We start from the raw sequence: 144179 nt of genomic DNA, 5'->3' as shown, positions 1-144179 counted from the left end.
CAGTGATTGTAAAGGGCCAACCCATCCATGCAGATTCTCTGAAAAGATAAAAAAATCATTGATTATTCTTGGTTACTACAATGATTTCTCATCTGATTATCAATCTCCAATCAGGATGTATCATCATTATTTCTTTAAAATTTGTAAATGGCAATATTGCTATAGAATAATCATGTTCTAATGCTTCAAACATGAATATGAAATGTGAATTACTTATGTGTTTACTTTGCACACTACGATTCTTCAATGCCTTCCTATTGTCTCTATAGTAAAAATGTAACATCTTTGGCAGGACATTTAAGTTCATCTTTAACTGATTATTTCAAGACTCATGTCTCTATCCTTTACTCCATTTTTCCCTATCCAGCCCTCATATTGAACTGCATACCGTAAATCCCCTCCAAATACTCTACATGGTTACATCTTTTTAACTTTGCATATTTTCCTCCTGATCAGGAATATCTTTCCTCTGACCCTTTCCTTCTTCATCTAGGTGAGTTTTTCAAGATTATACTTGACCTTTGCTTCCTCTAGAAATTCTTATATAGCCTCCTCCTCCAGGTTGGTTTAGCTCCAACCCAATCTGCACTGTTATAGGAATCTACAATATCTCTATCACATCAATTACAAATGTCTGTTCACTTGTTAGTTTTTCATCTTCACCTGTGAACTCCACTGGAATGGAGTTTTGTAAATCTCTATAAATATCAAATACAGCAATAGAAAAATGTGGCAGAAAGAAGGAAGCAAGGAAAGATAATAGTCACAGTAATCTGTTGCAATATTGAAGATATAAACATATATGGGGACACTTTGAAAATGTTAGATTGCTACATTTATTATTTAGGTTTTTGCAACCTATTCTAAGTATTTAGCTGGAGAATTGCAGGGGGTAATTGGGGAAAATAATAGAGGAGATATATTGAGTAGTTTTGACAGCAGGTAGGAACCCTTTGCCTAACTATGCAGAACTGTGCACCAGCTTCAGATGATGAAGTGAAGAGGCATGTACATAAGATGATGAAGAAACACTGCTAAGCTGGAAACTGAATTAGAGTGCAGTGCATACCCTTCATTTAGAGATTTACTGATTCTTCTACTGTGACAACAACGTGTTTCAGATTTAAAGATACTTTAGAGATCATTGAATAGTATATTTCACAATTCTGGCTGAAAAACAAAACACTTTAGAGTCATTTAAAAAATACCAATGATGAGGGTGCTTGGGGGGCTCAGTAGGTTAAGCAGCCAATTCAGGTAATGATCTCAGGGTCATGATGATCTCACATAGAGCTCCACACTCAGCGTGGAGTCGGTTTGTCCTTCTTCCCTCTCTGTGCCCCTCTAACTCATGCGCATGTGCATTCTCTCTCTCTCTCTCAAATAAACAAATAAAATCTTTTTTAAAACTACCAATAATGAAGCTCCATTTTAGAACAATTAAACTAGAATCTCCCAGAGTGGAACCTGAGCACTGATATTTGTAAAAAAGTAGCCAAGTGATTAAAATATGCAGCCTGGGTTGAGAACCACTGGTCTGGTATAGCAACATCATTTTACAGTTGAGAAAACTGAGAATCTTTATAATATAAACTTTAAAAGCCTTGGTCATCTGATTCCCTGACCCAGAGTCACTGAGAGGAATCAGAGCAGAAGGCTGTTAGATACAGGTGGAATGATGGCAGATCATGACAGCTGACAGCTTGACAGGCACAGCTTTACCACAGGATCTGGTAATGGATGTTCAAGATGGAGGTAGTGACTCATCAAGATAAAAGTAAATGCCCTTTAGTGAACTATTTTTAAGAAGACAGGGAAGTGTTATAGTCTTTGAGAAGATTTCTATCAAAAAAATGTTTAAAATAAATGTTTCTTTAGGACCTAAAAGGTAATTTCCACTTTTTGAAAATTCAGTAGGTGTTTTCCCCAGTGGTGCCAGACAAAAATAGCATCATCAGATTATGCCGCAGTAATTGGGTGCAGGTCATCTTTTGTGTAGTGAGAAGTGACCTGGACTCCTATTCAAAACCCCGCATTCAGATTCTCACTGTGGCCTATATTTGCAACACAATCTTGAAGACATGGCATAGGCTTTCTTTTGAATTCTCTTAAGTTTTCTCACTTAAGAACAGGAAAAGTAACAAATACCTAATAGGTTATAATGAAGACAAAGTGGGGCTAAATGTGCCTTGTGTAAATATTTATATCTGTTCCATCCTAAAAAGAACATAAAGAAGCTAAAGAAAAGAATGTGTATCTTATATTTATATTTTTGCATTTTATAGATAGTCTGGATTTTTTACTGCATTTTGTTTTTGTGGTTGTTTTATTGTTTGTACCTCAAAAATTGGGTCTTGTATGATGTTAATCTTATAAGCATTCATTTTAGATTTTATTTTTACAAAGGTCAGAAAGACAAGGTGACAATGTTTTATACTTTAGTGGCAATGATGTCAATTATCATATATAAATATTTTAATTTGAAACTACAATCAGATTTTCAAAATACCTTACCATAAGACTAATTCATAAGTATAGAACTAGGGAGCAGTTGCTTTTATTCTTAACCTCTCATTGAATTTCCATGTGAAGTGAATACAAATATTGTGCTAGAATTAGAAATGCACATGTAATGTTCAATTAGACTAGAGAGGCATATAACTAATAGGAAGAGTAACCTGTCAGTGGAATAAAATTACCCTAATCCTTTCAGGCAAAATTTTCAGTATAATTAAGGTAACAAATTGATAATGTTCTTTTTGCTCAAATCCATATATTGAAATAACTATTTAAGTGTGTATTTAGTGTAAGATATACTTTTATCTCTTCTTATACCCTCTAAAGATTAAATATTCTTTTATATTATGAAATAAGCTGTCTTTCAGATTGAAATGAAGAATATGAGTAGGAAATTACTGTCATATTGAAATTTGACCAAAACATGTGTTAAAGTTCACATAAAGTCCACATTTGTCTGGATCACCTAATTATTTTGCTAGCCAAAATTGTGCATATGCATGTATGTGTGTACTATTTTGTTTACTTAGAGGGACTTTATTTTTTTTAAAGATTTTATTTATTTATTTGAGAGAGAGAGAGTGCACACGAGTAAGGGGAGGGGTGGAGGGAGAGGGAGAAGCAGGCTCCCCACTGAGCAGGGACCAAGATGGATGTAGGACTCCATCCCAGGACTCTCAGATCCTGACCTGAGCCAAAGGCGGCCGCTTAACCAACTGAGCAATCCAGGCTCCTTAAAGGGAGTTTCTGACAAGGAGGAAATGATACATGCGGGGGTGCTTTCTGATAATGATAACAAATCAAACAACTTTATAAAGCTTACTTTGTGTCGTCCCTAGTCTAAGTATTTTACATAGGTTATCTCAAAAGAACTCTATGGAATATCTCCATTTTGTAGATGAATAAACTGAGGAACAAAGTTTAGGTAACCTGACCAAAATCATACTGTAAGAAGTAACCCAACTCTGATTTATGTCCAGGCAGTCTGTTTCTATAGACCATCCCCTTAACCACTGTATATACAACCTTGAAAATGTAAATGTCCTCTTTTTAAAATTAGATATGCTATTTTCATTTTAGCACCAAAGCCTGAAATTCTGCTAACTATCCTATGATAAAGTATACATTTTGCCATATATTTAGACATATATTTGATCTATATGTCTTTCATAGAAAAATATGGCTAATTATTTTAAAATATCTGTCAAGTGTCTAAGATAACTTTATAATGGTTGGAGCAAAATACAAATAGAAATAGTCCTAGGCACAATCTGCCAAATCTATTTAAGTTCAACATTTTATTTGTCACTAAATTAAGCCACAGGCTTTCATGTCAGAAAAACTGAATTAGAATACTGCAAGTTGCTGATGCTATTGATTCTTGAAAACAAATATCAGACTAGAAAAGTCCTGCTAAAACAACTCAGATTTTGCAAATTCCCAGCAATGCTCGCTTACTACAAGGGTTTTATTTCTCTAGATCATATGCTAACTACAACACTCACGTCAAAACTAGCTAGCACCTATTTGTGTGTGTCCTGATAACTAAGAAGTATTTTTTTATATGGTTTTAAATGGTTGGAAAGTAATAAAAAGAAGAATATTTTGTATAATGTGAAAACTCAGATTTTAGGGTCTATAAATAAAGTTTTACTGGAACATAGCCCCATTCATTTATTTATGTATTGTCTATGATTGCATGCTCACTGCATAGATTTGAGTAGTAACAACAAACACTAAATGGCCTGCAAAGCTTAAAATATTTATTATCTAAATCTTTATGGAAAACATCTACCACTTTAGACATTGAAATCTTCTTTCTCTGGGTTAAGCTGTGATCTGATTTGCTGCTTATTCAGAAAATGTGCATGTGAATTCTAGTGATTTGTAGATTTTTCAATCTAGGTCTTTGTATCTCCGACCATTTGTCCTACTAGATCAAAATTAAAACTCAAGGTTTACACATTGGCCTAGATTTTCCCTTGATTATTGTGTTGATTCTGCCAAGTCTAGCATGCATCTGCTACATGACAGGTGCATTCCAGTATCCCCTTCTCCTGTGGCTTCATAGTGACTCTGCTCTTAGCTCTTACTCCTGATTTTACGCTCAGTTCATACACTCCTTTTCCTCTTAAAATTTTACTTTATATTTTGCAACACAGTTTCCACCATGTGCATTTTATAGACTATACTTCAGTGACTTGATTCCTTTTGTACTGTGGAAGTATATTTGATAAAATATAAGAAATCGACATCAAGCAGGAGCATAGAGCAATTTCAATACAGTCCATGATCAAAATGTTTCCTAAATGCATGCATCATATATCCCTTTACCACTAGGTACCTAATCATTCATTATAGGCTTCTGTTGATTCTGTTGACAATGGGGGTCTGGCTAAAGTTTTGTTGGGCTTTAACTCTGTAAAAGTGAGTTTGCATGGAGATAACATATTTTTAAGAGTTTTTTTTTTTTAACTCACATGATCTGGCTAATGTTTATTAGATGGATAAATGCTCACCAAATGTCAGTTTGGGTGAAAAACTGCTGTTTCTTTGCTTAGGGACATCTGATTCAGAAAGACTGGTCGGGTGCTAAATTCCTGACAGCTCAGAGAAAATACTTGAAACTTTTTGCTCAGAGGTATTCTTAGAGCATACTGCTTCATGTTTCTAATTCCCGAAACACTTGTGGAGAAACAAAGGGGTTCCTTGTTATGATTCTTGTTGTTTTTCATAAAATAATAATTTTGTTTGTGAATCATGTCAGAGAAGATGAGTCTGTGGAAAATGAAGGTTAACGAAGTACTGATTCTCAGTAAACTTAAATCCTACACTTCTGCAGTTTTGCTTTAGAAAAAGAGTAAGGAATATAATACCAGAAGATGTTAAGGAAAAAGTGGAAAAATAGAATGCTTTTGTAAGTATGACATGACACATCAGTAATATTTAAGGCTGAATGGATTACCAGCTTGCTTTCAAAAAGGATTTAACAAAGGTTCCTTCTTAGTTCTGAGGTTTTTCGAGAATAAATACTATTATGTCATATTTAAGTGTGTTATTTTAATTTAAATGACAATGCTGATCTCAGAGCTGTAAAAAAGAATTAGACTAATGGTGTCAGAGTACAGGCCTTCAGAAGAATAGCTAAAAATTGGAGGTGTGATCTAACACTCTGCTTTAGAGAACTTCTCTGATGTGTGCAGTATCTTTGTGGCATTGTCAGCAAAGACAGAAGCACAAGTGTGAGGAAGAAAGTCTGTTTTTTTTTTTTCCTTCTTTTTTTTCTTAATGCTTGAATTCAAAATTGCCTGCAGCTTGTTTGAGGAGCTGCAGTTTTGATTTTCACTCTTCCAGTTTCATTGGTCAAGTAAAAAAAGCAGGCAACTTTGTACAACATGTCTTTAAAAAAATGTACTTGTTTCCTTGAATTGGAAGACTGCAGAAGACTAAAGGAAATAACCAAAGGCATACAGAATTATTGCTTTGTTATTTTATTTGCTTTTTGGAACTACTTCTAATAGTTTGTCTTTAAATAAGGATGCAAGCACAAATAAATTCAACCTTAGGCAGTATAATTAATCATCTTTAGTTTTGCCAGGAGAAAATGATTCCTCTTTTTTTGTAAGATTTTATTCATTTATTCGAGAGAGAGAGAGCAAGAGCGAGCACGAGCAGGGGGAGGGGCAGAAGGAGAGAGAGAAGCAGACTTCCTGCTCAGCGTGGAGCTCTATGAGGGGCTCTACCCCAGGGTCCCAAGATCGGGAATAAGTCAGCCGTTCAACCAACTGAGCCACCCAGGTGCCTTGAAAACGATCCCTTTCTTGAACATCACTTTTTTTTTTGACATTCTTATCCTCTCCCCACCATGGTCCTGAACAGAAAAATCACGCTTCTGTAAAATTTCCAACATAATCACTTCTCTATAACAGGTTTCAGGTTGTCTCACCATTTCCCCAGAGTTAGAGAAAACTGTAAAGCAGCTGAGAGCTGCTTTCTTTTTTTAAATCCATTAAAGTTCTGTCATCTCACATGAGGCTGGCCTCCCGCTAACTGCTGTATTCCCCAGGCACTGCTGTTTGTACTGGGGGCTGATCCCATTGTCCAGTGTAGCCACTTGACTCTTAATTAAAATAAACCGATTCCATATGCCATCCTCTTCAAGGGAATTTATCTAATTAAAAAAAAAGTTAAAGTGCAACATGGAGTGGACAGAACAAGGGAGCTAGACTGTAGATACTTCTCTGTGAGACTGTGGGCAACTTATATTGTCTCAATGATCATTAAGCATAAAATAAGGGATACCTATATACAAAAAGGATATAACAAACCTGATAAAATGTTAGAACACAACTAATTAAATGGCCAACAATATGTGAATAGTGTCTGATTTTATCCAAAAAATTTATTATGAATGTTATTATTCAGTTAATTAAAATGTCCAAGTAGAAACTTGGATTTTTTTTTATGGGATCCTTCATATAGTTAAAGCTTTTTAATATTTTGAATGATAATTTAATGATCTATATCTTAATAACGTGTCCAGTTATTAGGTGGCTTTTTTGTTGTTGTTATTGTTCTTTTAATCTTTTCTTCTTTTAGGCAGTAATTAATGTCTGGAAATCAAATTGCTCTATGGAGCCAGAGAAAAACATCATTGTAGCACTCTTAACTACAAAATTCTAAATAAGTCTGAAATTCCCAGAGAACTTAAGGGGACATGCCTGAGGAGTGACCGTCCCATGGCACAGAAACTAAAACCATAAACTGCTGATATCTATTAGCATGGCAACAGAATTGTCTTCTTTGCAATTTCATTCTACTCTGCTCAAAATCTGGTAGAAATGAAATAATAAAGTCTGTTTCCCGAGGAAATTGCACAAATTTTTTTTGCACAATTGGAATTTTAGGTTATATTATTTCTTTTGCGCTTTCAAATTTAAATGAAACAAGACAGATGAAACGTGGAAAAGACGAAGGAAGAAAGCAAATGGGAGAAGAAAAAAAAGAAAGGGGGAGAGAGAGAGAGAGAGAGAGAGAGAGAGAGAAGGGAGAAAAGTAGAAAAGAGGCAGGGAGGTGGAAATAAAGAGAAAAAAGCATTATCCAGAGCGGCTACTCCTCCATAGTTATGTAGAAGGAGGTTCTTTGAAGAACAAAGAATATTGACTGTGTGGTACCAGATGATAAACAGTATTCAGAATTCCAGCAGTTTTGTTGCTGTTTGTTTCTTTCCCTGCATAAATACATTTCCAAATGCTTGAATGCCAAGTCCCAAAAGGTAATAAAATAGAACCAACTAATGACAGATGTGAAAAACAAAGCCAAATTAAAAGAAATACAGAAACTCAAATAATCAAACCCTCCATATAATTTGAACTTCATTTTTGGCAGAAGCACAGAAATTCTTTGCCCAAAAGCATAGAAGCTCTGAAACAGTAAATTCGGTTGTTTACTTTTTAAATTTGCCACATGGTTTCACTCAAAAAGCTAAGAACCTTGTTTTCTGTTTCACAAGTCAGTAGCAAAGGGGCAGGGGTGGTAGGGGGGTTGGGGAGTTTGTATCCTTTTCTTAAAGCCTGATTTTACCCACCTGTGGCCATCCCATTTCTGTTCTTGATTTTCTATTGATTGTCATTATAGACAAGAACAGTGTATTAAAAGCCATAGTTAAAGGTCTAGATGGAAAAATCAATAGGACACATTTTCCAAGTAAAAATCAATAATACTTAAAACAACTTTTCTTACCTTAGAGGCAAATCCTATTGTGGTAAATAACTAAAATTCTACATGTGCTGTGACTGTGTCATGTCTGACTCATCATGTCCTTTTATATTTATATGAATGATCATCAGACCAATTAATCCTGACAACACTAGTTACTGAATAAGAATACACTAATGTGAAAGACACTTGGATAAATGAATTAGCATGGAAGTTATTTTAACTACAATTATCAGATATGTATTTTATTGTACAATGACTGCAACATAATCTGAAGGAAAAGTCACTGAAATTTTTAAAAAGAGTAGCAGCACTGATTTTTTGACACCAGTTAATTGAGTTAATTGGCTTGCTCATGGCCTTTCAAAACCTTGCTAGTAATCAAGTCAGTTTATGATTGAAGGTTAGTGCTAATTCCAGAACAGTGCAAACTCAGTAGCTGTAAGTATAACAACAAAAATGAGAGGTACTATTCACTCTGTAAGATACAGTGTGCCAGATGTTTTGTGTGCATCATTTTTAATCTTGAAAATAGCCCTACAAGTTGCACACATTAAAAGCCTGAGGAATCTGAGATATTAGGGGAAAAACTCACAGAGTAAGGAACAGACTTAAGATTCAAACCTACAAATATATGTTTCAATATACATTACAAATGCTTCTATAATTTATTAAATCATGGCAGAAGGATAAACCAAAGATTGAGATTAGGCACAAGTCATTGCTTAAACTTCTCTGCCTATAATTTTCATAGAGCAATTACTCTTCAAGTCATTCTGAGATAAATATATACAAATAGGAATTTTCCACCATCAGCTAAATCAGGACTATTTGCCAAGTTTTTAAATTTTTTTTGTTCATTATGTTTTTTATTTCCCACGATATAATTTTATAATTGTATTTGGTATATACCAATGATTTATGGTATGCATAAGTAAATCTGTTTCTCTGATTTTCTGAGACTGCTCTGGTGTCTGAGAACATTGAACTCATTAATGTATGGGTCTTAGTAAGTCTCTAGGGGTCTTCACTTTTCTCTGACTTGAACTGAAAGCTAGAGTAAAAAAAAGATCATATACTGGCAGGCCATTCTTCAGGGCAGTTAGTCAGGTCAGTCCAAGGTCATGGACTGTTCAACAGAAATCAGATACATAGAAGATATTAATAAGAATCTAAATCCCTGCCCTGCTTATGTTTGATTTCTTCACTTCTCCCCTGTCACCTCTCATTCCAATATACTTCATATATACTTCATAAACTCACTTAGGACTGTCCACTTGTATTTTTTTAACTTTAAAGAAATATAGTTTTATACTTTATAGTTATTTGGTTATTAATTTCATGGGTTCATATTAATATTTTGTCTGAAGGTTTTAAGATTATTCATTTCTTTCACATGTTTAAATATACATCTTTTTATTATAATCATCCTTATTTTAAATCTTGTTGCTTTAACTTTTAACTTAGATTTTATATTGTATTTTCTAGTTATGTTTACCTGTTTAAAATTATTTATCTCAATATTTTTCTTGTTTTTACTCTAAAGTTTTAATTTTATCTGATCTTTTATCCATATTATAATTTTTGTTTGGCTTTTCTCCTTTTCCTCTTGTTTTTCTTTACTGCATGTCCATCTAGATATTTAATATTTCTCCTTTTCCTCTTGTTTTTCTTTACTACATGTCCATCTAGATATTTAATATGTATCTTTAATTCAATGTGTCTAGGACTTTACTTACTAATTTTCTTCCCCGCTAATCTTCCTAAGGATCATTTCTTCTTGAATTTCATGTTTCAGGGAATCAGTCATCCACAGTAGAATCCGAGGGTTCTTGACTCCTCCTCTTTCTTCCATCCCACATCCAATCTGTTATCAAATTCTGTCAAATCTACCTTGCTAATGGCTCTACATCTCACAAAGGTAGTTCACCTCCCTTTCTGTGTTCTTGGAATAATCACAAACGTGTCTTTCCTGGCATGTCAGTTATCAATTTATTGCCTCTCAATTCCAAAGTCATCATGCATTGCCTTCTCTGCAAAAATGTATCTGGGAGCTTTAAATTATTTTCTTTTGCCAATTGGCACGATTGTAAGCTTTTCCAGCAGAAGATGTTGGACAGACATTGTGAGAGGACATTGTGTGCTTGCTTATTTTGGTGTGCTAGCATATATGGCTTCTTTATCACCCAATCCTGTAGTTTCATAGTGACCAGCATTTTCTGTGGCACGCTTCCTTAAGTGGTTTTGCAGTAGAGTGCTTCAGTAGGACACTGCCAAGTCAACAGCTTTCTCAGCACTATAGAGGACATATTTCCATCAAGTTCCACAGGAACAACACCATAGTAATTTCTTTGACATGTAATGTTTCAGAACCATGCCCTCCAGTAAAGTCTGTGTCTCAGCTCTGGATGGAAAATGGAGGGGTGGAGGAAGGAATGGGGTCTCCTCCTTGGACCTTTTATCCCAGCCCTAATGCTATATATATTTCCCCCCCTTTGGAATTTGTGTCTGCTCCCTCCATTTGCTAGTCCATATTTTGTAAGTTCTCTTTATCTCTTACTAGCCTATTCCCTATTACTCCACTCCTCTGTTGTAGTCAAAACTTCTATATATTGAACATCCCCTGTTCAAATTGCTATGTTGTTTCTCTTGCTTGATTTCTCCAGACTTCATAGATAACTGTAATACCCGTCCTTCAATATCCTACCCTTCCCACTTTGATTCATTTTCTCTTTTCATTTGGAAAAAAAGTGAAATTGACACAGTTCAGGAGCTTATATCTCTCCTCTAGCATTTTGGAGAGATTTCCACCTTAGGTTGAAATGCCCTTCTTCCCCCCATGCACCTTCGATCTGGCTAATAAATACCACAGTCACTAAACTTGGCATGTGGGATTCCGCAATGAAAATACTAAAGTCTCTGCTCTCATCGAGCTTATATTTTTATGTATGGAAACAGACAATAAACAAAGATAGATATCTATATTAAAGGGTAAAAAAAGTGCTATAAGAAAAAAAGTGATGCAGGTTGGAGGAAGTATACTCACTGCTTATATGCGGTACTGTATCCCTGGGAATAGGCCGGTTATACTGTGAGAACAAGCAGACCCCACCTCTCAGAGGTTTACTACAATAAACATTTAATTATGGCTAAAACTCCCTGTCAGTCACAGGGCATGTCGTTTTACCTTGAAGGCTCGGGTTAAGAGCAGTTTCTATGCAGACCATCGCAGGCATCTGGTCTGTGGGAAATGAGATGTGAGCAACAATGTAAAGATTCTCAACGCTCCTGCTTGGAAGAACATGTGCCACTTATCTTCACATGTTATTGGACAAAACAAGTCGTATGGCCAAACCGAAAGTCAAATCTCCTTCTGGGAGAGTGAATAAACTGTGAACAAAAATACAATCCCACATAGGTGATAAAGTCTTTTATGAGAAAGTGCTATCTGATCAGCGAGACCTGAAATAAGTAAATGAGGGAAATGTGAGGATATCCAGGGCGAGATCACTCCATAATAGGCACAAAAAGACTACTTGTATTCTTTTTGTTTTAAGTGAAAACACTTTAAGTGCAGAGAAAATGATTCTTTTAATAGTAATTCTCTTGACAGTAATTGCTGTGATACGTCATGTCATGTATAGTTAGCATGTGGAGAAAATGAATCAGGCACACTTCCTAATAATAATTATTCTAGTGAATGATGATTCAAATAGACAAGAGGATAGGAGCTTCCTTAAGTGCTTATCTGTCTTGAAACTTAATGAGAGTTTTGTGTTTTAAACATAATATCCTAAAAGTCTGTTTTTGTGAAACACGTTCTCAGTATACCTGATTTTGCCACTCCACTGAGAGATTCTTATTAAAACCCTTGTTATTCAGTTGATCCTTTTCTAAAATGAATTTTTCTACGTAGAGACAGAATTTATAAATCAATACAAACCGAATTTCATTTAATATCTTATACAATATTTAACTTTGTATAAATAATTTAATGAAAACTATTCATCTGTATTTATATCTGCATATATAATATAACCATGGTATCTCATATTTGCCATATTTATATTCTGCTTTGGTTATATGAGTAAATGTGATCTTTTGTTAATCTATATGCTAACTTCTGAGATTTTATGGCAAAACTTATTTTTAATGTTATATTGCTGATTTTTAAAGTAATGAATAATTTATACACGATGGCAGCTATAACAGTCTACAAACTGGGTAACCACTGTTTAGAGCTTATTGTGTGCTCTTATGTTCATGAACAAAGTCTTGAGCATGGTGCTCTTTTAGTGAAAATATTTTACTGCATTTTAATTTTCTTTGATGGCTTAAATATTAGAATTCTATTAAAATTAATGCTTTTCAGCAGCAACATTTTTCTATAAAAGTATCCATTGTTCATAACATTTTCATATTTTTTAATTGCTCCCATTCTAGTTGTACTTGCTTTCATTCTGAACTCTGTAACTTTGTTTCCTCTCTTGATTAGACTTGTCATCACCTTATTAATATATTTTAAATAACTAAATCTTAGTTTTGTCAATCTTATAGTTACCCAGTTTTCTTAGCACTTAATTTCTGCTTTTAACTTTCATTTTCTATTTCTTCCATTTATTTATTTTCTGTATTCTCAAGTTCAGGGCTTGGAAGTGCTACTGGAAGCTCCCAAGGCCTTTTCATTACTTCTTCAATTCCTTCACTATTTTCTCTTTTTATATAGAAACCATTGAAGACACCATTTTTTTTCCTGTGGTCATGGAGGCATTCCTTTTAATCATCATGGATTTCAGCAGAGGATTGTAATACAAGAATAGTTTGAGGAAGAGTCCCATGTACTGTATTGCTTTAATTCAAACTTTTATCTCTCTGTTTCACACAGATCCCTTCTAACTTTTCCATTTTATTGACTGTTATGCCCAGATTCCATCTTAATTTAATCTTGGTCCCCCACTTTTGTTCATGAGCTCTCAAAGTGAGAATATAGTAGAAGATAAAGAAAGTGTTCTAGCTTTTTGCTTCTCACTTTCTGTTACTCAAAATTGGTAAATGGGATTTTACTTTGAAGTCAGCTTACATTTTATATTATATATATTATATATATATTATTACATATATATTTTATATTATATATTCATATTATATATTATATATTATATAATATATATTTATATTATATTATATATTATATAAAATGTATATATAATATTTTAAATTAAATTTAGAAATATATATTTATATTATTATACAATTTTATAATAATATTATTATATTATTATACAATTAAAATAGACACAATGTCAGGATACTAAGATTAATAGGGATTTCCAGTGTTACATTATTCCAAATTGGTTAAAATACAAATGCTTGAAAATATGTTCAGATACTGAAATTGAAGAGAAAAAAATACATAATTTTAAATGTGATCCTAAGTCAATACTAAGGCTCTATTTATGTGGAAGTCAATTAATTAGGGAGGTGTTAATTAAACTCTCAGGTATTGAATTTGAAAAGCAAAGGAACCCTAAATAATAGCATATTTACCTGAGTGTCAGAAGATGTGCCTGCTTCATTACTCCACAAAAAACACAACGTTTCCAACTATTCTCAACTTGTGAAGCATTTTTCACACTCAAGTGTACTCCTAAAATGTTTTTCTTGAACTGTTACTTCAATTTTGGATATTGGAATAAAAAATGGTAAAATATTTGAGAAATTTTCTTACACATGTCTGAAATATTCCAGTTTAGGAACACGATCCTCATGTAGCTTGTGTTAATACTCTTTCTGAGTCAGCCAATATTGATTCAGAAATATAGCATGAGGAGTTTAGGAAGAAACACAGTCACAGATTTGTTAGCATCTCATGTCTCCTTTGTTGACAGCTGATTTTCCTTTTTTTTTTTAACATTGATCCTACCCCACAGATATGCAAATTGGACATTAGTTTGTTGCTTTTGTAATGAGATGTGCTCATTTTCTTCATGTTGGAATACTCTTCTGACTTATTTTCAAAAGTACATACAGCAATAAACTCATCAGTAATATAATGATTTGTCTAATAAGTTTATCTAGAATCCATATTAATGGGACTGTACTATCTTCCTTTATCTCTTTCCCAGATGGTTTCGGTAAGTAATGAAAGTCACCCTTTTTAGTTTACTTTTTTTTTCTTTTTTTTTTTTTTAAGAGTGCTCCAGAGAACACACAGAATGAGCTGAATAAGAATAAAAGGCAGGGGCACCTGGGTGGCTCAGTCAGTTAAGTGTCTGCCTTCGGCTCAGGTCATGGTCCCACGGTCCTGGGATTGAGCCCTACATCGGATTCCCTGCTCAGTGGGGAGTCTGTTTGTCCCTCTCCCTCAGCCCCTTCCCTCCCCCACCCCCGCCCCCAGCTTGTGCCCTCTCTCCCTCTCTCTCTCGCAAATAAATAAATGAAGTCTTAAAAAAAGAAAAAAGAATAAAAGGAAATGTCTGATGTTGCTCACTGTCTAATGCTTAGCTCTGTGCCTGGGCCATAATAGGCAAACAAAAGACATTTGTTAAATGACTGTTGACTATAAACCTCCTTGCATTTTTTTGTACTAAATGTTACTTAAAACTTTTTTACATCTTCTTCCCTTATTTTCATTCTCAGTACATATTGAAACATAATAGATAAAATTTATTTAGTGATTTTGTATTGTGTGTGTGTGATCACCAATCCTCATAAGTTTGCTAGGTTTGTATTTCCCCAAAATGTTATTAAAAAAACTATCAGTGTTAGCAAATAGTTTTTCTCAAGTCATCCAACTAATGAGAATCAGAGTCAGAATTAAAACTGAGTTCTACTTGAGTTCACTGTCCTCTGCTTCTAAAACTTTTCAACTCAAGTACCAGTAGTAAGAGAGGACATTTATGTTACTTCGCTGTGTAATAATAAAGGGCAGAGATAGGATTTGAAACCACACAGTACAGCTTTAGAATTTGTTCTCTTAACCATTCTTCTAAAATTCGGGGGGAGAATATGAGCATGCATCACCCAGTGAAAGTAGGTTGATATTTTACCTATAGTACGATGAACTAAGATACACATTCTTTCACTTGTCTATAAGAGCATGCTTGAGGTATATTAGACAAAATAAGTTTGGCTGAATAAAGTCTCATGTCATAGAATGTGGCATTTGTGTTGTGGGCATGAATCTAAATTGTGGTCTATAATAGCTGTGTGAAGGAGGACTGAGAAGAAAGCCTGGGTACGGAGTCCCAGGGAGATATATGGAAGTGGGAAAGATTTAGAAGGCAAAGAGATATCAATGGATTTATAGCATGTGATGTCTTTGGTCTACACATGAAATGTACGGTATTCACCAGAGCTTTTTGAATGGGGCTAGAGGGGGATGAGGGAGAGAAATGATTAAGAACTGAGTAATGTTACAAGATGTGTTCAGGTCAAGAGCAAACTCCACCAAAATAGGCACAGCCACATATTTATTAACTTCCCTAATACTTAATGCAAAATCTTACCTTCCATAATATGTATGCTTTCATATATCAATAATGTTTCTGGCTCCCACAAAAGCTTCAAATAAATGGTGATACTAAAAGATGTTCCTCATTTATCGTGAAGGTTTTCTGATCTTCACTGCAAAACTTATCCACACTATAATGCAGCTTCTTCAGTAAACATCCCAGAGAGAAAGTCAGAGAACACATTAATATATCATTTTGAGGGTAAAAAAAAAAAATAGATACAGGGAAACAAGGCCTTGCCCCAAATCATGTAATTATATTGATATTTCTGGTTGAGGATCCAAGATTCTAAACCCATGTTGTTACAGCTAAAAGAAAGATTCCACAAACAGGTCAGACTAGAAGCATACATAACTACACTGATTTGAAAAGCTAATTTGCTTGATATTGAGCCAAAAATCCAAATGGAAAATTTTGTTTTTTGAAACCTCTGGAGTTTCAAAAAAAACCTTCTCTTGGACTAAAATAAGATATATGATTGCTGGTACATAGATCAGGCTTGTTTTCCTATTTCAGTCCTTTTTATCTCACTTTGTTTCTCTACCACTTTGAAAAGAAAGCTGATTTATATTGCTTTAAAAAACCTTACACTTATTTTTCATTAGTTTCTAACTTCTACATTAGGGTTTTTCTATCTTTCTCACATCAACCACAATTTGTAGACTTTACTCTCCTTGTCTGATGCAATCAGTGTAAATGAAATGGAGAATCGAAAAGTCAATGCCTTTCTAATCCAGGAAACACCATCTCATTTTTACTTTCTCCAATTTTTCCTAAGCCATAAGTCTTTGTTCATCAGTGATTAAAAATTTGGAACCATAGTGTTTTTAGAAGTATAGACATTTTTCTGTTTAATGCTCTGTAACATTAAAGTTTTTCTTGGAACATTATGACAAAATAGTAACTCACTCTAGTTTGTAAGATACTAGTTTGGTTTTATTTTTTGTTTAAAAACTTGCATTCCTTATTTAAAAAGAAAATTACAACAGTGTTATAATTTAAAAAAAATACTATGTAATGAATAGATTGGCCTTTAAAATTAATGAAATTCATTTCATATTTTACTGTATTAAAATACGTTTCTAAATAAGTTTTATGCTTGTTAATACATATATCCTGAATAGAATCTTTAAATGGATGAAAAATATTCAACTGTCCATTGATAAAAATCTCTGGTATTATTGTTCTTGCCAACCTATGATTTCTAAGTATTTTTGCTATACAGGAAAGATATATACAAAAAAATTATAATACATTATTTCTTGGCAGAGATTTTAATTTCTCACCAATTGTTATCTCTTTCTCCCTGTTAGTAATAGAACCCTCCACACCCAGCTTCTAGGAAGTCCCATGGCTAAAGCTAAACGAACTCCTATAGAGTTAGGTATGACCATGTGGAGAAACCCTTACTAGAGGAATGTAAGCAGATGTGTTGTGTGCAACTTTCCTGTTATTTCCATAAAAGGAAACTGCTTGGCACTCATTTCATCCTTCATTCCTTTCCACTGGCTGTGGGCTTGAGACTCCTATAACTGCTACCTTAGACCCGGAGTGGGAAACCACTTTTTGCTGAGAGTAGAAGTTCCTAGCAACTTGAGTCCCTGGATAAAGATATGAATAGAGCTGCCCTTGATAACTTGCCTACCTGGAAAATTGTGTGAAAGAGAAATAATCTTCTGTATTACTTAAGCTGCATGCACTGAAAACTCAGCATTACAGATGAATATGATTATATTGCAAAAGACAAAGTTAAGCATTATAATATTCTTTGTCTCTAAAATAATTCTACTATACCTGTACACCTGTATACCTGTATGCTCCACAAGCAAAATATCAATGAGCTATTCATTTAAAATGTCAAAGTTCATATACCTTTATCTCTCTAGAATAGAGTAATTAGTTGGGAGTGCTCAAAAATGAAATAAACTTAGGTATGATTATCTTAATACAGGATTATAATCATGGAGAGTTTTATTATAAAATAATAGATACCCATTCAAATGAATTTAAGTAAAATAGGAATGTATTGAAATACGAAAATATGAAGGGATTAATTGCAAAAAATACAATGTGGCCATGATATAAGTGTAAGTTTACAGTTTCTCCATTTCTTTGTGTGGCTGTGAATCTTTTCATATCTTCTCTCTATATACATTTGTTCAGTTTTCCTCTCTGAAGGCCTGGCTTCTGAGGCAGGGTGTTTCATTTTTGTTTTCCATAATTTTTGCTTGACCATTCATTGCTTTAGCCATCATTGGCACAAACAATAGTGCCAATAATATGAACACTCTTGGTACTAACCTGACATCTAACTAATTCACTCTTCTATCAACATTCCATATTCCAAGAAGAAAAACTAATGAATTGCCCATTGTGGATCAGGTGTTCATTCTCAGGTTCCCCAAGCCTCTCCCTTATCTGAAGCGAGGTTGGGTGTGGGTATGTTATCTGGGGAGACAACGACTGGGATCTCTAGCAACAAACTTAAAAAAGAATTCATATAGGCAAGAGGGCATTATATTTTAGGTAAGGCTTCTGTGTTCTAAAGCATAAAGTGTGTCCATGAGGAAAGGAGTACACATGTAGATTTAATTATTTCTATCAAGAATAATTATTTAAAATAAGAATTAAGTTTGTGTTTCTCCTATATGGATTGACATTATATTAATTATGATCAACTAAAGTTTGAAAAAGAGTGTCTAGAGGGAGTTGTCACTATAAAGGTGAGCACTGCAAATAATTTCCAAGAAAAGTATTTACTTAGCAGTTTCAATTATTTAAAAATATTTCCATAGCAGTCATGTGTGTCTTGAAACAGGCCACCTTGACCTCTTTGATAAATTCATCTTTAGCCATTTTCACCTAGTCATTAAGTCACAGACTCAGATAATTTATTTTAGTTTTACTTGATTTGCTATATCTATTTTTGACAAAAACAAATAGCCTTGACATATTTTCTGTAATTCATATAGTTCTTCTATGAATCTAGATCATTCAGCTCTTATGATAACCTGTTCTATAATTAAACATTCATTCACTTATTGACTGTAATGTTAATCTAGGATTTCATTTATTTATAAATTATTTACCATCTGAAAAAAGTAGGATCATTAAAAAATGAAGTTGCTGGTTGCTGGGCTGGAGAGATATATTTGTGGTACTGATTTTTATACTATTATGCATTCTGTGTGGAGGGAAAGAAATCATTAAGGAATATCAAGATTTTTTTCTTTTCATAGTTATTGTATCTGCTTATAAGTAATAACCAACCCCATTCTTGAGATGAATTTTAGATTGTCAATTTAAAAAACATATTCTAAATTGTAATCGAGTAAGGTATTATATGGATTTTTGAAATGAAACAATTCCACAAGGACATTACTGACAAAACTATTATACTATACATGAAACTTAAATGGTTGGATCTTTTCACTTGACTTGCCAAATATATAGCTACCTGCTCTTTGTTAAAAGTGGGTCTACTGATGATCTTTTTTTTTTAAGATAAATAGGTCTACAGTTACATGGGTTCTGGTCTCCATTACTCTAGCATTCCATTTGGTTAATATACCATGAAGAATCTTGTACTTCCCTAATAGATCATAGTAATATAGATAGGTCAGAACTTTTTTCTAAGGTAGAGAGCACACACAATATATTACCTCTTAACACATTTTAATATTACATATAATTAGAATGTTAAATGCCACCAACTACACTTTATAAATTACAGCTAATGTACCTCTCACCAAAGAGTTGCTCACCTGCAGAGTAGCCATCATATTTAAAGCCCATTTCCAAGTCTTCGTATGCCCTCAAGGATAAGATAGGCTAAAGTAATGATACTATTGGAACTGCACGTAATCAGCTCCTATAAAAACATCTGGTCCTGATTCCAATTATGTTAATTCATTGCAGCAGGACTGTACATTTCAATCACCAAAAGGTTCAGTGCCTTTTCGGAAGCCCCTTGGCAGCACAGGCAGTCCGATGAAAGTATTTAGCAAATCCTTTTGTGATGCATGAGGGTTTTAAAGTGGTAATAAACCAGTCCCTTTACATTGATAAATTTCTCTTAAGTCAATGAGGGCTTTGCTGGGACTGAAGACTGAAGATTTTTCTTCTTCAGTTCAGTCTCCAGAAGAATCTCGGAAAATGTATAATAATATAGACATCATTTTCAGTGTCTGGATCCACTGGAGGGGAAGGGGATCATAATTCACAGTAAAACAACAGTTTAAATCTGAGCCACATAATTTTAGTCCCTTAGAAATTCTAGTGGTACTTTTTCTGCTGCGGTTTGTATTTAAATGTGTCACTGCTGCATTTCTGTACACTTGATAGAGCGCTGAAGACACATTTATTGTGTTGTGGAAAGGGATACATTACAGTATTTTTGCTTTATCAGTAAAGCTCCTTTTGTAATAAAGAGGTTGATTTTTAAGTTCATAGCAGAGTCTATAGCATAGAATTCTACCGAAGCAGAAGCGCAATTATATTTGGACACCCAGAAAGGATATACCTGGTAGAACTATAAGCTTAGTATGAGTATTAACTTACTGTCTGACGTAATTCCTTGTTGTGGAATAAATGGAAATTTTACTTAGAATTTTTTTTTCTTTTTCTAAACACAAAACCATTTATTAGTGACCAAATAGACCCAATATTGTCAGAGAAATATATTCTGAGGTGAGCAGCAATTGTAAAATATAGAATGCCATGGAAAAGTATATTAAAGTTTATAACTCCAAAAGCATGACTTAATTAAGAATTGTAGTCTGCAGCAGTTATTTAGCAAACCTTGACTTTTTTCAATTTTCCAGACTGATGGTGCATTGCAGTAGGGAAAGTCTGGCAAGGGTTATCCTACTGACTTTGAAATTCTTATAGCATTGTTAATATTTTTAAAATATTTTAAATATTCCAATTTTTAAAAAATAGGGATTTAAAATATATGATCCAAAATATACTAGGCAAAAGTTTTTATGTGTGTAAATTATCAATACCCTACATGTGTAATATTACCTTGCTAGATTATAGGACCTTTATTCAATGTTTTGAAAGAATCTATAAAATAATGGCTTGAAGATTTAAATGAGATCAGGTCTTACATGTTAATTCATCCTTTGATCTGATTCTTGGTAAAGGATAAGCTTAAAGATATCCAATCTTATTTTATATAGAAAGTACATTTTGTTAGGTGGGCTTACACTAACATCTATATGCTTTGCTGTCTTCTAATGAAAATGTTATACACACACACACACACACCTTCACACATTCATTGAGATTTTAAATTGTTTCAATCCTAGAGTACATGAGTCAGAAATCATTATCTAATATCTAAGTAAACTGATTGAGTTCAATATATCTTATAAATGCCCTGTACATTAAAGATCTTCTGGTAATAACAAGAAATGAAATGTTCAATGATATTTTACTTCTCCCATCAAGGAGCTTAGAGCCAATTGAGTGAACAGAATCATATTTAGATCATTTCATATTTAGATCATTTCAATAGAGTATAAAACTGTAACATAAAGGTATTTTTTAAAAAAAATTATAGACAGGGGCACCTGGATCGCTAAGTTGTTTATGCATCTGTCTTTGGCTCAGGTCAGAATCTCAGGGTCCTGGGATTGATTGAGCCCCCTGTGGGGCTCCCTGCTCAGCGGGGACTGGGTCTCTTCCTCTCCCTTTGCCCCTCCCCCCTGCTCTCTCTCTCTCTCTCTCTCTCTCTCTTGCTCACTCTCTCTTAAATAAACAAATAAAAATATTTAAAAATTATAAACTCAGAAGTACCCTTAAAGCAGTCTGAAGTACTGAAGTTTTCTGGAAGAAGTAACATTAGTGTTGGTTCTCAGAAGATGTTGAGTTATAAATATTAGGTATGTGAGGGGCACACAGTTATCTTGAAAAGGCCACCTCATAGATATTGATTGTTGTTATTATTACAACCATTGAAAAAATTGCATGTGTTAATTTCCTAGTTAAGTGTAGCAGGACCTACCATAGGAAGGCCCCAGATAAAATTAAAATAGATTTTTTAAAAATCACACAGTGAAATCAAGGACTACAAATTTCAGAAGTATGCATAGGAAAAAAAAAGTTATAGTGGAGAACAATTTTATTTTATTTATTTATTTTTTAAAGATTTTATTCATTTATTCATGAGGGACAGAGAGAAAGAGAGGCAGAGACAGAGGAAAAAGCAGGCTCCCCAAGGAGCAGGGAGCCCAATGCGGGACTCGATCCCAGGATCCCGGGATCATGACCTGAGCCGAAGGCAGAAGCTTAACAATCTGAGCCACCCAGGCGCCCTAGTGGAGGACAATTTTAAAACATCAAATTGGTAGCATTTACAATTTAAACTTTTGAGTAGGGATATTAAAATTGCCAAAATTAATGAACTACACAATATAACTCATGATTGAATTAAAACACTAAATATCGGCAAGTATATGTGTGTTTGGTTCTGTATCCCCAGCTCACATAAAAGTGCCTAGTAATGAGTACTCAATATATCTCAAATAATTAATGTCTTTCAGTGGCAGTACTCTCTTACAGGTCCTGGTGATCTAGCTAAACATGCAATTTCCCTTCCTTCTAGCTACCCATGCATTCCTCTCTTATTGAAAATTATATATTTTCTTTCTATTGGAGAAAAAGATAATTTTGGACAAAATAGATTTGGACAAAATAAATTTTTAGAACAAAAGTCATATATATAGATAGACATTTTATCTGAAAGATTTAGACATTATCCTCTCTAATGCACAGCTAACTTATTTTAAAGAAATAAAAACGGATAGAAAAAAAGGAGAAATTGACAAACCCATACTTACAGTAAAAAATTTAAATAAATTTCTCCAGATAATAGGGAGTTAAAGAAGGTAAAAATATTAAGGATACAGAGTATTCACACAGTACATCTACATCACAATATATACAATATTGCAGAAAACAATTGGCAATTACCTTACATTCTCAGGACCTCATTCACATTAACTATTAATATCAGACAGAATAGATTTTGCTGATAAAATTTCATTAGAGGGTCAGCTAATTTTTCATTTAGCAAATATCTAGTATTCTTCCAACCTAGAATTTATTTGCCCTTCATTCAGTAAAATATCTTTTATCATTCTGTGTAACTGTACATATCAGGTGGAGGTAGTAACTCAGCTCAAGGTTGTAACATGTGACCTAGACTGAAGAAAATCAGTGTATCCCGTATTGTAATTAAACCCAAGTAGAATTTTCTAGGAATTCTATTTTGTTGTTTCATTTTGTTTTGTTTTTAGAGATAGAGAAAGACAAAGTGCAAGCAGGGAGAGGGGAAAAGGCAGAGGGAGAGGGAGAGAGAGAATCTTAGGCAGACTCCACGCCCAGCATGGAGCCCAAGCAGGGCTCAATCTCACCACCCTGAGATCATGACCTGAGCCAAAATCAAAAATTGGACACTTAACCCACTGAGCCATCCAGGTGCCAAAATTTTCTAGGATTCTAGAAAACACAATCTTTTAAAGGTAGGCATAGACTTAATTGAAAGTTGAATGTATATGAAATGGTGTAAAATTAAGAGGAAAATCAGGTTTTATTAACCAATATCACTTGAAACCTTGATTAATTTACATAAAAACCTGGTTGTCTCTGGATTTTTGAATTTTGTGAAGCAAAAAGTTCCCTGGTTCCTTAAAAGCATTTGATTTAAGTTTGAGTTAATTTTAACTTTTTAAATAAATCCTAATTGATGATACATGGAATTATCAAAGTATTTGTATCAGATAGTTTTTGCTGTACAAAATTGCCTCAAAATTTAGTCACTTAAAATGAGAATAATTTGTTATTTCTCATGATTCTTTGGGTGGCCAGACAGTTCTCTGTTCTCACCTGGGCTTATGCATAGGGCTTGCAATCAGCTGGTATGTCAGCAGGGGAATGGCAGCACCTGGAATGGTTGGGATGCTTGAGTCAGCAGTTTTTCCACAGGTCTCTCATCTTTCATTGCAGCATAGGTCCAAGGTTATCAACAGAAAGAGAGGGCAAGCCTCAATGAACAATTGCTTTGAAAATCTTAGCTTGTGTCACCTTAGCTACACCCCACTGGTCAAATGAGTTCATATGGTCAAGTCCAAATTTTTGGCATATAAATACAAACTTCACCTCTTGATTGCAGGAGTTACAAAATCATACTCTGAAGAGTGTACATACAGGGGTGGAAGAAATCTGTAACCATTTTTGCCATCCACCATAGTGGGTTTTAGGCAAACATCAGAAGTGAAAACAAAGAATATTTGCAGAGAGGAAAATAGAATGTAAGGTGGCCAGCGCTGCATAAAATGTATCACTTGCTAGACTCATGAAATTAAATAGAAATGAGATGCTTTTGTTGGCATCTTATATTTCATTTTCTCAAGAGTAGTTGGAATCCATTTATACTACCTTGAATGATTGACTCAATAGATTGAATTATAATGGTTGTTTCTGGTTTTTTGAGATCTAGAAAGTAGCTTTCATCGCCATGTTCTCATAGTATTAAGCAGACATCAAATATTACCCACCTTCTTCCCATAATACAGTGCATGCCAGTGAGTATTTATTGAATAAATTAGGTAATTTTTTATGTCAGCCAATATACAAGAAGACCAAAATAATGATTTACTCAGATGAAAACCAAGTTATCCTGGTGTCTAACCATAGCTATTTACCATTTTTCTTTATATGGCTACTTGGAAAATACATTTTGGTTGACTGTTGCCCATTCTCACTTTCTTTCTTTTTTTTTTTTAAAGATTTTATTTATTTATTTGAGAGAGAGAGAATGAGAGATAGAGAGCACAAGAGGGAAGAGGGTCAGAGGGAGAAGCAGACTCCCTGCTGAGCAGGGAGCCCGATGCGGGACTCGATCCCAGGACTCCAGGATCATGACCTGAGCCGAAGGCAGTCGCTTAACCAACTGAGCCACCCAGGCGCCCTCTCACTTTCTTTCTTAATTAGCAACATTTTTTAAAAATTTCAATTCTAGTTAGTTAACACAGTGTTATTAATATTAATATATATTATTTATTTTTGTTTATATTTGTATAAATATTTTATATTTATTTTTATTTATATATATTTATATATCATAAATATATAATATAAATATATAATATATAAATATTTTATATATATATGATATATAAATATTAGTTTCAGGTATAGAATATAGTGATTCAACACTCCCATACATCACCTGGTGCTCATCACAACAAGTGCATTCCTTAATCTCCATCATCTATTTAACCACCTCCCACCCAACTCCCTTCTGGTAACAGTTTTTTCTCTGTATAAAGAAACTGTTTCTTGGTTTGCCTCCCTCTCTCTCTCTTTCTGCTCATTTGTTTTGTTTCTTAAATTCCACATATGAGTGAAATCATATAGTATTTGTCTTTCTCTGACTGACTTATTTTGCTTAGCAGTATACTCTTTAGCTCTATCCATGTCATTGCAAATGGCAAGATTTCATTCTTTTTTATGGCACAGTAATATTCCATGGTGTGTGTGTGTGTGTGTGTGTGTGTGTGTGTGTGTGTGTGTGTGTGTGTATACACACACCACATCTTTATCCATTCATCAATCCATGGACACTTGGGCTGTTTACATAATTTGGCTATTGTACATAAGCTTCTGTAAACATTGGGGTGCATGTATCCCTTTGAATTACTATTTTTGTATTCTTTGGGTAAATACCTACTAGTGAGATTTCTGGATCCTGGGTAGTTCTATTTTTAACTTTTTGAAGAACCTCCATACTATTTTCCACAGTGGCTGTACCAATTTGAATTCCCACAAACAATGCAAGAGCATTCCTTTTTCTACACATCCTTGCCAACATTTATTTCCTGTTTTTAATTTTAGCCATTCTGACAGGTGTGAGGTGGTATCTCATTGTGGTTTTGATTTTTATTTCCCTGATGATGAGTGATGAGCATTTTTTCATGTGTCATTTGTATGTCTTCTTTGCAGAAACATCTGTTCATGTCTTCTGCCCATTTCTTAACTGTATATTTTATTTTTTGGGTGTTGATTTTGATGAGTTTGTTATAGATTCTGGATATTAGTCCCTTATCAAATATGTCATTTACAAATATCTTCTCCCATTCTGTAGGTTGCCTTTTAGTTTTGTTGATTGTTCCTGTTTTGATTACTACAGCTTTGTAATATAACTTGAGTTCTGGAATTGTGCCTCCAGTTTTGTTTTCCTTATCCAAGGTTGCTTTGGCTATTTCAGGTCTTTTGTGGTTCCATACAAATTTTAGGATTTTTTTTTCCCAGCTCCGTGAAAAATGCTGTTGGTATTTTGATAGGGATTGAATTAAATCTGTAGATTACTTTGGTTAGTCTAGACATTTTACAATATTTGTTCTTCCAATCTATGTGCATGAAATGTCTCCATTTCTTTGTGTCATCTTCAATTTCTTTCATTAATGTTTTATAGTTTTCAGAGTATAGGTCTTTTACCTCTCTGGTCACGTTTATTCCTAGGTATCTTTTATTGTGTGCAATTCTAAATGGGATTGATTCCTTAATTTCTCTTTCTGCTGCTTCATTATTGATGTATAGATACGCAACAGATTTCTGTATGTTGATTTTGTATCCTGCAACTTTACTGAAATCCTTTATCAATTCTAGCAGTTTTTTGGTGGAGTCTTTTGGATTTTCTATATATAGTATCATGTCATCTGCAAATAGTGAAAGTTTGATTTCTTCCTTGCCAATTTGGATGCCTTTTATTTCTTTTTGTTGTCTGGTGGCTAGTACTTCCAGTACTATTTTGAATAAAAACAGTGAGAGTGGACATCCCTATCTTGTTCCTGACCATAAAGGAAAACCTCTTAGTTTTTCCCCATTGAGGATGATATTAGCTGTGGGTTTTTCATATATGGCCTTTATTATGTTGAGGTATGTTTCCTCTAAACCTACTTTATTAAGAGTTTTTATCATGAATGGATGTTGTACTTTGTCAAATGCTTTTTCTGCCTCTAGTAAAATCATCATATGGTTTTTATCCTTTCATTTATTAATGTGGTGTATCACATTGATTGATCTTAACAGCCTTGATAGAATTTGTCTATCATCCCAATTATTTTGCACAGAAAACTTAGAAATAGTGCTGTACTCAATCAACAGAAATATATATATACTTTTTCTCTTCAATGTGCTTCTAAAATAAACTCATGAGACACGAAAAAAATGTTTTTATTTATGTAGTTTTAAATAAAAATAATTGGGACATCACTAAATATATAGATTGAAAAACGGAAATCCTTTTATTTTGGAAAATTCTGATAATTGCAGAATAATACCCAAGAGAATGTTAAGTATAAGCATTACCTATTTTGAGTAGAGAAAAGTTACTAGAGTCACAGGACAAGGTTGTTTTGAACTTCCTGATGTGGTTAGATTTTTCTTTTGGAAAATAAGTGTAAAAGGCCACTGCTGTCAAGAAGAATGAAATGTAGAAAGTGTCTGCCATATAGATTTGGTGCAGGATCATAAAATATTGAATTGTAAAATTTTAAAACAGATTTATGAGAGAAATGCTACCATGCAATTCCACAGCCCTGAATACCTGAAAAACTTGCTGAGATTTTAAAGTTTGCAGATTTAAGAAGGTATAGAGGATAGGAATAGAAATTATTACCAAGATTTCACTGTATTGCTTGCTGAATATTGTTTGCTGTCTGAAAAATGCCTTGACACAGGTGACTGATTTTTACCACAGAGCATTTCCTCAATAATGGTCCTATGCTACATTGAAGTGATTTAAAAAACTGATAACTCTGAAAACATTAATGAGAAAAAAATGTATTTAATGTTGCTTATAATTTTGCATTTAAACATTATATAAATGACACATGAGTGACCTCAATGAAATAAAATTTTAATATTTCAGGAGTAAATAGTGAGTCCCTGTTTATATCCATCATCCTAGGCTAATACTCAGAGGTAAGCACTGGTAAATATTGTTTCATCCAATTAGAGATTTCCTTTGTATTTATAAACATCAAACATCTATATTTTCTATATCATATATATGTAATACATTTATAAACTACAAATATGTGATATATTAATATCATGTATATATACATTTATGGGTATGATTTTGTTCAGAAGTACATATAGGATCATATGTTTAATATTATTTGGTAACTTGAATTTTTAAAAAAAATTATGAGGTACAACACCCAGAAGAATGCAGAAATTATAATTGATTACTCAGTGATTGAATAACCACCACCCAATTCAGGATATAGAACATTAGTAGCATGTGAGAAATTCCTATCTATTCCCTCTTCCAGTGAATCCATGCTCCCTTCTTAAATCATGATCATGACTTTTGGTAGTGTAGATTAGATTTTGCATGTATTTTTAATTAAATTGATAATTTCATATGTGGTTGCATTCATAGACATGACATAGGGGAGGTTAAATATCATATTTTGTATGTCATTCATTAATTTTCAATGATATTAAAAATATAATCCATTTTACTCTTGATGAACTTTGGGTTGAAAGAACAATACTATGAACATTCTTGTAATGTTTTTTGGTACACACAGGCTTCCTATGTGTTTTGTTGACTGATACTTAGGAGTAGAACTGCAGAGTCACAGCGTATACATATGTGCATCTCTAGTAGCTAAGGCCCAAGAGTTTTCCAAAACAGTATTATCGATTTGAATTTCCACCAGCAACACAGAAGATATGCTAATTTATATTATTGCCAACATTTGATATTGCCATTTCTGAAAAGTTTATTCATTTTGACCTTTATGCAATAGTACATAATTTTAGTTTTCATTTTAATTTCCTAATAAATAATGAGCATTTTCTAATGAGATTGAACATTTAAAATATATTTATTGACCATTTGTATATTCTTTTTTGAATTCCTGTTTATGTCTGTATTCCAATTTCAATAAGGTTATTTATTATTATTGATTTGTGAAAACTCTATTGTATTGTTAATATGAACCCTTTGTCAGTTGTGAATATCTTCTTCCATTTGGGGGTTTATTTTCCATTCATACATGGTTTCTTTTGATAAGCAGACATCTTACCTCTAATGTAGTCAAAGTGCTTGTTGTTTTCCTTATCTTCTCTAATCCAAGTACATAAACATGACTTTTTAAAAGAATCTAAAATCTTAATTATCATTTACAGCTAACTTTAAAAATCCACATATAATTTATTTAATTATTATTTTTATTGAGATAAACTTCACATAACAAAAATTTACCTATAAAAGTATATAATTCAGTGGCTTTTAGTATATTCACAAAGTTGTAATTCCAGAATATATCCATCAACCAAAACCAAAACCAAAACCAAAACAAAACAAGTACCCATTAGCAGTCATTCCTCATTTTCTCCTCTCTGGCAACCCCTTAGATCACTAAATTATTTCCTGTGTCATGGATTTGTCTAATCTGGACATTTCCTAAAAATAGAATCATACAATAATTCACCTTTTGTGTCTGACTTCTTCCATTTAGCATAATAAATTCAAAATTCATCCATGTTGTGGTATGTCTTATTATGCCATTCTTATTGTGGTTCAATATTATTCCTTTTAATGGGTATACTACATTTTGTTTATCCATTCATCAATTAGTGGGCATTGTTCTTTCTACTTTGGGCAGTTATGAATAATAAGGCTATGAACATTTCTGTACAAGTTTTGTGTTTACATATGTTTTCAATTCTCTTGGGTATACACCTAGAATTTCTGGGTCTATATAGGGTAAGTCTACGTTTAACTTTTTGAAGACTGCCAAAGTGTTGCCAAGAGAGCAATGATGTGATGAGCAATGTAATCTAAGATAGAAAGGGAAAGAAAGACAAAACCATAAAGTTGAATGTCTAATGAGGTTGAATGAAGTCCCTAATGCCAAATTTGTAGTAACTGGTATAATTAGGTCTCCTGACCCCTTTACAAGTATCCTAATACAACACTATTAATTTCAACTTAATTTGAAAATCCTGTTTGTCTTTGGGCAAATGTTAGAGCTAGCAGCCCTTAATTCCATCAATACACAGAATAGTATTTTATCATATACTCCAGCCCAAGGCATTTCACTATTGATGAATTCGGTATTCTTTTTCACAATTCTCTGACCCTGTCCTTTTAGAGTTTCTTTCCATGTGGTGTTGTCAGCAGGCAAAATTGAAAAGGCAGTATATATTCATGTACACTTGGTCAGTTGTAATGGTCGTGAGCATACCAACAAGGGAAATGACATGAGAGACAAATGCCCAAGATGTTCTTCAGCTTTTAGGTTGAACAAATTCCTTTTTCATCCATGTCTCAAATTCTTATCTATATAATCTCATAGCACTTCGTTTATAGCAGAATTTCTCCTTATCTCCATATTGATTTTTCCTCTTTTGTCGTCTTAATAATGACAGAACTAAACACTTTCTTTTTTTGTTGTTCCCATTTTATTCTTGTATTCTTAAGTAGTTTATAAAGTATGTTCTTCATGACCCAAACAAGTTCTTGTTGATGGAATCTTTTACTGACCGAATACATATTATTTTATCAAAATTGTTTTTAATTAAAATATGCAAAATATTCCAAACAAATATGACCATATTTAGAGCCACTGGCAAGTTTCTTTACTCATATATTATTTAACCTAATCATTTCTCCTTATTTAAATGTTACCTTCCCTCAGCAAGCAGGGATATCTTTGAATTACAAATTATTTTCCCTTTTTTGTGGGGGTTATATGTTTCCTTTTGCTTTCACCAGACATTCTTTGCTGATTTCCTGATTACATGCCTATCTTTCTGACTTTATCATAGCAATCCTATTCCCAGCTAAGCATGGTTGCTTATAGAGTTTTTGCAATACTTCATTCAGTTTCTTCAGTCAGCTACAGGAAAGCAATCAAAATCAGTGCTGCCACCCTCTCTCCTCATACATTCCTATCAGAGATCAGTGCTTCACCTCAGAATTCTTGAAACTTAGTGTTATAGGTAGTCTGAAATAACTCTCCATTTATTTTAGAATTTCTACTTTAAAGTGTTTGACATATTTCTATTTAATCTTTATCCAATCAAAATAACTCCAGTGATTATTTACATAGTTAGTTATACTCTTCATGTGTTTAACTTGAGAATTAATGATGAATATTCAAACCAGTCCTATGGGAATATAAAATACTTGCATATGGTAAGTAAAGCTATCTTTTGAATAATTAAAAATGAGACAAAATTGATCAGGAATAAACAAAAATGGGTGAACCATAAATGACATATATTTGAAAAAAAGAATTATAATTGCATATTAAATCGAATGAAATGAATGTCAGAAATCATATATCTAACAGAGCCTATCATTAGTTGATCCACTAGCCAGCACCAGAGGCCAGTTAGAGGAGAAAGGGATTAAAGAATCTTTATAGTCTTGATGTTACTAAATTTTATATTTTAGTGTTGGTAAATTTTAAGTTATTGATTCCAGTCAAAACTAAAATTAAACATTGATACATATTAACAGCTATTCAATTTCTATTATGCAATGTTATTTAGAAATTTCCCCCTGACATATTGGGAACTTTTATATGAGCATATAATGTACAAACATACATTATGAGCAAATCTTATGCCAAATGATAATAAAATAATTCTGGGTGTCTTAGTCATTTTGGTATTCAGTTAAAAAATACCATAGACTGGGTAGCTTAAATGACAAACATTTATTTCTCACAGTTCTGGAGGCTGGGACTTCAAAGATCAAAGTGCTGGTAGACTTGGTGTCTTTTGAGAGACCACTTCCTGGTTTATAGATGCCCTTCTTTTCCTGTATCTTTACACAGTAGGAGGAGAGTAAGAGAGCTCTGTAGAGTCCCCCCCTTTTTTTTTTTAAGATTTATTTATTTGAGAGAGAGCTTGTGCATAGGAGAGAGAAGCACAAGGAGAGGGAGACAGAATCCCAAGCAGACTCCATGGTGAACATGGGGCTTGATCTCATGACCCTGAGATCACAACCCTGAGATCACAACCCTGAGGTCACGACCTAAGTGGAAACCAAGAGTCAGATGCTTAACCCACCATGCCACCCAGGTGCTCCTGTGGGGTCCTTTTTATAAGTGCACTAATCTCATTTATAAGGGCTCCATCCTCAAGAACTAATCACCTTCCAAAGGCCATACTTCCTAATACCATCACTTTGGGGCTTAGGATTTCAACATAAACTTTGGGGAAGACATAGATATTCAGTTCATTGCACTAAGTGATTAGCAATGGATCAGTTTTGAGGTTCAAAAACTTAGATCCTTTTTTAACCCTTTATTTCATCAAATCAAATAAATATATTATTGGTATGATTCTGGCTGTCTCTATTTGTATTTTCCTAAATCATTGATAGGTTTGCTTTGTGTTTTCTCTTTCTGTTTCACCTGAATTGTCTTGGTAATCCACAGAAAACATTTGCTTTTCTGTCCATCAACAATGACCCAGAAACAAAAATAGAAAATACTTTTACAAAGTTCTCATACTGATAGATTTTTTTTTCTTGTTAATTTTTTTATTTGGGGATAGTTGACACACAATGTTGCATTAGTTTCAGGTATACAACATAGTGATTCAACTTTTCCGTAGATTGTACTATGCTTACCAAAAGTGTAGCTACCATCCTGTCACCGTACAAGGCTGTTGCAATATCATTGACTGTATTCCCTATACTGTCCCTTCAATTACCATGATTTATTCATTCCTTATCTCCCACTGTCCTTCCTGTATTTTGCCCATCCCCCATTCCTCTCCCTTCTGACAACCATCGGTTTATTCTCCACAATTATAGGTCTGATTCTGCTTTTTGTTTGTTTGTTAATAGCTATTTTCAAGTTCATCTGCTTTAGATAATTCTGAGAGTCTTGTGATGAAATAGTATTAAAGAATACATTGCTTGATGTGCTGTGTAAATTAATCCATAAAAACAACAATCTAAGTCTACTTTAATTATTTCAAAATATATCCTTTATTATCAGATAAATTTTTATAAGAAACCAAAATATTATTGTATACTAAGTAAAGCGAAATAATTTTGGTTGATTACATTGTGCAATAGAGAGCAGAGTAGACCAAAGGATGAGGGAACTGGAACTCAGTTTGAGACAAAAAGGGCCAAAGTGATCATTAAGATTCTCAAATTATTGGGGCGCCTGGGTGGCTCAGTTGGTTAAGCGACTGCCTTTGGCTCAGGTCATGATCCTGGAGTCCCGGGATGGGGTCCCACATCGTGCTCCCTGCTCAGCAGGGAGTCTGCTTCTTTCTCTGACCCTCTTCCCTCTCGTGCTCTCTATCTCTTATTCTCTCTTTCTCAAATAAATAAATAAAATCTTTAAAAAAAAGATTCTCAGATTGTTCTTTCTTTATAATATTTCTATCTGCCAAATAAAGAATCTTTTCCATTCTCTTACATTATATTGCACTATAATGGGGAGATTTTTTTATGGCTCTCAAAGATTTTAGTATGAAGATTTGGGAAAAGAAAAAAAATAATTGAATGTCACTGATGAGTGTTTTAATAGAAGTATGGCTATAGCAAAGGAATAAATTGGAATATGGGTTTCAGAACCTAGAGAAAAACACATTTTCATAATATACAATTTGCTTAAGGAAAAAGTTCTTTAATATGGTCTTTGTATTCATTTTCATGTTCATATTATTTTCTATAGTCAGATTTCTTGAACATTAATCCTTGTTCCTTTTCTTATAGAGCTGTTACCTGATGCAAATAACTAGACTCTTTATTAACTTCCTAATCTGCAAAATGGGGACAAAAATTTTACTGAGGTCATAGAATTGTATGCAGGCTGATTTTATTGACATATCATAAACCTTTAGAAGAGCCTGGTAGCTAAAGCACTTGATAAATGTTGGATGTGTGTCCTACTTAGCATGTATCCCCAGTTCTTAAAGCAGTACTTTGCACAAAGCAGATGCTTAATTAATATCAGTTGACAGAGTAAATTAAATGAATGAATGCCCCAAAATAAAATTTTAAAGTAGAGGAAGCTTAATATCTTTTTGCCTCTAACTAAACCAAATTACTCATTTCAGTATCATTTTGAAAATTTTGGCACTTCCCAGCTACTGGCCACATCTACTCAGGAACTCCTGTAACCACCAAATTCAAATACTTCATCCATGTGCTGTATCTATCCTAATTGGCTCTGATATAATAATATACCAAAATTTTACATGATAAGTAAAAAACTGACCTATACATTTTAACCTTCATAGGCGTTTCATATTTAAAAAGAGTTATGTAACTTTTTCAACTCGTAAGATGGAAGCAGGTAACATAGAAGAGAATTGAAAATTGTTGGATATGTTGATAAAAAATGTCTTACACAATGGTTAAACTCTAAAAAAGTCACCTGTGAGGAAGGTGATGAGGTACTATAATTGGTGACTACCTACTAAATTTATGACTGTAATAGGTAAAGGAATATTTTTTATTTTTTTAAAGATTTTTTATTTATTCATTTATTGGAGATAGAGAGAGAGCACAAGTAAGCAGAGCAGCAGGCAGAGGGAGAGGGAGAAGCGGGCTCTCTGAGGAGAAGGAAGCCCGACATGGGGCTTGATCCCAGGACCCTGGGATCATGACCTGAGCCGAAGGCAGCCACTTAACTAACTGACTGAGCCACATCGGCACCCAGGAAATATTTTCTGACAGCAAGGGAGTGAAAGTCATCTTATTAGAACTTTGGAAGGAAGAATGACTTCTGGACAGATTAAAAAAAATGAATGTCTACTAAATATAATTCAGATATAAAAGGCATGAAATTTCAACAGGCTCATTTAATATTTCATTTGTATATTTGTAGAGATTGCCATGGACAATTAATGTTCTAGGACCTCACAAACAAATATAAGTAAAACCTGAGCAAAGGTACACAGAGATAAAAACACAGAAATCCCAGTAGCCCTACTCAAGTAACTTTTCAAGATAGTATCTTGAATTACAAGAATTAAAGAAAACCCGGGGCGCCTGGGTGGCTCAGATGGTTAAGCATCTGCCTTCGGCTCAGGTCATGATCCCAGGGTCCTGGGATCGAGTCCCACATTGGGCTCCCTGCTCCTTGGGAGCCTGCTTCTCCCTCTGCTTCTCTCTCTCTCTCTCTCTCTCCCTCTGCCTCTCATGAATAAATAAATAAAATCTTTAAAAAAAAAAAAAAGAATTAAAGAAAACCCTAAGTGATATCCAGAGGAAGAAAACAAGAGTGAGAAAACTCTTTTGAGAAGAGAATTGAAATAACCTCTTCCTTTTTTAAACTGGTAGGTTCAAAATGAATGCATTCTGTTAGCATTAAGGGAAGATTAAGACTCTGGGGTTCCCTTTGTCCTGTGGGAAAGATGGAATATTCTTACAACGCCCCTAATTGGGAATCTAAAGCATTATATGAAATGGTTCTTTGGGGGAAAACAATATATTTAATATCCAAATGATAATGCTGTGGTAGACAGAGTTCTAAAGATATTTCCCAAGATTCCCATTTCTGATTTTGCAATCAAACCCTCATTTAGGTTCTGACATGAAGGGAATTTTGCAGTTGTATTAAGGTTACTAATCAGCCAATCTTAAAACAGGGAGACTGTCTTAGATTACCTAAGTAGCCCTCATGTAATCATGTGAGAGTCCTTAAAAGCAGAGGAGGAAAGGAGAGGAGAGATGAGGCAGAAAGTGAGGTTAGAGAGATTCAAAGCATAAGACGAACTCTACCCAGGTGTGCTTTCTTTGAAGGTGATGGTAAGGGTTGGACAAGTGCCAAGGAATATGGGCAGCCTATCAAAGCTAAAGACATTTCCTGGTTGATAGGAAGCAAGGAAACAGAAACCTCAGTCCTACAATTGTATGAAACTGATTTCTACCAACAACCCAGATTATCTTTTTTTTTCTTGATTTGATGCAGATTTTCCCCCCAGAACTTCTAGAAAGGAAAGAAGCCTTGACAACATCTTGATTTTTGCCTATTGAGATCCATGCTGGGCTTCTATTCCACACACTGTGAGATAACACCTATGTTGCTTCAAGCTGCTAAATTTGTGGTATTTTGTTATAGCAGCAATAGAAAAAGGATACAATGGTACAAAAAATATAAAAAGCCATGATTATATCACATTAAAGGAAGGGTGGCTGATCTGAGAGATTATAGAAATGAAATATTCCAAGGGAAGAGTCCATTTCTATTTCTTATGGAGTAAGTCACACCATACATGTGAACATTGTCATTTTCTCTCCTCCAACAGGTGATTTTTTTTTTGTTTAATATAATATTTAAATAAAAATTTGAATTTCAAGGAAGAATGAGTCTGAGAAGGTAATTTTGTTTTGTTTTGTTTTGTTTTGTTTTGTTTTGTTTTTAAATAGAGTCATAAGACACACTAAGTGGGAAATATTCTGTTGTACTAAAACTACTACGGAAAATATAAAAAAGTGTAGGAATCATGGCAATGACAAAGATGTATGCTTTAATCGAAGATATTACAGAAACCAATGTTTTAGTTAGCATTGTTTCTTTTATGTCTATTTTATTACATGAGGTTTTTGGGCAACAGTCACCTTTGATTTGTCCAAAAAAGTTATGAATTTGGGTTGTAAAGCCTGGGAGGATTGACATTTTGATTTGGGTCGTTATTTATTGTGGGAGGCTATCCCGGGCACGGTAGGGCATTTAGCAACATCCTGGGCCTCTATACCAGTAGCACTATGCTCATACACACACACATACCCCAATGGTGACAACCAAAGATGTCTCCAGACATTACCAAATATCCCTTGGGGGCAAAATCACCCCTGGCTGAGAACCACTTTTCTATGTGATGAGGATTATATAATTTAGTGAAAACACAATTATGGGTCCAGGAAATTAAGGAGGCTGCTCTACAATATTGAGCTGTCATTGATCTGGAATAAAAAAGAAAAGCAAACAAACTGTATTTTCTTTTTCATTTGAATTGCAGAAGAAAATCAACTCTCATTTTGCCTTTACATGGTTAGGCATGCAGTAACTTTTCATAATCTTGACTCAAGGATATCTATTATAATCAACCAGTGCCAGATGACTTGGATTCAGTGATAGTATCAGAAAATATACTCAACTATATTGATGATACACTAATTTTTAAATTTGAAAAAAAAATTACAACTGATGGTCGCTCAAAAGACAGAGTAGAATCGGCTTATAGTCATCTAAAGATTCAAGGGCTTAAATAACAAAAGAAAAAAAATTACTTAGGTTGGAGTGGTTAAAGCATTATCTAGTAATTTATTTTTGTTTTTGGAGTACTTCAAAATGAGAAGAACTAAACTGAATCTGGATTTTGGAGGATCCTTACATATATTTATGACAGTTTGGAGGAACTCTCTCAGTCATCTCAGGTTGCCATAACAAAAAATATCATAGCCTGGGTGAGTTAAACAACAGAAAGTTATTTCTCACAGTTCTGGAGGCTGGGAAGTCCAAGATCAATGTGCTGATGAATTTGGTCCCCGCTGAGTACTCTCTTGCTTGCAGGTGGCTGCCTTCTCTCTGTGTGCTCACATGGCCTTTCCTCACTGTGAGAGAAAAAGGGCAGATTTTCTGGTGTCTCTTTTTATAAGGGCATTAATCCCCACTTCATGACCTCATCTAACCCTAATTACCTTCTAGTGACCCCATTTCTAAATATCATCACATTGAGGGGTAGTACCTTAACATATGAATTATGGGAAAACATAACATTCAGTCCATAACAGGTGCTCTGGATATGCTGACTTATCACTTTGAGGGATATGAGCAAATGTCCTGGATTATAGTAGAAAGGCTATCTCATTTGGAAGTCGGTGATTAACAAAGCTCTCTAATTAAATTGAGCTGATTTATTTTTAGGAAGGTATTGGGTCATGAAATAAGAAACTCCTACATGCTCCAAAACAGTTCAATATCCTTTTGAGATTTAATTCCTGCTATAGTAGATACAGTGATTCCCAGTATTTGATTTATTGTTAGATTCAAATCAAAAGGTAATTAGTTTATAGATGGCAGTAATAAAAGGGTTAAAGAAATAAAGGAATAGAAAAAAATGTTAAACAAGGAAAAGGTAAGTCGGCTTAAAAGGTCAAACTGCCTGCTCTCTGCCTATGTATGCTGTGTTCATTGAAACTAATAATCCACAAATGTTATACAACACCTTACTCATTTGGTCAGAAAAAAAAAAATTGAACATGGAAACAAGGAATTATCCAAAAAAAAAAAAAGTTTTACTAGGAACAACAATAGTAGTAGCTAAGAGCTGAAATTACTGAGAATGTGCTTTTACCAAACAATATTATATATTATAAATATATATAATAAATATTTTGCCTGTATTAGTTAATTTAATCCTCAGGTGTTAGACAAACCAAGGTGACATCTTAGTGAGTCACATGCTTATATAATCTTCCCTTTATGATGGGCAGAATCTGTTCCTTGTTGTTAACCAATAGAATATGGCAAAAGTGATGAGATAATTATTCCTGTGATTGCTTTAGCTTAAATAAGATGCCATCTTAGCAGACAGAAATAAGAGATTTTCCAGCTGACCTTGAAGAAGGAAGTTGTCATATTATCACAGGACCTAGGAAAGGTCTTCCTGGCTTGGACTGCAGGAGGCCTCCCAGAGCTGAGAGCCAAGCCAGGATGACAGTCAGCAAGAAAACAACTTCAGTCTCACAAACACAAGGCACTGAATTTAGCTGATGTAACTGAAGAGGACATCAAACTCCTGAAAGGAATGTAGCCTAGCCAAAATCTTGATTGCAGCCTTAGGCGATCCTAAACAGAGGACCTATGTCCTGACTCCTGACTCAACAGAAACCATAAGGTATTAAGTGTATGTTGTTTTAATCTGCTAAATTGGTGGTAATTTGTTACAAAAAATAGATAATTAATACATTTTAAACCAGCCCACTAATGGTTGCCAGAGGGGAGGTAGGAGGGGGATTGGACAAAATGGGTAAAAGGAGGTGGGAGGTACAGGCTTCCAGTTATGGAATGAATAAGTCATGGGAAGAAAAGGCACAGACAGCATAAGGAATATTCAATGATACCGTAATAGTGATATATCAGGACAGATGGTAGCAACACTTGTAATGAACATAGCATATGTATAAACTTATCAAATCACTGTGCTATACACCTGAAACTAAAGTGATGCTGTATGTCAACTATACTAAAAAAAAAAATCACAAATTCAGTAATAATTTTTTTTCTTATTATAATTTCTGATATGATAATTGACGTATGGATCGATTACATAACTTCAGATTTGCACAGCTAATAAATGGTAGAACTAGAATCTTGAAACTGGGTGGCACAAAGATGAGAATGGATGTCTAGAATCTTAGCTTAATGTATAGAAAACTAGAAAATTCACTGTTAAATAACCAGAACTGCTGATAGGCTACAAATCTATTACATCCTCTAAATGACTATGAATTATTTTCTAATTCTCAACATGCCTGTTGAGAATGTTCCTTTATTTTTATATTCCCACATATATTTACAATAAGCTCCTTTTAATTAGGTTACCCAGAAAATATTTTTCTTTCTCTGTTCTTAAAACACCTGAGTGAGTTAGGAACATCGATGGGAAAGTAAAAGTATGTATGCTATTGTTCATTATTACAGTAAGAAACACCTTGGGTAAAATGAAGGAATTCACACCTTATATATGGAATTATGGAGGGGGACATCTTAGTGATCTAAGAATTTCATTTCATCCCAGAGCTTCTAGGATGTACTAGTGTTATAGCTAAATAACACAAGATGATTTAATTTTAAAGTCCAATTTACCCATTGGGTTTTAGGTAAACATTTTAATATAAGCACAGTAATAATGAAACTAAATTATCGCAGCTTTAGACACTTCTTTAAAAAAAGATTTATTTATTTGAAAGAGGGAGAATGAGAGAGAGAGAGAGAGTACATGGGGGGGGAGGGTCAGAGGGAGAAGCAGGCTCCTTGCTGAGCAGGGAGCCCAATGCGGGACTCAATCCCGGAACTCCAGGATCATGACCTGAGCCGAAGGCAGTCGCTTAACCGACTGAGCCACCCAGGCGCCAATCGCAGCTTTAGATACTTAAAATTCTTTTAGTGCAACTAACCTAGCACATTATTCAGTAGTTACAAAGCTACAATATTGAGAGGGATTTTGTACAAATTTACTACATTTATAATTGAGATTACTGTTTTTTTGTTTGTTTTCATCCTAAAGGAGAAAATCAGATTAAGTTGTATTATTTTCTTAATAATGAGAAATTGAGAGGATTCCTGTCATAGTATCTTGCTAGCCACTTCAAAAAGTGCCACCAGCTTTGGAATTTAGGAGATGCTGAAAGAATAATATTAAATATTCCTATAAATCTAAAAAGGAAAGGAGTCCCCATAGTTAATTTTTATATCATCTATAATAATTAAAATAATCGGAAAAAAGAGATAGTAAATACAGCCTAAGTATATGTTTTAGAATTAGATAATGTTAGAATATTTTTATGGTCATACAATTTAAAATATTTTTAAAATATTAACATGGGTGAGAAGGGAAATAATCTATGGTTCATTGCCAACATTCCATTATGTCTCAAGCCTTCTTAGCCAAAAACCTGCAGCAATAGATTATTTTTAAAAGATATTTATTACCTTCTATTATAATCATGTATGTGATGTTTAATGCACTCTTTGAAATTTACTAATAAATATTTGGAATATATATATTTACACATATATATAGACAGGAAAATACATTTACAGAATATTCACATTAATAACTCTCTTTTTGTGTGTATTTTATCTTAGATATTAAATTCCAGTAAAATTTCCTCCACACAATTTTTCAATGCTTTATGACATAATAATATTAGTTACTATTCATTTCGTACCATTTCCCAAATGTTTTGTTAATAATCTAGTTTCTATAATCCTTCAAGCAATACTAGGAAATATCAGAAAGTCATAGTAATTTGCCTATGCATGTAATTTCTTTTCTTTTTTTTTTAAGATTTTATTTATTTGTTTGAGAGAGAGAGAGAGCACGAGTCAAGGGCAGAGGCAGAGGGAGAGGGAGAGGAAGAAGCACTCCCACTGAGCAGGGAGCCCAATGAGGGGCTTGATCCCAGCACCCTGAAGGCAGATGATTAACCAACTCAGCTGAAGGCAGATGATTAACCAGCTGAGCCACCCAGATGCCCCAAGCATGTAATTTCTAAAACCAGAATTCAAACTCTAGTATGGATTACTTCACATCCATGCCTTTGTTCTGATCTATACTGCCTTATAGTTTTCTCTTCGTTAGACTAAGAACCACCAAAATCACCACAATACAAGTTGTGTGATAAAATTAGAACATATTAAGGTTGTGTGCTTTGGACAAAGTAAGTTCTTGACTCGTTTATTTCATCTATTGGGGCATAATTCTTATCAAGAAAAATACTTTAAAATAAGATTTTGAAATTTCTTTTAACTTCAAGAAATAATTCAAGAAAATAATTGGGCTATTTAAGAAAAGAATTGGACTATTTACATGCACACATCAAATATAATCTTTTTTTCTTTTTATGACTCTCATTCATTCAACTCATATCCTTGGATTGTGTTGCATAACAATTTTGTTACTTTATCTAGTGTAGTCTCAGTCTTGTATTAATATAGTCACGTTTGCTTTCTTTTAATTCATTTGTGTATCCTTTTTTTTTTTGCTTTTAACAATCTGTATCTTTATATTTAAAAAAGGTTGCTTGAAAGGAGTGTATAGTTAGGTGTTGCTTTTTTATTCAATCTGACACTCTCCCTTTTAAATGGGACACTTAGTCCATTTAAATTTAATGCCATTATTTAAATGGGTATATTTATATTTTCCATCTTTCTATTAGTTTTATATTTTTCTCCATCTGTTCATTTATTTTTCCTCTTTTTATGCATTTTTTTATTAAATGGGGATATTTTTATAATTTCATTTTAGTTTCCCAAGACTGGCTTAATAAACCTAATTTTTGTTGTATTATTTTTAGTGGTTGGTTTAGGATTTATAAAAATTTATCTTAGCCTAGTCAACTTAGAGTAAGTTAGTACTTCAGATGTAGTGCATGAACCTTTAAGTGTTTTCTTATATCTACCAGACTTCACACTATTGTCGTATGATTTATTTCTTTATATTTTGTGAGCACATACTTTTCATTTGTTTGCTTTAAATCTTTAAAGATATTTGTAGAATTAAAAAAATCTATACTTACATATTTACTACTGGTGATGTTCTTCATTTTTTTGGTGTAAATCCAGATTTCCATTGGTTGTAATTTTCTTTCTACCTGAATGATATGATTTAATATTCACTTATAAATTCAGGTCCTGCAAGTGGTAAATTCTTTCAGGTTTTGAGTATCTGGAAAATCCTTTATTTCACCTTTTTTTACAGAGGGATTTTTCATAACACTTTTATTGAAATATAATATATATATGATAAAGGTTGCCCTTTAAAGTATAGAATTAACTAATATTTAGGATATTCAGAATTGTGTAAGCATCACAATTTTAGAATATTTTCATTACTGCAAAAAGAAGCCGCATGCTTCTTTAGATCTGATACTCTTCTCATTCCAACCCATGACAAACACTAATCTACTTTCTGTCTCTATAGACTTATTAAGGATACACTGTATAAATGATATCATATGTGGTCTTTTGTGATTAGCTTCTTTCAATTGGCATAATGTTTCCAAGCTTCATCCATGTTATAGTATATATCAATATTTCACACCTTCTAATTGCAAATAATATTCTGTTATATGGATGTGCTAAATTTTATTTATCCATTCATCTACTGATGAATATTTGGGTTATTTCCTAATTTTGTCTACTATAAATAATGCTGCTATGAATATTTATACACAAGTTTTTCTGTGGACATATAGAGTCTCCCTGTTTTTGGTTATCTGGGAATGTCTAATTTCTCCTTCATATTTGCTTTTTTTAAGTTTTTATTTTAATTCCAATTAGTTAACATAGAGTATTATATTAGCTTTGGGTATACAATATAGTGATCTGACACTTCCATACATCACCCGGTGCTCATCACAAGTGCACCCCTTAATCCCTATCACCTATTTCATCCATCCCGCCACCCACCTTCCCCCTGATAACCATCAGTTTGTTCTCTATAGTTAAAAGTCTGTTTCTTGGGGCACCTGGGGGGCTCAATTGGTTAAGCAGATGCCTTGGGCTCGGGTCATGATCCTGGAGTCCCAGGATCGAGTCCCACATCGGGCTCCCTGCTCAGCAGGGAGTCTGCTTCTCCCTCTGACCCTCTTCCCTCTCATGTTCTCTATCTCTCTTATTCTCTCAAATAAATAAATAAAATCTTTATAAAAAAGTCTGTTTCTTAATTTCTCTCTCTTTTTTCCCTTTGCTCATTTGTTTTGTTTCTTAAATTCAACATATGAGTCAAATCATATATTTGTTTTTCTCTGACTGACTTATACTGCTTAGAGTTATACTCTCTAATTCCTTCCATGTAATTGCAAATGACAAGCTTTCATTCTTGTTTGTGGCTGAACAATATTCCATTATATATATATATATAATATATATATATATAACATATATATATACCCACATCCTCCTTATACATTTATTAATTGATGGACACTTGGACTGCTTCCATAATTTGACTATTGTAAACAATGCTGATATAAAGGTCAGGGTCTGTGTATACCGTTGAATTAGTGTTTTTGTATTCTTTGGATAAATACTCAGTAGTGCAATTGTTGGATCATAGGATATATCTATTTTTAACTTTTTGAGGAAACTCCATACTTTTTTACACAGTGGCTGCACAGTTTGCATTCCCACCAACAGTGCAAGAGGGTTCCTTTTTCTGCACATCCTTGACAACACCTGTGTTTTTGATTTAGGTGTGAGGTGATATTTCATTGTAGTTTTGATTTGCATTATTTCCCTGATGATGAATGATGTTGAACATTTTTTCATGTGTCTGTTGGCCAACTGGATGTCTTCCTTGGATAAATGTCTGGTCATGTCTTCTGCCCAATTTTAAATTGGATTATTTATTTTTGGGGGGTTGAGTTTTGTAAGTTCTTTATATAGTTTGGATATTAACCCTTTGAGAGATATGTTGTTTGCAGATATCTTCTCTCACTCAGGAGGTTACCATTTAGTTTTGTTGATTGTTCCCTTCACTGTGCAGAAGTTTTTTATTTTGATTTAGTCACAATAGTTTATTTTTGCTTTTGTTTCCCTTACCTCAAGATACATGTCTAGAAAAAGTTGCTATAGCAGATGTCAAAGAGGTTACTGTCTGTGTTCTCTTCTAGAATTTTTATGATTTCAAGTTTCACATTTAAGTTTTTAATCCATTTTGAATTTATTTTTGTGTAGGGTGTTAAGAAAGGGGTCCAGTTTCATTCTTTTGCATGTTGCTGTCCAGTTTTCCCAACACCATTTGTTGAGGAAATTGTCTTTCCTGCTTTGCTGAAGATTAATTGACCATATAGTTGTTGGTTTATTTCTGAGTTTTCTATTCTTTTCCATTGATTTATGTGTCTGTTTTTGTGCCAGTTTTATACTGTTTTGATCACTACAGCTTTGTAATATAACTTGAGGTCTGGAATTGTGACGCCTCCAGCTTTCCTTTTCTTTCTCAAGATTGTCGCAGCTAGGGGCACCTGGGTGGCTCAGTCGTTAGGTGTCTGCCTTCAGCTTGGGTCATGGTCTCAGGATCCTGGGATTGAGTCCCCCATCAGGCTCCCTGCTCTGCGGGAAGCCTACTTTTCCCTCTCCTACTCACCTGCTTGTGTTCCCTCTATCGCTGTGTCTCTCTCTGTCAAATAAATAAATAAAATCTTAAAAAAAAAAGATTGTCTCAGGTATTCTTTTGTGGTTCCATACAAATTTTGGGACTGCTTATTCTAGCTCTGTGAAGAATGCTGTTGGTATTTTGATAAGGATTGTATTAAGTCTGTAGATCGTTTTGGGTGGTATAGATATTTTAACAGTATTTGCTTTTTCAATCCATAAGTATGGGATGCTTATCCATTTCTTTGTGTCATCATCAATTTCTTTCATCAGTGTTTATAATTTTTAGTGTACAGGTCTTTCACCTGTTTGGTTAGGTTTGGTATTTTGTTGTTTTTGGTGCAATTGTAAATGAGATCAATTCCTTAATTTCTCTTTCTGCTGCTTCATTATTGGTGGATAAAAATATAACAGATTTCTGAACATTGATTTTTATATCCTACAATTTTACTGAAATCCTTTATCAGTTCTAGCAGTTTTTTGGTGGAATCTTTCGGATTTTCTATATATAGTATCATGTCATCTGCAAATAGTGAAAGTTTACCTTTTTCCTTGCCAATCTGGGTGTCTTTTATTTCTTTTTGTCTGATTGCTGTGGCTAGAACTTCTAGCATTATACTGAAAAAAAGTAGTGAGGGTGGGCACCTTTGTCTTGTTCCTGACCCCAGTGAGGACGATGTTAGCTGTGGGTTTTCATATACGGCCTTTGTTATGTTGAGGTATATTCCCTCTAAACCTACTTTTTTGAGGGTTTTTATCATGAATGGTTGTTGTACTTTGTCAAATGCTTTTTAAATGTATATTGAAATGATCATATGGTTCTTATCATTTATCTTATTCATGTGATACATCACGTTGAGTGATTTGCAAATATTGAAGCATGCTTGCATCACAGGAATAAATCTCACTTGATCATGGTGAATGATTTTTTTAACCTACTAATGGATTTGGTTTGCCAGTATTTTGTTGAGGATTTTATACATCCATGTTCATCAGCGATACTGGCTTGTAGTTCTCCTTCTTAATGATGTCTTTATTTGGTTTTGGTATCAGTGTAATGCTGATCTCATACAATGAATTTAAGTTTTCCCTCCTTTTCTATTTTTTGGAATAGTTTGAGAAGAACGTATTAGGTATTAACTCTTCTTTAAATGTTTGGTAGAATTTGCCTATGAAGCCATCTGGTCCTAGACTTTTTTGTTGGGAGTTTTTTGATTACTGATTCAATTTCTTTGCTGGTTATCGGTCAGTTAAATTTTCTATTTCTTCCAATTTCAGTTTTGGTAGTTCATGTTTCTAGGAACTTATCCATTTCTGCTAAGCTATTCAATTTGTTGGCATGCAGTTTTTTTATAATGTTCTGTTATAATTGTATTTCTGTGGTGTTGGTTGTTACTTCTCTCTCATTTGTAATTTTACTTTTTTGAGTCCATTCTCTCTTTTTTTTCTTGATAATTTTGGCTAGAGGTTTATCAGTTTTATTGTTTTTTTCAAAGAATCAGCTCCTGTTTTCATTGATGTATTCTACTGTTTTTCTCTCTCTCTCTTTTTTTTTTTAGTTTGTATATAATTTATTTCTGCTCTAGTCTTTATTATTTCCTTCTTTCTGTTGGTTTCAGTTTTTTTGTTGTTTTTATTTTTCTTGCTCCTTTAAGGGCAAAGTTATGTTGTTTATTTGAGATTTTTCTTGCTTCTTGAGTTAGGCCTGTATTGCTATAAACTTCTCTCTTAGAACTGCTTTTGCTGCATCTCAAAGGTTTTGGATCATTGTGTTTTCATTTTCATTTGCTTCTGTTTAATTTTTTATTTCTTCTCTAATTTCCTTGTTGACTCATTCATTATTTTACTAGCGTGTTATGTAACCTCCATATATTTGTGGTCTTTCAAATTTTTCCTTGTGGTTGAATTCTAGTTTCATAGTGTTGTGGCCAGAAAAAATGCATGATATGTGTTTGATCTTTGTGAATTTGTTCAGGCTTGTTTTGTGGCCTAAATGTGTGATCTATTCTGGATAATGTTCCATATGCACTTGAAAAGAATGTGTATTCTGCTGTTTTGGGATGGAATGTTCTGAATCTGTTAAATCCATCTGGTCCAGTGTGACATTCAAGGCCATTGTTCCCTTGTTGATTTTTCTGTTTGGATAATTTATCCATTGATGTAAGGGGGTGATAAAGTCCCCTACTATTATTGTATTATAATCAATTAGTTCCTTTATGTTTGTTATTAACTGTTTTATGTATTTGGGTGCTCCCATGTTGGGTGTATAAATCTTTACAATTGTTATATCTTCCTGTTGGATTATCCCCTTTATTATTTTATAGTTTTCTTTGTCTCTTTTACAGTGTGTTTTAAAGTCTATTTTGTCTGATATAAGTATCACTACTCTGGCTTTCTTTTGATATCCCTTTGCATGATAGCTGTTTCTCCATCCCTTCACTTTCAATCTGCAGGTGTCTTTAGGTCTAAAATGGATCTCTTTTTGGCAACATATAGATGGGTCTTGTTTTTTTTTTTTATTCCATTCCATCACACTGTGTCTTTTTATTTCATCCTATGTCTTTTGATTGGAGTTTTTAGTCCATTTATATTCAAATTAATTATTGATAGATAAGTATTTATTGTCATTTCATTGTTTTGTGGTTATTTCTGAAGATTTTTTCTGATCTTGTCTTTCTCTCTTTCATGGTTTGCTGATTTTCTTTAGTGAATATTTGGATTTCTTTCTCTTTATTCTTTGCATGTTTTACTGGTTTTTAATATATGGTTACCATTAGGTTAGTATATAACCTCTTCCACATATAGCAGTCTATATTAAGTGGATGGTTATTTAAGTTTGAACCCATTCTTTTCTCCTCTCCACCCCATGTTTAGGTATATGTTGTTATATTTTGTATTCTCTTATTTTGTGAGCTCCTTGGCTGATTTTTTTTAACAGAAATATTCTCTTTTATTGCTTTTGTATTTCCTACCTTTATACCCAAAGATTCCCCTTAATGTTTCATGCAGAGCTGGTTTAGTGGTCATGAACTCCATTAGTTTTGTTCACCTGGGAAACTCTTTATCTCTACTCCTATTCTCAATGATAGTCTTGCTTAATAGAGTATTCTTGGCTGCAGATTTTTCCCATTCAGCCCTTCAAATATATCACACCACTCTCTTCTTGCCCAGTTTCTGTGGAGAAATCTCCTGCTAGCCTTATGGATTTTCCCTTGAAAGTTACTGTCTTCTTTTGTCTTGCTGCTTTTAAATTTTTTTCTTTATCACTATATTTTGCCAGTTTAAATACAACATGTCTTGGTGTGGATGTGCTTTTGTTAAGTTTTATGGGAGTTCTTTTTGCCCCCTGGGGCTGGATATCTGTCCCTCTCCCCAGTTAGGAAAGTTTTCAGCTATAATTTCTTCAAATAAATTGTCTGCCCCCTTTTCTCTCTTCTTCTGGGACTCCTATAATATGAATGCCATTATGTTTGATGGAGTCACTGAGTTCCCGAAGTCTGTTCTCATTTTGCATAATTCTTTTTTCTCTCTTTTGTTCAACTTTATTAATTTCTATTACTCTGTCTTCTAGGTCACTAATTTGTTCCTCTGCTTCTTCCATCCTGCTGCCATTTCATCAAGTGTGTTTCTCATTTCATTTATTGAGCCTTTATCTCTGCTATGTTATTCCTTATTTCCATGTTAAGGGTCTCACTCATGTTGTCCACTCTTTTCTCAAGTCCAGTTAGTATCCTCATGATCATTATTTTAAATTCTCTATCAGGCATGGTACTTATATCTGTTTCACTTAGATCTCTGGTCGTGGCCTTGTCTTGTTCTTTCATTTGGGATAAATTTCTCTGCCTTCTCATTTTGTGTAAGTCTCTGTGCCTGTTATCTATGTTGGGAAAGTCAGCTATGTCTCCTGGTTTTGAGGTAATGGCCTTATGAAGAAAGGGTCTTGTAGTGCTGAGCCATTTGGTGTTCCTTCTTCCCCAGGGCTTAGTCCTAAGGGTATCACCAGTGTGTGCTTTGTGTACTCTGCTGTTTTGTTCTGATTGCTCTAGCCTTCAGGCCAGTTATCTGCAGAAGCTCTCTTTGCCTGTTGCAGGTAGTGTTTGGCCCCTGGCCTGAATGTAGCACATTTTAACTAGTTGAGCTCTGGTCTGTTTATGAAATGAGACTTGTTGCCACTACCACCAGAGCCAAGGCCTCACAAAACTATCAGGTCAGGACATGTGTTGGCAAGTGGTTGGGCCAATCTTCTGGGCGATGGGTCTGCTGTGCTGGGACTGAGGCAAGCATGACTGGGAGAGGGAGTTCTACCAGATTGCAGTGTGTCAGGGCTTGGTGTAATAAGTTAGTGAGTGTGAGACTGGGCTGGTTCCTGCAGGTGGCTCTGTGTTTATGCTGAGGAGTGGGGGAGGTAAATGATGCCAGTCAGCTCCTTTGTTCCTGGTGAGGTGTTGCTGTGAATGCTGCCTCTCAGGCGCAAGCTCCCAGAAGAGCAAATAATCTCCCTCCCGCTGTGCCCCAGGTGCTCTTCAGATCCTCTTCCCACACTGTCTGCCCCTGGGTTGTTTGCCTGCCTTCTCAACAGGAGCAAGCACAGAGCCTTCTGGGCTCTATCCTAGCTAAACCCACTGACCTTTAAAACTCTAGGCTTTAAGCTCCACTGGTTGTAGGAATTCACAAAATTCAGCCACTCTCCTTTTCCAAGCCAACTGCTATGAGCATTTATTTTCCCCTTGTGCTCCCTTTGTACTAGTCTGTTTCTGAGACTACAGCTCCCTCTCACCACAGTGGCCACAGTCTGTTTCTCCCCTAAACTATGTCTCAGCACTTCCTACCTTCTTCAATGTGGCCTCGTTTCTGCCTTTAGTTGTAGAGTTTTTTCTTCCAGTCTTCAGGTCAATTTCTGGGGTATTTAGGATGATTTAATAGTATTAAATCACGAAATAGTATTCGTGGAACAAGGGGAGCCTAGGGTTCTCCTACTCTACTGCCATCTTCCAACTTCCCTTTCTCCTTCATATTTGAATGATAATTTTGCTGAAGTACAATGTCAGTTAAAATTCTCTGATGATGAAATTGTGGGGGAGAGCTCTAAACCCACTTTGTTGCCTCATTAGCTGCTAGGTTGCTTGAATTCACAGTTACCATGATTGCAAGGCTGCTGGTGTTCAAGGTTTCATATAGCTGAAGAGAGAGGGATGACGGTAGACTAAATTAAAACACCACCAAACTCACTGCTTTTACCAAGATTGATCTAATTTTGTTGAAAACGTGTTTCTCAGATTGTTGCAAGCCTGATGTTAACTTTCAGATTTCTGTAAAAGCTGATTTTTACAATTTATACCAATGTTTTCATTGTTTTTATGGAGGATAGGAATTATTTCCATCACTGTGTGAGCTCTGAGGTTTGTTCTAATTTGTAATGTTTGTTCTTTCCAAGACCTAGTGTGTTTTTTTTTTTTTCAATGGATGAGTTGGTCAGAAAATAGGAGAGACTCAAGGGAATCTTCTGCAGAACTCCAGAGCACTCTCTATATAGACCTATTATCTTCGATGCTCTTCCTAGAAAACCCTTGCTGCTTTCACTTCTTAGATCCCTACCTTAATCTCCTCATCTTAGGGACAGTCCCCAACTTGTCTTCATTTCCTTTACACTGCAGTAGGGTGTGGATACACTCTTAATGTAGTAGGCTATAGGCACTATAGGCACTCATTACCACTTTTATTTCTCCTTCTTCAGAGATCACTGTCCTGTACAGCATACTGTCCCAATATCTGAAAATCATTATTTCAGATATTTATCCAGACTTTTATTTATCTCAAGTATGAGGATAAATCCAATTTGTTACACCATCTTGGCCAGAAACAAACATCTCTTACCTACAGTTCCATATTTACCTAGTTTCTTTTCTTTTAAAACTATTTTTGAATATCTACTATGTATCTACTAATTTATTTCATATAGAAAATTACTGGGTACTATAGAAAATCATATTTTTAATTATTTTACTGCTTCAACAAATATATATCATTTTTCCAAATTTAGGTTTATTCTTAAATATCTATCAGAAGATTCATACTTTTTTTGTAATTAGTTTGCAAACTAGTGGTAAAAATCAAAAAAGTATAAAAACATATGTCTTTAGGTTGCTTCTGCTAGCAGGGACAGAGTAGGTCTATGCTATAAAGATACTATTTTATTTTCACTTTCACTGACTGGTAGGATTTTTACAGATGAAAAATGTGAAGATATTTGATAGAAGAAAAGGAAGCTATGTAAAAAAAAAAGAAAGAAAAGATTGTAAACTGGAAGGGGAGGTGGAGTGGGGCAGTGTGAAAAATGACCTGTTGTCATGGTTGTACAGAATACATAAAGGAAAATATAAAAAAGCAAGTCTTTAGAAAGGACTAAAATAATATGGGAAGATATGAATACCACTTGGGTGTTGAGACTACCTTTGTTAACAGTGAGGACCAAGGAAAGATGGAGGTAATTAGAATTAGACTTAATTGCAAGTACTTTGTCCTACTTATGTAATATGGTATATGCTCATGATAGAAAGAACAACAAATATAATGAAATTAAAATTTCTTGAGGATATCACTCTGGAGTTACTATGATAGCACTAGCATTATTAATGAAAGAATCAGGAGATGGAAGAAAGTTTAAAATGGAAAAATTGAGTTTTGTTACAATGAAAATAATACATATAGACATAAATATAATATGTAGCTATTAAAAAGATTAAGTTAGGTTGTTAAAATAATTGTGTGAGTGCTAAACATATCTGGACAATAATAAAAAAAAAATTATTAAACAACTGACCAACATTGAGGCAGATTGCAGGGGAAAAAATGACTAATACTAACTCATTTTCAGAGTTTGTTTGGACCTTGGGTTTATTACCAGATGCTAACCAACTAAGCCAACCTGTTTCAGTCCACAAGGAGAAACAGGTGCTCAAAATAAAGAGATTATTAAATACTTTAAAATTTGGTCCATTAGTGTAGTTATTTAATTAAATAATTTTGTATTGTTAACTGCTAAAATTATTATTTCTTGCTGGGTTCTCTTTTCTCCAGTGACATGTCCCCAATAGTTGAGTACAAGTTATATGTTTTTAAGAAGTAAATTTATGCAGGTGACCTAGCAGTGAAAGACTTATGTCCCTCTGCTAGTCTTCTAAACATCTAGTCCCTTGCCTGGATGGTTTGTTATATCAAAATATTGTTAGATGTGTTTATGCTTATGTTTACTTTTCTCTCCCTGGGCTTTTGTATGTCCAAAGGTTGTGACAAACATGTTGAGAGAAAGGTGTTTTCATTGAACTTCAGGGAGAAAAAAGAAGTCTTGTCAACTCTAATAAAAGTCAGTTCGCATGAACAGCATTCAGCATACAGAAATAAATGAGTGGCATGTTCTGTGTAAAATCTCATTTTTTAAAGAAGATTTTTATTGTTTTTTCCAATAAGATCAAAACTGAAGTGATACATTTTCTGGCCATCAAACTATAATATAAATCATATGAATTAAACTTTTGAAATGTCCACACAAATAGTAAAATTCACTCTTCCCCATTCTTGTTCTCATTGTTACAAGGTTTATAATTCAATGATTGCTTATGTTTGTAGATCTTTAATTATATTTATATTGCTTTTACTTTTAACAAAAGTTCCATTCAAAGGAATATTTTAATAAATTATAAATTTTTCTAATTCAGAATCATTCATTTTTCAAAGGATAGATATCAACAATCCCAAGCATAAAAGAAAGGAAGCAATTTGTTTCAAGTACAGCAGAGGTTCCTCAGACTAGACCTAAAAATTATAAATCAGGCACTGAAATTTCCCAAGCTGGTAGTAACAAACATTGACACTATACCCTAAATGATTCAAATCATTACTCTAATTATCTGTGAATACCAGTTTCAGATCTAAATCATTACTATCTAAGGCATTTTGTGCATATCTTTATTTGTGAAGTAAATAAAAACTATGAGCTCAACACAACTAACCAGAATTTTGTAGACATTTTACAACTTCCTTAGTAGACATTGGCTTATAGTCCAGCTCAATAAAATATTTCAGGATTATTTTGGATTTCTAGAATTGTGCAAGAATCTGTCTCAATTGTGGGTTTCATCATTCACTAAATTTTTATGTTTATTAATTCTCTAGCTGTGTTTCTAACAGGCTAAGCCCGATCTGTTCCACTTTTGACTGCAGTGTTTTGCATAAATTTAAAAAAAGAAATGCTAAGGTTATATAAATTCAGGAAAATGCCAAAATAATTCCTCCAGTATTTCACAGAGCCATGGATTTGATAATGTGACTTGGGATTCTCTAGTTTTTTATTTCTCAAAATTGCACAATATCGCAAAGGATTAATGTTGTTTGAAACATGTTTTGGTGAATGATGCTCCATCTCTGTTTAAAGTAAGTCAACTTTATTTCTTCCAAATCATAATGTTAGTTTATTGAACACTGCTCCAACACTCAAAATTTTCAAGCTAATTTCCTCTTAATAAGATGTTAAGTTGGGCTTCACAGTAAAACATGGCAGAAGATAAATAATTGAGCTTTGGTACTATTAGCTCTTTTCATCATCTCAAGCAAAGGTGCAAGGTGAGACTAGAGTTTTCAATGATGTCTGTTAAATATTAGATTTAGCAAAAAGGAATCAGTTGTGAGGTACACTGCATTAGCCTTTTATAAACACCTTGTCTGTTGATACAAATTGAATAATTTTAAGGTGGTAAAGCAGGGATAATTTTAGGCTCCTCTTTTAAAACTTCTTTTTTATTACTTCTTTTTTACTTTAACTCCATCTTAGAGGCTGCTTATTTCAACAGCATTATTTTAGGTATGCTGTAGAAGATGTGATATTACAGAGTGGCTTGTCAACCCATCGGAATTATTTCTGTCAGAATGCAGAGCCAGGAAATTATTGCCTGGCTTCTAACGTTCTGGTCTATATTTTACATCATGGGAACTATAAATATTTTATGTAATAATGCTTCTTTCTGTTGTCTATTAGGAACTTTAAAGCTTAACTTGAGTTGACTTTTAACATTGCAGAGGATGTTATAGTATACCTTTTGTGTACTAAAATCAGCTTGATTTCTATTCATTATTGTATTGCTATCCATTTGACCCAATCTCCTTAAGTAGCTTTTTATGTTGTATTTCTTTTTTTTCTACTTTTTCAAAGATTTTATTTATTTATTTGAGAGAGAGAGAGGGTGAGTGAGAGAGAGAGAAAAAGCAGAAGGAGAGGCAGAGGGAGGGGGAGAAGCAGACTCCCCGCTGAGCCTGGAGCCTGACGTAGGATCATGACCTGAGCTGAAGGCAGATGCTTAACCAACTGAGCCACCCAGGCGCCCCTTATTTTGTATTTCTATATGCCTTTCACTTTGTGTCTGAACTATGGGTGAGAGTTATAAAGTAAATTAAAGAAAAGCATTCCTTACTAGATTTCAAATTTATTTCTTGTTTTGAATGATACTTAAGTTTGTCTTTGTCAGACAAAATATCTATAATTTTGTTAGTTCACTTTGTGTTCTGTTTGATATATATATATCTAAGGCTGTGTGGTACCCATTGAATCTATGATATAGAGGTTTTTTTGTTCTATTGAAAATTACATAAAAGATTTTATTGGCTAATCTCCTTTTAAGGTGCTTCTAGTTACAATATTCATAGAGTCTTTGAAATATTATTAGTTAAAACGTTGAAAAGTTTTCTAAGTACATACTTTAAAAAGTCATATTTCAAGACTATGCTTTTTGACAGCTGTGAAATAACAATGTAATTGCATCATAACTGTGAAACATGACTTTTTCTTGCTTGTAGAAAGAGGATATTTTGCCAATCCTGAAGAGAAACGATAGTTAAGCCAAGAATTTAAGGATGTGTGTGATTTAACCAGGTTGTGGAAGATGGAAGTAAATGGGAACACTTTATTCGTGGAGAATATCATAACTAAAGGAATGTAAATCTGAAGTAGAATAATACATTCAAGTAACTATAAGCTCTTCATTAGTACTATAGAATAAAATGTGTGATGTGAAGTAGTGGACGATGAGGTTGGTTGGAGAACTGGATAGAGGTTCTAGAATAAGAAGTTCAGTTTGAATATACCCTGAGGCCAAAAGTCGCTATAACTTAGATATCCTCCAACTTGCCAAACACTTTACAGCAAATAATGAATGGCATTTTTTTCCTGACAAGTTCCTACATAAATCCAAAGTTTCAAATTAGTTTCTTAGAATGTAATTAAAACATTAAAAATATCTATCTATCATTTATCTACATATCAAACTATCATAATATGATGTAAAGCATTTAAAATATTGCCTGTTGGGATGCCTGGGTGGCTCAGTCGGTTAAGCATCTGCCTTGGGCTCAGGTCAGGATACCAGGGTCCTGGGATTGAACCCTGCATTAGGCTCCCTGCTTAGTGGGGAGCCTGCTTCTCCCTCTCCTCTGCCACTCTCTCTGCTTGTGTTCTCTCTCTTAAATAAATAAATAAAATCTTTAAAAAATATTGCCTCTTGTCCCTGAACAATTAATACTGTTGTTAACCAAAAAAATTGCATGCAAAATAGTATAATTTATACAATCCAACTCTAAGGTAAAATCTACACCTAAAATAAGAACTATAAATAAAATACAATAATAAATAAATTTATTATGAGAAGATTCAGAAAAAACTTCCTATATTGAGTCATTATTAAATGAGGTTGATAGTGAAGAAAGTTGAGATGGGAGGAGGCAAGGGTTGTTGAAGCAGTCAGTGGATGAATTTTTGCGGGTGACAGGCAGAGGAGTTAGGTGAGGAAGGGAAAACTTCAGGTAAACTGTCAGATCCAGCAGAACTGATATAATTTTCATATCATTCTGTTACTACTATAGAGAGTCCAGAACAGCAACCTTCAGGCTGCTCCTTGCCCATGAGTGAGCACAGCAAGGATACTTACCAGAGTCAGCCATTTCTGACTCATGTATGATGCCTCCAATGGGAAATCTGTGCTCTTTGTCTCCCCATCAGCTGCCCAAGACTTTCTCATAGTCCAAGGCTCTTTCTAAACAGTCTTCATTCCTTCATCACAGATGCCAGAACTGCACTGTGGTCTGAAGGCAATACCGACCTACTTCTGATCCCTCACTTCTTTATCTTCATAAGTATTTCTTTCAATAAATCTGTTGCCCTTTTACTTCTGCCTTGGTGTCTGCTTCTAGAGAATCTGAACTATCACAGTAAGAGACATAAAACAGTATTCAAAAGCAGACTTTTCATTTAGTCTGTACATTTAGGGATAATATTTAGCATTACATTTGCATGGCTCATATATTCCTTGAAAGTGTACTGCACCTGTGGTTCTACACTGTGCCTCAAAGTTGTGATCATCTCAATTTCTTCAAACAAGAATTATATCCTTCTAAATAAGTATAGCTATTAATTTCTCTGCATGTGATTTCAAGAGCTCTCTAGCATCTTTTTCATCAGCTTCATCAAAATTAATATCCTTTGGGGGCATCAATTGTCATTCTTCCTCAACTATCCTTACAAAACCTTTCAAATAAACCACAGTTGTGGAGTTGGTTTTCTTGTATCCCTTGGTGTCGACGTAGAAAATTTTTTGCCATGCCTGGTTGGTAAATTCTAAAGCCCCCTTTTTTGTGTCAAATTTTCAAAAAATTTTTTAGTAAAGCTTCTTGCTTAACATCTGTATCCTGGCCCAGGTTTTGCATAAGGAATTGATAATCAATCTGGATGAATGCCATAATCATATGGACTATAAACTCAAGATCCATGGGCTACACATTACACATGTAATGTAATATTTGAAGGGAAGAAAATCACTTGGATGTTAACACTATATTCTACATTCTTAGCTGAATGTTGGGGGTCAAAAATGTTTAGGACTTTTTTTTACAATATTTTTGTTTATTAAGGGTCAGAGATAAGATTGCATGATTCTCAAAAATTCTTCTGTGTCAAGTAGGCTTTGAGGATTTCCAGAAAATTTGCATTTTCCTTTGGACATACTTTGGAGTAAATGTATTTTTCAGAATTCATGGTAGTTAGTTTGGGTTTCACATAATATTATTAGCACAAATGCCTGGATAAATAGATTATAGCCAGCTCTAGAAGCCTTCATACCCATGTATTTTGTTCTCCTGAAGGATAAATCTACAGGACAATATTGCTTTCAAAACAATCCTATTTCATCTACAACAAAATTTATTTAGCAGTATAACTTCCTTTTTTATATATAGTTATTACAGGAAAATAGCAAATTCTTCGTAGAGAGGGCAGCTTTCAATATTATTTTGATGATATGAGCTGTCTTAGCTTACTCAGACTGCTATAACACAATACCATAGATTGGGTGGCTTAAATAAGACATTTATTTCTCACAATTCTGGAGGCTGAGAAGTCCAAGTCAAAGATCAAGATGCCAGCAAATTTGTGTTTTGGTGATGGCCCTCTTCCTGACTTGCAGACAACCAACATCTTGCTATGTATTCATATTACCTCTTCTATGTGTTCAAGGAGAGGGAAAGAGCTCTGGTCTTTCATCCTTTTCTGATGAGGGTACTAATCCCATCATAAAGGCCCCATCCTCATGGCTTCATTTAATCCTAATTACCTTCCAAAGGCCCCACCTCCAAAAGGCCCCTATCACATTAGGGGTTACGTCTTCAACATATGAATTTTGAGGGGATACAAATAGTGTGTCCATAACAGGAGCATAGCTTGGCTCTTGATACTGTTGAACTTCTCAGGCTTGCTTTGAAAGACAACTCCTTTGCCAACTAATTTTTCTCTGCCATTGCCTTCACCTTTAACTTCTCAGACATTATTGTCTTTTTCTGAGTTAACGATGGTAAAGAATCTGAGACCTTGAGTACCTTCCCTCTCTATCCATTTTGCCAATTATTTTGCATGCTTTTCCAACAAAGAATGCTATATTCTTGTCACATCATGCATGTGGATGCTGATTCACAATTCTTTTAATTATTATTTCATTATTATCATTATGGTGCACACCCTGATAATTTGTTCTTCAGTATGCATGCAATTTTTTTACTGTGCTCAGAAGAGTAAAGAATTGTCAAAACATTTTAGCTTTATTTCATTGAAATAAAGCTTTCTCACTTGCTTTGCTTTGATTTCCACATTTTCCTTTATAACATTTTCAACTGTTTTATGATTCATTGTAGAACAGTAGACAAAAACAAAAGCTAAATATAACACATACTGTGGAAAAGTATTTGACGAACTATAGAAATGATCCCTGAAAGTATAGTCTTTGTGGAAAAGTATTTGAGACAAGTACAAAAAGGCCAAGAAAATTTCATACCAAGTGTGACATTCTGATGTCTTTCTTATTCCCATCACCATCACAACACTGAAAGCACATTTCAAGCAGTTCTTCATGTAATTCTAAAATTCTTCCAGTTGTGCTTGGGGATGTAGCTCAAGTTGGTTTTCTGGTCCCACAAATTCGTTTATTTGAAACAATTGAATTGTGCTTTGGAAAAGTGAATACAGTTTTCCCCTATATAAAGTTTGGTCAAGAGCTTGAGAGATATGTATGTCCTGTAAAATACAAGCATATTTTCATGTGTTAAAGAATCAAATCTTGTTCATATTTTTAACTTTTCCTGCAGTATTAGATCTTTTTATAGAATTTTCTTACATGCTGCCTGATAAATCTTTTTGGGCATCTTTTCATTACTGACTTAATCATGTGGTATGATCATTAGGGCTCCCTATTTATCTTCTTCATCAGATTACTAACTCATTAAAGGCAGATATTATGTTTTATTTTTCATCATATTCTGTTTTTGTCAACAAATCATGAAAGACACAACCTCAAATTAAAGTTTCTTCAGCTGCATATAAGATGCATAGTAAAATATTGATAGCTTAAGGATATGGAACAGGTGTTATGACTTAATCTACCTTAGTAAGTTTTGATATCAGGCAGAATTCATAGACTGAGAAAAAGTATCCAAAGAGAAGTATGGATGGTGGGTCAAAATAAACTCTCACTTAAATAAATTTTCGAAGTCTACCTTACTTCTAGTTTCACCCTCTTACTTATTTTTTTTCTCTAAGGTACTCTTCGCGTAATAAAAATTACAGATGTTAGTAACTTTCATTTAGCATAACTCAAGACACCACCATTCACATTGTTTTCATTGAACATGAAATAAAGTTGTGCAAAGAAGTCCTGTGTGATTAAGAATAATGTCTCATGCTAGTGTCAGTGTTGTTACCGACATGACACAAAGAGAAGCAAACACGAAAAAGACGTAAGATATATTTGCTATAAGTTTTTGGTTCTTTTGTTTTTTTACAAGGCTGGATCAAATTCAGTATGTCATATATACTTTAAAAAGAATTTTTAGTGATGAGAGAGATTATAAGTTTTAATATTTAGCAGTATTTTTAACACCTATATTCATAATCATTGCCTAATATCTATTGGGCCAAAGATTAGTTTAAAAAAATTAGGGGAGGGGGTGGGGGATGGATTAACCTGGTGATGGGTATTAAGGAGGGCACGTTCTGCATGGAGCACTGGGTATTATGCACAAACAATGAATCATGGAACACTACATTAAAAACTAATGATGTAATGTATAGTGATTAACATAACAATAAAAAATTAAAAAAATTAATGATATATATGGCTAAAAAAGATACTAGGTGCTAGGTAGGGGGGCAGGGAGGAGGATGAAGAGATGGAGCACAGAACACTGAAAATATACTCTATATGACCTCATAGTGATGGACACATGTAATTTTACATTTATCCAAATTCATAAAATATACAACATCAAGAGTGAACTGTAATGTAATCTATGGACTTTGGATGATTATGATGTATCGATACAGGTTCATCCTTGATAAAAATGCACCATTCAGAAAAGTGATGTTAATAATGAAGGGGGCTATGCATGTATGGGGGAAAGCAACATATAAGAAATCTCTGTACTTTTTTCCCAATTTCACTGTGAAGTTTTTCATTGCTCTAAAAAAAAGGTCTTCGAAACAACAACAACAAAACAATGTATAACTTGTAGAAGAAAATATAGGAGAATATTTTTATAACCTTGTGGTGCAGAAAATCTTCCCAACCAAGCATACCAAGAACCATAAATGATTTGACTACATAAAATTTGCAAACTTCTGTAATGGCAAAACCTATAATAAAATAAAAATGAAATAGAAAAAATATTACACATATAAACTATGTACATAAATTCAAAGTACATTCTAAAAAAATCACAAATAGTAATAAAAAAATTAGACCCCTATATATCTGCAATTTACTTTATGGAATAGAAGTCTTAAGATTTTTATATTTCCTATATATGCCACCCAGCCTATCCACTTTCCTCCCCTATGGAGACAACTATTATCCTGAATTTCTTTATTTTTGTTATAGTGTTGCTAAGATGAATTTTCCCTTGAAGATATTTTAATTTGCTATTTAAAATTATTAAATAGATAAAATCATGTTTTATATAAAAATACTGTTGTTATATATAACTCTATACGTCAAGAGTCGTAAGATTTTAATTTCAGAGCCTAATACCTTTTAAAAGAGGTAAATGGCATGTATTTCTAATGACAAGAGAAAAAAATACATGAGGATTTCCCTTTTCCTCAATTATTACTCTTTGTAAATTAGCCATTTAAAATATTCAATATCTTTTTAGCTGTAATGCATCATATGCTTATGAAATATAGAGGACAAATATCATTACCTAGGAAAGGTGTTTTAAAAATTCAATGTGTTCACTATTGAAACATGTTATGAATTATTTAAATATTGTAATCCTAATAGGTAGATTTTCAAACTAAGCAATATCCAAAATCTATGTGTATACAGTCTGTCATTTTATGTAGGAGATATTTGTATAGAAACCATGTATCAGAGTGATCTCCAAGTGGATAGAGATTCAATGCCAAAACAATTGCTTTATCTAAGGTAATGTGATCTTCTTTCCAGAAATCCTGATAGTTGTTTGCTTTTATCATGTAATACTGAAAGCCAGTGAGGACAGTAGATGTTAAAAATGCATTTTTTGGAAGTGGGCATTCAGAGGTAATATGCACAGCTGGTTTTCTGAGTGAGTTAACTTAACAGGGACTGGAGATGTGAACTTCTCAATCAGCAGGGCAAGCTGCTTATGCTCTGCTCTAGCTAAGGAAGGGAGCTACACAAGCCAAATGCGGTCCCAAATGTCTGTTATTTGTGTATTCATTGCTAATTAAAAGGAATGTTAGAAGAGTATGAGAATCTATATTTTTGGTTTTTTACATATTTGCATACAAGATGGCATTTAATGATAGGAAAGAAAAATAATGACTTAAAAAGTTAAAAAAAAATGGGAATATATTCTATGCCCACATCACACGAATTCCAGTGTGCAGAAATGTAGGAGAAGTAGAGGTGTAGTAATATTCAGAGTTCATATTTCACTGTCTACATTTAGTACATAATTGCCTATGCTTGCCAAATATGCACCCTCTCTTAGTCCACAGCTGTGATCTCAGGAGATCCCATGGAGCCAACCAAAGTGAGAAAAGAACTTGATCTAGGTGGCCAGTGATTCTCAATTATGCCAGCACTTGCTGGGGATGGAATGCTCCTGAATTTCTCTCAAAAAGGGATTTCTCCAAGTGGTCAGAACTTCCAGAAGTACTTAACATTGCTTGGTTTTCCGAAGGATAGCCCTAATGCAAGATCTATGTCATGTTGAGGATAACAATTGTTAGATATAATTGACTTGGATAATGAGAGAGTTGAAATGAAAAATTGAGAGTTGGCTCTGGAAATGGACTTCTCAGAAAACCTAGAAACTAGAAATATTGATAATTGATCACCAGAAAATTATCATTGCTATCAACAATCTTATGGACATGATACGATACCCTATTTAGTAAATGCCAATTATCATGTATACTCATCAAAAAAATAAGTACTTATTAAAAGGGTGAAAAAAGTTGCTCATAATTGCAGAGTGAAATTTGCAGGTTTAACAGCATGAAACAACTTTTCCTAAAACTGACCAAAATCTGTATCTAGCAGAAAATTAAGGAACCAGCTGTACCATTCTTACCAAGCATGTTTAATCTAGAAACATCTAACCTTATGTAACAATTGAATGCCATATCAAAAATTCAGCTGTAAGGTCAATTACAAGCAGACCACACTTCGTGAGGATTGGAAGGTGTTTTTCAGAGTTCAGAATTCAAAATATTCTGTGAAATAGTGTCCCTAATCAAAATAAATGGACCAGAATCCATGTAGTAACATTTCTTAGCCTCACACTTAATAGTCCATAAACTTTAACTTTCTGTACTATGACTACACACTTAGCTAGTGGTCTTAGAAAGAAATTCCCAAAGGAGAAATAATTCTACCCCAGTCAGCTAGAATAAGAACTGAAGGCAAAACAAAATTGAGGTGAAAAGTGATATATGTTCCCTATGGTTTTGTCACACTTGCAAATATGAGGACTAAAATTTTTCTTATTGGCTGAGTGGAATCATTTTTCCATTTTATTTTGTTTTTAATAGAAGAATATGTATTTTCATGCATTTCTTCTTTTTTTCACTGTATAAAATAGTAAAAGTGTTAAATTTTAATTTGTTTCTAAAGTTTTTGAATATTGACATATGTAATATCCATATATATAATATCCATTCTATCATCTCTGAAAAGCTGGATGTGACTTCCAGTTATCTCCTTTGGTGAAGAAGAGTCCCTGGGTAGTAGGGTTGTGTTGTGTTAAGCAAGTACCTTCTGAATAGAGGGAGATAACATGGTGTGTGTGTTATGTGTATATGTCTATACATGTATGTGGATGTGTGAACAACATACATGCATAGAATGCTAGAAGATGCCAATTAGGTTGAAATTTTGGAATTTCCCATTCCTTAAAAGAATTTCAAAGACAAAGCTCCTTTTGGTGCCTTACATCTCCAGCCATTGATGACTGATCCAAGAGTAGACCAAAGCCTAGCTGTCTGATCATCTCTTCTGGGAATATTAAACCTTGAATGGAGAGATCAAGAAAATGGAAACCATTAGAGTTGAACTTTGGTAAAGGCAGCACTGAAGCGAGAAGTTCTCCTAGCCCCAGCTTCCTTATGTCTGTCAGGTGTCATTGTCTTAGCTCTATTACCTGGAGTGTATTTTCTTAGCTGTTCCTGGGATTCAGTGAACAGCCAAGCTATCTTTCCAATAAAGTTCCTTTTATGTTAAGTCAGGCAAAGTCAGTTTCTGTTGTTTATAACTACAGCAATCTTAATTAAATCAACTCATTACAAGTAGTAAAATAATAACAAAGAACCATTTCTCTTGATTAAGAATTTGAAGAGGTTTATTTCTGGCACTGCAGACTTAATTTGCTGCCTATAAAAATGAGGAGGAGGATTTTAAGGGAGACTTGTGATTAGAAGTTCAGAAGACATAAAAAAAATAATTCCAATAGAGTTTGAATCATCTGGGGGGACTGGAAGTTACCCTTGGGATATTTTTTCAAAAGTATTTACTAACATGTTAATGATTTTCTTGTGTCAGCCTTTTGGTTTCTCTAGGCCAGATTTCTAACCCAATACGTAAAACATAGACATTTTGTGAGGATAACATTGTGCTCTTTGGTATAAGATCCACTGCTCAGAATCACGCCTCAAAATGTTCAGATCATATCCTTTGTGTATGTGTTCTATCGCTTTAGGAAGATGATTTTCATTCTCAAACAAGAGACACCACTTTGTGATGAAAGTGCTTCCTGTGAGGGCCATATTTACTGTATATGAGTATTGACTTGAGAGTGGGGCTGGTGGAGGTGACAGCCCAGGACCACCCTATACTAGCTTCGCGACCTGTGCAAATTACTTCATTTTCCCCCTCAGTATTCTCATCTGCAAAAATGTCTATAGTAACAATGAAGTTTGGGGAGAAACATATTAATGAATATTTAAATAAGGCATGAGCCTGGCAACAGTCCTTCATAAATACTAGTTATTATTCTTTCTTTTAACCTATTGATATTACTTATCTCTAGGGTGACAACCCTAGCTTATGCAAATTGTCCTGTAATACTTATTGAGAATCTCTTCTATCAGTTTCAAAAGTGTGCCTGTTTGATGATAAATTGCATACTGTCTTTGCCGTCTCAATTTAAGTTCTCTTCATGACATGAATCTGTTCCTTCCCATCTGCCCCAATCAATAAATCACATTAAATAAAAAAGAGAAAATGATAGTCATCATTAATTCTTCCTTTTCTCTCGGCAACCTGTTTGCTGCTTTCCTTGAACTTAATCACATACAGGTTCAATTTATTTTTTTGTTTGATTTTCAATCTCCTGCACTACTATAAGCTCAGAGAGGAAAGACCCTGTCTATCTTGTTCACAGAGGGAGCTGAGCCAATAGAACCATGTCTAATCTTCGATAAATACATTTGAATGAATAAATATATTTAGCAGACATTATATAAAACTGTACTTTTTCTTTATTTCTCCTCAAAGTTACCTCTTGATATTTTTAACTCTATTTTTTTTCTAAGTTCAACAATGCTCTGAAATGCAGAGTCAATTTCTATCTCTGCGAACTTAGATGGTAATTTAACTTCTTTATATTCCAATTTATAGTCCAATTTCCTCAGTTTAAAAATGAGAAAATATCCACCCCACCCACACTGTCTTGAGCTCAGATATGTGACACTAATGGCAAACTCTACAGCACCATAACAATGTATGGTCCCACTGTTCAGCATATAGCAACAACTATCAGTCACCCTTATTTCTCACTTAGCATTATTAATTTGTTTTTCAGGCTAAATCAAATTATGTACAACATTCATAATGGTTTAAAATGTTCAAAACTTTGATCTCATTCGGATTGGTTTATCATGTATTTGTTGACTGGTATTTGTTTCTGTAAATGGGTTAGATTTCCATTGAAGGGCTAGAATTTAAATTATAATGTTCACAGATAGCATAATGAAATCATAATAATAGTTGGCATTCTTGAGTGTACATAATGTGGCAGACACTATGTGAATAAATTTACATGTCTTACTTCTTCTACTCAACCATCCTGTAAAATAACATATTTTTATTATCTATTTAATGGGTGAGGAAATAGGCTTACAGGATCTATGCATTTTTCCTTAATTTCCAAAGCTGCTAAATGTAAAAAGTGTATATCAAGGCTACGTATATGGACAGATAACATACCCCCCTTGCTACTTTTAGCAGTTTATATGCAATTGAAGAAGGAAAAGTGTATTTATGTTATTTTTATATATTGTATATTTCTCAAAGGACACATATCAGCTCTCTCCTCCATTCACAGATTCTCTCATTCTGTCAGTGAGTACTTACTTCAGAGTGTCAAGTATTTCATGTCTAAACAAAATACTGTATATAAAATACATACAATTTATTTTATCATATGAATATGTATGAACATTACAACAAAAAGCAAAAGAGGTAATGAAGAGGTCTTTGCCTACAGGGAGTTTAAGCTTTATCCACTACACACTGTGGAAGCACTGAACTAAACAAGGCACTGAACAAGAGTTTTAGTTGTTAGTAACATGATTAATTTTGTATTTTGGAAGAATCACTACAGTAAAACTATAAAGAGATCAAGGAAATGAATTTTCTTGATAAACTTACATGATATGACAATCCCAGCAACAAAATGTAAATACAATGCAACCTGTGTAGGTTTTGCGATGAAAAGGAATTTTTTTGGACAATTTCTACCTGTATAGTTAGAAACAGGAGTAGCTTTTTTTGTTTGTTCATTTATTTTTTAAGCTTTAAAGACTACATCTTTCTAGTCTTATAAAGAACCACAATTCATGGCTAATTTATAACAAATATACTTTGTATTTATATTGTTTTTGTGGAAGAAGTGTAATTATTATATATTTAATGTGTTATATATCTGCATATATAAACTTACACATATCCATATATATGAAGTATATTAAATATCTTTTTGCAATGAAATGAATAAATATACCTTGAATTCATTTAAGAACATATAGAATACTTTTAAAATAACTTGCATAGAAATAAGTAATTTTAAGAAACATGATTACCCACAATCATGTACAAATAGATAATTATCATAATGATTTACAGAATGATTATAGTTACTTGAATTTTATATCAAATAATTGCAAATAGAAATTCATTTAAAATATTAAGGCCCTGGGCACCTGGGTGGCTTGGTCGTTAAGTGTCTGCCTTCGGCTCAGGTCATGATCCCAGGGTCCTGGGATGGAGCCCCACATCAGGCTCTCTGCTCCGCAGGAAGCCTGCTTCTCCCTCTCCCACTCCCCCTGCTTGTGTTCCCTCCCTTGCTGTGTCTTTCTCTGTCAAATAAATAAAATCTTTAAAAAAATAAAATATTAAGGCCCTTTGGAACTCCATAACCGTTTAGATTGCATATGCTTTTAAAATGCATATTGCAGAACATTTGGATAACAAAAGAAATACTCAGTTATTTTGTAGCCTATGAATCTGAAAGAGTTTTATTTTTGATGGTATTGTAAATAGTATTGCTTTCTTAATTTCCCTTTCAATCAGTTCATTGTTAGTGTATAGAAATGCATTGATTTTTATGTTGATTTTATATCCTGTAATTTTACTGAATTCCTTGATTATTTCTACCAGTTGGTGAAGTCTTTAGGGTTTTCTTTTTTTTTTTTTTTTTTAGTCTTTAGGGTTTTCTATATGTAAGATCAAGTCATCTGCCAACAGAGACAATTTAACTTCTTATTTTCCTTTTTAAAAAAATTTTATTTTTTTTGTAACTTATTTTCCAGTTTGAATGCCTTTTATTATTTTTTTCTTACCTAATTGCTATTATAAAGACTTCCATTAATATGTTGAATAGAGGTGGCTAGAGTGTGCATCTTGGTCTGTTTCCTGATATTGGAGGAAAAACTTATAGCTTTTCACCATTTAGTATAATGTTAGCTGTGATCTTGCCATATATGACATTTATTACATTGAGATATTCTTTCTATACCTAATTTGCTGAGAGTTTTTGTCATGAAAGGATGTTGAATTTTGTCAAATGCTTTGTCTGTAACTGTTGAGTTAACCATATGATATTTGTCTTTCACTCTGTTAATGTTGTGATCCCATTAATTGATTTGGTTGTATTAAACCATTTTTGTAACCCATGGAAAAATCCTACTCGGTCATGGTGTATAAGCCTTCCAGTGCACTGTTGAATTTGGTTTGCTGGTATTTTGTTGAGGATATTCACATCTATAATCCTCAGGGATATTGGTCTATAATTTTCTGATAAGCGTCTTATGGTTTCTTGCAGTGTCCTATAATTTCTTGTCTGGTTTTGTTATTGGTGTAATGCTGATTTCCTAAAATAAGTTTAGAAGTGTCCACTCCTTGCAAAGTTTTGGTAGACTTTAGGAAAGACTGGCATTAACTCTTCTCTAAATGTTTGGTAGAATTCACCAGTGAAGCCATCTGGTCCTGGGCATTTCTCTGTGGGGACATTTTAAATTATTGATTCAATCACCTTACCAGTTATAGTTATTTAGGTTTTTGCAGTTTAGATTTTTTATTTCTTTATGATTCAATCTTGATGGGTTGTATATTTCTAGAAATTTATCCATTTCCTCTGAGATGTCCAATTTGTTGGCATACAGTTATTTATAGTAGTCTCATGAAAATTTGAAAATTTTAATTTCTGTGACATCAGTATATTGACCTTTTTATTTGTGATTTTATTTATTTGAATCTTTTATTTTTTTTTGTTGAGCTAATGTTTTTTTCAATTTTGTCTTTTCAAAAAACCATCTCTTAATTTTGTTGTTTTTTCTTTCTATTTTTTCTAATATCTATTTCATTTATTTCTGCTCTGATTTTTTGGAAGAGGATTGTTTTGTTTGGTTTTTATTAAGATTTTTATTTTAACTCCAATATGGTTAACATACCAGTGTTATATTAGTTTCAGGTGTACAATATAGTGATTCAACCCTTCCATACATCATTCAGTGCTCATCACAGTAAGTGCCCTCCTTAATCCCCATCACATATTTCACCCATCCTCCCACCCACTACCCTTCTGTTAACCATCCATTTGTTCTCCACTTAAGAGTCTGTTTCTTGATTTCTCTCTCTCTTTTTCTTCCTTCACTATTTGTGTCTTAAATTCCACATATGAGTGAAATCATATGGTATTTGTTTTTCTATGACTGGCTTATTTTGCTTGTCTGCTCTGATTTTTGTTATTTCCTTCTTTCCCCTAAATTTGGGCTTAATTTGTTCTTCTCCGTTCCTTGAGGTACAAAATTAGTCTGTCTTTCTGAGATGTTTCTTTTTTCTTATGTAGGTGTTAATAGCTATAAATTTCCCTTCAGAAGTGCTTTTGCTACATCCCATAAGTTTTGGTATGTTTTGTTTCCGTTTTCATATGTATCAAGATATTTATTTATTCCCCTTTTGCTATTTCTTTGATACATTCGTTGTTCTGTGTTGTTTAATTTGCATGCATTTGTGAATTTTACACCTTTTTTCCTGTTACTGAGTTCTAATTTCAGATTGTTGTAGTCAGAAAAGACGCTTGATAGTAAATTTATTAGACTTGTTTTGTGACCTAACATATGATCCATCCTAGAGAATGTTCTGTTTGTGCTTGAGAAGAATGCATTTTCTGCTGCTGTGGGATGGAATGTTCTCTATATGTCTGTTGGTTTCATTTGAGCTAAAGTGTAGTTCAAGTCCATTATTTCCTTATTGATTTTCTGTCTGGATGATCTATCCATTGTTGGAAGTGGGGTATTGAAATCCATTACTATTATTGCAGTGCTGTCTATTTTTGCCTTCAGATCTGTTAATATATTGTTTAATATATTTAGTTGCTCCAATTTTGAGTGCATATATATTTATAAATTGTTACTTCTTCTTGATGAATTGACTCCTTTATCATTATGTAATTTTTTTTTTAGTTTTTTTACTTAAGGTCTCTTTTGTCTGATATAAGTATAGTTATTTCTATTTTTTTTTGGTTTCCATTTGCATGAAATATCTTTTTGCATTTCTTCACTTTCAGCCTAAATGTATCCTTAGAGCTGAAATTAGTATCTTACAGGCAGCATAGACTTTTATATCCATTCAGTCACTATTTTTATATATCCATTCTGTCACTCTATGTATTTTGATTAGAGGATTTAGTCTATTACATTTAAAATAATTGTTGACAAGTAAGGATATATTATTGCTATCTTACTGTTTTCTGGCTGCTTTTTAATTCTTTTGTTCCTTCCTACCCCTTGCTATCTTCCTTTGTGATATGATAATTTTCTGTACTTGTATACCTTGAATCCTTTCTCTTTATCTTTTGTGTATCTACTATAGGTTTTTGGTTTGTGGTTACCATGAGTCTTGCACAGAATTTTTTTAGTCATAATAGCCTATTTTATGCTGATAGCAATTTCACTTTAATCATCTATAAAAACTCTACCTGTTACTCCCCTGTTTTTGTGTTTTAATGTCATAATTTATATATTTATATATTAATATATTGTATATTCATTAACAAATTTTTTACCTATAGTTATTTTAATATTTTTGTTTTTAACATTTATTCTACAGTTAAGTGATTTATGTATTATCATACCATCACAGTATTAGAATATTCTGAATTTGGCCATATGTATACCTTTGCCAGTATGTTTATACTTTTATATGTTTTCATATTACTAATTAGCTTGAAGAACTCCCTTTAGCATTTCTTGTAAGACAGATCTAGTGGTGATAAACTCTCTCAACTTTATCTGGGAAAGTCTTTTTCTCCTGCATCTTTGTAGGGCAGTTTGCCAGATATTCTTGACTGGCAGTTGTTTTTTTTTGTTTGTTTTTCTTTTAGAATTTTGAATATATCATGCCACTCTCTTCTGGACTGTAAAGTTTTGCCTGGGAAATCTACTGATAGCCATATGGTGATTCCATTTTATGGAAAGAGTTTTTTGCTTGTTTTTTTTGTCAACTCTGTATGGGATGCTATGCTTTCATGTATCTGAATGCCCATACCTCTCTCCAGCTTTAAGAAGTATTCAGCCATTATTTGTTTAAACAAGTTTTCTGTCATTTTCTGTATTTCTCTTTCTGGGCTCCCATAATGAGAATATCATTTCTTGTGAAGGAGTCCCATAATTCACTAATGTCAGTCATTTTCATTCTCTTTACTCTTTTCCTCTTTGAATGGATTCTTTCAAATGTCCTGTCTTCAAGTTCATAGACTATGAACTTACAGTCTTTACTGACTAGCTTCAAAAGAGAGTTATCTTCACCTGTTATTCCAAGGTGAAGGTATTTTGAGGGTTTCTCCGACCTTTTCTAGAGATTTGCCTGCTTTACACTTCTGTTTTCTGTTGGTGGTGGTGGTGGAGGGTGGAATTGGTGGTGGTGGTGGAGGGTGGAATTCTTAGGGTTGTATACCTTCTCCCAGTCTTGCAAATCCAGGCTAGGTGTTGCAAGCCTTCTGTTTATTTCCCTGAGGCAGTGCCCTGAAATGCACATGCTCAAGTTTATGAGTCTTCACCCCTCCCACAGAGCTGGACTGGTTCTCTGCACTTGCATGCTAGCAGTCTGCAAAAACTTACTCTCATTGTCAGTAGAAGCATGTGCTGAGAATTAGCCATGAAGATGTGCGTGAGGCATGTGGAAGTTGGGTATGTCCATGGACCAGTTAGAGGGTTTACACATGAAGCTTCCCCAGTGGTTATGAACAGACATCCTGATGAAGTCTGTGAATTGGTAGTAGGGAGAACCATGAAGCAGTCAATAGCATCCCAAAGTACTTTTCTTTTTTTTTTTGGATTGCCTTGTTTGAATCTGACAAATGTTGAAAAACAGGGTATTTTGGGACACCTGGGTGGTTCAGTTGGTTAAGCATCTGCCTTTGGTTCAGATCATGATCCCAGGGTCTTGGGATTGAGTCCCACATCAGGCTCCTTGCTCAGCAAGAAGCCTGCTTCTCCCACTGCCTGACACCCCTCCCCCCGCTTATGTTCACTCTCTCTCTCTCTCTGACAAATAAATAAATAAAGTCTTTTTTAAAAAGGGTATTTTTATCCCCTAATAATATTATCATTATTATTGATAATGATTTTGATTGTGGCTCACAATATAAAAATCTAAAATAGAGTAAAAAGATAATACTCTTTGCAATACTAGTGCTAGCACTATTGGAAAGGGACAGATGAATGTACAAAACACAATTTAAAAAAGTATTACCTTCTCTGGCAGTGGATCTATAGGCATATAGCAGATGAAAAAAAAAAACAACAACATTAATGAACTCTAAAGTTATGGTAAGGTGTGTGATTCCATGGTATTTAAACCAAGATCTTTGTCACTTCTGTTCTTCATTATTTAGTGAGATGTAAGCTCTACTCCAGAGTGAAATAGTAAAAACAGAATCTCCCTCTCTCCCAGCTCCCAGTCAGGGGGCTATTTGGTACTGCCAAATAAACTGGGGCCCTGACACCCTGACCCAGATTTTGTAGTGGAGTTTCCACGCTGAGAGAGGAGAACCAAGGAGACCTGTGGCTGCTGCTTCCATGTACCAAGTTCTCAGCTCCTAAAGTGAAAACGTTACTTAGAGAGAAGCAGACCATTGTCTCCATCTTCACCTCCCTCAACTTCAGAGGTAGGGTTTGGAGATTCTGTCTCAGGGAGAGAAGCAGGATGTAGAACAGAGACTGAATCCTTGTCAATAAGACCTAATGAAAATATATAGAATACTCCATCTATAAAGAGAAAAATGTATGTTCTTTTTTTTAAAGATTTTATTTATTTATTTGACACAGAGATACAGCGAGAGAGAGAAAACACAAGCAGAGGGAGTGGGAGAGGGAGAAGCAGGCTTCCCGTGGAGCAGGAAGCCCGATGTGGGTGGAGCTCAATCCCAGGACCCTGGATCATGACTTGAGCCAAAGGCAGATGCCTAATGACTGAGCCACCCAGGAGCCCCAAAATGTATGTTCTTCTTAAGAGCACATGGAACATTCATCAGAAAAGAACACGTACCCAGCCAAAAAACACACCGCAATATATTTAAAAAGAAATAATAAAAAGGTATGTTGTCTGACAACAATGGAATGGAATGAGACACCAATTATTAGAAAGATCTTTGGGAAATACACAAATAGGTGGAAACTAAATAACATACTCCCAAATCACAGATAAGTCAAAGAAAAACATCACACGGGCAGTTAGAAAATATTTTGAGATGGACAAAAATGAAGACACAGCACATCAAAATTTATGGGATGCGGCTAAAGCAGTGCTTAGAGGGAAATGTATAGCTGTAAAATGCCTACATTGAAAAAGAAGGAAGATATCAAATCAAAAACCTAAACTTCAACCTATGACTCTAGAAAAAGAAGATCAAATTAAATCTAAAGCTAGCAGAAAGAAGGAAAGAATAAAGATTAGAGCGTATCTTAATGAAATAGAAAATACAAAAACAATAGAGAAAAATCAATGAAACCAAAAGCTGGTTCTTTGAAAAGATTTTTTTTTTAAAGTGGATGAAACTATAGCCAGATTGACTAAGAAACAAAGGGACAAGAATAAAATCCTTAGAATCAGAAATGAAAGAGAGAACATTACCCTGATTCTGCTGAAATAGAAAAAGGTTATAAAGAAATACTAATAATTTTATGTCAATAAGTTAGACAACTTAAATGAAAGGGAAAAAAATCCTAGAGAATCAAGGGAAACAGACACACACACATACACGTGTACCCCCCCCCACACACACACAGAAGTTGGGAATTAAAAGAAGACAGTAGGAAGTTAACTTCACAGTGGAAAGTTTATAAATAGTGCCAAAATTTACTTAATTATGGTGTTATATAATTACATCCTCTTGATATTAAACTGATTACTTTGTGTTCACAAATGAACTTTTCTTAAGTTACCAACATCTGATACAGACAGAAAAGTAAGTGTTGATATGTTATTCATCGTTTCACCAGGTGAAGAGAAGTAATTCAATATATTTTAGGGAGAAGTATTTACAGAGTCTTTAGAACTGAGGGAGTAAAAATTGTGATGGAGTCAGTGAAGTTTGGGGAGGGGAATCAATAGGAAATATCTCAGCCTGAAGCACCAAGACCAGTGGTTCCTAAGAGCTTGCTGTGGATTTCACCTACAGCTGCCTCTGGCTACAGATTTAATGGCATGTCTTCCTCCCCCTTCCAAATCTTGGACATGTACCTCTCATTGACAAGTCTGACTAGGAACCGATAGGAAATGGATTCTGAGAAATGTACAGCAGACTTTAGAATGTGGTAACTGTGAACTCACCCCCCCCCAAAAAGTAGACAAAATGATATAATACTTAACATTTCTAACTGAACAGTTTTTAAAGGCATATATATATGTGTGTGTATATATATGTAATAAAACTTCCACAACTATTCTGGGAGGTAAACATAATGTTCATTTTATAGGCTTGAATACTGAGTCTCAATGGGGCTAAATGACATGTTCAAATTACACAGTGATTAATATTTAAGCCAAAAAGGAAATTTAAATCTTCTGATGAAAGGCTGTGGGTTATGTTCTATCACAGCTCCTCCTTACAAAATCCCCTATGTGCTATTTTTACAAAGACTGAGGCCTATATTTGATTTGAGACTTACTTCAATCAACTTCTAGTAAAATAAATGTTACACCTCTAGTTACAAAGCTCTGTTTGCATTAATTTGCTTCCACTAACATATGCTTTCCACTCTATATAGCTACTATGTCTTTCCATACTTCTATCAAAAGATAAATATAACTTTCCTTTAAAAAAGTAAGTAAATTTATATATTGGAAGGCTATTTGATTTAGTGAAGAAATAAGGTATTACCACCGTGTGGGCAAAGTTCTTTCTTTGCTGTTTTTTTAACAATAAATTGGTAAATATCTCAAAAGGTAAAAAGGTAATATAATTTCTCATTTAAGAAAGTGCAGATAAGTAAATACCTTGGATTACAAAGAAAATTGAGAAGGTTGTTTGAAATTTGTACTGGTAATTAATTTTGTTTTATGATCAAATTTGTCAAAGGGTTATAGAATATTGTGTATCTGAGGATTTAAATTCTAGAATATTTGTATATCTACTTCTTAAAATGTATTTAAAGGCAAAATATATAAGGTAATGTGTATTATATTGAATCATACCCTTTTCATAAAAGCATGTTTTTTAATATAATAAGTCATTAGTATTCTCCTTTTTTCAACGTCTGTTTTGGAACCTTAGTAATTTTATTGCATTTATATACCTTTCTTTTATCTTCCAGTTAAATGTAAAAACCTAGTGATATAAAATATCAATGCATGAAGTAATTTTTAATAGAATGCTGGGTGAGGAACTCAGATATGTTTTATTCAATGAGGCCAATGTACTATATTTAAGATTATGATTTGATCTTATTAATAATAGCCATAAATTATGAGTGAATAGTGTCCTTGGAAAATGAATAGCTTCTGTCACAGAAGTGACACAGAATGCTGTGCCACAAAAACACTACCATGAGCCTACTATTCTGGTGCCTAATTTAATTTCCAGGGACTGGATGCATGCTGACTAATTCCAATTTGATCTAAAGAAGGTTGTCATAGATGTAAGTTCCAATTTGCTGAATATGGTGTTTGTTATTAATGTAAAACATACTTTAAATTATTTTATGAAATTGGATGACAAATTGAACTCCTTTTAAAACAGGAGTCAAATCCTAATAAAAATGATTTTTGAGTATGAAATCACCTCTCCATACCAATTTTGATAGGATTATAGACAGCTTTTAATAAAACTGCTGACACCTCTATCCATGTAATATTATATACTCAAGAGAAAGAGACACAAAGTAAAAGTGTGCAACATATTTTACTGGATTGGCCATAAACTCTCTGATGCATTTCCAGGTGCTGAAAATAGGCTTTCTTGATACATTTCAGGAATAAATCCTTCGTATCTGGTTAAAATGCAGATGAGCATCATAAACTATTATAATCTGAAAGGACCGAATTCATGATGAAATCTGCCTCCATATGCTTTCAGGTGTAAAGCAGGAGGGAGTTTGCTGAAAGTACCGCTGAATCCAATTTAGGTTAAAATTCAGAGAATTAAACATGCCAGTCTGATTCCCCACATTTTTTTTGTTGTTTTTCTGCATTTATATCATTTTGTTGTGTGCCTGTGTAAGTTTAGGCCATCTGCATAATCGTATTGCTGTTAATTATGACAAGAGTATTTTATTTTTAATATTTTTTGCAAATATGATGCCATACATGTATGGAAAAAGAAAAAAATACAGCTAAAATTGTTTGCAGTGTTTTGAAAGAGCTTTGGAATTAAATTGACTGCCATAGGCTCATTTCTTCAATAAGGTGTTTGCCTCTTCTAACGTTTTTCAGCAGATATGAGAGCAGTGGAATGAAGCCCTATGTAGTGAGCAGGAACCAGTTAAATAGCATACACGCAGCTGAGTCATTGCTCCAGGGCTAGGAGCAGACAGACAGGGACTTTGGAAAAGATGAACTTCAGTCAGAAACCTAAGTCTCCTGCCTAACAATTGTGTGGTTCGGAGGAATTCTTAAAGTTTCTCTGAGCTTCAGTTTTGTCTTTGATAAATGGTCATGACGAATGAGCTCATCTGTAGGGTTTATGAGCGGATCGTGCCTAGAGAGCACCTAGTGAATTGTCCGCACACTGCTGGTGTAAAATGTATGTGGTCTGCTTTTACTCTGGCTTTTATCTGCACAGCTGTGCTATGGACTTGTGTTAGTAGGAATGAGAGAGGGGCCCACATGTCAGTATTCTAGAAAGCGTATCCTAGGCTTATACCCATGCTTCTAAAAGTTCTCTACAATTTTTGTACTTTGTATCTTTTGTTTAAATATGAATAAAATACAGAAGCTATTCTGAGTCATTGAATGACTGAGTTTAAGTCCTGGACTTTTGTTGGTGCTTGGAAACATGTTACTTCCAAGTATTATTATTTTAAAATTTTAAACTTGCAAGCTCTTTGGAAAATTACAGAGATGGTCTTCATGATGCCTTAGGGACAAGTGACAGTAATATCACAATATGCTGTAGATTGAGTAAATGTTTTATAAGTCAAGGAGGCTCAGAATATTGAGGCATCACATGAAACACTGAAGTATGAAGAAGTCAGTACCATAAGAAAAGGAACCATAGCCATCAGCAGTCCTGCAAATGACAGGCTAGCTCTAGGCCAAACCACCATCTGTCACATTTAATTAATGTGTTTATATTAATATTATTGTGTAAAACTTCAATTTAATCAGTGATCATTTTACATTTCACATTATATGGGAACCATAATCATAAGAAAAGTAGAACACCTAGTTAATGAAATGTACATATTTAGATAATTTCTTAAATGTTAAATTCATTCTAGAATCATTAAAAGCATTTTGGTTTAGAATCATTTTTCCAGTTCTGCATATAAATGAAAACATAATGAATTAATTTTGAAGAAATAAGAACAGCTCTTTGAATGAAAAAAATTATACTATTATGTATGGGGCTTATAGTAAAAAACTATAATGTTAAAACAAAGCATAAGAAAATATATGCATAGTAGAGATTGCAAGAAATTAAAATTTTTGTTTGATAACCTATAAACAAAGACAAAGGATAGACTGAAATAAAATATTTGAGTGAGCTATCCTGAATTGCCGTTTGGTAGATCAAAAATCATCACAAATTGGGGTGCCTGGGTGGCTCAGTCAGTTGAGCATCGGACTCTTGGTTTCAGCTCAGGTCATGGTCTCAGGGTCCTAAAATTGAGCCCCTTGTCTGGCTCCCCGCTCAGCAGGGAGTCTATTTTCCCCATCTCTCTCCCTCTGCCGCTCTCCCTGCTCATGCATTCTCTCTCTAAAATAAAAAAAAAAAGACACAAATTAGCAAATGTGCATGGTTTGACCTATTTGTGACATTTAACACCTAAGGAATTAATATTTCTATTTTACACCAAAAATTATACATGTTAATGAAATGAGAAAAAAAGCCACAGAAAAAATGAGCAAGGAATATAATCAGAAATTCACAGAACAGAAAATGCAAATGGCCTTCTAATGAAAATAAATTCCACTTCACTAGTCATCAAGGACAAGATGATTGAAACAATGAGATCTTTTATAAAAAAAATCAAGTTGACAGAAATCTGAATGATTGATCATATTCATTGCTGCCAGGAATGTAACACAGCCATAACCTTTGGCCAGTAAAATTGGACATCACTCCAAAGTTTGTGGAATTTGTCTTGGCAGTATTTTTAAACATTAAAGTGCAAATACGCATTGAACTAGTAATTTTATCTGGGCCTGAGACAACAGAAACTGAAGTATCATCACATAAATGATATTTTTAAAAAATTTTTTTAAAGATTTTATTTATTTATTTGACAGAGAGAGAGAGAGAGATAGCAAGAGAGAGAACACAAGCAGGGAGAGCAGCAGGCAGAGGCAGAGGAAGAAACAGGCTCCCCACTGAGCAAGAAGCCCGATGAGGGGCTCGATCCCAGGACCCTGAGATCATGACCTGAGCTGAAGGCAGATGCTTAATTGACTGAACCACCCAGGTGCCCAGATGATATTATTTTTATGGTATTTTTTATTTATTATTATCTTTTATATTTATACTTTATTTGAAATGGAAAAAATAAAAGCAAAAGTGATTTGAATATCCATCACATGGGGGAAACGGAATAAATTTTGGTGAATCAATCTCTGGGGTCAATTTTTATATATTTATATTGAGAAAAATATATTATTAAGTTAAAAAAGCGAAGTATAGAATATTTTCCTCTAATAATGTTTTCTTGAAAAAACATATATAGCTTGTATAAAACTGTGAAAAACATAGTTTCCAAATTGTTACTCTGCCTATAGTAAGAAATGGGATTTCAGTAGAAGATGAGAATTTTATTATACCTAATACTTCTGTATTGTTGACACTGGTAAAATATGAAAATATTGCTGAAAATAAATGCACGGGTATATCAATTTTAGAACATAAAAGAAAAATTGCAAAGAACTCCCTTGTTTTACTTGGCTTTATAAAATTGTGTAATTTCTTTTTTTTATTATTATGTTATGTTAATCACCATGCATTACATCATTAGTTTTTGATATAGTGTTCCATGATTCATCGTTTATGTATAACACCCAGTGCTCCATGCAGAATGTGCCCTCTTTAATACCCATCACCAGGCTAAACCATCCCCCCACCCCCCCCAGAACCCTCAGTTTGTTTTTCAGAGTCCATCATCTCTCATGGTTTGTCTCCCCCACCGATTTCCCCCCTTCATTCTTCCCCTCCTGCTATCATCTTTTTTTTTTTTTTTTGCAACGACATGGATGGAACTGGAGGGTATTATGCTGAGCGAAATAAGTCAATCAGAGAAATGACCTCACTGATATGAAGAATTCTTAATCTCAGGAAACAAACTGAGGGTTGCTGGAGTGGTAGGGGGTGGGAGGGATGGGGTGGCTTGGTGATAGACATTGGGGAAGGTATGCGCTATGGTGAGCGCTGTGAAGTGTGTAAGACTGTTGAATCACAGACCCGTACCTCTGAAACAAATAATACATTATATGTTAAAAAAAGTGTTTAATTTATCTTCATAAAATATTCTTAAGACTGTGGGTGCTGAGTCAAAGAGGACACAAAATGTTTAATCATCTGGCCAGGTTATATTAAACTTATTTCACCATTTTATAACATAATTGATATTATTTAAGATTTCCAAATTCATAAACTCACCATTGCAATGTTGTTTTTTGTTTGTTTTTTTGAAGATGTTTTCTGGGTTGCGTGGGTGGCTCAGTTGGTTAAGCTTCCGACTCTTGATTTCCACTCAAGTCATAATCTCAGGGTCCTGAGATCAAGACCCCAGTTGGGCTCTGTGCTCAACGTGGAGCCTGCTTAAGATTTTCTCTCTCCCTCTCCCTCCCACCCCCACTTGCGCACTCTCTCTCTCTCTCTCTCTCTAAATGTTTTCCAATCTAATAGGCAACATTTACTCCTCTTTGTCTTTTTTGTGCTTCATGTGCTTGACATATACAAAGTACTCAATCCATGAATATACACTGGATTATTAATGAGTCTTAAAGTATTTTATAAAATATTTGAGTTGTGTATTTCTTTCTTGTGATTACCCATCTTTGACATGTCAAAATAATACGCATTCAAACTGTACTGCTTTATTGTTAGGATAAGGTAAAGGGAGAGACTGTCTGAAATCTACATGCTAAATAATTTTAAATGATTTCTGAATATTGAAGATTGGATAGCATTAAGAAACTTTGAGACTTTTTCTAGGAATATAGTAAACAAATATTTTAAAATGTATTTTCTGCATTGGAGAGCAGTAAACAATTTTAAGCAAATTAATTTTATTTGAATTTTCATTCTTGAGATTTTGAACTATTCATGAAGGTTTATTGAACTCATGTGCAGAATATTATTTTCACAGAAAGACTGCTTAAATAAGCTAAAAGTGCTCTCAAAATGAAATAAAGGAATAGTTAAACTTTTTAGTACTGTTTAAGTACAGTATAAAACTTGAAAATGCAAAACTTGAAAGCTGATGTTGGTATTTATTAGCAGATGTGTTGATCCTGATAAGTAGAATTCAGTTATTCAATGGCATATAGCACACTGAAATGGAGAGGAAAAATAAAGAGCTCAGCCTGAAAGGAGTTTTTCCTCCAAAACGGATTACTGTTGCCAATAGTTTTCTTTATTACTTTTGTTATTAAGAGAAAAGTCATTGAATATTTCATTCGCTTTCTTTTCAGTAGATGTTTTGATAGCCCGAGTGCCCCTTTATGGGAAACTCATTTCCTCAAAAAAAACATCTTAAAGTAAATCTAAGAGATTTGAAGTCCCCAAGGGTCTTTTACTTTGTTTTTTAGATTCTTAGTATTTTATGTGAAATATGTAGTCCTAAAGGCATAAATGCTATTTAAAACATGGGCTTTCTGGAAACTTCTTAGAGAGGAAATATTCTGATTTTGATTTCCTAAAATTTTATATGAAAGAGGTCATTGCATCTTTGAAATAGGTTGTATAAGCCAGAGGCAATATAATGCAATTTTAATGTCCTTATTTTCCGTTATATATTCTTGTCCAGTTTGTGCCATTTTCTTATCTGTTTATATGCCAAGAGTAGTATATTATTATTATTTAGGTAGTTTTTAACTATCAAAAAAAGTTACAAGCTTGAAATACCTTCTTTTAATAGATTTGTTTGGTTAACCTGGAAGAGTTTGCTGTTGGGGTTACATTTGTTAATTCTGCCATTTCCAGGTACAGTCAGGGAGCTGTTTGGTCTGTATAAGCCCCAGTGTCCTGGCGACTTCATTCCTCCATTCCTAAGCGAAGCATAATTGAATCACCTTAGATTATCATGAGGCTACTTGACCAGACTGTATACCTCAGATGGTTGCTCTAACATATAGTACATCTTCAAATACCAGCAGTTACCTTCTGGAATGAAATGCTAGAAAGTTTAATTCAGTACACTTTTTATTGGTGTTATATTGTATCCATAACAGAGTTGAAAACAAAATATTCCAAATCCTACCATTCCATCAGCTCAACTACAGTGACAGGTCTGTTCCCTTCTAACTGCTGTCCATTTGCGTGCATGAATTTTACATATTTATAATCATACTGTAGGCACAATTGGATTTCATTCAATATTGAAGCAAACAAATCGGCCCTAAATAGCTTTGTTCTCCTGACTCTAGGCTCTTAATATAGGCTGTAGAGAGTTCTCATCGACTCAGCTTCACCTAAGGCTAAATACAATATTTTATTAAAATATTGAATTATTAAAAAGTACTGCTTATCATTTCACATTCAGAGTTATAAAATTCACAAAAAAAGAAACCATTTCATGAAAACTCTGTTGTTTCTATCAGCAGATACAACATTCGTCTCAATCATGAAAATGTGAAAATATTGTATGTGACCTTTGTATGTACATTTTAATATTGTAGTATATTAGCAATAAGGCTCTCTGGGCACCTGTCAGATAAGCAAAATCTAATACATATATATTGGCTTCTGCAAATACCTTAATTTTACATGCATTATGGTGACCTAAGAACTTGAGGATGTAAGCAAAAATTCCTACTTATCATAGAGACCTATCCCAGGAAATCTATTAAAACACCAACCATATCTTTTCCTATTAATGAAAGGAGAGGCCAGAAGATAATCAGCCTAAGTTAACTACTAATTAAAGATTGGATATATAACACTGACCTTCTAGAAGGTGAGCATAGTTTTACCTAGACTACAGAGCACCTCCACATTGTTAACAACTTGACTTAATTCGTAGTTTATGTATTTTCAACATTAGAAAAACTGTTTAAGATTAAATAAGAATGTTAATGACCCTGTGTCGCTTTTCCATGTAATTCAACAGGTAACATATTTTCCCCAGAAATATTTATTTATAACAAACGCATTTGAAGTAAAACCTCCTGAGAAGCAACCAATTAGAGAGAGTGATATTTCTTCTTGAGACATGACTGAAGCAAAGACATATTTCAGCGTTCATTAGTACACTGTTTAAGCAGATCAGCCACAACCACTTATGAAAAGATTATATTAGCATTAAGTGGAGAAGCAGTGCTGTGAATTAGGAGGCTCTGTGGTTCATCTTGGTATGTAAGCTTTCAGTTGCAGGAAACAAAAAGATGCCTAGGCAATTACCAGCAGCACGAGATTTTACATAAGAACTGAGATGCTTACCCATCACTTGAAGGACCTCTAGGCCTAACACTCAGAACCACTCTATGCAGAAATAGCTTGCCAGGGAGCTTCTGTGTGTGTCTGACTTCAAGAAAATACCACTGTGGCTGAGATCCAGGGACAGAAAGCCACGAATGCAGCAGCTTCCTCTCAAAAGCACACAGGAGTAGACACAGTGCTCTGTTGCCGCCCCCCCCAAATCTTGATAATACCATGCTGCTCTGCAGCAATAGCCAAAGCAAAGGAGGAAGTCTCTCCTACAGTTCTACTTTCTAGATCTCACACTACTCATTTAACTGAAAAAACTTTATGCATACTCAAACACTTAAATTGAAGGGAATCTTGGTAAATGTTTTAACTTTCCAGCCTCTGGAAACAATGTAAATGATGCTCAGGCTAATACACTATGCTCAGCGCACTTGGTGTCCATTTAATTCCTTTTGATATCCGAATTTACATGTACCTATTAGGTAGGTTAATTATATGTTCTGGCTTACTTGGGGCAGTCCTGATGTGTGTCCGTCATCCCAGTACAATTATAAATAGTGTCCCCTTTCACTCTTATTGAGTTCTGGTTTGGAAGATAAATTCCATATTCATTTTATGTATGTGTATCATACCCTACAGGGTATAAGGAAGAAAGATGAAAATGCCACTAACTGGCCTATGTCTTCTTATTCAGCACTTAAAATAAGGCTGTGAGAAATTATTAGCATTTTTACCTTAGTGGATATAGGGCCTGAAGAATGTACTAACTAGCCTGCCATGGTCACACGGTGATAAAGCAGGGGTGAATTTAAATTTAAGCCTCTCTGACTTCTAAGGACATTTTTTTTGGTTAATCATGTAGCTCTTTTTTTTTTTTTTTTTTTTCCAGAGAGAGACAGGATTAGAGAAAAGGGAAGGGGCAGAAAGAGAGGGAGAGCAAGAATCTAAAGCAGGCAGGCTCCGTGCCCAGTGCACAAACCTGGGGCTCCATCCCACAACCCTGAGATCATGACCGGAGCCAAAATCAAGTGTTGGACGCTTAACTGACCGAGCCACCGGATGCCCCTAATCATGTAGCTCTTTGCTATAATCAGTTCTGTGCTAACTGTTGTTTCTGCCAAAGTTATTATGGACTTTAAGCATTTTATTTTCCCACATTATTCATTTATTTATTAATTCATTCCACTGGTATTATTTGAGCATCTAATATGAATCAAACATTGATCTCTGTCCTAGGGATATAGTATTAGACCAAATAGACAAAAATCCTTACCTCTGTCAAGCCTCTAACAGAGAGAGTACATATATTTTTAACAAAAAGTTTAAAATGTGTCAAGCGATAAAAAGGGTCATAGAGAAAAATACATCAGGCAGGCATGATCAGGAAAGCCGGGTGAGAGGTTTGCTATTTAAATATGGATGGTCACAGATAAAGTTTTATTTGATACACAAAATAGGTCAAATGATCATGAAGAGGGGCGCTTGGGTGGCTCATTCATTAAGCGTCTGCCTTCGGCTCAGGTCAGGATCCCAGGGTCCTGGGATCGAGCCCCGCATCGGGCTCCCTGCTCAGCAGGAAGCCTGCTTCTCCCTCTCCCACTCTCCCTGCTTGTTTTTGTGCTCTCACTATCTCTTTCTCTGTCAAATAAATAAATAAAATCTTTAAAAAAAACGATCATGAAGGTATCTATGTAAGAACATTATAGGCTAAAAATGGAAAATGTAAACTACTGGCAAAAGTGAGCATGGAGGGGCACCTGGGTGGCTCAGTTGATTAAGTGTCTAACTTCGGCTCAGTTCATGATCCCAGAGTCCTCAGATGGAGCCCCACATGGGGCTCCCTGCTCAGCAGGGAGTCTGCTTTTCCCTCTCCCTCTGCCCCTGCTCTCTCTCTCTCGCACATGGGCACTCTCTCTCTCTCTAATAAATGAAATCTTTAAAAAAAAAGTGAGGTTGGAGAGTTTAAAAACAAGGAGACCAGTTTAGATGCCATGGATGAATGAGGGCATGAGCAGGAGAGGAAGACGACGTGTGTGTGTGTGTGTGTGTGTGTGTGTGTGTTGCTGAGAGGAAGATAACAGCCCTGTGTAACCTAAGGCTTTAGCTTTGAAGTAAGTTAGGAGGCTGTTTAGCATACTCATATATTTCAGCCAACTATAGATATAGCCAATTTATCACCTTGGAAAAGAGTATTATTCAAAGATAAGCTTTAGAAAAGAAATGGGTAATATTACGCATATTACCTAACTTGTTTAATCCTCAAGCCCCTCACCAGTAAAGAAAGAATACTAAAAACATGGCAAAGGTTCAGTGCAATTATAAATACACTTGTTTAACACACACTAAGTGCTCAATCAATGAAGTCAGTTGTTATTAGCTTAAATGGGGAACAATTTTAATCAAGTAAGCAGTATATATTTCTAATTGCCTTCACTTTGCTATTTATGAACCACATAATAGAATTGTTAAATCTTATGCAAGACTTAATCATGCATCCATATATGTACATTTCTAGCTTTAAACATTTTAACATGCACAATAGAGTAACCCACTTGGTTTCAAATATAATGGCTGGAGATATTATTATTAGATTGAGAAGATGAGTTATCTGCAAAATAAATTAGGAAATTGATGTTTGGGTTAAAAAATGTATTCTAGACTTCAAATCAAACTAACTATTGAGTATCTGTGATGTCTGAAGCTCTGTGTAAGGTGCTGGCACAGCAAAAATAACCGAATATATGTCAATAAATAAATATAATTAATAATAATAATTTGTTATTGTTGTAGGTGATAAACGAAGTTCTCTTTGGGTACTTCGGGAGCAGAATAAAACGTATTTCCTAGCTTTATCTGAAACTGAAGGCTTATGAATAGAGGTTTTCTGAGGAGGTGAATCCCATCCAACTTTCTGTTTCTCTTCCTTCCTTCCTTCCTTCCTTCCTTCCTTCCTTCCTTCCTTCCTTCCTTCCTTCCTTCCTTCCATCTTCTCTTCTTTCTTCCTTTCCTTTCCTTTCCTTTGCATCCAAATACAGAGATATCCATATCCTAATTATAGCTGAAAGTGAGAGAAAGAAAAAAACCAAACATTGGGGTGGGAGAAAAGGAGATATGCTAATTTCCATAGAATTGCTTTTTTAGAAAATGAAAAAAAAAAAAAAAGAAGAAGAGGTACTTCCAAAGTAGAGTCTCTAGGAATACACGGTTCAGGGTACCTTATGAGAGTCTGTATAGGGTCTAGTATCAGTGCGATTTTTAAAGGGTATCACATGAGAGGAATTTCTTGGTTCCTCATAGATGTGGTAATATTTACAGGAATTTAAGGTATTTTTCTGAGGGACTTATGTGAGGAAAAAATGGTAGAATGAAAATGTATCTTGTGAAATGTATTTAATTTTATAGGAACATGCAATACATGAGTTCTGGATATTGAAGATAATAGCCAACATTCTGAGGGACAAATTATGTTAAAGTCTAAGCTTTTAGAAAATTAAATAATAAATCCTAAGAAGCTGATTTAGATGTGCATATTCTTTTCTAGAACATTAAAACAAATATAGATGTTGTTTCTACCATATTTAGTGAATATATGGCAATTGCCAAGGAACACTTTACAGAGTAGTCAGGGAAGCTCATATCATTTTTGTCTTTATGAAGCTCAGATTCTAGGGTGCTGGCGGTGGTGGTGGTGGTGGTAAGGGTCCTACAAGTATATATTAAAAGTAGCCTTATATGTCAGCATCTAATTAGTTCAATAAGTGTATTTTGAATGTGTGAGAGTGCATAAAATCAAAAGATTTTATTTAATGGACTCTAGTTTTTATTCTTTCATAATCTTGAACTGTAGGATTATAAGCGAGCTATTTCTGTGTGCTTCAGCTTTCATATAGATAAAATGAGGGAAATACACAACTTTCAGATAACCTTTAGTTCATTTTGCCTTTTATGTTTCTAATTGTCTGTGTATAAAAAAATACACATGGTATTATGACTACATGTAAACACTTTAATAATTATGTGAAAATAATGAAGTTGCTAGGATTTCTTTCACACATACCATGTGCTAGACTCTGTAATGTTTTATTTATCCATTCCAAAATTCTGATGAATTAAGTACTATTAGGTACTAATAAAGAAAAAAGGTATATAACTTAAGTAATAAGTAAATGCCTCTGCTCTTGGGTCAGAGACTAGACTGGGGTGAAAGATAAACATTCTGTCTATACTAAAACTAGCATTCTAGTTTGGATGCCTTTACAAACATCTATATATCTATATTTCTCATGTATATGACGGTTAGATTGGAAATACATATGACACTTGCCTTCAAGGCGTCCACTATGCTAAGGAAGAAGGGAGGGAAGGATTGAGATTTGATATATGATTTGTTAATATACATCTTCATTCACGCTCCATAAGGAAGAATGCATAACACTATCTGACTAAGTGTGGGAGAGCCAGTGTCAACAGAGGAGTTGAATTTTGAGCTGGTTTGTACAATAGTTAGAAGTTTACTTAAAACAAACAAAATAAGCTAAGAGTAAACATTATAAATAAAGAGATCCGCTTATAAAAAGACAAGGACTGCATGAGTGGGCAGGGCACATTTGGAGAAGAGCAAGTAGTTCAGGATGTCTACATAACCAAAGGATCCATATGGGAGAATTATAAGAGGTGTGGATATAAGAGTCAGCAGACATGATAGTAAAAAAGCGTGCCCTTCAATGGCCTTCTAAAGGATTTTGAGCAATGAGGTGACATAATCAAGATTACATATTAATAAGAAAAATTATAAAGAAATAAAAATAATTTCAGGGATATATTGATTATAGAAACCACAGGATTGCATGACTGATTCAATACAAAAGGGTTAGGAAGTGAGGGAGAGAAAGGAGATAAAGGTTATTCCTAGAATTTTTAAATGCATTTTCTAGATAAAAATTGACTTACTAAGTTAATTTATTTTTAAATAAATCTCTCTGTCTTTATTTTAATCCCACATTTTGTTCAATTTGTAAAAGCTAATCTTTAAAGTAAAAATATCCTTCAAGTTCAGAAAGTCTATCTAATTTGATATGGGAAAGTTGAAAAAGTATCCATTTTTGCCCTGTGCATATCTAGGTTCAAACAAGAAAAGGTAAGTTATGGTTGAAATGACCTCATAAAGCACACAAATTTTTACTAAGTTTTTGAAAGAGGCATGATTTCATTGATAAAAGTAAAAAAAAAATCTATGAATAAAATAAAATTTAAAGTGAGTTATTTTAAATAGGATATATAACCATGCATTTCATGTGAACTGTCTTTTTAAAAGGGCTTCTGAAAATCTAGGTGGAAACATAAGTGCTTAATCTATATTTCATCTCTTTGACCTTAAATTTACAGAAGAACACTTAACATTCTAGCAGCAATGTGGGGATTGTCTTTGAGTTTCTTATTCAGATAAATTTAAAGTCATATGGTTAACTCCCCATTATCCATGCTAAAGTAGGATTAAAGCTGATAATACAAATGATGCATTTGCATACACACACATACCCATGCATGCATGAGTGCACACTCACGTGTGCGTGCACACACACACACACACACGTGTGCTTATGTTCTATTCAGGAAGAATTTACTATACATTCTTAATCTATTAGGGATTTCTTCAGAGAGTATATAAGCTACACCACTGCACTGCTTCCATTACTTTGAATTCCAATTTTGGCACCTATTCAATTTTTTCTTTAATGCATGCTTTAGTATATATATTATTCTTTTTGTGTATAGTACACAGGTAACAAAGGGACTATGTGTCATATTCACCTTTGATTTTATCTCTGTACCTAAAAGAATAAATTAATTGCTTTCCACCAAAACTGGTTTCCTAAATATACCACTGTAGAAAATATTGCAAGCATAGTGTTTTTTAAACTATTTTAAAATACATTGAAAAATATTACTAGCATATCAAACTGATAAATTAATGAATATTATTATTAAAATTAAGCTAGGAAAGAATGTTTCAAGTTAAAGGAAGATATTAAGTAAAGAACTTTGATCTAGTATATGGATATGGCTAAAATTTAGCAGCTACATATGGACTAACGTTAACCTGACTGATATCTCATCTTCAAAATTAATCTATTATCTATAAATTGGAAGCAATATTTTTTATAAACAGTACCCAAATAAAAGAGAAAAAAAACTGTCTTTCTACAAAAATGGAATTAATGGTGGCAACATTTTCCTTTTGACAGTAACTTATACTAGAACGTCAGTATCCAGTTCAATCAGCATGGATGGCATGAATCAATTAGATATTAAACCCAGGAGTGTGGTTGGATTTATAATTTTCCCTTTGGTCTCAAAATCTCTACTTTTTCTAAGTACACAGAAAAATGTGCATGACAAAACCTTTAAAGAACTGTAAACCTAATGGAGACAACACTTGTTAAACAGAATATCCATTTTACAGTCCAGGTATAGAACAACAAAAGGATCATTAATATTCTATCATAACATCTACTCATATGAACCATTGAGCCAGAGTAAGCCCAAAGGAGTTGACAGACTTGAACTGGTGCCAAAGAAAGCTTAGGGAAAGCAGTAGCTAAGTGAGAACTTGGAGACAGTTCAGAAACAGGAAAAAGCAAGAGTGTAGTGAAGTTGACAACAATGCTTAGAAGACTATTGCAATGATCCAGGATAAGGGGGAGGAAGAGCCAAAAATGACAGTGGCAAGGGCAATACAGAGTAAGAGTTAAGATTGACAGTATTTGGTGACCATTGGCTTTAGAAGGTAAGAGGGAGGAGTTAAGATTGACTCCCAGATTCCTAATTTAACTGGATCAATGCTGGTTCATTTTCACTGACTTAATGAAAAACAAGAAAAGAAAAAGGTTTTGGGTAGTGATTGTTAACTGGGATGATTTGTCTCAGGGGATGTTTGGCAATATCTGGAGACATTTTTGGTTGTTATAGCTAGGGAAGGGTGCTGCTGACATCTTAAATAGGAGCCCAGGATGCTGCTAAATACACAGTGCCCTACAATGCACAGGGCTCTCCTTTCTCCCAATAAGGAATTATCAGCTCAAATTGTCAACAGGAGGTTCAGAAAGACTGGTATATGGTAAGAAAAAAAATCATTTAAGTTTTGGACCTTATGGCAGGTGAAATAATCATCCCATAAATGTCCTAGATCTTAATCCCTGCACCTGTAAATAGGTTACTTTCCATGGCAAAAGGGACTTTGCAGATATAATTAAGTTAAGGATCCTGAAATGAGGGCATGTATAGTGGATTACCTAGGTGAATCCAATGTAATCACAAGGACCCTTCTTTTCAAAGAAGAAAATATGACAACAGAAGCAGGGGTCAGGGAATGAGAGAGAGATTTAAAGATGTTATACTGCTGGCTTTGAAGATTAAAGAAGGGTCCATAAGCCAAGAAATGTGGGGAGTTTCCAGAAGCAGGAAAAAAAGGGAAATAGATTCTCCCCTAGAACCTCCAGAGACAATGCTTGCACCTTGATTTTGTGCTCAGTAAGACCCATTTTAGCCTTCTGATATCTAGAATTGTAAGATTTGATAGATGATAGATAGATGATAGCTAGATATAGAGATATATACATATATATGTATAGTCTTAAGCACTGTGTGTGACATTTTGTTAAAAGAGCAATAAGAAACTAATATAGAAATGCTGAGTTTACATTGAATACTAAGTAGAGATATCTAGTGTTGAGAAAGGGAAAACTTGACTAGCACTATTGTTTAGCGGTCCCCAATACATTGTGGTGAAACTAAACAGATCAGTAAGATCTTTCCCATGAATAATGTGCAAGTTGAAAAGAAAATAAGATCAAGTAGAAGTCCTGGAAATATCCACAATTAATGTGAGGTAATAGAGGAAGATCTTGTGAAAAAGTCTAGAGAGAGGAGGATAAGGTGGTGAGAGGTTGGAGAGAGAGGCATTATGGCAGGCAAAGGAGGAGAGAATTCCAAATAGGAAGCAGTAACAAATAACGGCTAGTGTGCCTCAAAGTAAAATCAGGATTGAACAGGGTTTGTTGAATTTAACAGGTAATCACTGGTGTCTTTATTCAAAGCAATTTCAGTGGCATTATCAAGGAGAGAGAACATGCAGCAGTGATCCTAGAGGTGCACTAAAGATCAACGGTAGAGACAAAGACTGTTTCACTTTTAAGAAATAAGAGAAAAGAAATACTCGATAGAGAGGGGCAGGGGGCTGCCTGAACATTTGTGTGCCTGTGTTTATGTGCCATGAGTTTTTGAGATAAGAGAACTTTGGACATGTTGCGGGTAAAGAGAGAGAAGTTGAAAAATATGAAAAAGGGGAAGAAACAAATAGAAAGTCCCATAAATGTGAGTGACATTAAGTGGAAGGGTCACCTCTATGCTGAAATGTAAAGAAAGGATGGAAGAATGAGTATAAATTGAAAGTGTTTTATAAATGGGTAGGGGACCAAGAAGTTCTGGAAGTTTCTGACTGGATGTCGACATTTTCTTGTAAACCTGGAGTCAGGTGTTCTGAGATAAATTTATGCTAAGATGAGGGAAGTAGTAATGGGTGGCACTCCTGGAAGGCAAGCTTCAGATTGGCTTTTCTAAAAATGAGCTTGTCAAGTGTAATGCTTTAGGGTTTTAGAGAACTAGCTTCATGCAACTCTAATCTCAAAGTCATTTTGGTGAAAATATATGGTCATCTGTCCAAATGAGCTACAGATAAACTGGTATCATCAGGAAGAAGCAGGTTTTCAGGTAAAACAAACTGGAAGAGGCAGTTTTAAAAATATAGAGGGAAATAGAACAGGTTTCTAGGGGAGTGTGAAGCTGGTTCAGTGGCAGTAAACAAAATAAGTAAGGAGGATCAGATTTATTTAGTTATATGCTTTTGAAGTCTTATGTTAAAGTTTGTATAAAACTTTATTCATTCAGGATTATTTTATATTTTTCTTTTGCTTAGAGTTTAGGGTATATGTGAGTTTAATAAAGTCAAAATGACTTATATACCTTTATTGGTCACATGGTCACCCCTTAAAGGAAATGGCCTAAGGTCAGTTAGAGAATATTGAATCACACTTTCATTAAGCCTGCAACAATTAGAATTAATAGAATTTTCTGAACGAAATAAAGGTTATGCCAAGGTTTTGCTGACTGAACTGCAACTTTATTGCCATGGATTAGATACAAAAATGACCTTAAGTAATTTTCCTGATAATTATGTGCTGGTACACAAGCTTTTAAATTACTTTACAGAAATACTTACCTAGATAACATGCTGATATTTTTAAAAAAATGTTTATTATTTCAGTATTCTTTACCACTAAGAAAAATAAAAAGATTATGGCTAATGTCAAACTAGAATATGCGTCATATATGTACATATATTTGATGCAACTCATTAAAATCAAGAGAAGTGTTTATGCAATTTACTTCACAATAGTTGCCTGGCAACCCTCAGGAAATCAATAGCTTATTTTACAAAGTCTTTATAACTCCCTTTATATTTTTTTCATTTTTTTACCTACCCTATTTTAGTTTGAAGTTGTCATTCATCATTTCAGGCTCTAACTAGAAGCAATAATAAAATTTAGAGGGGGTGAGAAACAAAGGAGTTTTTCTAATAAGGAAATAAAGCATCATTATACCTAAAACCATAACAAATGCACTGTATATTAGCATATTTGAATTAAAATGAAACATATTTCAAGACATAAGATAACAGGTGTAACTGGTAATTAAACTTGCCAGATGACTTAACAATTATATGCATTTGACAGGACTCTAATAACATGAGTTGATGAGTAACTTTATATGAACCTTTCTGATGACACATTGGCAACTAGATGAACTTCATGTTCAAAAAATACTAATATTTCCTTCGTTACCCAGAAAAAAGTTGTATAAACAATGCATGTTAAGTGCATCTAAAATAGAAAATAAGTCACTAGTAATCTCACCATGTTACTCTTAAAATTTTTCCATATATCTTGGATACCTTTATAGGATCATCACCATCAACATTATTATTATCAAAAAGGCTCATTTTTAAAGAGTGATACTATGTATCAGGCTCAGTTGTAAACACTTTTTATATTGTAATTAATGAAATCTGTATGAGTAACTATAATGCCAATTTCATAGATGGCCTGATTAAGATACAGAGAAGTTAAATAATGAAAATGTTACATATGGTAAAGCCAGGCTATAAGACGGTCCGACTCCTTTGGATTTAGCCTCCCCCAGTTTTTTTGTTTTTTTCTAGAACTTTACTTCTTACAGTATATATTTTAAAAACAATAGATAATACATTTATTGTTTATAGCATGCTATAGACAGTTATAAATGCTTTGCATGTATTGAGATTTTTCATCTTCACAAAAAATGTATGAGTAGCTTCTATAATATTTTACAAAGAAGGATACTATAGCACAGGTAGTGATTAAATGAAGTTACTCCAGGGGGCCTGGGTGGCTCAGTCAGTTAAGCGTCTGCCTTCGGCTCAGGTCATAATCCCAGGGTCTTGGGATCAAGCCCCACATCAGGCTCTCTGCTCAGCAGGAAGCCTGCTTCTCCCTCTCCCTCTGCCTGCCGCTCTGCCTACTTGTGATCCCTCTCTCTCTCAAATAAATAAATAAAATCTTTAAAAAAATAAATGAAGTTACTCCAAATCACACACCTAATGATGTGAAGAGTCAGAATTTGAATCAAACTCAAGGTGGCTTCAGAATCTGAGGATACAATTGAAATAGAAGATGATCCTGTAAGTCAGCCCTCCATAAATTTAATTTCTAATCTGGGAGACAGACAGCTATAAACCAAATATACACATCCATGCATGTATGAGCATGTTCATATGTATATGTAACAGTATGAGATATTAAGAGATGGAGAATAACAGGGAGGTGGGGAAACTTCTTTAGATGGGGTCATGGGAATAGAATACTCTCAAAATTGACATTTCAACTGAGATCTGAAATACAAGAAGCTAACCAGTGTTGAGTAGAGAGCATTTCCAGGAGAGAAACCAGCCTGTACTGTGAAATATGTTAGTGTATTCTGAAAAATTTGAAAAGTACATGCTTCCCACCAACAAACAGGGAACATCATTCAGCCATCTCTTCTTGTGGTTGGATAGGTCTAATCAGACAAGACTTGGCAAAATTCAAGACAACAATTTAACTACATTGTTATATGTGTCATTTAACTAAAATTTGTCTTATGGAGTGCTTTCCACGACTCAGACATGGTTAGATGCATGGGCAATATATCAGTGAGCTAAGTAGTAAGAAATTCCCACCATCATGGAGATTATAATTTCTCAGAACAATTATATTTGTTAGAAATTACTCAGGCATGGGGTACCTGGGTGGCTCAGTTGGTTAAGTGTCCACCTCTTGATTTCAACTTGGGTCATGACCTCAGAGGTGTGAGATCAAGCCCCTCACCAGTCTCTGTGCTGAGCATGGAGCCTGCCTAAGATTCTCTCTCTACCTCTTCCTCTACCTCTGCCCCCCAAAAAAAGAAAAGAAAAGAAATGACTCAGGCATATTGGACTTGATGAGAATAAAAGAACAGGGAAGGAGAGGGGCACCTGGGTGGCTCCACTGGTTGAGCACCAGACTCTTGGTTTTGGCTCAGGTCTCAAGATTGTGGGATCAAGCCCCATGTTGGGCTCTGTGCTCAGTGTGTAGTCTATTTCAGATACTCTCTCTCTCTCCCTCCCACTCAGTCTCTAAAATAAATAAGTAAATAAATAAATGAATAATAAATAAATAAATAAATAAAATCTTTTATATATATATAACAGGGAAAGAGAAAAAAAACAAGGAAAGGAAGAAGAGAAAATAGAAGAAAAAAAACAACCTCACTTTTTAGGAAAGGCTACAATTATTAAAATTTGATAAAAGCAAAAAAAATTATACGTCAAACTTTCTTCTAATATTGACAAGGAAAAAAGTCAACACTGAGGAGAATAATTATAGTAAACTAAAAATAAAAATGGAAAAAATAGAAAACTGTGGTTTATGGAAAATAAGTTGAAAAATTATATTCTCTTATTTTATATTCTCTGGGAGAATTAAATTTTCACAAAATAAATCAATTTTTGACCTAATGGTGAGTAAATGCCTTTTATTTATTAAAATATACTCACATTAAAAAAAAAATATATATATATATATATATATATATACTCACATTATCCTTGAAGTTAAAAGTACAGAAATAATGTTGTGGGCTCAATCTACCCTGTTTCCTCATAGCTTTTCTCCAGCATTTCTGTTCTGACCTATCACTTTGATAAGGTATCTAGATACTGGTTTTGGGGGATGTCTTCTTTGTGACTGTCTCCACATATTATTTTAAAAGGTTTCCATGACATTTCAGCTTCCATATCCAGTGTGCTTTTTCAGATTAATGTGCTTGTATATGCATCCATGTATATACAGCTTAGAAAAAAAAAAGCAATTTTAAAGTTTTCAGGTAAATATACTTTCACAGAAGGTAGAATTTAATCATATAGTTTGTTGGAAGGTATTTTTTAATCTGCCTCTGCTTAATTTTCTGATCTTTAAGTCAAAAGTTAGTTTAATTTGAAGACTATTTTTAAAAAAAAAACTTTAAAATTTTGAACAGCCTTATACCTTATTACCTTTTTTCTTAGTTTTTTAATTGAAGTATGGTTGACATACAATTTTACATTAGTTTCATAAAGGAAGTCTTTTGTAAATTCACAAATATTTGGAGAAATGTGGTTTCACTTTTTTTCTTCAGCAACCAGTAGGAAATTATTCTCCTACCAGGTTTCAGAAGTGCCCATGTAGAAGTCAATAAGAATACTGAGATTTTTTCCCCCCTAGATCCTATACCTATTACTATTAGGTATATGAAATGATGTATAAATATTTTACGATTTGTTCTTTTCCATTTAAGGATACAGTGATAAGCAGTGATACAACTATTGTACAATCTTAGAGAAGAAAAATGTAGGGGCACCTGGGTGGCTCATTCGTTAAGTATCTGCCTTCGGCTCAGGTCATGATCCCAGGGTCCTGGTATCGAGCCCCGCTTCGGGCTCTCTGCTGGGCGGGAAGCCTGCTTCTCTCTCTCCCACTCCCCCTGCTTGCGTTCCCTCTCTTGCTGTGTCTCTCTCTCAAATTAAAAAAAAAAAGAAAAAGAAAGAAAGAAAAATATAAAGAGTTCTCTAAAGTCAGTTGTGGAATTTTTTTGTTGAATGTTACATACAACAATATGGAAGAAGAGAGCAAAGTACATAGGCAAGCTCCAAACTGAAATTCAGTTATACAGATTTATACTGTTCTAGAACTGTGCTTCAGATGTGATCAGATTAGGAATATAACTCTGATTAAAAGAGGTCAGTGCCATGAACATTGTAATCTATTTCTTTAATTTCATTGTAGATAACATGGCATGTAGCTTAAAGAAGGTGTTTCTGACAATTTTATATTATGCTTTGAGGAAAAAAAAACAGCCCTCTGAAAACTATTTCTTTTTTATAAAAGCAGTGTAAAGCTTCAAGTATTGTTGCTATTCACTGACACTCTCATAAAAGAAACAGAAATTTGCTTCTGTGACAATGTCCTTACTACCTTTATTTTTTTGGTGTTAATTGTGAGCCTGAGTGGTGTTTTCAGCTGATTTCATTTTTTTTAGGTCAAAATACTATAATTCTATTCTATCAAGCTGAGATTTTAAGATCATTTTTCTTCTACTTTCTAGCCTTTATGCTTTCAAATATTATCAAAATAAAGATTTATTTTATTTGATCGCTTGCAGGAAAAAGCCACACTGTTTCTAAAATCCTGAATAAACATTTAGAAACATATGGTAATTGAAAAAGTCATAATCTGGCACTATAGTAACAGCCTGTTTATACAAGAGGATTTTGCGATTTGAATATTGCTTGTCATCTAATCTGGCAAGAAGATGTAATATCAAATATGTGCTTTATTTAGAAGAGACACAGCCTGTGGTTATGTAAAATTACTCAACCTACATTGAACTATAGAGTGAGTTCAAGTTGAAATAAATATTTTGTGATATAGCTTCTACTTGAGGTTATTGAAGTTATCTTTTCATATTAACCATTTAAAAATTATAATGTATTATCCTATTGCTACTGCATCTATTTTAGGAAAATGGATTCATATTTAATGAGTTTTACAATGCAGCCTTCTTGTCAATAAGTTGTATTACTCTCTGGGCAAGTGTATAAATCATCATTTATAAATCAATTTATATTTTAATATGCCAGAGGGTAGCTATTGAAAGGAATAATGTGACAAATCGATTTGTAAATTAAATGATCATTACCTAACTTATCCCTTTGGATCCAGATAGAGAAGTGTTTGTTAATTTTTCAGAGTTCAAAGCACATTCTACATCTAGAATTTTTTGGAGGTTCACTTGAAAGAATTAAAAGACTAAAAGTGAGATTAAACAAGTTAACAATGATTATAAAACAACCACTATGAAATTTTAAAAAGGTTGCTTGGTGAATATAAAAGCAGAACCTGATAATATAGCTGTGTGAATATAATAGTTGGTTACCTGACCACAGCTATCATTCATTAATAAGGCAAAACATTTACAAGTTTCAGGAAGTAAGCGTTTGTCTTTGCCTCTTTTTGATGCCATGCTAAGACTTTTATTTACAGCAAGCTGTGCCCTGCTCAAAATACATTGATTTGACTAGCCAAGTAAAGCTCTATTTAATGGACAATGTTCTAACTATATGTATACTGTACTTAGTTGTAGCAAAAATGTGTTGTGCATATCAGAGACAAAACAGTTTTTAGTTAGACCCTGTGCTCAAGCATACTAATTGACCACTAACTAAAATGTTTTCATGGGGGATGTACTGTAATTAACAAACTCCTTTGGCTATAGAATGGTTTCTACTTCTCAATCACTACCTAACTAAACAAACTTTCAGAAACATAAAACAGTTTTTATGGAAATAAACTATACAGTATTACAAGAAAATAAATTTAAGGGTCCAAATAACTCCACCAAGAATGTGTATCAACATAATAAATTTTATAAACTTTTATTAAAATATGAATGAATAGATGAAACATATTTTTGAGTAATTGTACATGTCTCCAAACTAATAATCAAACTTTTGGTTACCTGCCATGGAGATATTGGATGTTTTCTCAGTTATACATTCAGGCATATGATTATACCTGGCATATGTGAAATTGGGATTATTCGGATAAAAACACAATTCAGATCTTGTTCTAAAACTACATACTAGGAAATTTCTCCTCTAGTCTAGCCTTGGCCATTTGACTGGTTTTGCCAATGAGACAATCGCCAATAATGATGGCGGTAGAGGTTGAAAAGTGATTATGTAATGGGTCTTGCTTTCTTGTTGAATTTGGAAATCTGATACCATATGAACACACCTGAGCCAGCCTGATGGAAAGTCCAGGTAAAGAAGGAGTAAGACACTGTGTTTGACAGTTGGCCAACTACCAATCAGTGAGTGAGGCTATTTTAGAGCCAGTCAAGCCACTAATGAATGATAGACATCAGCTAAGTCAGCTGCAACCCATAGAATTGTGGAAAATAATAAAGGTTGTTTTTTTAATTAAGCCACTAGATTTGGGGTTGCACAAGAGATAACTGATACATTATTAGAATCAATATTATAATTCTTAGATGTAATACATACTGGAAATGTTACCTTAGACAAATTACTGACATCTTCTGACACTTAGTTTCCTAATCTATAAAATAAAAAGGCTAAAAATTATCTTCAAACTTTTGTATATAAATTAATTGCTATAAGACAAAGTACTTAGTGCTATACCAGCAAATAGTATGTGCATTATATAATTCCATTACCTTTATTTTGAAAATCCTATAAACTGAATAACATGTCTTAAAATAAGAAAGAGAAGCAAAAATAATCTAAGGAAAAATTTTAAATGTTTTGGTAATTTCTCTTTTATCAGTCAGAGACTGCCCTGGGAGTTAATCAGAGATGCTTCAAGGCTTATAAAAGGGCAGAAATCTGAAATTTGTCAGTTTACCCCCCACCTAGGAAAAAAAAGCATATAAAACTAAAACTATATATTTATTACACTATTAACATGAATATTGTAGCATTGCTATGCCATTAATATAGCAGGTGTATAAAACCAATGCCATGATTTTTTTCTTTATTATTGCAGCTTTTGAGCTGTTCTGGATATGTGTGTTGAAAATTTACTCAATAGCTCTCTTGTTAATATAAACAAAATCCATTCAGTTTAGTTATCTCAATGACTAATCCAAAATGAACAAAGTAAAATTCCTTCAACTAGAAGTAAGGATTGACCAAAAGAAAACATAAATGTAATTTCCCAATTAGACTTAGAAAAAAAATTAATGTGAGGTCAGTTTTTGGTCAGAATTATGGAGGAAAATCAGAAAAGGAGGCAAAACTATATTTGACTGTATAAAATCATAAAATATCTGTTTGTTTTTTTAATTTAAAACTGAAGCTCAGGCTGGGAAACAGTTTCAATAAATAAGCAAATTTATTAACTGACCCAATATTTGTGACATGCCGACCATTTGTCCCTTATAATAATAGTGAAGAAGAACCCAGTGAAAAGTGAAACTGACAGGAGTTTAGAGCCAAGCATTCATTCACTTTTTTCATTCATTGCACACATTTGTTTTGTCTATGAAATGTCAGGCATTAATCTAGTTTCTAGACGTCTGATGGTAAAGAAAAAAAGCATGGCCACTGCTCTCAAGGAGCTGTGGGAGGAAAAGATCCATGTTAAATAATAAAACACACAAAACTAAATGTCACACTCTTTTAAGTAGTATGAAAGAAAATAGAGATAATTAAATGGCCAATATCAACAATAAAATGTGGTAACGGGAGGACGACTTTATGGGAACAGAGGGAAGGAACACTGAACATATTTGGGGGATGAGGAATAAAGATGATCAAAAAAAGTTACTACTAAAAGTGAAATTTTAGCAGAAAATGAGGCATCCAGTAGAATATGCCTGCAGGAAAACTCAGGTTAATGTTGAAAAACTAAAATTTGGTTAATGTTGTTACGTTGTTTCATTGTATACACAGAGTTTGTCATTATTCTAAGAAAATTTTCTTCAGCTTGTGGGAGTTTCTTGAATGGAAATTAGATCTGCCTATACTCTTAACTACCATATTCTTGGACTGTGAGAAAGTCACAGTATTAATTCAGTAGTGATTATTCTTGCTCCTAAGTCAACACAAACAAAAACTACTGTCATCAGGATCTGTTACTCACAGAGTTATTGGCATCACTTCACAGCCTATAAAGCATTGCAGTAGCACCGTGTGCTGATAATCGACTCTCTCATGGTTATAGTAAGAAAGGTAATTTTTTTTAAAGATTATTTATTTATTTATTTTTGAGAGAGAGAGAATGAGAGAAAGAGAAAGCACATGGCGGGGGGGAGGGTCAGAGGGAGAAGCAGACTCCCTGCCCAGCAGGGAGCCCGATGCGGGACTCGATCCAGGGACTCCAGGATCATGACCTGAGCCGAAGGCAGTCGCCTAACCAACTGCGCCACCCAGGTGCCCAAGAAAGGTAATTTTAAGAGAGATGTAAGGACAGCATTTTGGCTGTCTCAGAAGGCAGTATCTACACGGTTCTGACTGTGTTTATCAGTCCAGGTTCTTCTACATTCTAATTAATTCTCAATCTTTAGTGTGCATTTCAATTGCATAGAGTGATTATTAAAAATATATTTCTGAGCCCCAGAGTTTCATCTTTTGTATGTCTAAGGTATGGGCCAACAGTTTATATCCATAACAGGTGCCCTGGTGATGGTAGTCCAAAGGTCACAGTTTGAGAACACTGTCCTAGTTCGTGAAAATTCCTTTCAGACATTTTCATATGTTTAACTGTCATGTTTTGATTAAAGACTGTTGATTTAGTTTTTTTTTCACCTACATCATTGGGAGTATTTTAATAAAAATTAGGATGACATACAAGGTAATGCTACCTGACACAAACCAGAAGTGAGTATAAACATAATATTTGCCTGAAAGGCCATATTGATTTGACTATGTAGAGCTAAAGATGGCATAACGCTTAAGGTGGGAGTGAAAACCTGGATAAGGAATGAATTAATGTTGGCATCCCCTATTGAAACATATTTTTAAATCATTGCAAATAAGTGCCTTTCAAAGGCCATCATTAAGTTATTATCACTTATAATAACTATAGACAAAGTGACATAGAGCTTAAATATATAATTCTATTACTAAATTTATATAAGTGTATACTTTCTTTGGATTTAACTTATAACTCTAATTGCAAAACTTAGACTTGAGCAACTGATCAGTGTAATTTAATTTTTCACTTTCAGCTGCTTACTTTATAAGTTGCAGATACAGTAGTGTTTACATATGGACTGTTTCAGGTTAAATCAATAGTAATAAAGTCAATGCCCTTTTTTTTGGAAATCATTTTGAACTTTTTAATCAGTTTACGAACTCTTGCATAATCCATCTCTAGTATTTACCAGTCATCAATATGTTCAATTGATTATAGTATACATATTATGTGATGCTGTAAATTCTGGCTGACTTCCATAGATGTAGTCTAGTTTTTTTTTATGAACTTATTTTTTTAAATTTTTTTATTGTTATGTTAATCACCATATATTACATAATCTGTTTTGGTGTACTGTTCCATGATTCATTGTTTGTTCATAACACCCAGTGCTCCATGCAGAACGTACCCTCCTCAATACCCATCACCAGGCTAACCCATCCCCCCACCCTCCTCCCCTTTAGAACCCTCAGTTTGTTTTTCAGAGTCCATCATCTCTCCTGGTTCGTCTCCCCCTCTGACTTACTCCCCTTCATTCTTCCTCTCCTGCTATCTTCTTTTATGAACTTATTTTGATGTTCAAAGCATATTTACACTCGCTAGCTAAATTGCATTTTATAATGTTCCAGTTGGACACTTTTTGGAAGTACTTTTTTCCATACTATATTGCTTTGGCTCTCTATTGAGAACAACTTGAAGGATTGGGAAAGCTTCGTATATTTTATTTTCAAATATCTTATATCAACTTTTTCTTGTGTTTGGGCTCCTTTAATTTATACCTTTAGTGGAATCATGGATAACTGCAATGAAAAATGCCTTAGAAATCAAGTTCATGGTAGCTTTTGTGTATCAATCTGGAAATGTTAGCTTGAGTATTTATGGTGAAGATAGACCAAGTAAAAATATGACTAGTTAAATATTTTAGATGCCTCTCCCTACCCTAGTCTACTTCTAAATAGATGCATTATTATTTATCTATTCCTGCCTCACAAATTACCTTAAAGTTTAGTGGCTTAAAAGAACACAGACATTTATCATTTCACAGTTTCTCAGGGTCATACATTCAAGAATAGTTTAGCTACGTAGTTCTAGACCAGAATTTCTTTTTTTCTACTTTATTTTACATTCTTTTATTTTATTATGTTATGTTAATCACCATACATCACATCATTAGTTTTTCATGTAGTGTTCCATGATTCATTGTTTGCATATAACACCCAGTGCTCCATTCAGTACGTGCCCTCTTTAATACCCATCACCAGGCTAATGCATCCCCCACCCCCCTCCCCTCTAGAACCCTCAGTTTGTTTCTCAGAGTCCATAGTCTCTCATGGTTTGTCTCCCCTTCCAATATCCCCCCCTTCATTTTCCCTTCCTACTATCTTCTTTTTTTTTTTTTTAACATATAATGTATTATTTGTTTCAGAGGTACAGGTCTGTGATTCAACAGTCTTACACAATTCATAGCACTTACCATAGCATATACCCTCCCAATGTCTATCACCCAACCACCCCATCCCTCCACCCCCCACCACTCCAGCAACCCTCAGTTTGTTTCCTGAGGTTAAGAATTTCTCCTATCAGTGAGATCATATGATACATGTCTTTCTCTGATTGACTTATTTCGCTCAGCATAATACCCTCCAGTTCCATCCATGTTGTTGCAAATGGCAAGATGTCATTCCTTTTGATGGCTGCATAATATTCCATTGTATATATATGCCACCTCTTCTTTATCCATTCATCTGTCAATGGACATCTTGGCTCTTTCCATAGTTTGGCTATTGTGGATATTGCTGCTATAAACATCGGGGTGCATATACCCCTTCAGATCCCTACATTTGTATCTTTGGGGTAAAAAACCAGTAGTGCAATTGCTGGGTGATAGGGCAGCTCTATTTTCAACTTTTTGAGGAACCTCCATACTGTTTTCCAGAGTGGCTGCAGCAGCTTGCATTCCCACCAACAGTGTAGGAGGGTTCCCCTTTCTCCGCATCCCCGCCAACATCTGTCGTTTCCTGACTTGTTAATTTTAGCCATTCTGACTGGTGTGAAGTGATATCTCTTTGAGGTTTTGATTTGGATTTCCCTGATGCTGTGCGATGTTGAGCACTTTTTCATGTGTCTGTTGGCCATTTGGAAGTCTTCTTTGGAAAAATGTCTGTTCATGTCTTCTGCCCATTTCTTGATTGGATCATTTGTTCTTTGGGTGTTGAGTTTGATAACTAGCCCTTTATCTGATATGTCATTTGCAAGTATCTTCTTGGTTACTAGCCACTTATTTTGATGTTCAAAGCATATTTACACTAGCTAGCTAAATTGCATTTTATAATGTCTTTTGGATACTAGCCCTTTATCTGATATGTCATTTGCAAATATCTTCTCCCATTCTGTCGGCTGTCTTTTGGTTTTGTTTACTGTTTTTTTTGCTGTGCAAAAGCTTTTTATCTTGATGAAATCCCAATAGTTCATTTTTGCCATTGCTTCCCTTGCCTTTGGCGATGTTTCTAGGAAGAGGTCACTGCGGCTAAGGTCGAAGAGGTTGCTGCCTATGTTCTCCTTTAGGATGTTGATGGACTCCTGTCTCACATTTAGGTCTTTCAACCATTTGGAGTCTATTTTTGTGTGTGGTGTAAGGAAATGGTCCAGTTTCATTCTTCTGCATGTGGCTGTCCAATTTTGCCAACACCATTTGTTGAAGAGACTGTCTTTTTTCCATTGGACATTCTTTCCTGCTTTGTCAAAGATTAGTTGACCATAGAGTTGAGGGTCCACTTCTGGGCTCTCTATTCTGTTCCATTGATCTATGTGTCTGTTTTTGGGTCAGTACCATACTGTCTTGATGATGACAGCTTTGTAATAGAGCTTGAAGTCCTGAATTGTGATGCCACCAGCTTTGCTTTTCTTTTTCAACATTCCTCTGGCTATTCGAGGTCTTTTCTGGTTCCATACAAATTTTAGGATTATTTATTCCATATCTTTGAAAAAATTTGATGGTATTTTGATAGGGATTGCATTAAATGTGTGATTGCTCTAGGTAGCATTGACATCTTCACAATATTTGTTCTTCTAGTCCATGAGCATGGAACATTTTTCCATTTCTTTGTGCCTTCCTCAATTTCTCTCACGAGTATTCTATAGTTTTCTGAGTACAGATTCTTTGGCTCTTTGGTTAGCTTTATTCCTAGGTATCGCATGTTTTTGGGTGCAATTGTAAATGGGATCGACTCCTTAATTTCTCTTTCTTCTGTCTTGGTGTATAGGAATGCCACTGATTTCTGTGCATTGTTTTTATATCCTGCCACTTTACTGAATTCCTGTATGAATTCTAGCAGGTTTGGAGTGGAGTCTTTTTGGTTTTCCACATAAAGTATCATATCATCTGCAAACAGTGAGAGTTTGACTTCTTCTAGACCAGAATTTCTCATAAGAGTTCAGTCAAGATGTTGGCTATGGCTGGAGTCCTATGAAAGCTTAACCTGGATTAGTGTGTCTGCTTCCAAAATGGCTCACTTACTTGTTTGTGAAGTTAGTGATAGTTGTTGGCAGGAAACATCAGTTTCTCACCATATTGACATTTTTTTAGGACACCTGGCTTTCCTCAGAGTGAGCTGTCTGACAGAAGCCACAGAGGAAGCCACAATGACTTTAAAGCATCACATTTTGTTATTTCTAGAATATCCAATTTGTTGCACAGGTCACTTCTATTTAGTGTGAGAGAAGACTACACACAAAATGGAGACCAGGAGGCAAAAAAAGTGGAAGACCATTTTGGAGCGTAGTTACCATAGATTATAAGCAAAACTCTAGAAAGTTATTGATCCTAATTTTGTGGGCAAAGGCTACGATATTACAAAATAATATAATCCTGTGATTTTAATTGTTTCTCTTTAGAAAGGAGATAATTTTTTATGCTTACCTTCTTCTTTGCCCACAACAGTTTATCCAATAGCCATTGGATTATGGTTTTAGATGTCTATATTATCATACACATCTATAATTTACTTATTTCATGTCCTTTTCCTCTTCAGTCTTCTTTTTATTGGTCAGACAATATTTTATTAGGCCAATATATTAATCTGTGGTCACATGTTAGTAAATTCTAGTGCACACAAACATGCAAGCCTTTTGGAAGAAATAATTTTTATTGTCATTATTTTAGATTTATGAAAGGAGAAGGGAGACATATGAGGATCTACAGAGATTCAGTGGTCCATAAATATTACCTCAATGATGTTGATTCAGTTCAATTAGTTAGGTTTATATAAGCCATAAAATTCATGGGGAACTCCCAAGTTTCCATATTTCCCATCAGAAAGTATTCCTTCCTCTTGGGGCTAATAATTATATTGCTTCTTCTAAGTAAATTTTATCCACAACTATGGATTCAACTGTCTTCTGTATGCTATATTGATTCACAATCTCTATTTCTTGGCCAGGTCAGTGTCTTGAGCTTCCAACCCAATTTTCACCTGCCAGTTGGATAGCATGATGTACTGAAAAATAGAAGGCAATTTGAAGTTAGACAGACATGGATTTAAATAGTGGCTCTATAACTGTATTAGCTTTGTGGCATTGGGCATATTACCTAATAATTCTGAGTATCACCTTCCTATTTGTATAATGATAATAATATTCTTTTTCCAGCAAAACTTTTGTGAAGATTCAAGATGATAATGTATGACAATGGTCATCAAAGATGGATGTTTTTTCACCTAGGCGATATTTGCAGTACCTGGAAACATTTTTGTTGTTGTCATTTTGTTTTCCCAGTGGAGGGATGGTACTAGTTTCTGGTGTTTGGAGGTTAGGGATATTGCTAAATGTTCTCTAACACACAAGATCACTTTCCACAATGTGATGGTTAATATTGTGTGTCAACTTGACTGAGCCATGGGGTGCCGAGATACTTGATTAAACTTTATGCTAGGTATATCGTTTTTTATTTTTTATTTTTTTAATTTTTTTATTATGTTATGTTAATCACCATGCATTACATCATTAGTTTTTGATGTAGTGTTCCATGATTCATTGTTTGCATATAACACCCAGTGCTCCTTGCAGAACATGCCCTCTTTAATACCCATCACCAGGCTAACCCATCCCCCTAACCCCCTCCCCTCTAGAACCCTCAGTTTGTTTCTCAGGGTCCATAGTCTTTCATGGATCATCTCCCTCTTCGATTTCCTCCCCCCTTCATTCTTCCCCTCCTGCTACCTTCTTCTTCTTTTATTTCTTTTTTAACATATAATGTATTATTTGCTTCAGAAGTACAGGTCTGTGATTCAACAGTCTTGCACACTTCACAGCGCTCACCATAGCACATACTCTCCCCAATGTCTATCACCCAGCCACCCCATCCCTCCCATCCCCCACCATTCCAGGAACACTCAGTTTGTTTCCTGAGATTAAGAATTCCTCATATCAGTGAGATCATATGATACATGCCTTTGTCTGATTGGCTTATTTTGCTCAGCATAATACCCTCCAGTTCCATCCATGTCATTGCAAATGGCAAGATTTCATTCCTTTTGATGGCTGCATAATATTCCATTGTATATATATGCCACCTCTTCTTTATCCATTCATCTGTCAATGGACATCTTGGCTCTTTCCACAGTTTGGCTATTGTGGATATTGCTGCTATAAACATTGGGGTGCACGTACCCCTTCAGATCCCTACATTTGTATCTTTGGGGTAAATACCTAGTACTGTAATAGCTGGATCATATGGTAGCTATATTTTCAACTTTTTGAAGAACCTCCATACTGTTTTCCAGGGGGGCTGCAACAGCTTGCATTCCCACCAACAGTGTAGGAGGGTTCCTCTTTCTCCGCATCCCCACCAATATCTGTTGTTTCCTGACTTGTTAATTTTAGCCATTCTGACTGGTGTGAGGTGGGATCTCATTGAGGTTATGATTTGGATTTCCCTGATGCCGACCAATGTTGAGCACTTTTTCATGTGTCTGTTGGCCATTTGGATGTCTTCTTTGAAAAAATGTCTGTTCATGTCTTCTGCCCATTTCTTGATTGGATCATTTGTTCTTTGGGTGTTGAGTTTAAGAAGTTCTTTATAGATTTTGGATACTAGCCCTTTGTCTGATATGTCATTTGCAAATATCTTCTCCCATTCTGTCGGCTGTCTTTTGGTTTTGTTTACTGTTTCTTTTGCTGTGCAAAAGCTTTTTATCTTGATGAAATCCCAATAGTTCATTTTTGCCATTGCTTCCCTTGCCTTTGGCGATGTTTCTAGGAAGAAGTCACTGCGGCTAAGGTCGAAGAGGTTGCTGCCTATGTTCTCCTTTAGGATGTTGATGGACTCCTGTCTCACATTTAGGTCTTTCAACCATTTTGAGATTATTTTTGTGTGTGGTGTAAGGAAATGGTCCAGTTTCATTCTTCTGCATGTGGCTATCCAATTTTCCCAACACCATTTGATGAAGAGACTGTTTTTTTTTTTTTTTTCCATTGGACAATCTTTCCTGCTTTGTCAAAGATTAGTTGACCATAGAGTTGAGGGTCCATTTCTGGGCTCCCAATCTGTTCCATTGATCTCTGTGTCTTTTTTTGTGCCAGTATCATACTGTCTTGATGATGACAGCTTTGTAATAGAGCTTGAAGTCTGGAATTGTGATGCCACCAGCTTTGCTTTTCTTTTTCAACATTCCTCTGGCTATTCGAGGTCTTTTCTGGTTCCATACAAATTTTAGGATTATTTGTTCCATTTCTTTGAATAAAGTTGGTGGTATTTTGATGGGGATTGAATTTAATGTGTAGACTGCTCTAGGTAGCATTGACATTTTCACAATATTTGTTCTTCCAGTCCATGAGCATGGAACGTTTTTCCATTTCTTTGTGTCTTCCTCAATTTCTTTCATGAGTATTCTATAGTTTTCTGAGTACAGATTCTTTGGCTCTTTGGTTAGTTTTATTCCTAGGTATCGTATGGTTTTGGGTGCAATTATAAATGGGATCGACTCCTTAATTTCTCTCCTGTCTTGTTTTTGGTGTATAGGAATGCCACTGATTTCTGTGCATTGATTTTATATCCTGCCACTTTACTGAATTCCCGTATGAGTTCTAGCTGTTTTGGGTGAAGTCTTTTGGGTTTTCCACATAAAGTATCATGTCATCTGCAAACACTGAGAGTTTGACTTCTTTGCTGATTTGGATGCTTTTGATTTCTTTTTGTTGTCTGATTGCTGTGGGTAGGACTCCTAATACTATGTTGAATAGCAGTGGTGACAGTGGACATCCCTGCCACGTTCCTGACCTTAGGGGGAAAGCTCTGAGTTTTTCCCCTTTGAGAATGATATTCGCTGTGGCTTTTTCATAGACGACTTTTGTGATATTGAGGTATGTACCCTCTATCCCTATACTCTGAAGAGTTTTGATCAAGAAAGATTGCTGTACTTTGTCAAATGCTTTTTCTGCATCTATTGAGAGTATTATATGGTTCTTGTTCTTTCTTTTATTAATGTATTGTATCACATTGATTGATTTGCGGATGTTAAACCAAACTTGCAGCCCAGGGATAAGTCTCACTTGGTCCTGGTGAATAATCCTTTTAATGTACTGTTGGATCCTATTGGCTAGTATTTTGGTGAGAATTTTTGCAGCGGTGTTCTTAAAGGATATTGGTCTATAATTCTCCTTTTTGATGGGGTCTTTGTCTGGTTTGGGGATCAAGGTAATGGTGGCCTCATAAAAAGCGTTTGGAAGTTTTCCTTCCATTTCTATTTTTTGGAACAGTTTCAGAAGAATAGGTATTAATTCTTCTTGAAATGTTTGGTAGAATTCCCCTGGGAAGCCATCTGGCCCTGGGCTTTTGTTTGTTGGGAGATTTTTGATTACTGCTTCAATTTCCTTAGTGGTTATGGGTCTGTTCAGGTTTTCTATTTGTTCCTGGTTCAGTTTTGGTAGTTGATACATCTCTAGGAATGCATCCATTTCTTCCAGATTATCTAATTTGCTGGCATAGAGTTGCTCATAATGTGTTCTTATAATTGTTTGTATTTCTTTGGTGTTGGTTGTGATCTCTCCTCTTTCATTCATGATTTTGTTTATTTGGGTCATTTCTCTTTTCTTTTTGATAAGCCTGGCCAGGGGTTTATCAACCTTGTTAATTCTTTCGAAGAACCAGTTCCTAGTTTCATTGATCTGTTCTACCATTCTTTTGGTTTCTAATTCATTGATTTCTGTGCTGATCTTTATTATTTCTCTTCTCCTACTGGGTTTAGGCTTTATTTGCTGTTCTTTCTCCAGCTCCTTTAGGTGTAGGGTTAGGTTGTGTATTTGAGACCTTTCTTATTTCTTGAGAAAGGCTTGTATTGCTATATATTTTCCTCTTAGGACCGCCTTTGCTGCATCCCAAAGATTTTGAACAGTTGTGTTTTCATTTTCATTTGTTTCCATGAATTTTTTTAATTCTTCTTTAATTTCCTGGTTGACCCATTCATTCTTTAGTAGGATGCTCTTTAACCTCCATGGATTTGAGTTCTTTCCAACTTTCCTCTTGTAATTGAGTTCTACTTTCAAAGCATTGTGGTATGAAAATATGCAGGGAATGATCCCAATCTTTTGGTACCAGTTGAGACTTGATTTGTGACCCAGGATGTGATCTATTCTGGAGAATGTTCCATGGGCACTAGAGAAGAAGGTGTATTCTGTCGCTTTGGGATGGAATGTTCTGAATATGTCTGTGAAGTCCATTTGGTCCAGTGTGTCATTTAAAGTCTTCATTTCCTTGTTGATCTTTTGCTTAGATGATCTGTCTATTTCAGTGAGGGGGGTGTTAAAGTCCCCCACTATTATTGTAATGTTGTCGATGTGTTTCTTTGCTTTTGTTATTAATTGCCTTATATAATTGGCTGCTCCCATGTTCGGGGCATAGATATTTACAATTGTTAGATCTTCTTGTTGGATAGACCCTTTAAGTAGGATATAGTGTCCTTCCTCATCTCTTATTACAGTCTTTGGTTTAAAATCTAATTTGTCAGATATAACGATTGCCACCCCAGCTTTTTTTTGGTGTCCATTAGCATGGTAAATGGTTTTCTACCCCTTCACTTTCAATCTGGGAATGTCTTTGGGTCTAAAATGAGTCTCTTGCAGACAGCATATTGATGGTCTTGTTTTTTTTATCCAATCTGATACCCTGTGTATTTTGATTGTGGCATTTAGCCCATTTACATTCAGGGTAAATATTGAAAGATATGAATTTAGTGCCATTGTATTGCCTATAAGGTGACTGTGACTGTATATTGTCTGTTTTCCTTTCTGGTCTATGTTGCTTATAGACTCTCTCTTTGCTTAGAGGACCCCTTTCAATATTTCTTGTAGGACTGTTTTCATGTTTGCAAATTCCTTTAGTTTTTGTTTGTCCTGGAAGCTTTTTCTCTCTCCTTCTATTTTCAATGACAGCCTAGCTGGATATAGTAGTCTTGGCTGCATATTTTTCTCATTTAGTGCTTTGAATATATCATGCCAGTCCTTTCTGGCCTGCCAGGTCTCTGTGGATAGGTCTGTTGCCAGTCTAATGTTTCTAACATTGTAGGTTACAGATCTCTTCTCCCAAGCTGCTTTCAGTATTTTTTTCTTTGTCTCTGAGCCTCGTAAGTTTTCTATTAGATGTTGGGTTGTTCACCTATTTTTAATTGATTTTGAGAGGGGTTCTCTGTGCCTCCTGGATTTTGATGCCTGTTTCCTTCCTCAAATTAGGGAAGTTCTCTGCTATAATTTGCTCCAATATACCTTCTGCCCCTCTCTCTCTTTATCTTCTTCTGGGATCCCAATTATTCTAATATTGTTTCATCTTAAGGTATCACTTATCTCTCATATTCTGCCCCCGTGATCCAGTTCTCTCTTTTTCTTAGCTTCTTTATTTTCCATCATTTGGTTCTCTATATCACTAATTCTCTCTTCTGCCTCATTTATCCTAGCAGTTAGTGCCCCCATTTTTTATTTCACCTCATTAATAGCCTTTTTAATTCCAACTTGGTTAGATTAGTTCTTTTATTTCTCCAGAAAGGGTTTCTCTAATAACTTCCATGCTTTTTTCAAGCCTAGCTAGTATCTTTAAAATCATCATTCTGAACTCTAGTTCTGACACTGTACTAATGTCTGTATTGAGTAGGTCCCTGGCAGTCGGTACTGCCTCTTGTTCTTTTTGTTGAGGTGATTTTTTCCATCTTGTCCTTTTGTCCTTTGGAGAATAGATGAATGAGAGAACAAAATGCTTACAGGGTAACAACATCCCCAGAAAATATACTCTAAACAAATCAGAAAACACCTGAAACCAGAGGAAAAGAAAGGGAAAGAAAGAAAAAGATAAAAACAAACAAAAACAGAACAAAACAAAACAAAAAAACAGAATATGATCAAATATGATCAGGCTGGCGCATAGATCAGTGCCACACACTAGATTTTGGGTGTATTTTGGTCTGTTAGAAGAAAGTGCCTCCCAAAATTTTAAAGAAAGAGAAACTTATATATGTACAAAAATAAGGGTTAATAAATTGAAGGGATGGAATATGAGTGTAAAGGTGAAAATTATAAAAGGTTTTATAAAAGGAATTGATAAGAAATTGTTTGAAAAAAGAAAGAAGAGGACTGGAAAAAAAAAGGGAGAGAATGTGATCAGGCAGGAGACTAAGAACAAAGCCATACACTAGAGATTTAGGGTATATTTTGATCTATTAGAAGAAACTGTATCTCAAAATTTTAAAAAGAGAACAACATATATATATATATATATATATATATATATATGCCAAAAACTAGGGTAACTACTATGAAGGGATAGAATATGACTCTAAAAATGAAAAATAAAAATGTTTTTTTTAAAAAAGGGATTGATAGGATGTTAGTTGATAAAGGGAAAAAGAAAAATTCAAAAAAAAAAGACAAATAAATTAACTTTGAAAGACTAAAGAATCATGGTAAAAAAGCCATGAATTCTATGTGCAGTATTCCCCTAGTGCTGGAGTTCTGCCGTTTCATTGATCGGTAAACTTGGTCTTGGCTGGAGGTTCTTGCTGATCTTCTGGGGGAGGGGCCTGTTGCCGTGGTTCCCAAATGTCTTTGCGGGAGGCAGAATTGCCCCGCCCTTGCCAGTCTGGGCTAAGTAATCTGCTCCGGTTTGCTCTTGGGAGCTTTTGTTCCCTGCAGGCTTTCCCCTCAACTTTGGAGGACAAGAGTGAAAATGGCGGCCTCCCAATCTCCGCCCCGGAGGAGCCAAGAACTCAGGGCCCCATTCCTCAGTGCGCCCCCAGAGAAAAGCAGTCTGTCACTCCCATCTCCCCGGTCTCAGGCCGCATTCCATGCTCACCCAGCCTGTGACTGAGCGTTTCTATCTCTAGCACACAACCCCATGTGGAGTCTCCAAACCCAGCAGATCCCTGTGGTGCGCTCCCTGCCGCTCCTCCCGGGGGAGGAAGGGGAGTCTCCCCAGATCTGCTGCTTTTTGGGTCCCTGCTGGAACAGCAGTGGCCTGACTGTGCCACGGATCATGGCTTATGGCCACCCCAACCTGAGAAGCCTGCGCCTCGGCTCCATCTCTGCAGCTGGCTTTCCTGCTCCGATACCTGGGATCTCTGCCACACTCAGGCAATCCCGGTCTTTCTGTGACCCCAAGGGTCCTGAGACCTCACTGTCCCGCGAGGGTTCCACCCCCGCTTAGCCACTGGAGCGACATCCCTCAGCAGAGCCGACTTCTAAAAGTTCCGATTTTGTGCTCTGCGGCTCTATCACTTGCCAGAAGTGGTGGGTAGATGCCCCCTCCCCTGCCATCTAGCCTCCCAAATATTGCCTCGGATTCACTTCTCCACACGTCCTACCTTCCAGAAAGTGGTCACTTTTCTGTTCAGAGAGTTGTTGCTATTCTTTTCTTCGATCTCCTGTGGATTTCATAGCTATTCAGAATGGTTTGATCCCCATCTTTCAGAATTCCTGGAACTAGATGAAATCCAGGTCTCCTACTCCTCTGCCATCTTGCTACACCCCCTATGCTAGGTATTTCTGTGAGGGTGTTTGGAATGAGATTAACATTCAAATCAGTAGACTGAGTAGAGCAGATCACCCTTCTTAATGTGGGTGGGCTTCATCCAATCAGGAGAAGGCCTGAATAGAACAAAAAGACTGACTTCCTTGAATAGAGTTTTCCAGCTTTTTCCTGCCTTTGGACTCAAGCTAAAACGTTGGCTCTTCCTGGGTATCATCCTGCTGACCTTGGACTAAAACTACATCATCAGGTCTCCTGAGAATCTCCAGCTTGCTGACTCACCCTGAACATCTTGAGACAAGTCATTCTCCGTAGTCATGTGAGACAGTTACTTATAATATATTTCCCTTACTGTCTGTCTGTATGTATATAGACATAGAGATATAGGTATATGTTTCCAACACAATACCCACGATTAAGTTGAAACTGATAAGTACACTATAAAACAACATTAATCATAATTTACAAATACCATCAAATGATATGTAGATTTTGTAAATATACCAGTTATAAAAGTTTCGTTTTCTGATATTTTAGTAGTCTTATTTTCCACCTTTGTTATTCTCTAGGTTCTTTGTTGGTAAGTTGTTTGGTCTATTTGTTGATTATTATATTTATTTATATATGTATGTGATAATATGAGGAAAACATTACTTCACATCTTTCTCGGTTCTTTTTTGTTATCTTAGATCTTAATGATATAAGTTTCCAATTAAATACAGAATAAAAGTCTAAATTCCAAATTCAATTTAGATGTTTGGATAATGATTATAGCTTATTTCTTGAGAAAAACATATTTTTATAAAGGTACATGCACATTCTGTTAATACTTCTAATCAAAATGAGGTAGTGTTTCATAAAATTTTAACCCTCAACATTCACTTATTGGGATGTGATTTTTTTTTAACACCAGATGTCTTATATTTTTACCAGGAATAAGTATCCATGTGGTGAGATTGATATACATTAGGTGGTATTAGAGATTTTTTTAAAATCCAATTTTAAGAAAAGGGATATGAGGGACTGGGGCTAGTTGTCTCATATTAGTCAAAAAAAAAAAAGAGGAAAGATGGGAAGAAAGAAAGAGAAAGGACAGAGACAGGCAAGGAAAACTTGAGTAAGTGGTCTGTACAAAACATCATATTTCAACAAATATTTTAAAGTTTTTGCCTCTATTATAGCACAGATATATCTGTATTTTTGTATTTCCTTAGATTCTATGGAATTAAACAAGAAAATAAAAATACTGTAATTGCATAGATATTTAAGAATGCTTTTAGAATATACAAAAATTTAAATAAAAATGAAATAATGAAATAATTTATAAAATTTTTTCCACTTTGAGTGTCCACTCTGTAAAGTGGGTATGAAATGTTTTATCAGTAAAGGAAAATGTATAAGACCCTAGTACAGGTTCTGGTGATCACAGATGTCATAGCTCTTTACCCAGTCCACAGCAGATATATTAAAGGTCACCGGGCACAATTGGGAGTTCCAGTATCTCCATGTCAATGCCATGATGAGGTCCTTTGGACTATGGTGACTGGTGTCCAGCCCTTGCAGTTCTCACAACCACTCATGCATTCTTTTCCTAGATCTCTGCCATCTCAAGCACAAGGTATTTCAGAAATTTCAGATGTCCCCCATAGAATCTCCAATTCCTCTTTTCTCCTTAATTCTGGAAAACCAAATACATCCTGGCTGTCTAAATAGTACTTTTGCCAGTCCCCTCATTATACCATCTCATATGCTTCCTCATCTCAGACTTAAAATTAAGACTGTCTTAAAATGAGGTTTTCAAAAACAAAGGGTTGTTTTGACCTACCAATACTTATCTTTAACTATTATATATATTTATATACATATTTCCAAGAATATCAATGTCAAGAATAAAGCAGTTGTTTACCCTTATTCCCCATATCAAGGTCAGTAGAAATGCAAGAATCCAGTTGGAAGTGACCCATGCCCTCACTGGGAATGAAAACAGAAATTAAGCACCATTATTACTGTTTATTTTTTCACTCTATTTCCTATTTTTTAATTGACAAAATATATGGTTGCTAATTTCCTGATAATTATTTTCAATATACTGTATATCATTTTCTATTAAAGAAACATTTATTTTCATAACGATGTTAACAAATGTTAAGAAAGCCTTAACTGTTGATTCTCCTCTATCCTGTATTCACTGTATTTTTTTTTCATTTCAATTTTACTTTCAAGAAAGGGCACGTGGGTGGTATATTTTCTGTAAATTTGTCTGTGAATGGCAGCTCTATTGAGTAGAAAATTATTGAATTACAATATTTTCCTCTGGTAACTTTGTAGAAATTGTCCTATTGTCCTCAGCTAGATTTTTGCTTTTCTATGGGTAACCTGTTTTTCACTGGCTATTTAAAGGAGGCTTTTTTAGTTTATTTACAATCTTTAGTATACATGTTTCATCACTTTTTTTCATGTTTCATCACTTCTTAATTTTAATATACAATGAATCCCCTTAACTAAAGACTCATTTTTGTTGAGTACTTGTTTTGTTATCATACCTTATAAAGTATTTTTTTTTTCTTCCAAAATATGTGTTAAGAGCCCATCTATGAAGAGGTCACTCTGCTTCCACTAAAGATCCCTGTTTTAACAGGAACACATGACACTTCCAGAGATTAGACCTAAGTTCCATATCCTTTAGGAATCTGAGAATTCATATTAGGTATATAATGCATATTGTAATATTGGTGTCTGTTGTAGTATCCAGCAACATGTTTTCTTCTTTCTTTGTGTAACAGTGTCTTCACTGAAAGGCAGCATAGAGAGTCTAAAAGGATACATTCTTAACATGGTGAATAAATTAAAGATCAGTTGGGAGTATATGCTGCTATTTTAATGAGATTATGTGTACTTAGTACCTATGGTCCTTTTAATGTAGTCATAGAACATTTGCATTTCATATGCATTGTACTCATTTTTTAGGGTTCAAATATTTATTTGCAGTTAATATATAAATAAATTATATTTTTATTAAAAGTATGACTTCTATAGGTGTTTCACCAAAGAAAAATCTTAAGAAAAAGATTAAGAAAACACTAAAAATCACCTACTCAATAAAAATATCTAAAATAACTTTATATGCATTTTATTAAACATATGTAATGTGATTATATTTTACACATTTCTTTTGAATCCAAACTTTCATTTAAATAAATATTTAAAGGAATGCAATTGCTAATGAAACTAACTGCTCTCAAGGATAGAGGGAAAAAATGTGATAATCCCAAACACGAATTCACAAAGGAATAATTTATGTATGTATTAGCATTTTGGGTGTCTTATTAGTGATTTTATTTATTTATTTATGTATTTATTTATTTTTAAGATTTTATTCATTTGAGACACAGAGATACAGAGAGAGAGAGAAAGCATGAACAGGGAGAGAGGCAGAGGGAGAGGGAGAAGCAGGCTCCCCGCTGAGCCAGGAGCCCGATGTGGGGCTCAATCCCAGGACCCTGGGATCATGACCTGAGCCGAAGGCAAACACTTAAACATCTGAGTCACCCAGGCACCCCCTTATTAAGTGATTTTATTGAAACACTTCAAAAGGATTAATTGCTTTGGTTTGCACAAGTTCTTTATTTACCATTAATAAATATATATCCTCCTGTTGAAGGAGGATTTTTATGATATAATGTATCACTTACAAAAATTCTCTTTTTGGCAAACTGACAAAAAAGTATCTTAGATATTATGCTGTCTAATTACACGTCTTCAATCAAACAATTATTTCCAGTTTGTTGGTCACAAGATATGAGGATGGAGAAGCTGAGTGAATCAGCTGTTTCATCTTATTGCATGTGACCTATACCCACAGATAATGAACAAAGGATTTTAAAAATTTCAATATATAATATTGATGCATATGCTGAAAATCACACCTGAGACTGCATTACCCTTTTCTGAAGGAAGATTTTGATAAATTATGAACAAATGCAGTCCCTTTGTCTAAATTAATTCATAATTAAGAATTATAAAATAATAATTATGTTGCATGGAAATTAATATTGGTTAAACTTTCATAATGTTGCATGTTGCTTTTATTGAGTTAAAATAAGTCATCCCATTTTATGCATAAAGTACATGGGTCATTGACAAATGATATTAGTTTAAATAAACATGTTGATGTTTCCAGGACAACATAATTACTATAATATAAATAATTAGACTGAAAATATTTTCCTTCTAAATTATGTCTTCAAAAAGTTCCTCATTTGGTGTTTGCTTTAGCTTCACAAATGTCTTTCTAATTCAGTGTGAACATATCATATTTAGCATTTATTCTGCATATACCTTTTATTTATTTATTTTTAAGATTTATTTATTTATTTTGAGAGAGAAAATATGTGCAGTGTGGGAGGGGTGGAGGAAGAGGGAGAGAATCTCCAGCAGACTCCGCCTGAGCACATAGCCCGGTGTGAGGCTCCATTTCAGGTCCCTGAGATCATGACCTGAGCCAAAACCAAGAGTACAACACTCAACCGACTTGAGCCACCCAGGTGCCCCTATTCCACATAAATCTTTTTTGAGTTAGTTCCCCAGTATGTGTCTTACTTCTAAAGATAAGAAAGAAGGAATTCAGTTGGGCTTGAGAAATTATTTGAATGGTCATATTTCAGGCTAGGACTCAGGGAAGCCTAGCTTATGTTTTTTTCTAAGCATAAAGCAGAATAGAAAGTCATGTGGGTAGAGCAAGAAAAATATTTGAGATTTTAAAATTAATACTAAAACCTGGGCAGAATAAGTAGAAGTGGAAAATAATTGGGAATTATAATTACATCTATTGTAAATCAAAATCCATTGAATTTGAAATTTGTAAGACTGATTCATTAGGGCAAAATGGATTTGGCATCAGAAGATATGGGCACTCTCTGAGCTCTGCCATTTTCTGTTCTAGAACCATTGGCAAATCATTCTCAGCCATTTTAAAGGAAATAATAAAATCTACTTCACACAAATATGGCAAGGGTTAAATGAGGTAACATATATTTAATAAAATGTCCATCTAGTTTATTATAGATATTCAATGATTGCTAAGAGAATCTGAGAATTGAAAACCACTGCTTGAAGTTGAAGGAGGGAAACTAGAACTCTTTAGATAGAGGTAAAGAAGGCCAAAAATACATTACGAGAAATAACTTCAGAACAGTGCAAGTGACTGTTCCTTCATAGAGTGGGCTGCATTTTGAACTACTGTGGCCATCGCTGGGAAGTTGTTTGTAATTGTTGGGTGACAGCCTTGTAGAAATTATAGACATTGTACTGAAGATCCTCAAGGTCCCCTACAGGCCTGAGATTCAATGGTTTATAAAAATGTTACTCTGACGGATTTTCAGATAAACATTTCATTCTACCAGAAAGGAGCAATAGAGCACAATGTTTAAACATTGGGGCTCTCAAATACAAACTGGCTATGTTCATATTTGGATACAGTCCCTTCATGATTGTATGAATTTATATTAATAATTATACATATTAATTATATTAATAATAAATGAACTTGCATACAATTGTATGAAAATTCTATGACCCATCCAAGGTTTAGCTTTCTTATTCAATAGATGGTGATAGTAATCACTATTTCAAATATTTCAAATGGTGGATGTGAAGATAAAATGAAATAGTGTATGTTAAAGGCTTAACAGAGCACCTAGAATGTAGTAAATGATCTCCATAATTATCAGTGTTTTATCATTATTAATCTATCAACTGGTGGAACTGATAGGCCAAAGCTAACTCTACCTAAATTGCTATGTTAGAAACATAAGAAATCAATGCATAGAAATATATGACTATCTGAACAATGAGACAAGATCAAGCAATAAGTTGTTTGTAAAAAAATTAATACGTAAAATGTCATTCATATTAAACACCAGATATTGTCCAGGGACAGATAGCCTTGTTGATGCAGCCTTATCAGAATCATGCTCAATGTCTAGTTACCAAATCCATACCATTGCCTAAATTTACAAATATTTAAGTAGCTGTGCTATTAATGTTACATACATTTTGATGGATGGATCATCTATAACTTATTCAGTCGTATGACTGAATCTACAGGTTGTCTAATAAATCTACAATCATTACTGCTAATTATTGTAGCTCCATTTTCCTAAATATAGTTGGTAGCTTCTTTTCTCTCTTAGGCTCATCTAAAATATGGGAATTTTAGTCACTCATTCTAATTGAAAAAAAAATACCTTATTTCTAAGATAAGGAACCCCTAAAAATAACTGTGGTATCTTGACTGGCATTATTTTTAAAAAGAAGATCAAGTATTAAGAATATTAATTTGAACTTGCTATTCCCCAATTAGATGATTCCATAGGATCAGATAATCCATTAAGCAGTCTGTAAAGCCAGTTGTTTAAGTTCTATTAACTGGAATCCCGTGTACTGTAAATTTCAAGTTTATCAGGAAATGTGTTCTTTTTCCTAATTTTAAACTTTGAGCTATACCAAAGGCTGTAAGAATAAAACTCATAATAAAATTTTAACATAAGCATTCAATTTCAGAAATAATTAAAAAATGAAATGATGTGAATAGCATTTTCCCTATAGTGCTACCTAAAGGGAGAAATCTTAAAAAAAATTAAAAAAATTAAAAAAGCTTCTGTCCTAAGTTCTACAAATTCATAACTGAATGGGTAAAAGTCTGAAAGAAAAGAGTCTTTATTACAAAATCTTAAACTCGAGAAGTTTGAGAGTTGAATTTTAAACCTGCAGTTTGTTGTCTTCATTGTCTTGACTGTGAATGAAGGAAAGGGCAATCAGTAAACAGTGTATCCCTTTACCAAGTATGGCATAAATGACCACAGGCGATACCTAGCATCACACTGGGAAGCAAATTGGTAGTCATTGGAGACTGCTGTGCTTTGGTGTGATATTCCCTGACGCTAAAACCAATCAGCAGCCAGGCTATTCTGTACCCCATGAAGCCTCAGAGTGGTTTCCAGGGGTAACCTCTTTGAGAACACATTTGAATACTCTAATTTGGAGTTTTAAAAGTGGAGAAAATGATGGGAAGATCACATGCTAACTGGCACCATTCCTTAAATTGCAATAGAAAGACTCTTACATCTGAAATAGTTTATGATGCATTTTTTAAAATAAAACCAATGTTGCATAACTATTTGGTGGAGCACAAATACAAAATTCATTTTCAGTGCTTTGCTCTTTTCTCTAAAGATGAGTTTACTTCTTTCCTGAATATTTTTAAAGGTCACCTTTTCTTTTGAAATAATGGAGGGGGCTGTTACTGTTAATCACTATTAAACAGATTTCAGAAATTAAAAGACTGACCAGATTTACAGTATTATACATATTATAATTATGTATAAGAGTTAACTGTTTCTATTTCTGTAAGAAATATTTGTGGAATACATATTGTGTGCTACTTATTATTCCTGATAAACATGGTCTTGTCCTTCACAGAGTGCATATTTTTTTTCAAAAGAATTGAAAAGGAAGTTATGTTGCAACCTTTAACAAAGCAATGTTTCTTCTTTTCAGAGAATACCTAGAGACAGTGTCCTTGAAAGGGGAAAAGTAAGCCAAATGTTTATGATGTGTGAACCTGTTCAGACTACTAAATTGCGTGTTGAAAGATGACTAATTTTTTGAATTAATATATGTCTAAATAAATGCTTTGGAAGGAAGACTGCCACATAAATTTAAATATTTAACCTTCTAGAAAAGTAGAATTTAGGAAATTGAAGGATACAACAAATAAGGTATCATTTAGTTCACTGAGCACCTGAGTCAGTGTTCTTTTTAACAGTATACTTTCATCCCTAGGAAATATAATTATTTATTCCTAAGAAATATATATATTTGGTTCATCATTAATGATATAGGAACTTGGCTGATGGAGCACTTACTGGAGCAGAGGTGGGACTGAAACAGTTGTCTGGGCAGATCCTGAGATTTGTGAGGAGCTATCAAAATAGGACGATATGGAGAAATCTAGATTATTAGGTAAAAGTGAGTGTTGGTTAGTAATACTAGGGACTGAAAGAGTAAAGGTTTCAGGACAGGTCTCTAGTCATAAAAATAATGGATCAAGCACAGCAATGACCAATTCTAAAGGAAAGGATTATTTCAATAGGCAGCTATGTAACTCAATAAGTATTACAAAAACAGTGCTAGCTCTACAATGTGTACTGTGTACAAAAAGAAAAACTAAAACAAATACATATGGCCCTTAATTTAGAAGAATCTGCCATAGAAGCATACAAAAAGAACCAAGCTACTGGGCCTAGGAGGCAAGGCGGAGGAATGATTGTGGACATTGAAACAAATGTTGGGAATTAGGACTGAGGTGTCATTTAAGAGCAAAGTGGCAGTGCAGCTGATTTGATGCTGAAGTAGTAAGTCATGGGCTCATGGTCTTTAAATCTTTTCTTAAAGAAAAATGATTTTTACTAGATATTAGAGCAAGTCTGAGTGTATGGAATTAGGGATTAAATAGGCAAGGGACTAGTTTCCAAAGGACATACTACATTACCTACAGTGTCCTAGAGGCTAAGGAGAAAGTTGACTATTCACACTGGTGCTCACTCATACTCTAGTAATGGTGTGGTTTTCAGTACAGCAAATTGCTTTCTATCCAAAAATAAAAATGGCACTTATCACCAAGGTAGACTGTATGTAAACTTCACGAGGGGAGACATTTCTCACCAAGAGCATTATCTAAAATTAAAAAAGGTATTCTATGGAACCAAGTGCAAGTTGGTATATTTAATGCACTTGTCCCTTTGGATCATGATCAAGGCTAGATAACCAAAGAAGGAGAAGGAAAACAATTTGTTTGCTACCCTAACACCTATCTCTTTGTCTCTATCAAACTGGAGGAGAGTTTTAGGTCTTTTACTTGGAACTTCCTTTTAATATTAATTAAGATTGTTCACATTGCTTTGATGTGATAGCTTCCATTATCAACTGTCAAAAGCTGATTACCAGAATCATAAGTTAGTAAGAGTTAAATGAGTAGTGAAAATGGAAATAAATATATGACTAAAAATTCTGAAGCATGTGCCAAAGTCTTAAATCATTGGGAGTATTTCAGAGACCAGGGGTGGATGATGTATGATTATATTTTTCTAAGAATGACAAACTTAAAATTCTAACATAATACTTGCATTTTGTTTCATTTTTGTATAAGTTAAAATTACTGGTGAAATTAGTTTTCTAACAGTCATTAGCAAAATGAAAAAAATATTTAATATCAAGAGAATGCACTATAAAATCATTTTATTTCCAGCACATTTTCTATGCCGATGAGAAATTACATTTTAATACTGTGTATTCTTATACTGAGAAAGAAATAGAAGATATGTTTAAATCTATCTATTGAACATCTGTAATTCCTAGAAAGGCTAATATTACATATAATAAGATTATTAAATACTTAAAGATATAAAATTTCCTATTTTTGAGAGATAGCATGAAATTGTAAGTACAATGAAGCCACATTTGTTTTAAATTAATGATCATTTTGCTGGCCATGGATTCTTTACTCTGACATTATAATTACCTATTCACAATGGTAATCTTGCTTTACTTTTGATCTTATAAAAAGATATAAATTAATTATTCTATTTTCAAATGTTTCAAATGCATTTCCTCAGTATTATTCTCCTAGAAATAAAGCTAATATTTTATAGAAAATAAAAACTATATCATACAGGGTCATGTTATCTTTATTAACTTTAATGAGGTTTAATTTGTATATGATCAAATTTACACATTTTAAGTAAACATTTTGATGAGGTTTAACCAGTTCATGAACCAGAGCAACCACCATGATCTAGTTATAAATCTTCTCATCCCACCAAAAAGTTTTCTTATATCCCCTTACAGACAATCACTGCCTTCTCTCCTGCCTTTGGACCAAGGAACCATCTATTTACTATTATACTAGATTAGATTTGTCTTTTCTAAAATACTGAATAAGCTGGAATCCTTCAGTAAGTCCAGCTGTATTTTTTTTGCAAGTGGGTATCTAATGGGTCCAGTGCTATTTGTTAAAAAGAATATTCTTTTACCCATTGAATTATCTTGGCACCCTCATAAAAAAAGTCAACTGATTGTAACTTTAAGGGTTTATACTTGGAATCTCAATTATATTCCATTGATCCATATGTCTATCCCAATGCAAATATCATATCATCCTGATTATTGTATTTCTCCAGTAAGTTTTGAAATCACATAACGTGAGTCTTCCAACATTGTCATTCTTTTTCAAAACTGTTTTGCCTGTTCTGCATCCCTTGAATTTCTATGTAAATTTTAGGATCTGCTTGTCTGTTTGTGGAAAAAAAGAAAAGAAAAAAGCTGGCTAGGGTTTTGGTAGGAATTTCTTTATATCTTCTGATCAATTTGGAGAGTATTATCATCTTCACAATACTAAGTCTTCTGATCTATGAATGTGACATGTCTTTCCATTTCCCTGCCCAAGATCCATACTTGGATCTTTTTAAATATCTTTCCCATGGTATTTTGTAGTTTTTAGTGTACTGTCTTGCAATAATTTTCTTAAATTTATTTCTAAGTATTTTATCCTTTTTGATGTTATTTGATGGAATGTTTTCTTTTTTCTTATTTTGGATTCTTCTTTGCTAATGTATAAGATACAATTGATTCCTATAAATTGATCTTGTGTCATGCTAATTTCCTGAACTTATTTTTAGGTTCTTATAATTTTTTGTGCATTTTGAGGAATTATATACATACAAGATCATGTTTTCTGAAAATAGAGAAGAGTTTTACTTCTTCTTCTTCATTCTTGATGCCTCTTATTTATTTTTTTTAGTTTAACCGACCTAGCTAGAATTTCCAGTACAATGTTTAATAAACGGGGTGAGAGATGATATCCTTATCTTGTCCCCGATAATAGAGGGAAAAGCGTTCAGTCTTTTAACATTAAATATGTTAGTTGTGGTTGTCTATAGACAACATTTATGAGGTTGAAGAAGTTTTCATCTGTGGAAGGCAGAGTAATTGCCCCCAAAGATGTCCACATTCTACTCTCCAAAATTTTTGAATATGTGAATATGCCTTATTTCCTTTCATATCTGCCACAAGGATTTCCTTTATGTATCTTGTAGTGCAGGTCTGCTAGCAATGTATTCTCTCTGTTTTTGCTTAACTGTAATTGTCTTAATTAGTCTGTCATGTTTAAAAGATAGTTTTTGTAGGAGTAGAATTCTTGGTTGATAGCTGTATCTTTCAGTACTTTGATTATATCATCTCACTGCTTTCTGGCTGCTTATGGCTTATGATGAGCTATTAGCTTTTAATCTTTTAAAATGTGATAGACAGAATAATGGTCTTCCAAAGATGTTCATATCCTAATATCTGTAATCCATGAATATGTTAGATTTTATAGGAAAGGGGAATTAAAAATGCAGATGAAATTAAGATTGCTTATCAGCTGACATTGAGTCAAAGAGATTATCCAGAATTATCAGGGTGGGCCTAATATGCTCATAAAGGTCCTTATCAGTAGAAGAGGGAGGCAGAAAACAGAGATTCAGAGAGATGAAGAAGCATGAGAATGATTTGAGTTAATTTACTGGCTTTGAAGATGGAGGAAAGGTGCCATGACCCAAGGAGGAATGTAGGTAACCTTTAACCTTTAAAAATGAGAAGATATTTGCAAATGACATATAAGATAAAGGGCTAGTATCCAAAATCTATAAAGAACTTATTAAACTCAACACCCAAAGAACAAATAATCAAGAATGGGCAGAAGACATGAACAGACATTTTTCCAAAGAAGACATCCAAATAGCCAACAGACACATGAAAAAGTACTCAACATCGCTCAGCATCAGGGAAATCCAAATCAAAACCTCAGTGAGATCCCACCTCACACCAGTCAGAATGGCTAAAATTAACAAGTTAGGAAATGACAGATGTTGGCGGGGATGCAGAGAAAGGGGAACCATCCTACACTATTGGTGGGAATGCAAGCTGGTGCAGCCACTCTGGAAAACAGTATGGAGTTCCTCAAAAAGTTGAAAATAGAGCTACCATACGACCCAGCAATTGCACTACTGGGTATTTGCCCCAAAGATACAAATGTAGGGATCCGAAGGGGTCCATGCACCCCGATGTTTATAGCGGCAATGTCCACAATAGCCAAACTGTGGAAAGAACCAAGATGTCCATCAACAGATGAATGGATAAAGAAGAGGTGGCATACACACACACACACACACACACACACACACACACACACACACACACACACAGGAATATTATGCAGCCATCAAAAGGAATGAAATCTTGCCATTTGCAACGACGTGGATGGAACTGGAGGGTATTATGCTGAGCGAAATAAGTCAATTAGAGAAAGACATGTATCATATGACCTCACTGATATGATGAATTCTTTTTTTTTAAGATTTTATTTATTTATTCATGAGAGACAGATGGAGAGAGAGAGAGAGAAGCAGAGGGAGAAGCAGGCTCCCAAGGAGCAGGGAGCCCGATGCGGGACTCAATCCCAGGACCCTGGGATCATGACCTGAGCCGAAGGCAGACGCTTAACCATCTGAGCCACCCATGTGCCCTGATATGATGAATTCTTAATCTCAGGAAACAAACTGAGGGTTGCTTGAGTGGTGGGGGGTGGAGGGATGGGGTGTCTGGGTGATAGACATTGGGGAGGGTATGTGCTATGGTGAGCACTGTGAATTGTGTAAGACTGATGAATCACAGACCTGTAACTCTGAAAAATATTAATACATTATATGTTAAAAAAAAAAGAAAATAGTAGGAAGGGAAAGAATGAAGGGGGGGGAAATCGAAGGGGGAGATGAACCATGAGAGACTATGGACTCTGAGAAACAAACTGTGGGTTCTAGAGGGGAGGGGGGTGGGGGGATGGGTTAGCCTGGTGATGGGTATTAAAGAGGGCACATTCTGCATGGAGCACTGGGTGTTATATATGCAAACAATGAAACATGGAACAGTACATCAAAAACTAATGATGTAATGTATGGTGATTAACATAACAGAATAATAAAAACAGATTGAAAAAGGCAAGGAAACATTCTCCCCTAGAGTCTTTAGAAGACATTCAGGCCTTTTGATTTTATCATGTGAGATTAATTTAAGATGTCTGACTTCTAAAAACATAACATAATAGATTTGTGTCATTTTAAACCATTAAGTTTTATCAATTTTTTCTGTAACAACATAGGAAAATAATACATTGTGGATCTCTTTATGCAGAGTGATTTATCTCTGTCTTTGTCTTGAGACCATTTAATGCAATGAGTCTAGTTCTGGGATTCTTTGATTTTATTCTACTCAAAGTTCTTTGAGCTTCTTTAATGTGTAGGTTAACGATTTTAAATGAAATTTGGGAAGATTTCAGCCATTGTATATTCAGTTACTCCTTTTGCCTCTTTCTCTCTTCATCTGGGCCTCCATATCGTATCTTACATTTGATAGTGTCCTATAGGTTGCCAGACTGTTCACTTTTTCTCTCACCACCGCCCCGTGTTTTTTTTCTTTTAAGCTTTCAATTCCTTAGCTGGATAATCTCAATTAACTTCAAGTTTACTGATTCTGTTTTCTGTCACTTCAAATACGATCTTGAGCCCATCTAGTGATTTTTTTTTCCATCTCTGTTATTGTACTTTTAAATCATAATTTCTATTTGGTTCCTTTTTATTTATAATTTTATGTCTTTATTGATATTCTTCAATTTTGTGAGATATTATTATATTTGCTTTTAGTATTTAAACTTAATTTCCTTTAGTTATTTGAACATGTAATAGCTTATGCAAAATCTTTTCTAGTGAGTCTAAAGTCTGATTTCCTCAGGGTTAGTTTCTATTGACCTTTTTTATGTGAATATGCCATATTTTCTTGTTTCTATGCATATCTTTTTTTTTTTTTAATTTAAAGCTGGACTTTTAAAATAATATAATGTGGCAACTCTCAGGTAGAATTCCTCCTCCCCAGCTTTTATTGTTGTTACTGTCTGTTGTTGTTGTTGTTGCTGGTTTTTAGTGGTGCTGGTGTTTGTTGCTATTTATGTACTTCCTGATTTTATTGAACTAATTCTGTTAAGTCTGTATTCTTTGTCCTATGTGCCCACAGAAGTCTCTGCTCAGTTATCATAGTGGTCAGCTAATAATTAGACAGAGATCCCCTTAAACGCCTTGAATCGGTAATTCTCCCAAACTTTACTACAGTGCTCTGTGTGTATGCATTGACACATACCTTAGCACTTAGGCAGTTGACAGCTCTGCTTAAGTCTTCACCCTTTGTTTGCACTGCCTGCCTGTCATATAATAACAGTTCTTGAGGGATTTGGTTTTTGGAGACTTCAAACCATTTATGCTCTCTCCAGTGACTGCCAGGCTATTTTGTTGTTGGTTTTCAAATCTACTATGAAGCTGGAGAGAGGGAAATGGGAATAGGACAAATTAAAATGCCATAGAACTCACCTATCTTACCAATATTCTGCTGTTTTTCTTGAGTAAAAGACTCCAAGAATCTGGTTCATTTTCAGGATTCTGAAAAAGTTGGTTTTTACCTTTTTTTCAGCATTAACATTGCTGCCATAAAGGAGGTCCTTATTCTACCATTTTCCACTAACACCACTCTAGGTTCATTTTTTGTTTGTTTGTTGGTTTGTGCATAAAGACATTCAGTTGTTCTGGCATAATTTGTTAAAAAATCCATTCTTTTTTCTACTACTGAGCACATTGGTTTAAAATCACTTGATTATACATGTGTGACTTTATGTCTGGGCTCTCTAGTCTGTTCCATAAATCCGTATCCTAATGCCAATAATACCACACTGACCCAGGAGTCTCATGCTTTCTGCCAACATCCTGTAACTGTTGCAGGCTAGCTAGTTAGCTTGCAAGTAGGGAAAATTTTCAGCTCATTTATAGTTCATGACGTAAAGAAGTCAATTTGAGCACATTACCTGGGTGTCTCCTTTGTATAAGACCTACCTTTACTCTTATATTTAACATGATTTTGAATCATATGATATGAATCAGTAGCAACTACTTGTTGTTACTTGCCATATTTGAAATCCAAATACTTCTAAATGGCTATCTTGTGATTTTTAAATAAAATAGTTGCTATTTTATTTCTTGTTTTTATAGTTAACCTTATTTCATAAGTATTACAATTTTAATGAGTTATTAAGGATATGGAGATACAAATAAGTATAATATCACTTTAGTTGATATTTGTAAATTAATTCTCTGTTGAGAGAAACAAGAATAAACATGAACAGCTAGCATGCAGAGCATTATATGACAAATGTTTCAACTAAGTAAATTTTTAGGACTTTTAGGATTCAATTTTAGGAGGATTGTTTTAGTTGTTTTGCCCAAAGAACTAGTCATCTATTGGCATAATAATGATGTAAAACTAAAACTTTCTATGACTTTCAAAAACAAAGATTTATTTATTACTTACTCATTTGTAAGTAGGCTGCAACCTGCCTCATCTAAGGGTTTAGATGGGCTTGGCACCAAATAGTGGGTACAGGTTTGCGTCCCATATCTCTCATCTTCTTTGGACAAATGACAAGCCAAATAATATCCTTCTAATGGTAAATTACAGAAAAGTATAGTACAAGTCCAACCAACCACTAATCTCATTTTAAACCTTGGGTTGCCTCTCATCCACTAAAATCCCACTGGGTAAAACAAGTCAAATGTCTAAGCCTTAAATCAAAGCACTTAAAAGTATACTTTACCTAGCATGAAGTCAAAGAAAGGTCATGTAACAAAGCTCAATGTTTATGGTCTGGGAAATATATCCTTGCCATGGAGGTGTATGTGTGTGTGTGGCATGGGGCTAAGGAGTGGATATTAACTGAACAATAATAGGACACACACTATCTCAGTAGCAGAATCTGTACTATATTTTGTCAGACAAGATTTGCTGGATCAGATAGTATTCCTTCCAAAACTCAGAGAGATTATTTAATCTTAGTATTTTATAAAAAACAAAAAGGGTTTTGTTGAAAATAAGTGTAAATATGTAGTTTGCTATAATAGTAATTTTAAAAAGAGAACCTGTAATGTAGCCGACGTTGTATACTGGCCACCCAACCACCAAGACAGTTTCATTTCTTTGTATTCCTCTAATTTCCCATCTCTCAAGCTTCCTTTTTTTAAACAGATGTCTATATTATACGGTCCTGACCCATTTTGGAATAATAGCTATAAAAAACTTAAGAAGAAAGCTTTACCCGTTTTCCTTAGCTATACCTTTTCTTTCTCCCTTTATCCAACTCAAAGGTCATCTTGAGAAATAAATAACCATTTTTCAACCAGGACGTTGAAAACTGAGTGCATGGGGTGCCTGGGTGGCTCAGATGGTTGAACATTTGCCTTCGGCACAGGTCACGATCTCTGGGTCCTGGGATTGAGCCCCAGGTCTGGCTCCCGGCTCATCAGCAAGCCTGCTTCTCCCTCTGCCTGTGCCCACTGCTCACTTGCTCTCTCTCTCCTCTCTCAAATGAATAAATAAAATCTTAAAAAAGAAAAAAAAGAAAACTTAATGTGAAAGATGACCGAGCTAAAATAAGAAGAGTCTGAAAATTAATGATATTTTGGAGCTACTAGACTATAATTCTGAACTTACTGGTACATAAGAAATGTATATATCTGTGTGGTTAAGCCACTGAAAATGGGCTTCGTATTACTTGTAGCCTAATATAGTTGTATATAGTAAACTACAAGTCAAAATCAGAGTGTTTTTATTATAATACCAAATTATTTTCAATAAATAATTGGTGTTAGGGTGTTTGTACTAATATCTACTTCTCTTTCCTAAGTGATTGTTATAAAATGCTCTAATGTTTGAATTCTTCAGTTTTAGCTGATTCTGGTCTGAGAGTCACAATACATTCTGTATTTCAGTCAGATCCCCTTTCAGAAATTCTCAGTCTCTGCCAATAATTGCTTGTCCCCTTTCATCTCCAAGGCTTTAAAAATAATATTTATATGCACATTTATTTTTTTCCTAACTCCAATATTATGGCACCATAATATAATATCCTAATGAGTTCTCTAGAAGTACAGTGAGTATAGACATTTTATAACACTTAATGAGTTTGAGCTGCAGAGGCTCTTCTGCAATGCCAGCTTACAGTAAATCTTTTTAATTTTTTTTTTAAATTTGAGTATAGTTGACACACAATGTTACATTAATTTGAAGTGTACAACATAATGACTCAACTTCTTTATACATTATGGTATGCTCACCAGAACAAAACAGAGCAAAATTGTAATTTACCTATATTTTCCTGTAGGGTTATCTTTTTATTTACATCTAGCATGTAACAGTACATTCCTCTTGACAGGGAGAGTGAGTCCATTTGAGGTGTGACTTGTAAATGAATTCCCATTGAATTGCATCATGACAACTGTAATGGAGGCTGCTAGTTATCGCACAGAACCTTTTTTCTAAAATAGTAAACATTCTGATCCTTTGCTGGATACATGATCATTCACAATGAAGATTATATCTACTAAATTTCCTTGAAGTTAGATGTCACTGTGTGACTTATTTCTGGTCAGTATTTAGGGGCAAGTGATTTGTCAAACATCCTGGATATGTCAGGACACCTGGTTGCCTCAGTTGGTAGAGCATGTGACCTTGATCTCAGGATCGTGAGTTCAAGCCCCATGTTGGATATGGAGCCTACTTAAAACAAAACAAATCAAAAACAAAAATATCTTGGATATGTCATTGACAGAAAGTGACCATGGCATTTTCATTTTTCTTTTTCTTTCTTCTTTTTGCTTGAAATCTGGATTTGTATGAGCAGAGCCCCACCTTGGATCATTTGTATAAGGGTTTCTCCCTAGGGATAATAAAACAGGAAGCTGGAAGGGGTCTGAGTCTGAAAAAACATTAGGCTGCCTTACTACACCTGAATTACATATAAGTGAAATTTAACATGATACAGAGATACATTTCTTCCTTGCATAATCCAAGGTTATCTCTTGTACATTCAAATGAACCTATATTATAATTAAGGCAAAGACCTTTACTGATTTTCCTTAACATTAAAAATGTAATAGCTACAAAACTGATGAGGTATGTTTAATCATTTAGCGTCCCTTATTTTGTGCTCTATGATTGCTGTTACAGATATTCTGTGGGAAATAAAATGCATTTTTCAGGGAAAGAAAAGTGGTGCTTCTAGAAAGATGGCACTGGAACTAGCTCTGGTTTATATAACAACAGAATTTTGGGTAGACCCGAGATCTGGTCTTACTTAACATTTCCTAATCATCTTTGGATATTGGATGTTAAATTCAACCTGGTGTATGGAGTTTTCTTGGTAATGTGTTGGGGCTTTATTTACCATTGCCTTCATTGACAAAGGTAATGATGTGAAAGCTCTAGTACGTGTAAACTATCTTACATAATTTATTATGACTTGTATTTGCTTGCATCAAGCCAGAAGGCAAACATATAGCCAGAATTTTGTTTCTCTAAACAATTTAGAGTAGCCACAGGCAATAAATATTCCCTAAGAAGGATCCAGATTTTGTTTCTCTAAGAATTTGTTATAAGCCCCATTCCCAGTCAAGCATTATCGGTGGTAGATACTTAATCCATAGTGAGAACTGGAAAGCTAAGTGGGGCATACATTGAATAGCTATTTGTCCACTCTTCTGTGTATTTTATACAGGTAAGACATGATGTCCTTTAATTAATAAAATTAGATTATTGCCCTATGTATGTATTATCCTTCTATTAACACCCCATACTGTAGGGAAAGTGATGTATCCTGATAATTAAAAGATTATACTCTGAACTTAGATTGCCTTGTGAAAAAGAGTCCACTGTCCTTATTCCTCAGTTTAACTTTTATTGATGGGGCACCTGGGTGGCTCAGTCATTAAGCATCTGCCTTCGGCTCAGGTCATGATCCCAGAGTCCTGGGATCGAGCCCCGCATCAGGCTCCCTGCTCGGCGGGAAGCCTGCTTCTCCCTCTCTCACTCCCCCCTGCTTGTGTTCCCTCTCTTGCTATGTCTCTGTCAAATAAATAAAAAAAAAACTTTTATTGATAAAACAAGAAACTATTTGCATCTCTTTCAGTATTGTTTTGAGGATTAAATTAGTGTGTGACATATATATGTTACAGTAAGCACTAGATGTGTCAGCTATTATCACTATTATTGTCATCATTATTTTATTTTTTATTACCATTGTATCACTCCTTTTAAAGATGTATTTATTTATTTATTTGAGAAAGAAAGCAGGAGTGGGGAGAGGGGCTGAGGGAGAGAGAGAATCTCTTAAGCAGACTGCACTGAGTGCAGAGCTCAACACGGCACTTGATCTCAAGACCCTGAAGCCGTGACCGGAATCGAAACCAAGAGTCTGATGCTCAACCAACTGAGCCACCCAGACACCATTTATCACTCATTTTACCAACATGTAGTTTGAAAGTGACAGAAAACTCAATTCAAGTTGACTTCATTAATCAATTGATTGATTGATTCATTCATTCATTCAACTTTTATTTATTGAAGGCCAAATACATACTGTTTACTGTTCAGGAAGCTGGGAGCAGAGCATTGAACAAAGCCATATAAAATATGACAAGAAGTAGTAAGAGCTATGAAAAATATGAAATAAATAAGGAGATATAAATTGAGAATGGGAGATTATTTAAATAGGATTGTTAAGAAAGTCCACTACGAGTTGATAATATGTAAGTAGAAGCTTGAAAGGAACAAGGGAACAGGGTATGCAGGTATTCATGGAAAGAATATTCCCACTCTTTTGGGAAGAGTGACAATTATTCCATATCCTTGCTAGGTATTATTTTTAATTTTAGCTATTCTGAATATATGTTAGTGGCATTTCTTTGTGACTTAAATTTGATTGACCCTGTATCTAATGAATATCAGCAGCTTTTTCATGTTTATTGGCCATTTGGATAGTCTAGATTTGAAGTACATTTTCACATTTCTTCCATATTTTGAATTATTTTTACTTTTTTGCTAATTAGGAGTTTTTTAGGTATGAGTTCTTTGTTGAATATATACATTAGAAACATCTTTTCCCACTCCATGGATTTTTTATAATAAACTTCATTTTTTAGAGCAGTTTTATGTCTACTGGAAAATGGAGCAGAATCTACAGAATTCCCTTTATACCTGTCCCTGCACTAAACACAAAGTTTTTCCTAATGACTAATATCTCGTATTTGTGTTCTATATTTGTCATAACTGATTAACTAATATTGATACACTATTAACTAATGTTCACAGTTTACATTAGGGTTCCCTCTTTTGTTGTACAGTTCTATGGATTTTGTCAAATGCATTGTGTCATGTATCCATCATTATAATTTCATACTGAATAGTTTCACTGCCCTAAAAATCCCCTGTGTTCTACCTACTGAGTATTTCATTTCCCAAGCTCGTGGCAACTCCTGGTATTTTACTGTCTCCATAGTTTGGCTTTTCCTAGGAGGTCATAGAGTTGGAATCATACACTGTGTAGCCTTTCCATACTGGCTTCTTTCACTTAGCAATCAGCATTTAAGATTCTTCTTAGTCTGTGGCTTAGTAGGTCATTTCCTTTAATTGCTGAATAATATTGCATCCCAATAATATTCCATATCCATCAAATGATAAATAATTTGTTTATCCATTCCTTTATTAAAGGATACCTTCTGTGGATTATTTTCAATCTTTTAATGGTGTCTTTGATCAATCTTAATTTAATGATATCCAATTTGTCAGTCTTTTCCTATATAATTATTGTGTTTTGATTTCTAATTATGACTTTCCACTCATCCCAATGTCATGAAGATATTTTCCTGGGTTATATTCTAGAATTTCTCTCTCTCTCTTTTTTTAAACTTTCATACACCATATACCTGGAATTTATATTTGTATGTAGGATGATGTGGAGATCAAGATTTTTTTTTCCATGTGAATACACATTTAAAAAAGCTCCATTATTGAAGAGACGATTCTTCCCACTGTACTTTCCCGCTGTACTGAAGCTTTCTCATAAATCTGGTGAATGCATATGCCTGTTTCAGAACTCTCTTCAAGGTAATTTGCAATACAAATATCCATCACAAAGTAGTCTTGAAGAGCTCTATGGAGAATTGTCTCTCAACTTAGACATCATTGTCTCATTGCTGATGTTATAGGGAAAGTATTGAATAGTTCACATGAAGTATGTTTTCTGAAGGTTTTTTGTTTCCAAATAAACTTGTCTATGTTAAGAAAGTACCTTCTGTTTCTAATCTGCTCAGGTTTTTCAAAAGTATTTTGTCATCTGTCTTACACAATTCATTGGCGCTCACCATAGCACATACCCTCCCCAATGAATCACAGACCTGTACCTCTGAAACAAATAATACACTGTATGTTAAAAAAAAAAAAAAAAGAAGATAGCAGGAAGGGAAAAATGAAGGGGGGAGAAATCGGAGGGGGAGACAAACCATGAGAGACTATGGACTCTGAGAAACAAACTGAAGAGTTCTAGAGGGGAAGGGGGAGGGGGGATGGGTTACCATGGTGATGGGTATTAAAGAGGGCACGTACTGAATGGAACACTGGCTGTTATATGCAAACAATGAATCATGGAACACTACATCAAAAACTAATGATGTAGTGTATGGTGATTAACATAACATAATAAAAACAAACAAACAAACAAAAAGTATTTTGTCATAACAAAGATTTGAATTTTATCAACAGATTTTTCTTTATTATAATTATTCTGTTGTGTTTCTCTTTTATTCTTTCAATTTGATGTATTACTATGGCTGATTTTTCAAAGGATAAACTAAATTTGCATTCCAGGGATAAAACCAAATTTGAGTGTGACCTGTTATTAGTTTTATGTTTTGCTCAGTGCAATTTGTTAATATTTGTTTGAGGTTTTTATGTTTATATAATGCAAGATATTGGCCAAAGATTTTCATTTCTTATAATGATGCATCCAGTTTTGATAAATAGTTTATATTAGCATCATTGAAAGAAATAAACTGCTTATCCTATCTTCATCATATCTTGAAGTGTTTATGTGAAATCGATGGGTTATTTCTTCCTCTAATGTTTGAGAAGATCAACTGTAAAGTAATTTAGACTTGGAGTTTACTTTGTGGAATGATTTTAATTTAAATATATATATTTAAATATATGAAGGTCTAATGATATCTTCTGCATATTCTTGTGCCAGTTTTATTATGTTTTTTAAAGGACTTTTGCATTTCATATAAAATTTTAAATTGACTTTTTTAATAATCTCTTATTCATTTTTGCTGTAGGATATTTATTTACATGCTCTCTTCATTACTAATTTTAATAATCTGTTCTCTTTCTTTCTCTTTCTCTTTGATCCATCTTGCTAGGAGTTTATTAATTATATAAATAAGTTTGATAAGATCTTCATTATTTCCTTGCTTCCACATTTTTGTTTTTAATTTGCTCTATTCATTCTTGGAAGTCATGCATGTGTGCGTGTGTGCGTGTGCACGCACACACACACACACAGACATTTAAGGCTATAAATTTGCTTCTAAACTTTAGATAAACTCTAAGTTTGGATATGTTGATAAAAAACAGAATGCTTTCTATTTGGTCTCTAGGCCCACCCTAAAGAAATTGTCAAGTCCTAAAAGGAGAAAAAAGAAGAAAGTGCCCCACTCATTTCTGTGTATTTCTCTTCTTCCTATGATCCTAGAATCTTTATTCCTGGCTGAAGTTTTACTTTGGTGCAGTCAAACCAATTTAAAAGTATTTTTATTTCACTTCTCTAGTTGCTCATGGGAGAGGGTTATTTTTTAAAAGTTTTTATTTAAATTCCAGTTAGTTAACATACAGTGTAATATTAGTTTCAGGTATACAATGTAGTGATTCAACATTTCCATACATGACCTTGTGCTCATCACAACAAGTGCCCTTCTTAATCCCCATCACTTATTTCACCCACCCCTCACCTACCTCCCTTCTGGTAACCATCAGTTTTTTCTCTATAGTTCTCTCTATAGAAAGAGTGTCTCTCTTTCTTATTTTTCCCTCTTTGCTCATTTTTTTAAGATTTTTAAATTTTATTTTATTTATTTGACAGAGAGAGAGAGAGAGAGAGCATAAGCAGGAGGAATGGGAGAGGGAGAAGCAGACTGCCTGCTGAGCAGGGAGTCCAATGTGGGACTCCATCCCAGGACCCTGGAATCATGACCTGAGCCAAAGGCAGACACTCAACCAACTGAGCCACCCAGGCACCCCTGTTCATTTGTTTTGCTTCTTAAATTCCACATATGAATGAAATCATATAGTATTTGTCTTTCTCTTACATATTTCACTTAGCATAATGCTCTCTAGCTCCACCCATATCATTGCAAATGGCAAGATTTCATTCTTTTTTACAGCTAAATAATATTCCATTCTGTGTGTGTGTGTGTGCGCACACACACATCTTTATCCATTCATCAGTCAATGGACACTTGGGCTATTTGCATGATTTGTCTATTGTAGATAATGCTGCTATAAATTTTGAGGTGCATGTATCCCTTTGAATTGTTATTTTTGTATTCTTTGGGTAAATACCTAGTAGTGCAGTTGCTAGATTGTTGGATATTTCTATTTTTAACTTTTTGAAGAACCTCCATACTGTTTTCCAGAGTGGCTGCACCAGTTTGCATTCCCACTAACAGTACAGGAGGGTATCCCCTTTTCCATAACCTCACCAACACCTGTTGTTTCTTGTGTTGTTGACTTTAGCTATTCTGACAGGTATGAAGTGATATCTCATTGTAGTTTTGATTTACATTTTCCCTGGTAATAAGCGATGTTGAGCATCTTTTCATGTATCTGTAGACCATATATATGTCTTCTTTGGAAAAATGTCTATTCATATCTCCTGCCTATTTTTTAATTGAATTATTCATTTTTGGGGTGTTGAGTTTTAAAAGCTCTTTATATATTTTGGATTTAACCCTTTATCGAATATATCATTTGCAAATATCTGGGAAAAGGTTATTTAAATCTAAGCTACTGCATCATAGCCCAAACACAAATTCTGATTTCTGGCTATTTTGTGAAAATGTATTATGCTAGGAGTAGAAAAATGAGAAGTATTAGGAGACTGTTATACTAGTCTAGACAAAAATATGAAGGTAGCATTGATTGGTTATTTGGGTAGAATGGTGATAAATGGTTAGTTTTGTTGTATTTTTCCAAATAAGCCTGATAGTATTATCCAAGGCATTAAAAGTGGGGATTGGGTGGGAGAGAATTGAGAATGATGGCTCCTGTATTTTTGCCTTAAGAATAAGAGAGATTATCTTGTTCTCACTGAGGCTCAGTCTGAGATAGGTTCTCCCATCATAAAGGTGATATGTCTGTTGCAGTTTAAATTTCTGTATTTCCTGTGTTGAAATACATACACACACACATACACACACACACACACACACACACACAACCTGATTAGATTGACTGCCTATCCTGAGGCAAGCACCATAGTCAGGGATGGTGTTTAGTCTCAACCAGTATGTATATAATAGGAAAAAGTGGACAGACATGTCCCAAAGAAGGTTATGGTGATGTTGTACTAAGAAAAAGGAAGGGATACTTATAAATAAAATGTGGGAAAAAAGTCTATCATAATAATGTATAAAATGTTCATAAGAGGTTGGACTGAAGATTATTCAAAAACAGAAAAGGTTTTGATACTTACATTGTAGGGAATTTTATGAGAAAAAAACATTTTAAAAACCTGGTAATGATGAGAGGGCACATTTTCTGAGGTAGAGAATATCTGTGGAATTGCAGGAGTTGAAAGTGAAAAATGAACATCACCATACTGATTAGAAATAATGGGCCACAATTAGGTTAAACTTCATGAAAAGATATTTTGTGAAAAGAACATGCACTTTTACAGAAAAAATATAATAACGAGTCATGTGCATCCTGGAAGCTTTATGAAGTTGTCTGATATTAAGAAAATGGGCCCAACATACTCTGGGATTATCCTAAAACTTTGATATGTCTTGTGGCTTCTAGTGTTACTGTCTAGAAATGAAAGTATTCCATATGGTTGATAGGAGATCAGAGTCCATTTCTTACGAGGACGGATTTGATTAGCTTTTTGTGCACTAGCCTTAAATATTGTAAACCAATTTATCAATAAAAATAATAAAAGTAACTATTTTCTTTTTTTAAACATGACTATTCGGTTACTTTGGTGTAAAACATTGATAAAGGCAATTTTTGTATTCAGTTTCTCCTCTCCTGGTCAAAGCATAAAAAATGCTGAATTAATTTTGAAATGACATGGTCCATAGGTATATAATCCTAAGAGGCTAATTTATCAATGCTTAATTCTTTGGATTATTTTCTTAGTAGCAACTTGGTTTTGCTAATGACATCAATAATGCAGGAAGAAATCAAGTAATTTAAAATCAATTATAAGGAAGTGCACATTTTGAATTCAAAATAATTGTAATTAACTAAATCTTTAGCAATTATAGCCATCTGGACTAATCAGAAATATTTGAATTTTGATAATGCCTGATACTTAAAAAGCTATGTAATATGTGTTTAAATTTTTAATGCCTTTTCACCTTTGATTTGAGACCTCAAATGGAAGAGATAAAAAAAATTGATTTTTTTTTCCTTTTGAGAATAAACCTACTCATACCTACTCTCAAATTAGATCTGGCTGCTACGGTATTTTAAAAGCTTCATCAATGTGATTTTATAAGAGACCCATATGTAGCAGGTACATTTTCTACCAGGAACTACAGTACTTACACAAATACTCAAAGTAATTAAATGATTCATAAAATATTTAAAAGCATTTAGTGATGAAAGTTTTTAAATAACTAAATGATGGCCTCAATTACACTGAACCATTTAGCTAAAGACATGTTTTTCCATAATCAACATTAATCTTTAAATAGAACTTCATGTATATCCAAATATTTATTGCCTGATTTTCTATGCAATCAGGTTTATTAACAATTTTTCAAACCTGAAAACAGAACATGAAAAACAAAAACAAATGTATCACACTTTCAGAGGTATTTTCAAAAATCCTAACAATCTTATTAAATTTATTACCACATAATTTTAGTTATTGACACTCACGCTTTTCTATCATGTACCTTTCTCTAAAAAAAAATTGAGAAAGTGAATCCCAATATTTTTCCCCACCAGAGTTCATTTGTTTCTTTCAGATAGAATGCCAGTGATTAGTCTATTTTTTATCATATGCATTCATTTACTGAATGGCTTCTACAAGATAATTACTAGGCTAGATCTATGAGTTAGGTAGGGAAGTTAGCATAACAATTGGGCTTGAATATCTGAAAGATCAAGCCAATCAAAATTTTCTTCTTGTTCATGTGGTAGTTAGCAGAAGAGCCACTCAGGACCCAGGCTCCTTCCCACTTTGCCTTCACCACTCCATAGGTCTCTTCATCAGATGCATCCAGCCAGAGGAGGGAACCCCTGGGAAGTTTTCAAGGACTCAGTATGGAAGTGGGTCACATAATTTTTACTCACTTTCCAAAACTCAGTTATGTAGTGACACCTAAATTCATGTGAGGTTAGGAAACTTAACCTATTGATTCCTGTGCCTTGGATTAAAAAAGGGATCTAAGTAGTAAACTTTACCATTCTAGGTAAATATATTCAAACATATATTTGTTTATTTATTCTTTTTTCAAGTTTTTATTTAAATTCCAGTTGGCTATCATACAGTGTAATATTAGTTTCAGGTGTAGAATTTAGTGATTCAACACTTACATACAACACCCAGTGCTCATCAGTACTAGTGCCCTCCTTAACTCATCACCCACTTAAACCATCCCCCTGCCCACCTCCCCTCCAGTAACCATCAGTTTATTCTCTATAGTTAAGAATCTGTTTCTTGATTTGCCTCTATTTTTTATATGTTAATCTATTTTTATCATGAATTCCACATTGGAGTGAAAGCATATGGTATTTGTCTTTCTCAGACTGATTTATTTTACTTACCATAACACTCTCTACCTCCTTCCACATTGTTGCTCAGGACAAGATTTCGTTCTTTTTTCTGGCTGAATAATATTCCACTGTATATATGTAGCACATCTTCTTTATCCATTCATCACTGGATGGACATTTGGGCTCTTTCATAATTTGGCTATTGTAGGTAATGCTGCTATAAACATCAGGGTGCATGTATCCCTTCAAATCAATATTTTTGTATCCTTTGGGTAAATACTTAGTAGTACAGATGCTAAATTGTTAGGTAGTTCTCTTTTTAACTTTCTGAGAATCCTCCATATTGTTTTGCAGAGTGACCGCACCATTTTTTGCATTCCCACATACAGTTTAAGAGTGTTCTCCTTTCTCTGCATCCTCTGCAATATCTCTTGTTCCCTGTGCTGTTGATTTTACCATTCTAACTGGTGTGAGATGATATCCAATTGAATTTTTTGCTTGTATTTCTCTGATGATGAGTTATATTGAGCATCTTTACATGTATCTTAGCTATCTGTATGTCTTCTTTGGAAAAATGTCTATTCATGTCTTTTGCCCATTTTTAACTAAATTATTCATTTTTTGGGTGTTGAATTTGATAAGTTCTTTATATATTTTAGATACTAACACTTTATCAGATATGTCATTTGCAAATATCTTCTCCCATTCCAAAAGTTTAGTTTTCCTGATTGTTTTCTTCACTGTGCAGAAGCTTTTTATCTTGATGAAGTCCCAATAGTTTATTTTTGCTTTTGTTTCCCTTGCCTCAGGAGACATATCTATTAAAAAGTTGCTACACCCAATGTCAAAGAGGTTACTGTCTGTGTTCTACTCTAGGATTTTGATGGTTTCAAGTCTTACATTTAGGTCTTTCATCCATTTTGAATTTATTTTTGTGCATGATATAAGGAAAGTGGTCCAGTTTCATTCTTTTGCATGTTCCTGTCCGGTTTTCCCAACACCATATGTTGAAGAGAGAGTCTTTTTCATATTGGATAGTCTTTCCTGCTTTGTGGAAGATTAATTAACCATATAATTGTGGGTCCGTTTCTGTTTCTATACCTGGGTTTTCCATTGATTTAAGTGTCTTATTTTGTGTCAATATCATACTATCTTGATCATTGCAGCTTGAAGTATAACTTGAAGTCCAGAATTGTGATGCCTCCAGCTTTACTATTCTTTTTCAAGATTGCTTTGTCTATTCTGGGTCTTTTGTCATTCCATACAAATGTTAGGGTTGTTCTAGCTCTGAGAAAAAGGCTGGTTGTATTTTGATAGGGATTGCATTAATTGTGTAGATTGCTTTGCATACTATAGACATTTTAACAGTATTTGTTCTTCCAATCCATGAGCATGAAATGATTTTCCTTTTCTCTGTGTCATCTTCAATTTCTTTCATCAATATTTTATACTTTTCAGAGTACAGATATTTTACCTCTTGGGTTAGGTTTATTCCTAGGTATCTTGTGGTTTTGGGTGCAATTATAAATAGGATTGACTCCTTGATTTTCTCTTTCTGCTGCTTCATTACTGGTATATAGAAATGGAACAGATTTTTGTGTGTTGATTTTGTATCCTGTGACTTTACTGAATTCTTTTATCAGTTCTAGCAATTTTTGGTGGGGTCTTTTGGGCTTTTTATATAGAGTATCATATCATCTGCAAATAAGTAAGTTTGACTTCTTCTTTACTGATTTGGATTACTTTTATTTCTGAGGCATCAGACTTCCAGTACTATGTTAAATAAGAGTGGTGAAAGTGGATATGCCTGTCTTGTTCCTGACTATGAAGTAAAAGCTCTCACTCCTTCACCACTGAGGAATATATTAGATGTGGATCTCTCATATATTACCTTTATGATGTTGATGTATGTTCTTTCTATCTAATTTTGTTGAGGGTTTTTATCATGAATGGATGTTGTACTTTGTCAAATGCTTTTTCTGCATCTATTGAGAGAATCATATGGTTCCTATCATTTATTTTATTAATGTGGTGTATCACATTGATTGATTTGTGAATATCGAACCACCCTTGCAGCCCAGGAATAAATCCCACTTGATCATGGGTAATGACTCTTTTAATGTACTGTTGGATTCAGTTTGCTAGTATTTTATTGAGAATTTTCCCATCCGTATTTATCAGGGATATTGGCCTTTAGTTCTCTTTTCTAGTGGATTTTTGTTTAATTTTGGAATCACAAAATGCTGGCCTCATAGAATGAGTTTGGAAGTTTTCCTTCCATTTCTATTTATTGGAATGGTTTGAGAATAATATTTATTAACTCTTCTTTAAATGTTTGGTAGAACTCCTATGATACAAATATTATTATGTTTGGTGGAGTCACTGAGTTCCCAAAGTCCACTCTTGTGATCCAAGATTTTTCTTGCCCTCTTTTGTTCATCTTCATTATTTTCCATAATTGTATCTTGCGTATCACTTATTCATTTCTCTGCTTCTTTCATCCTTGTGGTTGTTATATCCAGTTAGTTTTGAATCTTGGTTATTACATTTTTCATTTCAGCCTGATTGATTTTAAACTGTTTTATCTCTGTGGTAAGGGTATCCCTGATGTCTTCTATGCTTTACTCAAGCCCAGGTGGTATCCTTATGATTGTTGCTTTTAAATCAAGATCAAGCATATTATTTATATCTGTTTCAACTAGATCCCTGGCTGTGACTTTTTCTTGTTCTTTCTTTTGGGATGAATTCCTGCATCTTGGCATTTGGTTTAGGTCTCTGTCTTCTTCTCTATGTTAGGAAAGCCTGTTATGTTTCCTGTTCCTGAGCATAATGGCTTTATGAAGAAGAGGTCATATAATGTTCAGGGCCTGGTGCTTCAAGAGGTGTCTATGGTGTATGCTGTGTGCACTCTGCTGCTGTGTTATGGCTACTCTATCCCTTAGATCAGTCCTCTGCCGAGGTTCTCCTTACCTGCAGTGGGGAGTGTTTGGACCTTGGCCACAGTGTGGTGAGTTTAACTAGGTGTGCTCTGCTCTGCTTGTTAAAAGAGACCTGATGATATTTCCACTAGAACTGAAGCTTTGCATAACTCTATGGTCAGTAGGCATGGTGCATGGAGGGAGGGGTGGAGGTTGTGCTGTGTTGCTGGAGGAGGGGCCTGCTGAGCTAGTTCTTATGCATGCTTGCCCGAGAAAAGCTGTACCATCAGAACACAGGTTGGTGGGACTTGGTGTAAGCAGGTTAGGCAGCCAGTGTTGGCACTGTGCTATTTACTGAAGTTGGTTGGTTTATATTGAGGGACAGGGGAGGGCAATGGTGCCAGCCACCTCCTTTGTCCGTAGAGAAGGAAGCTCACAATTGCTGCTGTCAGAGAAGGCCTCCCAGAAGCACAATTTCCCCTCCTGTGTCCCAGGCATTTTTCAGATTGCTGCTTTCACACTGTCTTTGTCTGGGTTGCTTGCCTGCCTGTAGCATTGCAGTGCACTTTGGGTTCTATCCCAACTAGCTCAGCTGGGTTTTAAGATTCCAAACTGTAGAGACCTGGTGTGGTGTATACCTGTGCTGGTCTGGGGGAGGGTCTCAATGCACCGGGATTGGTTCAGGTTGACCCAGAAAGGCATTTGCACCAAAGCAAGGAGGTGGAATTTGGAGCAAAGCACACTAAACAGCCAGTGTCTGGGTTAGTTGCCCTCAGCAGGTGTCTCTGGCCCTATGCTGAGGTGCAGGGGAGAGAAATGCCACCTGCCAGCTCTTTTGTCCCAGAGAGGTAATGCCACCTCTTTCAGATGCACTCCAAGAAGAGCAAACAGTCTCTCCTAGTGCATCTTACACGATTCTCAGATCACACCATCTGCTCCTGGGTTACTTGCCTGCCTTCTCCACAAAAGCACTGCAGAGCCCTCAGGGCTCAATACCAGCCATGCCACAAACCTGTAAAACTCGAGTCTTTGAGCCCCACTGGTTGCAAAAACTCATAAAAATCAGCCCCCCCTCTTTTTCCTAGTCAATGGCTTTGGGGAAGTGTTCTCCTTGTGTGATCACCTGTGCACTCCTCTTCTCTCTAGTGTTTCTCTGCGACCAGGGCTCCCTCACCTCCACAGCACCTGTGATCTGTTTCTCCCCCAAACCACATCTCTGTACCTCGTACCCTCCACAATGTGGCCCCTTCTCTCCCTCTAGTTGTGTAGTTTGTTCTGTCACTCCTCAGGTAGGTTTCTTGGATATTCAGAATGATTTGACATTTTTCTAGCCATGTTCAAGTGAGGACACAAGCCTATGGTCCTCCTAATATGTTGCCATTGTAGCTCTTCCCCCATTTAGTAGTACTTTAGATCCATGTTCTTTTAATTCTCATCTTTTTAAAAGGTCAAATAAATAAAAAGTCAAATAATACAATGACTATTAGAACTAATGATCTGCATTAGCAAATAAATGCAGTATCTTAAATCTATAATCATTATTTTATTTAAAATGAAAAGCAACAGGGCGCCTGGGTGGCTCAGTCGGTTAAGCGACTGCCTTCGGCTCAGGTCATGATCCTGGAGTCCTGGGATCGAGTCCCACATCGGGCTTCCTGCTCGGCAGGGAGTCTGCTTCTCCCTCTGACCCTCTTCCCTCTCGTGCTCTCTATCTCTCATTCTCTCTCTCAAATAAATAAATAAAATCTTTAAAAAAAAAAAAGATTTAAATAAAATGAAAAGCAACCGTTGACTATGTATTTTTCTGTTACAAATTAAAACTCATTTAAGTCCCTTCAATCTATTAATAAACATACCAAAATTCTGTTATGATTGTGTGATAATAAAGCTTTCATTGTTAATATATGGACCTATTTAAGATAATTTTATTTGCTAAATGAGAATAGGAAGAAATATTCTTAGTTCCACATACTATCTTTATGTGTTTATGAGTTTAAATACTTAATCTTGTATTTTATGTTTGAAGAGCTTATGTTTTAAGAAAATTCCAAGCAATAGGTCTTCAGTGATTATGTTAATCATTTACACTTTTTCTTCAATGATACTGAAAACTACTTGACATATACATTTACAGACATGTAGAGTATCTTACTTAAATTTCTGGTAGATAGCACAGTGGCTGCCACATCCAAGGCCCTTACTGTAAGCATTTGCTGAATGAATGAATGAATGGAATGTTTTGTGCATATAGCCTATGCATTGGTTTCAGAGTGCCATGACACAGATTTAATTTAGGTCATTTGTTCCTTAATATATTTTACTCAATCTTGGTCCTATCCTTGCTTTGCCAATGGAA

Source organism: Eumetopias jubatus, unplaced genomic scaffold, assembly GCF_037043125.1.
Source record: "Eumetopias jubatus isolate StellerSeaLion01/CBP00866 unplaced genomic scaffold, mEumJub1_p1.0 scaffold_8, whole genome shotgun sequence".
NCBI lineage: Eukaryota > Metazoa > Chordata > Mammalia > Carnivora > Otariidae > Eumetopias > Eumetopias jubatus.
Note: the sequence above shows the minus strand (reverse complement) of the source record.